Source organism: Vanellus vanellus (assembly GCF_965231255.1).
Source record: "Vanellus vanellus genome assembly, chromosome: 1".
NCBI lineage: Eukaryota > Metazoa > Chordata > Aves > Charadriiformes > Charadriidae > Vanellus > Vanellus vanellus.
This window is the reverse complement of record NC_138905.1, coordinates 124,377,892-124,522,070: the sequence shown is the minus strand read 5'-3', so window position 1 is coordinate 124,522,070 and position 144,179 is coordinate 124,377,892.

The window sequence follows — 144,179 nt, the reverse complement described above, 5'->3', positions numbered from 1 at the left end:
CAGATACGTGACTGCAGGTGGTCAAGATCACAGAAGGAAGTGACAGTAGCCTGTATGGGTGTCCTCTAGTTTAGGAAAAAAAAGAAAAAACAAACAATCAAGTCCCTAACTTAAGAGAAAGATGGAATCGGGACTCCAAAAGGACAAACTGGGAACATGGGAGGTCTCAAGAGCTCCTAGATTTTTTTTTAGGAAAAAGTAAAATTTTTCTAGTTTTTCCCTACGTAAGAGGAAAGTACGGGTTGACTTAATTGCAAAGTGTAACGTTAAATGTGAGTAAGCATAGATCTAGACAACTCATTTTTAAATAATTACAAAATGCAAGGAGTTAGAGAAGACACAATTCAGGACAGTTTTCTTACTCTTAAGGCTCATTCAGCAGAATCAGGTCTAAAGGAGTGCTACAAAACTCATATGCCCTAAATAAGCCGACTTATCTCCAGTCAGGCCTGGTATTTCCCCAAATTCCCGCACAAATAACATACAGTGAAGGCAAACTGTAATGCAAATGCAAAGTCACACTCCTCTAAGAACACAGAAAGTTGGTGCACGTCTGAAGCCTTGGACTGTAACCTGGACAGCAGCTGCTTTCATGAAGGCGTTAGATCACTGAAGAAATCACTTCACGTGTGCCTTGCAGACAGTGTTATGGCAATAAAAGCTTAGGACAACCGCCAGACACCTAACAGAAATAAGGTTGCCGAACTTGCTTTTTCTATGTATGGCGAGATCCGCACTAGAATACATGGAGATCGGAACTGCATGCAGAAGGTTCTGAAAAAAGTGGAGAAGCAATAGAAAAAGCCAAGTGATTTAAGGGATAAAACCAAAGTGCCTTCAAGTGGGACTTAAGGATTTAAGTCTATATAAATTATCAGTGAGGATAATTTGTTTGAACAGAATACCGGGTCAAGTGATGGATTCTCTGTCATCCCCTTAAGTTTTTGCAAGACATTGAGCACAGCAGAATCATTGCTGAGCACGTTGCTATGCCCTTTTGCACGCAGGAGGTTTTAAAAGACAGCGTAAGGATCTTTCTGTCCTTGAAAACAAGATCCTGAGGGCTGTGCTAAAGCTGAAAACTGAAATCTAAAGAAAAAAAGTAACATTTTAAGCAAATAATGTACTTGCTATTTAAAGAAAGCCACTTTCAAAGACTAAGCATTAAGAGTGGGAAAGCACAAGCATTTCCAAGTTCCAGGTAAGCATGACAGAAATTTTAGGAAATAATTGAATTTCTATGAAATATTTCACGCTCTTTCGTAATTGGGGAAAATTCATCTGAATGTCAGTCTCGCCTCCTACCAATCATGACCAAAATATTGCCTGTTACTTCCCATCAGTGACACATGAGTACTGGCATTTTTATTTCAAAATTTGTATGTGAGGACAAAGTGAACACATTAGTAAAAGGTTGTGGTTAGTTAGGTAAACTCCCCATGGTAAATTTAGTTATTTCCTGATCTCAAAACTTTCGTAAGACACAAAAGGCTTCTGCCATTCTCTACCTTCTCAACGTATGGCAACTCATTTCAAACCAAAAGGAGATAGAAAATCTCCCCTTTTGCAATAAAGTAATTAATCACTGTCTGTTAACATTATTTCCTACTTTTGTGTAACTTTTTAAAGGAATTCCCCACATTCTTCTTCCAAACTTGGATTTTAGGTATAATATTAGGAAGTTATTAACATCAAATAAAAAATTTAATTCTATGCCTCAGAAGACCATAGTTCTCTGCACATCTTCGCATACTTCCACCACCATCAACCCCCTTCCAGCATAGGTAGAAAAAATAACATAGAAAATGAAAACACACATAGAAATGTGAAGAAAAAAAAAAAATATCTGTAAAAGAATAGAAGGTCAAGAAGTACAAATATTAAGCCCACCCACATTAAAAACTGAGAAATGCAGTTTAATCAACCTATCATTCAGGTTTCAACAACAGGTTTCTACAAGAATTACGTGAGATACAAATAACGAGTATTACAAATGTGAGTTTGGAATTTAGCTTCAAAATACACAAGTATATACATCTGTATTGAGCTTACTGAATGAGACTAGGTAGACTAATTACTGATATGATGGGAAAGAGAGAATAATGAATTAAGAGAAAGGAAACGAGCACACAGCAAAGGCTTCATCTCTTGTCTAGTGTTCTACAAAAAAAGCTATTTTAGAAGAAAACAGTGTCTCTGCTCTAAAAGTCCCCAAAATCTATAGATTGTGAAGCATCATGTATATCCTTTGCAGCAAAAAATAATTATTGATTTAATAATAGCCTGGAAGCAGACCTTATGCAACCACACACAAAGGGATAAGGAGGAAGGCCTCTGAAGTTGCAAAGGTAGCCTTGTCCCCATAGAAGTCTCAACTCTTTCCAGAACAGAGATGGGGACGTACTACAAGAACCAAATTCCTTGAGTTAAAATGAATTAATTAGTGGCAAGTTTGTAACAGCACCACTTAATATTTTAGCCACGTACCAGCTTCAAAAGTCTGGTCAATTCAGGTAAGATAGAAATCAGTTCTCTGGCAACAGTTTTCTACATGGCAAAACAAGACAGATTTTTTAGAATGACAATAAAAAGTAATTACTACGTTATGAAGCCAATGACACCAGCCAGCAAGCGTTTGCAGCCCAATTATATGTGAGGCACCCTGAGAAAATCCCAGCTAAACTATTTGGATTCTTTAGCTTCCAATAGTCACTAAAAACAGAAACACAACTCAAGCACTGAAATGCTTGCAGGGTATAATTTGTATCGAGTGTACACAGTTTAAGCCAATATAAAAACCGAGGTGCCATAACCTAACAACAAGGCGTTATTCTTAACCATTCATCTTATTTCTCCTATTCTGATACATCCAGCTACCGTGGGCAGGGAGATCCAGCTCTTCACCAGTGGCCAAACCCAGCTTTGCTGCAGACACAGCAGTCAGAGAGGAACATCTGCCCTTCACTTATAGGACTGCAGAAACAGCAGAAGGGACAATTCAGCCGGCACCATCTGCACAAGTCATAGCTTTCTCTGGAGGGCAATTTAAAAAAAAAAAAAAAACCCAAAAAAAAAAAACCCCACACCACCCTAACTTGGAAATTCAGAATTGCCCTAGAAACCCCAATCATTTTCCATTAGCCAGGGAGGAAACAGTCAGTATTCCCACTAGGCTAAAGATAGCCTTTGTGAATGCCCCACCAAAGTCAAAGCTAACGCCCTTCAACTAATACGCCAGCAGAAAACAGCGCTGCCTAAAAGTGGGGAAAAAAAGTCTAGCATGACAAAGTGGGAGCATAAAATAAATTTATCAGAGGGGGAGGAAAAGTATGATAATAATGAACATTTCAGTAAAACCATCTTGAGAGAGATTAACATTTAGTGTCAAAAAAAAAAAAATTTAAAATTTACAGTAAAGCGACTCTGCCTTGGAAGGGAAGGAAAGCGCTAGATTTTCAAGGCACCATACAGGTCAAATGTTTTTATCAGTAAACGTGCCGGAAAACTTAAGTGACTCCAAATGGTAACTGTGTAGTCAGCTTCTTAAAGTAAGAAAAGAGAAGCTTCCTCGTAAGAGTCTCAGAGTAATACAGGCTGGTGATGGAAAAGGTAAAAGAACATTTGAGGCAACTAGAGCAGGCAACAAAACCATCCATGAACTTTAATAATAAGACAGCAGCATTTCTTTCATCACATAACCAAGAAAACACACAACTGTGACTCAAGGAAAGTCCTGCACTGTTTAAGAAACATTTGGACTAAGAGACAAAACTTTTCATCACTTCTGATACACTTCTGTATAAAATAACAAATCTGGGGATTGAAGATCCATAGCATTTTCCGAATAAAATATTCCCCAGTTCAAATGTGGACATATTTTGACAGAGCATGACCACTAAAGAATAATAGGGAAAAAAAACTCAGCAAGCAGGCAGCAATCAAAATTCAGATTAAAAAAGGAGTCATGTGTAACAAGACTCATTTGACAAAATGACTGGTAAATGGACCTTTTTAATACTATCTGTTCAGGTACTCAGTCATCATGTCTTTTGCCTGGGCTACCTCTTCCCTTTGTTTTTTATTCCCTGGACCTTTTGATAAGTTGTTGTCACTATCTCCGATTTCATGGAATGTAAAGAACCTGCTGGACATGAAATCTAGGCGCATGTTCTTATTTCCTACCACACTACTTAACCTCCACTGCTAGCGTCAAAATTTTTGGCCAAGTGTCACTGCCCACCAAGTTTCTTAATACCTGTGCTTTTGATAAAGGCTACATGTTTTTCTTTCTAGAACTTCATTTTTTACACCATACCACCCCCCAAAAGCCTTACAGCTAAGTTTGATTTAATTCTAACTTCCTAAGAATTTTCCAGCTTTATATCATCCATAGGTCTGATCAGATGTTCACTGTGTTCCAAGACGTTACTTAATGAGAAGTAAAAAAAAAAAAAATGAAATTTCTGTGGGGCAAAACTTTCTTCTAACTTAAATCATTAAAATGAAATCAAACTCAAAGTAATTGTTAAACCAGTCACAGTTTAAGAACAGCTCAAAGTACTTAAGCAAGTACGTTGTCCATCTGGCTTCAAATTCTCAAGAGCTTTCTAAGTTTTGCTGAACCAAAGGACCAATTAGCAGACTTCTTGGAATGACTGCTACCTTCTGAAGGTTTCAAAACTCATTATGAGCACTACTACCACTCTCCCCCATGCCCCAGCCCCACAAATGCAAACCAATCCTTTTTTTAGGCTGAAATTTTACAGGTCTGTCTATGAAAAAAAAAAAAAAAAGATGGGTTTTTTTTTTTTTTTAAAGTGTTTTTTCCCCCCACTAAAAGACTTTGTAAAACAAAAGATTCAAAAGATCTTTTTGCAATAAATTCTTGCAATTATTTTTTGGCTCTGTAGGACAATGCTGGAGCAATAGCCACTATTTTAAATAGAAGATTCTCTCAATAATAGAGCTGTGTGTTTCACCCAAATGATGAAACATGATTCTATGCTGGAATGGACCAACTTCTGCATGTTGGACCCTAAACATAGAACTAAAAAGTGACATTTGGCATAGTTGTGAAACACATATCTGGTTTTACCAGATCCTCTCCCCTCAACTGCCCAGTATTTAAAAAAAATATATATATTTTTTTAATTCACAAAGTTACACCTAACCAGTCATCTTTCCTTTTATAACATTCACATATAGACCAGGTTCAAACAGAAAGGGAGGTTACAGTTCAGTTTTAAGTCTTTCCACTCTCAGTCACTATCTACTAATCTGTACTGGTGAAGTTAAAAAATAAATAAAGTGACTGCTGCAGCGGAGGCAGCAACAGGCAAGGATTTACACAAGTTCATTTGGACAATGTTCAGCAGATCTCAAGTTTTAGCTGGATACAGCACAGGGATGTGGATTACTGGTAGTCTTTGGGACTTAAAATTTAAGAGACAAGGCTGATGAAAAGGATGAGGAAGCATATTGCCCCAGAACAGTTACTCTCTGGATGCTGCAGTTCCTTGAAATGCTGCCTTGCAGACACTGACCCAAACACTAGATGAAATAAAAGGCTCTGATACAAGCCACGCACCAGTGCTCCCAGCTGATAGCAGACTGGTCCCCAAAGCAGAAACCAGAGGTCTGCAGTAGATAGCGAGGCTCCTTATCTAGGCAGTGGGAATAGCTAGGTCTCAGAAGAACAATCCAGAGTGCTCGGCCAAAGCTGGAAACAACCCAGGCCTAACCGAGTGTAGACACTGATCTTAAATCCTACCTTAGCCTGGACCTTATGCTGTAGTAGAGGGCCTTACTTCCACCCGCCATCCAGAACCCAGAATCATCTCCCAGGGTCAGGTACCTGTGCTCATTCTTTGAGCAGATGAGCAGGATGCTCTTTCCAAACAGTCTGATGGGAAAGACAGTAAGTAGCTCAGGTACTTCCCTGAAAGGACAGCCTTGAGACTACACTACACTACATCACAATCACATCTCTAAAGTTGCTAACCTAACCCTCAGGCTAGCAGCTCTGTGGGGTGGGCAGCCTTGCCCTTCACTCACTGCAGAAAACCACCCCAAAGAACTGGACCTCAAAAACTGAGAGCAAGTGCAGCCATGACTGGCACCAATGTGGAAAAATGAAAAGATTCTTGAGGCTTTTGGCTTTTTCCAGCAACCATGGTCCCAGGAACGTTCTAGATTAAACCAAGCGTACAACAGTTTATGGCTTATACTACAGTCTTAAGAGATCAGAAAGCATTCAACAGACACCCCTCTCCCCCATGCTGCTCAAAAGCATCTTCAGCATACTCAACAGGAGCTTACGCTTTTTCAGGTTCCTAACTCAATATGCAGATGCCCCCATTGGCAAGCATTTGAGATAACATGTTTTAAGAAGTTGCTAGTAATGGCTTGGTCTTTGTAATTGATCACATGCATGTTTATCTGGTGAGGTAAAATCGTGTTAAACTGAATAACCCTCACAAGGCCCTTCTCATCAGAAAACTGATGCAGCCCACTACCACTTCAGGTAGTCCAGCTTGTTCTGACTGAACAAGCAAAACAAAAACTTCTTTAAACTGCATAAAATGACCAGATTTGAGTCAATGGAGACACGACTGTTATGTCTGTGTCTTTAATATGCTGTTAAATATTCATTCCAATTATAAATTATTTGTGCATGAGTAAAAGAACGAATGATGTTTACAAGTTTCAGGAAACACTGAGATAGGTCAATATAAAAAAAAAACCCAACAACTATAACATTTGTGCAATTGGGTGATGATTAAAGGTAAAACCGCAGAGAAGCAAAGAAAAAGCAGAGAAACACAAACAGAAAAGAAGGCGTATCTAAAAGGAGAAAAAGCAATCTGCAACACTTTCGGTCTCTTAAATTAGAGGACTTGCAATTTCTTTGCATTCTGAGGAACCAGCAGGATGCAAGGCTGTAGGAGGTGATGTCAGAAGTACGCCTGCTCTGGTCAGTAGCCTCAGCAGAGGCTTGATAAGCAGGTTTTTTGTTTTGTTTTGGGCTCCGGCTTCCATATTATCAGAGGTTTCATAAGAGTTTACAACTTTATTTGTGAGCAACAGAGACTTCATATAACTGAAATCTGAGTCAAGGACAGCACGTGACTTTCATTTTGACTTCAGAATTATTATTATTTCTATAATAGAGTGAACAACTGCCTCAATTATCAGGAACACTAAGAACCATCCAGATAAAAACTAACAAGTACAATCAATTATTTGTAAGGCATTAGAGAGTAACTACAGAGCCAACCACCCTCCCCAAAACAAGAAGTGAAATATACCAAGTCTAGTTGATATTAAAAAGGAAAAAAAAGTCATACGTATGTAGACATTTCATAACACTGAAAATACACAACCTGTCTTCTCAGAAGATTTTGCATCAGGGAAGTATAACTGAAATAGTTTCCAAAGAATGGATTAAATAAAAAAAAAGTCCACTTCTTGAGTTAACACTGGAATAAAGCTTACTTGAGAAGCGTGCTTGGATGGTGCATTTTCTAATCTATTTAAGGCCATGCGTTATGGTTTAAAGTATGCTTTTAAAAAGATGTGAGAGTCTAACCCTCTGACTACATTACTAGTGAAATTCTGTTCCATGGTGTCTCGTACCAAATTACTTTCAGAAAAACATTAAAACTTATTGTCATCTGTGCTGACCAAAATCTCCTTTAATGTCACGCTGCCAGTGGTTCTGCTTCCTTACCTAACTACACTAAGCATCAAATAAAGAGGAAAACAAGCTTTTTCTTACACTTTTTTTTCCTTTGGTATCATACTCCATTACAAGAAATTAAAATGAAAAAAATCACTTTTATAATTATGTTTTGCTTTTGTTGAACACACAGGAACACTCTAAAGAACATCCAAGAAGATCAAAATAACTGAGCTAACAAGAGGACTGATTCTACTCCCATTCTTGAGAAAGAAAAGCGTGTTGGGGGTGTTTGATGGGGTACGTAATTAACCCCTTCTTTCAAACAGGATCTATTGCCTAACTTTTGTAATTAAAAAACTCCATATGATCTCTTTTATGACTTATCTTTTACGTCAGAAAAATCTTTGATTTTACGTTATTTTCTTAATCAGAAATGTGTTTTAGTCTCATTTTTAATATAGCTGTTAGCTTTGTCAGGCAAGTACAGAAAACTTTGTGGGACAATCTGATCTTTAAGAAGTATGAAATAGGCACTTCATTAAACCTTTAAATAGTGTTTAGCTACTATTGTCTTCCTATGTATTTTTATCCTAGTACCACTGGAAAAAGAGTGACCTACTAAAACATCTAGAAAAATCAGGTCTGACGCTAACATATAGAACAGGTATATTCAATAGCCAACTTCGATTTAGGGAGCCCAATCCATCTGCAGCCAGTTTGGACAGAGAAAGCCTTCTCTAAAGGGTAATTCAGAGCAGAAACCAGCTTGAGCCCTCTGTATCACCCACTGGAGAAGCTGATTTATTGTTACGAACCACAGAAACCCAAGAAAACTCTAACCCAGGACAAATAGTTAAACTTTGTATATACCCCAATATCCAGTCCCGTAACTCCTTACAGGGTGTAGTGCTGTGTTTTGCACTGATTCTGTACCTCACAGCTGGTTGCATTCACACAGGCTCATAAGCCTTACCACTGGCAGACTCTTCTTCCATTTCATTTGTTACCTGGTTTGGATGACTACACAGTTCTCGTTCCATAACTACTACATCCTTTTAATATTTAAATGCTGTTTTCACATCTAACGGTCAAGTCATCCTTTATTCTTAATAACCTATTTTCTCCAAGTCCTTACTGAGACCAAGTATAACACAGCTTTAGTCCTTGTGTGTTTGGATAAGGAAAACACCTAAGTGTAATCTCACCATATTTGTAGGAAAAGAGGTTTCATCTTCCATGTCCATGACTCAAAAACTGTATTTTTCATTTTATTATATAGGTAAGCATTTCATTATAAGGGTAAGCCTGCCCCCAACTTTTCCACTTCATTTTTTCTGCATTTAGGTTTTTAATTCAGACTATCGGAAGATAAACTGCAAGGAGTAACAAATGCCCAACTTACTTTGAGCAAGTACAAAATTAAAGCTGAATACTGACACCTCAGAGCAAAGAATCTCAACTCCCTTGAATAGGCACTAAACTTCACGTATCAACGTGGTATAATAAGGACTGGTACAATGTCCAAAGAAATTATTATGCCCAAGGAAAAAAATTCTCCTTCTCCACGTTTTGTTTTGGTTTTTTTTTTTTTTTTTCTCCACCAATAATTCTGTTATGCATCTGGAGTGGCACGTGGTCAGCATTTTCTTTAGGGGATTGCAATTTGTCTTCATTTTACACACTAATAGCCATATTCAGTCAGACCAAAGACACATGTATCCCCCATACTGTGTCTTTAGCAAAGTCTGAGAGCAGAGGTCTGGGGTAGAGCACTAGGACAGGGAAAGCTTGCAGGGTTGCACCTCAGGACCCCTTCCCAGCCCTCAAGGACTGGGCTTTGTGTTCTTCCGAGCAAGAGATGATGCTCATGCACTGAAAGCCCAAACCCAGATAAAGTTTTAGTGTGTACAGTGACTCACAGTTAAACTATGCACTATGAAAAAAAACACAACCTCTTACTTGTTCTGAATCTGTCACTTGATAATTTTATTTGATCCCCTCTGGGTCTTGTACTACAAGACACAGTTAATGAGTATTCCCTGTTCATTTTTTCCATTATACTCCTATATAGATTTTTATCATTTTCATCTTTAGCTATTTATTTGCCAGGCTGAAGATTCTTAATCTATTTAATTGCTCTTTATCATCACTGCCACCCATTTCTAGTTCTATTATCTCTCCTTTTTTTCCTCACCCTTCCTTTAAATATAGAGATCTGAACTTCACCCAGAGCTCAAGACAAAAGCAGAGGCAGTTTGTAGACTGGCAGAGCAGGCTTCTTGCCTCATAGTTTTTTGGACCAGTCCTGAACATTTAACCAATGCTTGGATTTACCATGGTAAGGTCTCAACCACATCACTTCCTTTGGTGGTAATAGTTTATAGTCTCAATAATAGCAGGATTGCTCTCACCTGCATGCGTTACTTCATAGTATCAGCAGTAAGCTTCGTCCCCAGTTACTAAGCATCACAAGATCCCTCTTTGGCTCTTCATAATTAGCTTTCATTTTTGCTACCCTTATTAACTTAAGAATTACTCTGCACTCACTCTTCCAGATCACCAACGCATACGCTGACTAGTGTTAAACCCAGCACAGATACATGCACAACTCTACCGTTGACCTCCGTCCCCTTTGTGAAAACAGGTCATTCATTCCTACCATGCCTTTTAAACAACTATCAGTCTAGGAGAGGACTTTCCTCCTACGTCAGAGCAGTTTCATTTTGCTCAGCACCTTCGGTGAGTAGTTCTCAAAAGACTTTTGGAAGCCCAAGTGTACTGCATCAGCTAGATCACACTTACAACCTCAACAGTGTCTTCAAAGAACTCTACCAGACCCATGAGGCTGTTCTGATATATATACCAAATTTTTCCATTAATCCATTAGTTTTCTTATTCACTATATTTACCAGCAAATTGGTTGGTATGAATGCCAGTCACACTTGTCCTATTCTTTCCTGTAGGCTTTCTGAAGATCTTTTTAAAAACTGGCATCACCTTTGGCACTCTCAACTTCACTGCTACCACAGCAGTGTTGTGCTGTTAACCACCACTGTTATCAGTCCAGCAATTTTATACAGAGAAATCTTCTAGAGCTCTTGGGTGCATCCAGAGTTGGCAATTTGCTGTAACTCATTTTTTTATCATTTCGTTAAAAAAAAAAAAAAAAAAAGAAAAATTGTCCCCAGCAGCACTTTGATTTGGACCAGGTGCCTCAATAGGACCTCGTGCTTCTCTCCTCAGGAAGAGATTTTGTTCAGAAATCTGAGCTCCTGCACAGTGAACATGAATATCTCATACTCTTTCAGCTACAGTGCAATCTTCTTTGAGCTCTTTTAGATCTTAGTTACCTATTTGGCCCAACAGCCTTCTCTTTTCTGATGTTTGTAAAAAGAGTACTTATGACAAGCTTCTCTCCTTTTTACAAAACACTTACCAGGCATTGACTTGTTTTACTGTTTATTTTAATTCACCTGATTTCCACCTTTTTTTTTTTTTGACACAAGTCTTTGAAGGATATCTTTCTGTTCCTTGCAGCCTGCTCAACCATGCTAATTGTTTTAAAAAATCTTTTTAAAGGGCCAGAGAAGCAATTGTCAGGGGATATGCATTTGTTCCAAGTCTCTCCATGCTGGCTGCAAGCATGCACTCTTTTGACTGTTCTTCTTACCAGGCTTTCCACAGAAACCCTAATGAGTGTCCTGCTAGCTACCTTCTCTATGGTAGACCTCTGCTGTCAATAACTTACTTTAGAACTAGGCATTCAGTCCCTCCATCTTGTCTTCTAGTCTTCTACCATTTGCATAGGAACACTTCTCTTCTGGTTTGACTGCCTATTCTTCTGTGCCCCTGTCTAAATTGGACCCAATTTATTCAGGCAGTTCTTCACTGTTTTCTACATGACTTTCATCAACTTCTGTCCTATGTGCAGCAATGTTAAGGACTTCAACCCCAGAGGGTGTGTCACCTTGGCCTGTGTGCCCTTTCTGCTTGTCCTCATGTAGAGTATTGGGATTACAGTGCAGACTGATGCTGCAGAGGTCTTTTCTTAACCTTCCATCTAAGCAACTCACGTGCCGCTTTCCGCACTGGTTTGGTAGCCTACGTCACCAGTACTTCTCCACCAGCTTCTCCAGCACTAAAATACAGTCAAGATTCCTTTTGCTGTAAGCCACCTTGGCATGTACTTGGAAGGTTATTACATGCTCCCTTCCAGCATCATAAATCCAGTTAGTTGCACATCACTTAACTAAGCGAAGCGTGACTCCACCGTGGCAGGAGATGTCCTTCTATCATCTAGAATCAACACCATGCAATGGCATTCTTAGAGCAAACTTACTTGGCCATCACCCGAGAGCAAGGTCTCATCTACAGGATGTAATTTCAGGATCATTTCTCCTTTACAGGTCTGATGTCCCCATACATTAGGACCTACTTCTCATAGAAGCCCAGTGGCAGCCTGGGCAAAGATCACAGAATCGCTGAAGTTGGAAGGGACCTTTAAGATCATCAAGTCCAACCATTAACCTACCCTGACAAAACCACTTCTAAACCATGTCCCTAAGTACCACATCTACCCTTTTCTTAAACACCTCCAGGAGATGGTGAATCCACCACCTCCCTGGGCAGCTTATTCCAATGTTTAATAACCCTTTCAGTGAAAAAATGTTTCCTAATATCCAATCTAAACCTCATCTGACATAACTTGAACCCATTTCCTCTTGTCCTATCACTTGTCACCAGGGAGCAGAGGTCAGCCCCCACCTCTCTACAACCTCCTTTCAGGTAGTTGTAGAGAGCGATAAGGTCTCCCCTCAGCCTCCTCTTCTCCAGGCTAAACAACCCCAGTTCCCTCAGTCGTTCCTCATAAGTCTTGTCCTCCAGAGCCCTCACCAGCTTTGTAGCCCTTCTCTGGACACACTCCAAGATATAGCAGTGGAAGCACATGCCTGGAGGTTTACTTTATGCATTTGCCAATTAAGGATACTCTCCTTACACATACACTTAGCATGTTGCTGCTTTCACAAGAGATCAGTTATAGTAATCTACAATGGGCATCTTGCAATGTCATAACTCTCCCTTTGGTTTAACAGCTGTATGAATGCTCTTGAGATTAAGAAAAAATTCTACTCTCTTCTGGTAACAAGCTCTAGCCTGAGAAGCCAAAGCGTCTAAGTTAAATGGCCTCAGACACACTCCTTGTGTTTTAAGCTTACTCTCAGCATATTCCACCTGAAATTTTCACTTTGTGCCTCCCTCTCCAAAGACTTTGATTCAGACCATCCTCTTCCTCCTGATAGACAAACTATTGGTTTTCTAAAAATCTGTGTTTGGTACTGGACTGGTTGGTACCTGTTATTTCACAAAATAAATAGGTAGAATAAAATAATAACTCTGTCTTCCATTCAGCATCATTAATCCATGGGCCTAGTACATTCTCCAGGTTCCCATGAACCATTTTCAAGACAATCCTATGCAAGTACTAAGGAGTGAGAAACTTTAATTTTTCCTGTGTAAAACCCTGGTATCATTAACAGACATTTCCGATAACTGCCAGGCAATCATGCTTTATAATCTAACAGATTACAGCCATCTTCACGGTGGTGTGAAATGACTGATTGCGCAAGCCCTTAAACACAGTTTTCTTCAGACAACAGAACACGTAACCAGCCACTACTTTCAGTTCAAAGCAGAAGCGCAAGACAGTTTTACTAAGATGCAGCATCTGTTGCACTGTTAACGGGAGCTGTACTTACAAATACATCCTGCATCACATCAAATAGCATTCTAAATAACCGAGATTCACCGATTCAAAATGGGACCTTACACATTTAGATCGCGAATTTAGATTTCTTACTATGAATTGTACTTTCAGTTACAGCGTCCGCTATATTTTATTAGTTATAATGTACACAGCTTTCAACACAAAAGAAGCCTTGAAGGTTTCCCCCCACACACACTGTCACTGCTGTATTTATAGGCAAGATTATTAAACATTTTTATTTTATTGTAAAGGATAAGTTGTACTATACAGTAAAGAAAAATCCCATACTGACTGATTCATGAAATGGGACTGATTTTGCAGTTGACAGAAAATGGTTCTCCTTCCCTTTCCACCATCAAATCTAATTTAAAGTAACCCAGTGTAGTACAAATATATAGGATACGTAGTAATCTCCCGTAATGGCAGGGAAACGCATCACAAATTGCTGAATGTTATGAATCATCTCGTGAACACATAACTTATATGCTGCAAAAGGCACTTTAACAAGTAGTTTCATTCATTTATGTCAATACTTTATAATTAGCACAGAGAAGTGTCTGTAAATTGAACTCTTGAGCATCTCACTGCTTAGTTACCAGTTTTCTTTTATTTAATATTTTGAACACTTGATGTAATGAAAGACCCCATTAAAATTTTGTACCAATGACAAATGACATTTTCATTTTCCGCTCCAAGCGTGTTAGCACAAAATAATGAACTCAACAGTGTTCAACAAACCCATAAGCATATGCTGACCTGTACTACATAAACAGTTCAATTGACTTTATCAGGGCTATTAATTTAAGCTTTTAAAGTATCCTTAACTGTTTTGCTCCATAAGAGATAATAATAAAAAAGAACTACAGGGCTGTATAGAGATTAGTGCTGATGCTTTTTTATCCCCAGCTACGCCTGAGGAGGTCCCCACTCAGACATAGCAGGTGACAAGCAGTAACACAATGGCCAGATGCGCTAGAAGAGCTCTCCCCTGCAGAACAGCCCTGAAGACCTAGATTTATCCCCTCCTCCTTATTTATTTACTTTTTTTTCTTTTTAAATTGAAGTTAAGAACTGCGATAGCTCTTCAAGGTACTCTATCGAAGGCACACTGTATTTTGGAAGTGTTATGATGGCACCCACAAACCCCACGCAGAGATCAGGGTCTTCCTATTCACCAACAGACACACAGTCTCTCTTGGGTGCCAAAAGCTGTACCTGAAATACAGTTTCCTGGATGTTTTTTTTTTTTTTTAAACAGCGGGTAGAAAAAAATAATTTTTATTTGATTCCAGAATCTCAAGATGCCAAGCTACTATAACTTCACAGTTTATAGGTGACAGCTGGTTGGTTATACCTAACAGGATATATGCTCTTAGCCCATTCTAACAGTGAAATAAATCATTCTGTCTGCACCTTGCTTTGAAACTGGGGCTAACTAAAACTGCCCGAGGGCAGTTAGTGCAGGTAGCCAACACAGGGCGACCTGGTCATCGCTGGGCATTTGTGGTATAACTACATTAACTCAGAAGCAATTTAAAGGTTTAGACAAAGCGTCTTCTAGAATAAGAACAGCCAAATGCATAAGTATAAAAATTTAAACCCACGCAGTGACAGTTGCACTTTGACACTTCTTACCAGAATAACTTCCCACTCATCAGTTCTAAAAAACCTCAAGCTCCAGCTCTGAGTTTGTCCCATCCTCCACGGTTTCCCAGGAATCCTGGAATGCAGACCTACGGGCTGATTTCTACAGGCTGTGCACACTGATGTAAACATACAAGAAGAGCTTTGCCTCCCTCTAACATTGCTAATTAATGAGAAAAATTAATTGCTAAGGTAACCTAGTATTTCCCTTTGCTTTGAAATATGAAAGCTAACCAGGAAAAGCTAAGCTCTTGCTACGTATGACTTATTTTTACTTTTTTATTTTTAATAGAAAATAGTGTTGTAAAACCTTGGCATTTTTTAAGTCTTACAAGATTTAACCCTTAACAACACATGTGCATCACCACTGGACAGTTATTTGAAATTACGTCTTCTTAATTACATCTCTCTAATTATCCTCATACTTTCAGTTCTTCAGTGCTCATCAAAATAGTACTGGTAAGACACCCAAAACATCCAGACATGCAAATTCTCCATTTCAAATACATTCAGGACTATAACCGCTGCTAGGTTTATAAATATGAAATCTGTTTATTTAAAGGAAGGAAAAAAAAATCTTCATGCAACTTAGTGCTCCAATTCTTTATGATTAAAATAAACCATTGAAAGTGCAGGAAAATCTCACCTCTCCTTGCACACTGCCTTCAAAGTATTTTTGCTCCTTTTACTAATCAAATATAGATTTTTTCCCATGACATTTTGATTAGGCTCTTACTGTGACTACATTAAGTGATAATTGGTCCAAAAATACCTATTGAGCCAGAAACATCCGAATACAGTAAATACTGGGAGCACCATAGGTAGTTGTATGAATCACTTCACATACCTGTGGTTTTCCAGGTTCCTGTGCTTAGTCATGAGTACACTCTTCATTTTCTCATACATGGAATGTAGTTTCTTCCAATTTTTGTTCTTGGCTTCTACACTGCCACCTGTAGTCACACAAGAGAAATTAGCCATACTTTATGCTGCAAATCCTATTATCACAATGTTTCAGCTTACTTGTTTTAATATATAACCATTCTAAAGCATTCCCCTTTGTAAAGGTGTGTTAGGATACTCAAACTGAGTTATTTGTAATTCTCTCTTTAATAAATCTCAGGAAGGAAGAAAAACCCCAATCCCAACTCAATTTAACCCTAGAGAACATTTAAAACTCTCAAAGACAGAGATAGGCTTTACAGATTTTTATATTATCCTTGTCACTTAGTGGCCACATCATAACCTCAGCAGAACAAAGCGACTTGTGAAGTCGGAATACAAAAGACACCTGCACTTAATTACTTGGTAAATACAAAAAACTAATTTGATTTGTTCTTTCATCTGAAAAATGAACATAGTGTTACAGAAACATAACCTCCACGCTCAGCTTAGTTACCTTACATAGGCTGTAAAGAAATGCATACAAAAAAAATTAATGCTAGTATCTCATAGAACTAAAAGTGATCTTGAACTTTTTTATGCCACGAAAACCCACTTAATTTATTCCAAGCTCACTGCACTTTGAGCAATATGCCACAGGTTCTACCGAAGTAACCATCTACTTCAAAGTAAGATGTAAACAACCAGTACCCAGAGCCCTCACATTAATCCTTTCCTGAAAATATGACAAAAACGAAAATTCAAGTCTTCCTGGAAAAAAGCAAAGCTTTCTGGCGTTCCAAACAGGGCTTTCATCGAATAACGAAGTTTCGGAGTACGAGCTCTTGGGGGAACGCTGGCTTTGGCGTGCGCCTGCGACTCCCCCTTCTTAAGAATTGCTCACACCACCCCTGGAAGCAAACCCCAAATGCTCCCCGCCACGGCTCTATCTGGGAAAAAAAGAAAAAAAAAAAAAAAAAACAACAAAAAAAACCCCAAAACGCTCTCAAGTCATTAAAGGACAGAAACTAACTCATTTCACCGCGCCGCTGCCAGCACAGGGATGGCTACGGCTGCCCGGGTACCCGCACCCCCGCAACTACCCTGTGTCAACTGCAACCGCAGCCTCGACCAGAAATCTCAAATTGGAATAGAAACCGAAATTAAACCCGATTTTTCCCCAAGAACAAGTTGCTTTAAAAATAAATAAATAAATAAATAAAATCCCAAGCGCGGGTGAGGCTGCCCGCGGCCCCGAAGCACAGGTCCAGGTAACCCCCTCTCGCCCTGCCACCGCCGCCCACCCCCGGACGGGAAGGTACCCCCGGCGGCGGGGACCCCCTCCTTCTCCCCCGGGGACCCCGACATCCTCCCGGCCCGGCTGCAGCCGCCCGCCCAGGTGGGCTCCGGGCGCCGCCCCGCCAGCGGGTTCCACGGCCACCCGTCGCAGTCCCCCGCGGTCCCCCACGCCCGCCCCCCCCATCCCCCCGACCACCGTGACACCCCCCGCCCCAACCACACACACACACACGGAGGCGCCGGGCGAGGTGCCCCCCGCCGGAGGCTGGAGGGGGTTGTGTGTGTTGGGGGGGTGAGGGGGTGTCACCGCTAAACCCGGAGGGCCGAAGGTCCGGCGCCGCCGCTGCGGGCAGCGGGCGCTGCCCACCCACCTGCGCTCGCCGGGCTCCTCACGCCGCCGGCCGGTGCCGCAGGATGAGGCGGCGGCGGCGGCGGCTCCTCCTCACCAGCGCGGCTCCCGCCCTCCTTCCCTCCCTCCCTCCCGCCGCGCAGCCAGGGGGAGCCGCGCGTCCCGGGTGCCGCCGCGCCGCCCGCCCGGGATTCCTGCGGGAGGGAGGCGGCTCGTCGCAGCCTCCCGCTCCTTTTCCCTTTCCCTCTCACAGGCACGTTTCTGCCGGTGCCGCCGCACGGCGCCCCGGCGGATCCGCAGCGCGCACCTCCCTCCTTCCCACCCGCCCTCCCTTCCCTTTTTATGGCGGGGCCGGTGGCTCCCGCCGCCGCCGCTACCGCGCGGGGGGCAGCGCCGCTCCGGCAGCCGCGCCGCTGCCTACCCACGGCCGGCCCGCCCCCGCCCCCGCCGCCGCCACCGCCGCGCTCGCACCGCCCGCCCGCCCCCCGCCAGCCCACCTGTCCGCGCCCCGCCGCCGCGGCCCACGCCGCCGCCCGCCCACGCGCCGCCCACGCCGCCGTCCCCACTCACCGCGGCGGCCTCCGGGCGGGGGGAGCGGAGCGGAGCGGGGCGGCGCGACCTCCGGCAGCGCGGGGCTCTGCGGCTGCCGCCGGAACGGGCGGCGGGCGCGGGCTCGGCAAGCCCGGGGCGGACGGGGAGGTGGGACGACGGGGAGGGGGACGATCGCGCTGAGCCCGGCGGAGGAGGGAGGCGGAAGGCGGCCGCCCCGCCTCGGGGGGGAGAGCGGCGGCGCCCCCGCGGTGGCCGGCGTGGGGCCGCGCTGGGAAAGCGGGGCCCTCTCCCACCGGTGTTTCGAGCCCCCGAGGTGTCCGGCTCCCCCCCCGGGCAGGGAGGCGTCGGTCAGGCGGTTCAGGAGCTCCGGGTGCCGCCGTGCGCTGACACCCGAGTAAACGAGTGGTCTTGGCCCGTCACGAATGATTTACATGTTCAGGGACACGGTGGAAGCCCGGTTCGTGATGGCTCTCCGACAGCTGATGGTGAGAGGTGACCTAGCTGGAGGTGGCCAGCTCTTAAAAAAAAAAAAAATGAAGTCTCTTTTGCAATACTTACACATTATGCAAAAGCAGCAGGTAAATACGTAATAGTAAGTGTTTGGAAAATGTCTGTATCATACCTCATGCTGCAGCAAAACTTCAGGCTGCACGTGCCGCGCTGATGGAAGAACAGCTCATCCCTTACGAATAGTTTTCTCCTTCTCTGACTTTTGCCTGATGTATTTGCATTTCAGAAACACACGATGTATTTAAATTATTGGGTTTGTGTCTTTTTTTTTAAATGGGTTTCTCTGTGATATTGACATTAAAAGAATATGCTTGGTAGTCCAACCAAGTGAAAAGAGGGTTGGGAGGAGTTGAGTGCCTTGATGCAGTCATTCTGAGTGATAACTGTTTTCAAATTTGTATAATAAAAATCTGTTGTGTTCAGTCTTTTCGCAGCAATAGATTCCACTTTGGCTAAGACAATCTTTACCTTTCCCAAACATTTTATTCTAATTCTATATTTGGGGACCCAGCCTTTTCAAAGTAAGCCAGAAGTCCATGCAGTCATGTTACAAACTATGATATCACACTGTAGTCTAGTGATATTAAGAAGTAAGCTAAAAAAAAACAATAAAATCACTTGCCTTTGCCCAGTCTTCTGCAGAATTAAGGCTATTTTCAGTTCCTCTTATGTCTGACAAGTGAGACACCAGACTATCTGAATATTTAATGAGTAGTAAACTGGGAGTCTGTATGTAGTAAAAGTAGCAAGTATAACACACATTTTTTAATAGCAACATAGACAGGTACTTATCTGAAAGAAGTTTAAACAATACAATTTCACAAAATTAATAAACAATTATATATAAGCACATCTGCAAGCTATTCATAATGTAAAAAGATCAAAATCAAACAAGATTTTCACCCAAAAAAGTGTAAAAAACCTGTAGAGATAAGGACAAAAATTGATACAGGCAGTTAGAAAAAGCATTTTGACTCTACTCCAACCAAGGAAATGGTTCTGGTCTTTCACTCCAAAACCTAACAACCTAGTGGCACATTGCTGCAATAATTCAGCAGACAATGTGAATGCTGAAAATTCGGGTGTCATAACTCTACTTACAAAGGCAGTTGTTAAACATAGAGCACAAGCTTTTACATCTAATGAGTAATAAAGTATAGTTTATCTCTAGATTGAATGTTTATCCTCTTTCTCTGTGAGCTTATGAAACATATTTAAAAATAGGATGGGTTTTCCAGTTTTGCCTTCACAAGTAAATTGTTATTAAATGTAACCGGCAGATATCAAGTTACTGACCAGTAATTATCACTCTGAAATTCCATAGTTACCTACAGTAAGGTCTGCCAGTGACTTCAAGGACTGTCTTCAAACAGTACATCAGCAATAGAGACCACACTGACGTGCCTCCAGGCTAGAATTCAGGCATTCTCCACTAAATCTTCCATAAACTTATTGTTTTGTCTGCAGGTGCCTTTTCTATAACTATTACAATTGTATTAAATTCTAGCAGAAAGTTCTTGTCTTTTTCACTGAAGCATGTCCACTGCACAGGCTGTTCCCTTTACAAAAAAAAAAGTCATCACTCCTTTAAGGTCTTGCACAAAGCTGCTCTTAAATCTAGCCCATCGCAGGAGAAACACTCTCTTTATTCTGATTTTCAAGCCAAGAAAACAAGCATTTGGTCACTTCACAATGAATATTAATCAAATGCTATCATATTTGCCTCGAGTTTGTGAGATGCAGAAAATTAGATCAATCATGCATAGACTCTTTCTTTCCCCCGCTGTCCTCTTTCCCACCCACCTCCCAAAGAGCTCTGCCTTTTTTTCTTCAGCAATTCGGGTTTGGAAGAATAAATTCCATTGTTACAATGATTCAGAGACAAACTGAAAGCCAAGTGAAATATTGTTCTCCCAAATCTGACAGGAAAACTTATAGGATGGAAACACCCAGAAGATAAAACCCACTTCTTTTATAATATGCTCCAAAAAGCATTACTTGTCACTTTCTTCTTGCTCCCAGAATATATACAGCAACTCCTGGGTTGCTGTAGTACCGAAAATTTCCAGTTTTCCAGATGACGAGCTGTGACTCAGTACTCCTACTGATATACCTCAATGCACCATCCATTTACTTTATGTGATGGTAAATCATCTCTCACTTTCCTTCCACCAGAACTTATTAAACACCATCTTGTGTCTGTGGGTCTGATCTACCACACCACGTTCTACCTCATCCATCTGAGACCAGATCAGGTAAAAGCTTTTCTACTCTAGCACTTTTTCTAGACCAGCTCCTTGTTTCAGTTGCTACTCAAGTGCGCTTACACCTCTGAGAACACGGGCTGTGCAGGTTGTCACCATAAATGCTGCTTTCTCCACTGCCCAGCCTGGACCATACTTCTGTTTATTGGCTAAAAAAGTCTGAGTGGTCGGCACAGAGCTCTTCCGTTTTGTGACAAGGTAGTTTCTAGAAACCACTTCTGGGATAACTCTGGTTTTTCCTCTACGTGCAAAATCCCCTCGAAGAGTCGGTGAGGTGACGAAGCGAATTTTGATCCATTTATAAGCAAAAGAATGACTTCAGTCGATGCTACGGAAACCAGAATTTGGCGTAATAAAGCTAACAGCTGGTTGAGGAAGAACAGCAGTGTGGGCTCTTTGATGTTCACAATGAACACACACAATCAAAGACGAAGTTAGACATGATGCTTCTGAGTGGTACTAAGGCGTTAAAACCGTTTAATTTACATTTACCAAGAAATTATTAATTATTAATTACATCTACCCAAAAAATATTTTTATAGGAAATCCATTTTATTTATGGCTCATAGTAGCTGCAAAAAATGTCATATAAAACATTTAACATGCAAGAATATTATCCTAATGAGAAATCTGTATTAAATAGCCCTTACAAACTATGCACTGCAAAATGTACTGCAAGCAGCTGGAAAGTTATCCTAATTTCAGGCAGTCGTCTTGCTTCAATTTGTGATCTACAGTGAAAATCAACACAGTGCAACGAGGGTACTTTAATAACTTGAACCTCTGTGAAAGCTCTGCAACGTTCCCAAAAGGACATCAGAGACAAAAGAAACATGGGCAGAGCTATGGCATCAAGAGTAAAAATGCTGTTCTAGTTAAAACAATTAATTTAGTATTAACATCTGCTTGGAGATGTTCATTTGTCAGAAAGCACTGAAATTCACCCCAGAGAACGGCAAAAGTGGAGAAGAAAGTAAGTTCCCTGACACGGGATTCAGCAGAGCAAAGGAGGTGAGCTAGCAGTGGGGAGGAAGGGTTCATGGTGGCAGTGGGACAAGTGTGGCCGGACCTCTGTTAGGGTAAGAAGATGTTATAATCCTGCAGACTACATCTAAGCAAATGATGCTACAAAGGCTGCGTTTCCGGCCAGGGCTAGAAAACCCAGAAGGCAGCGGCTGCTCAGCTCCCCTAGAACAAGTTCTCCCTCGAAGAATCTGCTTTAGCTGAAGTCACCGGGAATGAGTAACAGTTGCCTATAACAACAACCAATACCCTCACGTTACATCTTTCCTCCCAGGTTAAATTATCATCCTTCTATTAATAGGACCCTCAAAGGCCTTTTTCTCCTTCTTTGGAAAAGAATATCTGAGAGTTACGTTCAGTCATAAGATGTTAACAAAACGTGGACAACATTTGCGGAGGACAGGCTTTGGTGAAATTGGCTCTTCCAATTTGATTACAATCTTTCCAAACTCATTGTTTCAGAGATACAAACTCTCCAATTACCGGTTCAAGAAAAAGAGAGGGATTTTCCTTCATATCAGTTTCTTCATTACTGACTGTTTCCGGTCTCCTCTCAGTGAATACGCTCAGGCTAGCAACCATCCAGCTCGAGCAAAGGACGGCTAGAGTGTCAATTCCATGGAAACACAATCATTTAGTAAACCCCTTCCATTTCATCTGCTGTCCTTTGAAGTGTTTCCTTTGCAGTCTGTGTAACAGGTCTGTGAGCGGTACAGCTTGTGAATTAAACACATGTCGTAGAATCGATATTCTTTCCTAGAATGGTCCTCACCATAGTTCTGCTCAAGCCCTTACCATACTCTTTTCCCAGCGGATTTCAGTAGATCTTGAGTCACTTTTATTTATTTCCCACAGAAAAATACATGCCTTTTGCTGGAACCATCTCTAAAAGGAAGCCAAAAAGCAATACGGTTTCCATGTAGATTCCAATACGGGTTTTCAAAAAATTGTATTTTTCATCTAATAAAGAAGAGCTTAGTTCTAGCAAATGGGGATTTTTTACCTACTTCGTAACTTATCATAGCTAACTATGGATATACAAATGAGATGGCCACGTAACTCCCTTGGAAATACATCCATTTTTGTCCACATCAACAGTTGAAGTCATATTTATCTCTGCATTTATTAATCTGTTTTCTAATGCGACCATTTCCCTGGACCAGACCTAGTTAGAGACACCATTGCTTATTAACAGCAGCGGCAATAAAACTGACATGTATTTCTAAAACCTGCTGTGCAAATCAATATAATTTCTTAATTGGTTAACCAAATAGCTGCCACGCTAATGAGTCCCTGCAATCCTCTGTGAACATCTCTTTCTGCCTGGTTACACTTCTTTAGCAACTCCATAGCCAGATGAAAGAGAAGTTACAGGGCTCTGAAACTTTCTGCTCTCTGCAGTCGTTACAGCTCGTAACACTGTGATTTGTGGACTGCTTGTCTTCCATGGGCTTGGATCTCTCTTCAAGGCTTTAGAATATTTTCTTAACATTTATTTCTAATGAGTCTGCCTGTAACTCTCCATGCAATATACACATTTATAAAGTGAGCATTTTATAATAGCGATGAATAGGATAATCACATGATTAACTGCCTAAGGAAGAATTGTACAACATCTTGGAGGGGAAGGACTAGAGAAATCCCAAATTTTGTATAAGCAAGTGCCAAACTTAAGTACGGGTCAGTTTGATATAAATAAACTCCCCGCTCTTTCTGCAATAATGCTCTGAACTCACAGATTGTGAAACTGAGTTAACACCAGTGCAGTGATAACGCTTGTTGTGTGAGTACCAAACACTTATCAACATTCAATAGGCATCTTCCAAGATATGAGTATCTGATGGTCCTAAATGATAAGAATAAATATCAGACACTGAGCCAAGGCAATCTAATAGAACTCTTACAGCTGGGGTGGCATGTCAAATGATAAAATATAGCCTCCTCACTGGCAATTGTTTCGGTTAGCCGAAACAGTTTTGTCAAATATATGGTGTTTTGCCAAAAAGAAAAGGCACCGATACAGCTTTTTATAGTTTCATACCAGACAATTTGCCACTGAGGCAGCAGAGTATATATCTGGACCGTCTTTTCCTCTCTGCCAAGTCAACCTCATTTGCTGGGTTTTAGATTTTAATTTAGCCCATTCAAGAGGGAAGCATCAGCCACGAAATTCAGACTGTGGCTCGGGTCACAACTTCCCCGGAGTCTGCTGAATGTCTGTACCGGTGCTTCTGGTTTAGGATCCTCTTTAGACTTCCTCTTTCCTATTCATAGTCAGAACAGGGCAAAGAGTCAGGTGGTATCTCCTATTTTGCTTCTGATCAGGTCGAGCCAGAGTTGCATTCCATTTCCTTGCTTGCTTGTGAGGGCTGCATCCGTGATGAAAATCAGCAGAGCTGTGAAAAAACATGTACTAACACTACCTAATCAGAAAGTGGGCTTCAGGTTTAAGAGAGTAGCCCTTTCCTAATCATGGATTTTTCTCTTTACTTCTGCATGCTGAAGGGTTGTATCTTAAATATGTTAATAGAGAGTGTATTCCTCATGTGAAGTGGGTGATTTCATCGCTAGGTCTAATACAAGGTTGAAATTATTTTACCACCTACATTTAATCAGGGACTCATATGCCCCAATTACTTCACAGGTGCACAAAAATATCAAGATGAATAAAATTCCCTACACGTGGTTCAACATCCTTTTCCAACACTTCCACATGCTGAGTTTTCATTTGTTGTTAGCAATGACTGATTTTTAAACAAGATGCAGTAGGAGATGGAACATTTTATTGCCAATTAGAAGATGAATGAACAACTCCTGAAAACGGGTTGGCCAAGTTACAAGGCACTAGCTGGTAACCACTTTATCAAACAAGAAAATCAATCCACACACACACAAAAAAACCCCAACAAAAAACAGGAAGAGAAACAACTTGCAATTGCTCTTGGAAATTGCTAGTCTTAAAAGTAAAATCTTCAGGCTCTGTTCCTCTCCTGAGATTAATTTTCATAAAGGTTAAATCAATACCATCAAAGGCAAAAAATGAAAGCCGGACAAAGAATGCTATCACCGCTTCTGTTCCTTAGAGTTGCCATGGATCATCTCTTTATTGTTTCAACCAGTGTATGAAAGGTAAGATTGTGAATGCCATAGGAATGTCTAGAAGTCTGTTCTGTTCCTTCGACATGACAGGATGCCGTTCCTCAATGGTCCTGAGATACTACTGCAATGGACTTTATTAATAACAACTCATAATGCACAAAGATGACCTGTCAAGCTATATATGTAGGAACATAGTATCATATGTCAGAATAGAGGATCACAACTCTTCCTTTTTGGTTTTAAACTCAATGGGATAGCTTAGGATTTGATTCCATGAGTCTGTCACCATGCAGGTCCTTTGTCTGACTAGAATATGTTGGAAATTGGGCATTTACTCATAAGGATTTCCTGAGGAGCCCAGAGAAATAAATGTTTCTGTGGTCAAACCTCTCAATTTTCCTAGAGTCACAGAATGGTTGAGGTTGGAAGGCACCTCTGGAGGTCATCTTGTCCAACCCCCTGCTCAAGGTGGACCACCTACAGCCAGTTGCCTAGGACCTTCTCCAGACCGCTTTTGAATATCTCCAAGGACGGAGACTCTACAACCTGCCTGAGCAACCTATGCCATTGGTCAGTCACCCTCACAGTGAAAAAATGTGTTCATACGGAGCCTCTTGTGTTTCATTTTGTGCCCATTGCCTCTGACCCTGTCACTGGGTCCCACCAAAAAGAGCCTGGCTCTGTCCGCTTCCCTTCAGCCATTTAAATACATGGATGAGATCCCCCTGAGCCTTCCCTTCTCCAGGCTGAGCAGTCCCAGCTCTCTCAGTCTTTGCTCATAGGAGAGATGCTCCAGTAAAACATCTTTGTGGCCCTTCCACAGACTCTCTCCAGTATATCCATGTTTCTCTTTTACTGGGGAGTCCCAGAACTGGACCCAGCACTCCAGGTGTGGCCTCACCAGTGCTGAGTAGAGGAGAAGGATCACCTCCCTCCCCTTGCTGGCTCTTGGCGAATGGTGATTTTGCATCAGCATTTTCTGTTCCAAGTATTAAAATGAATTTGAAGGGGTCTTGGTATCTTCTGCTTCTGGGGAAATGTGCAAAAGTAAGATATCAGCAATGAACAGGGGTGAGCAGTGTCAGGGAAGGGGACAGAGACTTGACTTTGTGGAACCTCTGGAAGAAACGAGGAAGCACGTTGCTACAGGCAGCTCCATCACAGCCATCCGGGTGCTGTTGACTGCAGAAGCTGAGAGTCTGCCTCGCTCCCCATGCACGATCGTACTACAGTTCTCAAACAATCTTTACAGTGCTCATTTAGGGAACTCATATTTTGCTTTCAAAATGATTTGGAATTGCTTTTTTTTTTTAATTGTGCCGTTCTTTTTTTAATTTATCAAGAAAGCCAAGGGAAACAGCACTATTGCCTAAATGTCTTTTTCCTATGGTATCTTTTTAAAATTGCTTGGACAGGAGGGAGAATATTTATATATATACTTAATATATAAGAAGATTATGAAAAGCACTAACAACTTCAGCACAGGGAATTTTCGGGGAAATTAATGACTAGCTGAGGTTAATGGCCCTCAGCTTCACATTGCCCCATCAACTCTCCCAGTCAGTCATTAATTCCCAGGAAATGCCTTGTGCCTTGATTGTTATTGCTTTAATACATTAAATTTAAGTTAAAGGCTTGACTTTATGTTTAGCCACTATAAAGTAAAACACAAGGAAGTGTTCCCCACTGGACGTATTCACTGTCAAATATATTTTTATTTACCTTATTTTCTACAGGTATTTAAATAGAGGATTTGAATACTCATTTACCAAGTTGCTTTGTTTTTACCACTCATAATAGTACACAAAAAATCCTCCATACATCTTTGTCATGTATTTAACATTTCACTAAAGATATCTTATCTGAGTTCACATATGACTGAATGCACAAAATATAGACATGACTATATTTAATGATAAGATGAAGAAACTAAAAATTGATCCGAACTGGTTTTGTTGTATCTAATTAGTATCATACTAGTTTTATTATCACAGAAAAAAGACACTATGATTATTTACAAGCTCCAACAGAAAGTAAAAAATCAATGACTGTTTTGGACCCAATTGAAAGGTTGAAATCTGATGATGCCAGTTGTTCTTGTGAAATTTCTGCCATTGTGACCTCCCTCACAGAGAAAAATGCTGTGGACAGGGTTTTTTTTTTCCTGCCATGATCCGATAAACCTGAGTTGGATTAAAAAAAAAAAAAAAAAGCCACCAAAGAAAAAACACCTGGATTTAGAGTGAATTCTGGTCTAAAAGCATGGTTTCCAGCAATGCTGAAAATGTCCTAGGTTTTTTTTTTTCTTGATTCATTTTACATGTTACTTCATTACTCTTCAGCTGTGCTTGGCCACATTTTTAAACACAACCAGTTCACTTTCCTTTAGCACGTGAAGATAACAGATGAAGAAAAAGCTTACTTTCTTCAATAATGCACTCAAACACTTGGTGTTTCTATTTCATTCAATGGCCTAATAATGTACTCTTTCCACTGTGGAAAATAGTTGCACGTGGGCTGAAAGAATGTGTTTCTGAAACTTATTTTAACATTTCATAGACAAACCTTGTTTCTGGTGCTGCTTCATTAAAACCAACAGACTTATGATTGGGATAAATCTGACTTCCTGTAATGTGACTGTATACTAAAGTGAGGTTTGATTTGATGTGTACATAAAAGCACATCAGAATCACTACTAGATTTCTGCATTAAGTTTTCAGGGGTCTGGGAAATGTCACTCAGCCGCTGTCATGCATTGTTCAAGACAGTATACTCTCAAAAGTCCTTGGGATGTGAGATGATGCTAAGTCAGGCCAAAATACGAGACAGAAGCTGCTTATGAAGGGATTCAGACAACTTACTCTGTATTTTGACTGATACTCTCCTGTATAAGTCACCTGAACTATCTAATGCTCATAAGGTAAAATGAGAGAGGAAAAAAGAAAGGTTATTGTCACTTTGAATTTGATACCCCTCACTGGCAGTCCTGCCAATGCAACGCTTGTAGTCTAATTCTGCACTGCAGTCAATTCCCCATCCTCTAGGATGAGGGGCTGGGACAAATTGCACACTGGGGTCATGCCGGTGTTGGAAGCACAGTGCAGAGACAACCGCGCTGTTCATCCATAGTTGGCTTTGAGTTGGAGCCAAGGAGGAGCCAAGCTAGAACCCAAGTGGTTCATGCAGAGCTGCTGGCCACCTTTTCACCCAGCTATAGATGACCTGGATTACTCACCTCGCGTAACACACAACTGGCTGCAATGGTAATGAGGTAAAATCTCCCAAATGTCCCAGCCCAGCACTGTTAAAATGTACACACAATGGAGTCAGCCTTTATGTCATCCCATCCCCGCAGGAGGAGAACTGGGGAAAAAAGCCACCGAGAAAGAAAAAGAGGAAAAATGGGAGGCATCCTGAATGAAGATGGTTTGCAACCACGCTGAGCCCCACTGCTGAGCCCCTTTGGGCTCAGGATTGGGGGATTTCAGTGCATTGGTCCACCCCCTGGCTCTCATGTGGACAGCAGCTTCATAGCTGGGAAGAGCACTTGGACTGCACGTGAGCCAAGCAGTAGGGTCAGATAAGATGCATAAATGTGAGGTGCCTTATAAAAATCTGCAATTTTGCACCTGCTTTCCTGACTGAATAATCTCACCACACAAGACAAAACTGCTCTAAGTTCTTCATTTTTCAAACCAGTGTTTCTTGTCTTCTCCTCATGAAAACTTTGAGATGTATTGCGTAATCCATCTGGGCATTTACATTACTGGTGTCAGCTGTGCCTCTTCATAAAGTTGCCAACTCTGCCCTGGATGTGCCATCTTCCCCTTTCTCAGCTGGCTGTTCTTCCTCCGTCTTCCATAGCATCCTTATCACCGTGCCTTTGCTGGGCTAGGGGACATGATCATGGACACGCATCACACCGTGGCAAGGAGCAGGGGAAAGGTGGTGGCTTTGGGCCACATTGTGAGCCTCAGGCTGTCCTGCAGGACCTAGGTAAGCACCCCACAGGAGACACACGTTGCTGGCTGTGTGTGTTCATAGCCTCGCTCCACTCAGCAGATGCACCAGGTCCTCTACCAGAGCCAGCAGCTGGCCCTCACACGGGGCTCCGAAGCAGGACAGGGCCCTGGTGTTGCAGATGTGCAACAAGACATGGAAGCAAAGAAGGTTTGGGAATAGAGGGCACAGGAGAGGCACGGAGGAGAAAGTTTCTAGTGAGAGTGGGGAAGAAGTTGACAAGAGGGGGACATCAGTCTCGTTCAAAGAAATGCAGTGAATGCAACCGGTCAGCACAGCTCTCAGCACCTGAAATTTTCGGAATTTGTTTGCAGTGGGAAAAAGTGAGACTGTACTGGGAACTAAACCATAATTTCCATCTGATTTCAGACTCTGCCTTTGTGGTGATGGAAGCAACCTTCCGGATGTTAGCTGAACAGGAGCTTGGCACGAGGAATTATACCCAACTCCTCAGACAGCTTGAAGCGAGGGCTCTCTGCGTGGTTGTAAACTGATCCCATTCATCTCGGTAGGGTGTTCCAGCTGAAGGCTAATGATGATAATTGAAATGTTGACATTAGCTATTTAATTGCACAGCAAACAACTATCGTTCATCTCTATAGCTTTTTTACATTTATAAAAGGAATTTCGTCTACTGCGGTAGGTAGATGTAGTGTCAACCAATTGCTAGAACTGCTACAGATCTTCACCTCAAAACTGTCTGAATCAAGGTATTGCTTAGTTTGTAGAAAAAAAAAACCACTCAATTTTCCTATAGATACCACAAATATAAACATTTCATAGCTGCTAAAATTGCTTGCTACATGCCCAGCCAGCTGTAGTAGTATTCACATTTAATATTTTTCAACAATTGGTTATTATTTATTAAATATTATATAAGAAATTTTAATAGTTCATCCTATAATAATGTGCTTTATAATATTTTCTAAAATATATTGAAATTTTCCTCTGTACAAATAATGGTACCAAACCAGAAACTGAAAAACAGGGGGCACTCTGAGGTAGGTTACATTGAATCTAATAACAATAACAAAAAAGCTAATAACAATAATAAACAAACGGCACAGCTACTCTCTGAAGGCACTGGGTTGCATAAGGAGCAATGAAAAAAAGCCGTATGTGAGAGCCTGTCTCATAATTCTCTGCTTTCTCTTAACATCAGCCATGGCCAACATGTTGCAGACTTTTTTCAAACAATACAACTGTTTCTAATTAAAGTATAGTCTTGGCTGATCCAAAATGGGGAGGTTATTTCTCGGGAGCCACAGGGCACCATGGCCCCCTGATCTTCCTGCTTTGGGAGAGAAAACCCTGGGCCAGAGGGGTGAAGCGAGGGCAGGGCTGGCGGTGCACTGGAGGACCAGGCACCAGCAGGACACCCCTGCTGCCTCCTGGGGGTCCGTTTCAGCTCGGGGAGGTCCATGCGCTTTAGGGGACACCCGTTGCAAGCACAGCTCTGGCACAGTGAGATGTTGAATCTTATCGCCTGTTTTGAAGCCAGGCTACTGTGTTGCCTCCAAGAGTCTCTTCTTCAGCATCACACCTGGGACTGCAACCCCAACAGCCGTGAAGGGAGCTGATGGGCTGCAGGTGGGACTGGCTCTCCTTCTTCCTTTTAGCTCAGGAAAGAGATGGTTGCCACGTGAGTCATGTTTGCAACCATTTTATTAATACAATTTAAAGACAACAACTACCACAACCCCCTTACCCCCCCAGTCAGTAACATGTCACCAGACACCTTTCGCACCCTCCCTCTCATTTCATCCCTTCTAAGTTTTTCCAAAAGATCTAAAGCTGGTAACACTGCTGGCCCAGTCATATTTTCCTCTTGTCAGCTGGTACTATTTACTTAGTAGACATACAGAATTATATCTGGTCTTTTTTGTTGTTGTTGTTTCAAATGAAACGTGGCTAAATACAGCCTGAAATGGCAAATAACTTGCTGTGAAGCTACAGTAAGCAGTTCAAAAGAGCATTCTGGTAGTAAAATTATTTTTAGCCAACTGCGTTCTCTATCTCTCTGTCTCTTACCATTGCCGTCGCTCTTTAAGCAAGCTGCTTGTTAACATTTTAGAAGTAGCTCACAGAGGCCTTGATGTGGTTTAATGTGCTCTTTGCCTTCTAAGGACTCTACCTGCAAGTTTTGTTTGCACACATCTCTTGTTAGGCTAGGTCATGTGACACCAGGGTTCTGTACAGCTCGCCCAATAGCCTAATATATATTGTTATATAGTTTTGAATTACAGTTTGGGGCCTGTGTCCTGCAGTCCAGTACTGGATGCCCGCCTTTTTTTAATATTAGCAACCAACCGACATCTAGGCAAGGACTTTCTGAGGATGCCAGCACAGCATGGTTGAAATCTACTTTGACGGGATATCTTGAACAGAGAGTTTGTCTTCTAGGATCAATAAAATGAAGAAAAGAAAAAAAAAAAGGGTGCTTTTTCTAGGTGTCTAATACTGTCTTAGTTTATTTGGCCTCCTGAGTTGCTTCTCTGTACCACAGCTCTGCCTGGAACTGCCTCACGCTGTGCTGCACTTTGGCACAATCCAGGTCTGATAGGGAAGCTTAGCCCATGGTGCCTGCGCATGGGGACTCCACTTCCCTGGTGAAATTCAGTTCCATCCGCAACCTCCTTTCATACTTTCATATTTACACAAAGGCAGCCTTCATCCTCCCAACTCCATTTGATCTTCCGTGTTGTCCCGCCACACAGCTTAGCTCCTTTTTATTCAGACCCTCCCCAGATTCACTTCCATTGTGCATTGTAGATGCGGTCCCTTGACATAATGAACCCTCTCACAGCTGTAGAAGTTATTGCTGAATTGCCGTTTCTGTTTAAAATGTCGGGATTAACTGTTACCCCGCTGGTCATCTGAGCAGGAAGAACTACCTAATGGGCTCATTTGCTGCCGCCTGGTGCATGGGAGACATGAGAGATTCCTGCAGGGCAGCCGGGCAGCACCATGGCTTCGTAGGTTGAGAATGAACAACTCTGGTCCCTTCCCTTCCTGATTACCTGCCACCACTGCCCTACAAGTATATTTAAATGAGAAAATATGAATTTGAGGCTAATTATAATTTTCCATTAATAAGTCAAGCCCATATTTTGTACAGAGAAAAAAACCCCAAACCCTAAGTTAGTGCTTTAGTGCTAGAAATAATTTGCTAAGCAAAAAAAAAAAAAAAAAAAGTGGTTGAGACTTTACAGCTTCAGGATCTGTGCCTTTTCAAAACAAATATTCTGGTTTCACAATACTTGCAACACAGCCTGATCAATGCTAGCATGCCGCCTCATGTATGGATCACTGGTGCTGAAACTGCTCTCGCTGGAATTTTTGATGTCGTTCTACTCAAAGTCCATAAAATGCATAGAGAACCAGAATTTTTGAAATTTGGGAAGCACAGGTGGCTTTTTTGGTTTGGATCCATACTCAGTCTAGAAAAGTCCTATTAGCTTGAAATGGATTGACTAATGCAGTAAAAGATATTATGATTATGAGTAGAAATAAGTTCTGCAAATCTTATAAAGTTTCATCAGCTGCCAGTCTTACTGTAGCATTTCTTTTCCTAGAAAAGAGATCCTGGTTTTGAGACATTTGTCTCAATTAGCTTGCTTGCCAGTTTAAACACTTTTACCAATTTAAGATAATTATGTATCATTTAAAAATAAATTTACAGGAAAAAGGTCCTATAAAATTATTTGCAATTAATTTAAATAATTAGCCACAGCTATTATAACATGTTAGAATGACAGCATCTGCAGATGATATCAATTTATGATTTGTTGATCACGGTTCAAAACATAGGTAAAATCCCAAGAAATTACAATTCAACATTGATAGTATAAAATTTATTTCTGGGAGAAATATCGGGCAGAAATCATAGTTGGGAGACCCAGAATATGTTGCTTGTTTTCACTTATTTTAGGTAACACGAGGACATGGCATAGAGATTAGCCTGATATAAATGTGGGAGAGTATTAAGGTCAAGAAGCCTCCTGTACTTCCCGGAGAAAACATTATTTATGATCCACTGGGAAGAGCGAACCTATGTTACAGTGAGCAAACCATCTGGTGAGGAATGAGGGACTCAGACACCTTTGCAGTTTAGTAGACCCAGTCTTTACATTTCCTAGGGCCAGGACAGCTTCTGTTGATACATTGTCTCTATCCAGGAATATAAATATTAAACTAAAAAAAAAAAATAAACTAAAGGCTGAAATGCAAGTTTGTACAGTCTATTAGTAAGATACTGTTACTAAGACGGGAATTCAATTTCACTCTCTACCCATCCCTAAATAGGTTTCTATTCTGTGTAATTGGCCTGAGAAGAGAAACAGAGTTGCTTGCTAAAATATCTATTTTCATGTACGCATTAATCTAGTGGGAATTCCCTTTAATCTTTCCTTTTTTGTAAGACTTCACAGACTGGATACAAATTGTAACTTTTAAGTAAGTGGTCCTCTTAGTGCCATGGCAGTCTCCCGCTCCGTTAAAACTCTTCTGCTAAAACTCTTCATGATGATGCTGAGGGTGCCGCAATTTCCATCATTGTATGCAGTATTGGAGGCGCACAGGGGGTCCTGCATTTTTGGGTACCAAAACCTTTGTTGTCTAAAAGATCTTTTCCAAATGTTTGTTCCTTTTAAAGCTTTTTGCTTTCAAAATGTAGCTTTTCTAGCTTGTTCTTGGATGTCTTTTGTTTCGTTTTGCTTTGTTTTGTTTTAATGAGAGCAAAAATTGTCGAATACATTCTTTCAGTCTCGGGTCTGGGAAAGCTCTGGTAAATCTTGCCAGCAGGGTACACACAAATTACCACTGATCCTAATTTTCTACCTGTCTGGAACACCAGGAAATCGGCGAAATACCAGCCAATTTTTGTTCCATCATTTCCTTTCCTGGTTCATCCTGTGATCTTTTGGGCCAACAGCCGGTCCCTGATACTAAAAAATATGAAAGTCCTGCAGGTCTGTATTAATTCTGATTCCTAGCTTCTCTTCTGGAGAAAGAGGATTACATTCTGGCTCCATTGCAGCCAGCTGCAAGACACCTGCCCACCTCAATGAGGCCGGAACTTCACCCCGAAATTTCATTCCACGCTACCTGTGAAGATCCTGCACTGGGGTGTGCAGTGTGTCCCCAGCTGGACCTCCGACTGCTGCTCTGCCAGAGCTCTGCAGGACCCCAGTGGGAGGAATCCTGCAGTAAGAAGGGTAGGGCATGCCCTTCAGTGGTTTTAGTTTTCTAACCAGTAAGTGGACATAACTCAGGGAGGTTGCTACAGCAGTATGTCTTGCAACTTCTCTCTTCTTGCTTTTTCTTTAACAAGTTAGACCTCAGTATGGATTTTTATCTTTTTTTTTTTTTTAATTATTTATTATTAAAAATGTACCTTCTATCTGCTTTTCCAAGTATAAAAATAAGATACGAATACTTGCATATTCCCCAAGATTTAATCTGCTGTGTCATATGCTTAGGTCTTTTACTGCTCTTTAAGGAAAAAAAAAAAAAAAAAAACAAACCACAATGGACTTGTTTGTGTTATTTTTTTTCTGTAAGAAAATGAAATTAAAATGCATCTGTATTGAACAATACAATACTGTTGTGTATATATATATATGTTCATGTGTATGCATATATACATGTATACATACATATAAATACACACACATGTGATTTGAGTTTGCATGGCCAAGCATTAAATTACAGGCTCGCTCTCTTGAGATAAAGCTTTTTTTTTTTTTTTTTTTTGACCTTTTTTAGCTCAGGATGATACAGCCTTCACACGGCTGTTGAACTGAAGGAATGTAGCAGCAGTGTCAAGTCCATGTCATGCATACATCATGGGACTTAGAGTGTCATTCAATCCACAAGAATAGCTCACTATATGCGCTACACTGAAAAAAAAAATCTAAATGTGACTGTACCGAAGCAGTGATTTAAAAAATCTTTGTGTGTTCAAAATTCACTTCTTTTGATGTCAGTCCAGCCAAGTATAGTCTCATGGTCATATGCCTCTCACAGTTAACTTCCTCTTTGATAAAGTGATGAAACCCAGCCTAAAATGAGATATTCTGTGGTTTAAGAACTTGTTCAAAATTTAGGCTGTGCATTGTCAGAGCCGTGTTTTCAATAAAGGATTTTTGAATTCGGAGAAAGCATCAGTTCCTGAGTGCCTCCGCTCGTACTTTCTCTAGGGACGGCAAAGTCCTTTTCAGGAGCATCACTGAAGTCCAGGGAGAGAGCTGGGCAGCGGCGGGGGGGCAACACCCAGGTGTAGACGTCCTGAGCCAGACCAGCCGTGCCCTGTACCATCATCCTCTTGTCACTCTGCCTCTGTCCACCAAGACTGCAAGCGAAACGTATTTACAAATAACAGAAGTTGCTGTACCATGCGATTAGTTAAACTCTTTTTAAAAAACATGTGGGCTGGCCCCCTCTCCACCACAAGCGGTATAAATAACTTGCTTCCTGGCTGTCGTGTTGACAAACTGAACTCCTTCCACCACCTCCGCCACCCCCACCTTCTCCCTTCACAAACACATGCTACTTCTGCCAGCACTTCAAAGTTTATTTCTCAAACACTTTCTTTTTCTCTTGGGGGGGGGGGGGAGGGGTGGGGAAGGAGGGAGGAAAGAGGAATAAGTGTGTTCACATAGGTCAAAAATGTCAATTAAAACCAAATCCTTTCTTGTTGTATGCTGGGACACGCAGGAACTAAGCCCCAACCTGTTTTGAAAGCAACGCAAAATATTAGCATGGAGATGCTCTGCAAAGATTAGAAACCTTGAATTTCAGAAATCCTGCAGTCTTTTTTAGGTGACGCTGAAGTGGACAGACATCCACCCAAGTGTTGCACAGAGGTAGATGCTTCCAGCCTGCGTCTGACAGCTCTCTCAGTGATGCTCATTTAAACTCCTACTCCAAGGATTTATGCTCTTACTTAAAGGCCAGCTAATGACTGACCTTGTGAAAATCCCTCTTCAGTGCCAATGATTCGATCAGCAGCATATTGGAAGGTAAAATATTCCCTAATTGAAATGCAAAAGCCTTACTTTATACTGCATACACAAACACCAAATACCTTCTGGCAAGTACTTCATGTCCAGTGCTTTATGCAGAAGGCTGAAGGATTCTGTCATTAAGACCCAGAAATACGTAACGAGTTTTCAAGTGACCCACCATAAGCACGTAGCACGTCAAGTGAACAAACTTAGTGGTAAGGAGGTATCTCGGTATCTCTATCTCTTGTTCGGGAGTCTCCCAAATGCTGACTTGTTTTTTACCTATACGAAGCATCTGATGTCACTTTTCTGTGTGGGTGGAAAATGCTGTACAAAGGTTAAACAAGTTCTTTCATCCTTGCTCATGAAAGTAAGCTTGTATTGCATTTCCAGTAACTAAGGGCATTACTGTAACAGATTGGGGATTTACTTTATGCATGCGTGTGTACCTCTGGTGACTAACTGGCCATGTGTTCTCTCCCTTCCTCTTAAACTTGCTCAAATTATTGCTTAATCTGAATGCTCTTTTGGCCTAGGTTTATAAAGATAGCGCAGCCAACATTTCCAGGTATCAGTAAGTAGGCTTCGTAGCACAGGGCCACAGAACCTGTACCTGCTCTGCATGCCACAGAAAGGAGTTTTTAGAAATTAAAGTGTAAAGACTACACTTAGGTCATAACAACCTCATGCAGCACTGCAGGCTTGGGGAGGAATGGCTGGAAAGCTGCCCGACGGAGAAGGACCTGGGGGTGTTGGTGGAAAGCCGGCTGAATATGAGCCAGCAGTGTGCTCAGGTGGCCAAGAAGGCCAACAGCATCCCGGCCTGTATGAAGAATACTATGGCCAGCAGGACTAGGGGAGTGATCGTCCCCCTGTACTCAGCACTGGTGAGGCCCCACCTCGAGTAGTGTGTTCACTTTTGGGCCCCTCACCACAAGAAAGACATGAAGGTGCTGGAGTGTGTCCAGAGAAGGGCAACGAAGCTGGTGAGGGATCAGGAGAACAAGTCTTATGAGGAGAGGCTGAGGGAACTGGGCTTGTTCAGCCTGGAGAAAAGGAGGCTGAGCGGAGACCTTATCGCTCCCTACAACTGCCTGAAAGGAGGCTGTAGCGAGGTGGGGGTCAACCTCTTCTCGCTAGTAACAAGCGATAGGACAAGAGGAAACGGCCTCAAGTTCCGCCAGGGTAGGTTTAGGATGGAAATTAGGGAAAAGGTGTTCACAGAAAAGGTTGTTAAGCATTGGAAGAGGCTGCCCAGAGAAGTGGTTGAATCGCTATCCCTGGAGGTATTTAAAAGACAGGTAGATGTGGTGCTTAGGGACATGGTTTAGTGGTGGTTTTGGCAGTGTTAGGTTGATGGTTGGACTTGATGATCTTAAAGGTTTCTTCCAACCGAGACAATTCTATTATTGTATGATTCTATGACTTGCATCCTGTAAAATACCTTATTTCTTCAGCCAAGTGCTTAAACAGAGAGCTGTCACTGAGTGCAGCATAGGAGCGTGCATTTGCATTTAAGCGTAAGAAAAGTCCCACTGGCAGTAACTTAATACTAAGTAATTGATTACGAATTTTGTTAGATGGAGACCTATAAAAAGCTGGAATCAGTGGAGTTACCTCAGTCCATATAATGCACTAGAACTATCTAAAAAGCTTTGATTTTTTTTTTTTTTTTTTTTTTTCTCCGCCAGAAAGGCTGTTTAACACACATGCCAGACCGGGATGGCAGAGAAAGCCTCCCCGTGGCTGCGATATGAAGACCATGAACAAGTTGCCCTCAGAGGTGCGGCTGAAGGTTGTGGAGCTTTAGGCAAGTCATTTTTTGCTAGCGCAGTTCCCGTACCGCAGGAGGGTAGGTGTATCAGCACAGAGATCACCACAGCTGCCTAACGGAGGCTGTGCGAACCAGGAGGGCTCGCAGCCTCCCACACTACCTACTGCTGCCAGCTTCACCTGAGCTAACAAGTTCAAAGGCAGCTCAGATGTGCCTGCATGAGCTCCGGTAACTGCTCCGCACCAACAACCGGAGCATAGTATAGAGGCGTGAAATGAAGAGTGGGAACAAACAACCTAGATGGCCTGGCAGAAGGTGAGGCGGGGAGCCTCATGTCTTCCGGCGGGGCTGTGGATGGGAATGAACCCAAGAAAGGGCTATGTGCTTATGTGGGAGCGTCTGCAGAACACACGCACATAAAATATTGTCTAAAAATTGAGGAAAAACGTGGTGAGAACCTTAATAAGGCCAGATAAATGGCAGCCCGGCACATACTGATGAATAAAAAGCAACAACCGCTAGCAGAAGGGATTGGAAAGTCACAGACACTTTCTTGACTTATAAACTGTGACACTGGAAAAGGGTTGGATCACTCCTGACGACAGCTCTGCGGGAAAGCTTCTGTAGAGTATGTCATCTGTGCACACACACAAAAAAAAAGACAAATGATGTATTATGAGACGTAAGACACAGGGTGGAAAATACATTATAAACAGCATAATGTTATAGGTGAATGAATAACACATTGCCAACTGGGACGCTGCATTCAGTTTTGGTCAGTGCTTTTATGGGAGGTAATACAGTAACAGAGGGGATTCAGATAAAAAATAATTAAAATAAATAGAGGAATGAAGAGTTTTCTATAAGAAAAGATAAAAAGGATTAGGGCCATTTAATTTAAAGACAAAATAAGAAGGAATATATTAGAGGTTGCAATATGATGACTCTAATTCAAATGAAATATCCTGTGCTCCTATTCAACATTTCTCTCATTCAAAAAGGAGAAACATTACATGATAAAAATCCGTAAGGAGTGATAAAAGACTTCATTTTTTCAAACAACACAAAAACAAAATTATTCTCTGGAACTCTTTGTTCTAGCAGGATTAAAATGGACTGAACACTTATAAAGAAAATTAGAATATGCAAATTCATTAAGTTCAAGAATATTTTTCAAGAAGTTATATGCACCATCTTTAGATTAAACAGATCCTGGTCTGATATCATATGCCAATTCCAGCGTACATTCAGGAGAGGGAAAAGGAAGTACGGGAGGGAGAGTGCCATGAAAATAGTTTTTCTATAACTGATGGCATTGCTACTTCAGATGTGATATCTCGTGCCCTGTTGATATTAGATGCAAGAGTCACAAGTTGTTCATGAAGGTAAGATTCACCCTTTTCTGGTGGCAAAGCTTCTGGCCCTAGCCTTGCTTTGCTGTCAGCCAGCAAATTTTGAACTGTATATTTGCATGCGGAGAACCCACTGCCGATGCAGACCCAACTCGTGCCTGCCCTGTGCCTCAGGCCAGAATAACACAGAGGAAAAAAATCCACTTCTGGTGTGAGGAGGAAAAAACATTTTCCTGACAAATGATTTAAAAGAAAATCATAATACTGAGAGCTATTTGTAACTGTTTTGGAAAAAAACTGAACAAGTCCCAGTAGAGACAGAGTGGCAGGCAGAGGGTGGAGGAAACACTGCAGAGCTAATTAATTTATTACATAAGTCTGTGGCTTACCAAGCGATTATCACTCCATATAAATGCCGTGAGCAAAAAAGGAACATTAGAGCTTTCAGGAGCATTGACCAGCATCGTTTTGGGAGGGTAGTACTGGTGTAGTACCGAACCTCCAGGAACAAGTGACTCACGACACGCTGCATATATTGGCCAGATTTTTCCAAAACCAGAAGCTCTTCCTTCCCCCTACATTAAAAAGAGAACAAAACAAAACAAAGCCCCCCAGATCTCCAAGCCCATAAACAGCACAATGAGAGAGAGAAAGAGAGAGAGAGAAAGAAAGAAAGAAAGAAAAAAAATTAAATCCCCTGGTCTTCGTAACCCAGTTCCTCCTACATGCATTTCCCACAAACTGTCAACATCCCACAGGAATCTACCCACGTTACACATCACAGCACAATGCTCCCGACAAAGGCATCTCAACCCATGATGTTTCAGGCAGCCTTTCAAACCGCCTTCAGTGTATCTAGGTTCACCAGCTCTGTAATTAGGTGTTAAGTTTAAGCAACCCAGGAACTTATGCAGGGAGATATTTCTTTGGCTGTTCAGCATGATTTATGCCTGCATGGTCTAGCTGGAATGAACAAAGGTTCGTCCCATGAAGAAAAAGAGACCTTCCGTATCTCTAGTAGGCTCCAGTTCAGTGAAGCACTTAAACGTATGTTCAGGCTCACCCCTATTTAGAATAGCATTTAAACAAGCATGGGTTGCTCAGCGGTCCTTTCAGTTCCAGGGGACTAAAGCATGCATGGAACTGCTCTCCTAAACAGGCTTTAATTTGTAAACAACATCAGTAATAATGTTAATAGTCATCATCATAACAACATCTGCTCTGTTTGGCTTTACAGGCCAACACCAGACTTCAGAAGTGAACTGTGATAAATTATGAGCATAGGTTCTTGCCATGAACAAAGCAGGAAAGATAACGCTTCGAATAACATCGATTCTTGCCAATACGCTTTTCGTTGGTTCGGGCCAGAGCATTGCAGGGTTAAAACGACCATTATAAATGCCTCTTTGATGTGTGATTGACTCTCGGCAAGTGATTATTCCTACTGACCCAGAGAACTGAAGGCTCCCTCATATATTTCATTTTAGTCTCTAACATCAGGAGTTAGGACAAAAAAGGTGGAAAAATATCATTCGAGGAGACCAGGAGACAAAATATGACCAAATGTAAGACAAAATCTCTGGGTCACGCGAGCAGCCAATTCTACAGAGGGCTGTATAACATGGTTTCAGATGTTTTGCTAATCATTACACTGGTATGTGTTGAGAGAAGGGATGTTAATCACTCTTCTCGTATTCCCAAACATTTGCCCAGAATGGGAGTAACAACAAATTTGGCAATCAATTCTTGAAGTCTCAGCACCTATCATACTCAGCGTAACTCACTAATCTGAACATGCATCTGCCTCTGTTTTCACCGCACATACCTTAATTGCCACAAAACCTGATTTACATTGTTATCTCTTTGGTGTATTAGATGACTTCCTGCGGCCCTTTCCAACTTTCAGATGAACTTCAGATACACTATATGCCAGACAACACATTGTAGCTCTACGGCTTCCAACGCACTGTTAGGACTGATACTCCGATATTCCCCTTATTTTATTTGATTTACTTCCCTATATATTTCAGTTAACAGTTTTGAGAAAAGTATGAGCCATTAGCATGCAGACCCCCATAGTGCTCAAGGAGACCCACCACACTGCCATAGCTGTAGGTCACTATCCAACTGCGCTGTGATAAAGAACAATAGTTAGTGCTTACCGTAGTGGTATGTTTTTTCCAAGCGAATTTTGTTCTTCTGAATCTAATCTTCATTCACGCTTTCTTGTCTTTCAAGGTAAAATGCCAACATTTTATTATTGGTTAATGTTCTGAAGTAACTTCACTTTCGCAGTCGCATCTGAAAAAAACAAAATCCTTGCACTTACTATACGTATAAGCATGTATCTAAACACAGATATATGCATAATAAAATATGTAGAGGTATCTTAATTATGTTCTTTAGCCAGGAAATATTCAAAATGACAAAATAGCAAATTCAGCGGTCGAAAGGCTCACATATTTCAACTGGTATACTGTGCGATTTTTCCATTTGATCTTTACTGTGATCTTACGCAAACCACAACATTTCAGGAAATGTTCTGATCTTTCTAGTCAGTGATTGTGAAGTAACATTTTAAAAGAGAGTTTTCAGGCATATTACCAGTTTCTTATTCCATGGAAATGCAGGGGAGGAGAAGCAGCACTCTTATCTTACTTAGTCATTCAACATGGTATTAATGATACGCTCATACATCTAATAACATTCTGGGGTTTATTTGTATGTTAATATTAATTTAAACCAAATTTAAAGAAAAATCATAGTAGTGAGATTTTTTTTTTACATCTGAGTCATCCCTGAAAGGACAGCATAACAACATGTGGATGTTCTACCAGATGGTCCCAAACCTCTAAGCCTTAATATGTGCCTGAGTGTAGCACCAGACCTCAAAAATCATGATAACTGATTGAAATGTGAAACATCTGGGTTTTTCTACATTTACCTCTAAAAAAGCAAGCTTGCAACCCCCCCAAATATAAACACTTATTTTGGGAAAAAAAAAAAAAAACCAAACAAAAAACAAAACCAAAACCAACTGTAATAACTTTTTAATTGTTCAAAGCACTTTTGCAGTATCTTGAAATCAGGGAGGTTGCAATGGATGCTTGCCCAGCAGACAGGCTTGGGAGGAGGACACGGGGCCAGACATCTTTGTGTTGGCTTCCTGTAGCTCCACAACTTACTTAGTGCTGTGGGTTCCCATCCACCGATTCCTCTGACTTCGCCAGCTCAGTTATTACACCCTTGCAAGCTGCTGAGCTGGAACACAGGGCTCCTACCCGCCTTGAACCAGGGGTCTGCAGGCAGCCAGGCTGGCAGTGCCTGGCGGGAGGCAGCAATAGGCAGCGTCACTTTTGCAGGACAGGAGAAGGCAGAATCGCGGAATCATAGAATCATTTTGGTTGGAAAAGGCCTTTAAGGTCACCGAGTCCAACCGTTAATGTAGCACTGCCAAGTAACCACTAAAACATGTCCCTCAGCACTACATCTACATGTCTTTCAAATACCTCCAGAAGGCGGGAGGGGAAAGTGGCCAGAGCTCCCTTTCCTTTCTTTTCTCTGGAAGTCAGCCCAGCTTGTTTGCACTTTTCAGCCTTGCTTTAAAATGGTATTTTAAAAGCTGCGTTAATTTGCTTTGCAGGTTTCTCTCCTTCTATGAGGCAAAGAGGAATAAAAGCGAAGAGCGCAGCCCCGCTTGAAGGAGAGGCACCACTTCATTTCTGTATAGGCACAGTTTTCTTCTTGTGTCAGAACACTGCTTGAGGATGTGGCGCAAAGGGAGGAGAGGGTAAGGTGGATGAGCTCCAGTGTAGTTCATGCCCAGGTTACACTCTGGAGAGATGCAGCAACACCTGATAGACAGATATGCTCAGCCCACAGCTTTCCCATAGTGTGCCCGCAGCTCACAGAAACCAGGAGGGAGGGGACAGATTTGGCAAAAAAGAAGTATGGGGTTGTTGACATGTTTTTGTTTGTTTGCTTTCTGTAAAACTCATGCCGACATAAAAAGCCAACATAAATTACAATTACTCATCATATCTGCAATTATTAGGAAGAGCTGTTCCCAGTTTCAGTCCTAATTATGGTGCTAGTAATTTCAGATTCTTTTTTAACATGTTATGAGGGATTGCACAAAACCTGCCCATGAAAGCAAGCAATGACCATAAAGGTGTAAAATTAGATAATTACAGTCTGAAACAAAAGAAAAAATGTTAGTACTCAATTCCCTCAATGATAATTAAAACTTACATCTGATGGCCATAACTTAAGTATCTACTGAGGAACGGAAGCCATTTTGTTCCTTGTTAGCCCTAATTTACATTCCTACAACAGCACGCTGGAATAGAAAGACAGACCAGTGACCAAATGGGAAAGCCTGCACAGTCTTGAAGCAAAACGTGCTTGGGATTTAAATTCCCTTTGCTGCAATACCAGTTTCATTAGGACCTATCGGCTCTTTGCTTTCATTCAAAGCAGGTGCAGAGGCAACCAAGTTCAGGTTCAAGAGTCTCTTGAAAGGCTCTTCAAGCCCACGTGCCTTTCTCTCTCTTTGTGGTGTGAGAGCAGTGGACCTTTCAAGCTCTCCTGTGCTGCTGCGGCACACCTGCTACTGAAAAACTCCAGCGGGAAAGACGAACAGCGAAGCTGCTTCCATTCTCCATTTTGGAGAAAAGTCTGTTGTCAACGAAGTCCTCCACAGAAAGCAAAAGAAGGATGATCATCACCAGAGCAGTGCTGTAGGGTGACGAAGCCTTGGCCCACAGCAAATACGGCGTCTCTCTTTGGTTAAGACTGACAACGAAACCCTGAACCTTCATATTTTTTGCTTCCTCCTGGGAAGGCACGTTTGGGGGCTTCTCCAGGAAGGCTGGAGCCCTTTGAGCACAGCAGGGTGGGACCAGCCTGCCCGGCTGTGGGGGAGCCAGCAGCCGGCCCGCGGGTCCCTGCACCGGCTCCCAGCCCGCCCCACTTTCGCTAAAGGAAGACAGTCGGGGCTGCGCCACGGGGGAGAATAAGGCAAAGGAGAGGACAGAGCAATTACAAGAAGCAATGATCACATCTCCATGTGTTTATTTACACTTCTTTTCATAAATTCCACCGGCCACGTTCCTAATCCCCAAGATTCTGAAATATGCAGCAGAAGAGTTATTTTGCCTGGAATGGGACACGTTCACCAGTCACAAGCCATTACTTGGAAACCCCTTCACAATTAAGCCTTTATTAAAACTTTTCAGGATAAATAGTAGATAAATTTAGACCAGGTTCCCTCCCATTTTTTGCCAGCAGAAACACAAGTTGCTATGTGCCCTGAAGGACAAGTGATTTGTTGCCAATAATTTAACAGAGGGCACCTCACAAAAATATTCTCCCTTGATCTGTAATAAGCTCCATGTCCCAGGTGTCTGTGTTTGCTCACGCTCCTAAAGCCGACAGGTGAGAGAATGGACAATCTGTATTTTTTGGGATTTTTCCCCCTTTTAAACAAAACCACTTCTAAAATGGATTAATCCTAAACAGGAGGCAATACCTTCTCCTTTAATACTATTAACTCTGCAGGAAAACAAATAGCTCCACAGAACATTAGCAGCAATCAAAGGGCAAACAATCTACAATCAATCAAAATAAATGTAAGAGATGACACAAATCTGCTTTCACTTACAGTAAATGAGCGTATATAGATATCTACAGTGGTAAGTAGGCTTCTCAGAAGTTTCTTCTGAAGAAAACGCATAAAACTTGGAAATGCCAAATAGTTATCTTATGTCCCACTGTTCAGTCGCTCATAAACTTCATGTACCTTTACTGTGAAAGTAACGTTGCCATTGATTATTACCGCAAGCCAAACATTTCTTTGAAACTATCACATAAGGAATACATTTGCGATATTCGAAATAGCTAAAAGTAACCGATCATAGAAGCAATTAAACAAAGCCATTTGTTACTGCATTATTCAAAAGTCCTGCTACCACGCAAGGTGTACTTCTCTCACAGTAGGCGAATCCCAGCCACACTGGCCCCCTTTTTGCAAGTTCTCTTCCTGCGTTGTTCCAGCCTGGCAATCGCTTTGCATATTGACGTTTCCGTTGAAATAAACACGCGTAGAAATGAGGTTCCTTGGCATTTCCAGAACTTCAGAGTGTTTTCAAGTGCACTTCCTAATGCCTTTTTGCACTTGTTAAAGCCTCGTGTGTAATTTTAGGGCAGAAATATGATTTCTCAACGACACGAAACATATGCCTTGTGAAGAATATAAATTTTGCAACGTGTGGCATAATATCTGCTCAGAATGTGCTGCTGTTACAGAGAGGGTCACACGCTTGTTTAACTTGAATGTAATATTATTCTGTGAGTAAGTCACTGTGAATGAAGGGATCTCCTAAACCAATAAAGTACTGTACTACAAGCTCAATAATAACAGAACAGGGTTCGAAGAGCTGCAAGCATTAAATAACATGGTAAGATGGAGACGGTCAAATATGTAAGGTGTATATTTAACTTAGGAGTATTTAAGAAACTTTCAGGCTGGTTTAGTTGCTTATCAAAGACATCTTATCGCTGCTTTGCAAGAGGTCTTTATCTTACTGAAAATTAGCTTTTCAATAAATTTCTCTTGCCCCTCAGCCCAGATCATTGCAGTAAAATTGCATTGATCAAGGAGAAAAATTACTGTCTTTCCCTGCACCTGACATTTCTACCGTTCCATTTTTAGTAGGTTTTTCTTTGATTTGCTCAATTATTAGCTGGTTTTATGCCTGTGAGAGTGTATGACAGAAGTGAAGGGATGCATACCTAGTGATACTCAGCACAGCTTTATCATCCTGTTTTTACACCAGCATAAAATCAGTATAATACAGTGATAAATCAGGCCTGTAACAGCTAATCCTTTGTATCTCATGAACGCATAGTTACCCTCTGGTTTTTTTAGGTACTTCTAGTTACTGTCATAGTTGCTCGCATAGTTGCTTTTGGGTTTTTCATTAAACTTACTGTTCTGTTTCACCAGTCCCTTACATCTTGTGAAAGCCTGTCTGATATCCAGTGTACAGAAGCCTGAATTCACTTAGTTTTGAGAATATTCATCAGACTGGGGGATTTGGTTTTGCACATTCTCTGTCAGAGGTATCTCACAGCTGTGGCTTACTAAACCCAAATGCTCACATTTGTTCATCACACAGAAGACAACAAAACTGAATGGATATGTGCAGCCTAAGAAGTAAGCTTTCGTAAGCCAGATGCAGGAAGACAGTTCTGGCTTCTGGGATGCCTGTGTGTAGGTACAGGAAGGATCTCTCCCATCATGTCAGGTTTTGACGACTGCCGCCGCAGTGCATCTGACTTTATCAGCACTGTTTCGACAGCTGGGCTGCCATCACTGTTCAAGCTGCAGTTTCGTGAGAGCTGTCACATACGTTTTGTTTTCAGCTGGCTTCATGTGTTTTAAAATCAATCCGCGGCTCTTGCCATAAGGAGACATGTGTTTCTTAAGAGGAGAATGATGAGGAGAATGATGTGGGAAGAGAGGCACCTTGAACGCTTGCTTCCGGGGGGGCTCTCAAGGATGCGATCTCACAGCTAGAGCTCACGATCTCCTCTGGATATCTCAGAGGCACTTCCAAAGGAGCTCAAGCCCGTCTGCATCCTCTCTGCTGTGGTCCCGTCCTCCTGCCCTGCCTGCTCCCTTCCACCAGGCTGGGTGGGCTCTTGCCTGCATATGTGGCAAGGGGGGAAATGCATTTCTGCCAACACAGCTGAAAACAAGGACTGCAAGGAAGCATTGAGCTTTCTGCAAAGTCAGCTCCTGCAGCCAGCCCACGCGGCTGAGCCCTGGAGCTGGTGCAAGGACAGGACAGGAGAGCGTGACGGGAGCGAGGGAGCGGGCAGGACAGCGGGCAGCGCCAGCTGAGGTTGGCTTAACCTGCCACCGAGCTTTATCTTCTGGTTATGGTTTCACATCTTGCCGAGTCCTGCCCAGGAAGAGGGAGGAGGTCCTGCTCCTCATGCTCTCTCCTCCCCCAGCCACACGCTCCCACCCCATTCCCCTTGGGGTGGCTGTAGCAGTCGGATAGCCCTGGGGCAAATCATTTCAGAGAACTGACCCAGTGGAAATCTAACAATGCACATAAATAAATATGCAAATAACAGAACAGTTTGCTGCCAGATATGTCAACCTGTCAGCTGAGCTGACTCACCCTAAGGACCACAGTTGCCAAAGCTGATACGAGGTGGGTGGAGGGTACCTGCAGCTGAGGAAAGGGGGCAGGGGAACAGGAGCAGGACCTTCTTTTTCAGTGGAAGCTGGGCACTGGCTTGGCAGAGCTGCTTTTAATGTGGAGGCACCCACTCTTGTTCTGCGACACCTCTGGTTGGGATGGAAGGGTGCTTAACTGGGGGCAAAATTCATAGAGGCAAATTTCAGCTCCTGAAGGTTAATCCACCACGGTTGATCCTCTTACCAGTGGAGGGAGATGGACTTCTCTGGGTGAGTGATTGAAGATGCCCTTATCTCAGCTGTGATCATGGAGGGAGCCCAGAGACACTACTTTCTCTAGGGACAAGGTTGCCTTTGTGAAAATCTGTAATAGCAATGATTTTCAGCTTATCGCAGATCCCTACAGTTTTCCTTTGGAGGGCTGAAGGCTGGTAGGATGAGCTTTACCCCACTGAGCAGGTCCTTGCCTGGCTGTCTGGCCTCCTGGAAGCCCCTGCAGAAGTCATCTGTGAGCTCAGGAGTCTGTGGACCACAGCCAGAAACCCACAACCCCACAAAACTACACGCTCAACTCCCTCCACACAGGCAGGGCAGCAGAAATTAAGAGGGAGCAGTAGTGGTTCTGCGCTACTGCTGTCACTGAATTAAAGATAAATAATTAACAAAATCATTCTTTTTTTTTTTTTGATATGTGCATTTAAAATTAGAGAATATCTGTATTTAAATAAAACGATCCATGTTTTTTACCACACACTCATGATGCTTGCCTTGCACATTCCCCATAACGACTTGTATGATTTATTATGACAAACCACTAGCCCTAGTAACAGCAGAGAGAGATCTTTGGCAGGAAGATATGCTACATATTTTAAAGCTGGTTTATACTAAACATGGATATTTTCAGTCCAATGCAAGGTAGAGAGAAAGTCTCTAATGTTTTTCTAAATGGGTAGGGTCTTGATAACTTAAGAATACCAAAAATCAGATTTCTGAGCCTCTCACACTAAAAAGAAATTTGAAATAAATTTTAAAATAAAAACCCAACAAACTTCTCAAATATTCTCCAAAGAAACCGTTATATTTTGCTGTCATGGAATTTCACCACGACTTACTGAGTTCTGTTCAATTCTAGTTTTTCACATAAACAGTCTTTTGTCCTCTAATTTGCACAGGGCTGAATTTTCAGAGTTCTCTACCACCTTTTCCTATTACTGAATTCAGAAAGATTCCTTTTTAAGTAATCTTTCCTGTTATACACTTATTCTGAAACCATTTAACTGCCTATTAATTAAACTAAAGATTTCAGGATTGCCTTGCATGTGCAGTATGTGAACAGGTTCAATTCTCTATACTTAATAAAGTGCTGAAAATTTTGTGTGCGTGTGTGCATAGGAGGAAATGAGCAGTGGCTCCTAAGTTGGTGACATTTGGAGAGTAAAAAATGTGGTATGCTTGTCTCTGCTTTATGAAATTCTTAGGTCTCAATAGTCCTATCTCAGATGCATATGGAATGTCAGTATAGTTTACCTCAGTTGACTCACCATTTTAATCAGTGAAAAACTCATCACCTGTGCCACGTGCTAAAACATTGATAAATAATATACGTAGAAATCGGTTACTATTAACGTATAAGACATTGCTAGATTAAGAAGTTTCCATTATACAGACGAAATTTGTATAATTAAGATCATTTATCTGTAAAAAGAATGAGGGTTTGAAGTTGCCCATCACACAACACTGTAAAAAATTATAAACAAAACCCACACTGACACAAAAAAAAAGAAACCCAAGCCAGAAAAGAGGAAAGGATACATTTCCCTACACAGGCAAGATAATGGAACTTTGGAGCTTCTGAAAATTCTGCTACACACTCAAACAACATGTTTTCTTTATTCAAGATTTATTATCCAACATTAGGATGAAGACAGACCAAGAACGTTATGCGAGCAACTCAGTGAAACTTGCAGGACACAGCTTTGTCTTATTTACTTTGTTTTAAACATCTGCTCAATGCCATGAACACACAAACCTGTGCTCTATTTCAAGTTCTACTGGATAATTCAGGGCAAGTCATTTCATGTCCTCGTGTCTGCATTTCCTCCTGGCAATAATACACTGATCTCTGTGTTAAAGGGTACTGGGATGTAGTATTGAAACTATTAAGTATTTGATTATCTCTCCCTGAGCATCATTGCTCTTGCCTCAGGACAGCACAGAAGAGAAATGACAAATACATACTGTTGTCCAGCTTTCTGTGGCCCTGCTTAGGAAAAAAAGTTTTGTCAATTCAAAGGTGTTGCTCATTGACACACCAAGCACTAGGGGTGAAATTTTAGTTTTATTAAAGACAATGTGGGTTTTGCCATCATCCTTGATAGAGTTGGGTTCCATTTGTCTTTGAGGGGATTCTGCACACCGCTTCATTTCAAACTACACTTATTATGTATTTCAGCAAAATATCAACTTGGAAGGAAAAAAATCTCCTCTAGATGATTGTTACCCATGAGGAAGGCTATGAGGAGGAGCCCTTTTATCAAGAAAACTGAAGGATGGCAGTCTAGCTTAAAATTTACAATGGAAGTAAAATAACAATCTAAATTGTGGACATTATTATGATTCTACAATACACATTGTTGCTCTATGCCTGTGTTTCCACTGAGGTGTCAGATTTTTAAAATGTTGCTCAAGAAGAACAGGCAGTTTATTGCTAATCCCTGCTCCTGTGTTGTTTTTTTTTTTCCCAAGCTGCAGCAATCAAACGAACAAGAAAAGTCATTTGTACAAGGTGGAGTAGATATCTGTTAACATGCATGCTGATTTTATAGTGAAGTAGAAGGAACATAGCTTTAACCGCTCACTGAAGAACACTCTTAAACTTGCATTTATTTACATAGCATCTATGGCATTTAGCTGACTGAAGAGAATTGATTAGCAAGAAGGCTGTTAAACAGCAGTCCTATAGCAGGCACTGCACTGAGGATTAGGGGTTTATTTCACTAATTGGTGCCCTCCTGTAGTCTTTATGAGTCAATTCTAAGAAATAAAGGAGCACTCAGAACTGTGTTTAGAATAACAGCAGAGCGATGGTTTTCACTGCATAGAAATCCCATAGCTGAGCTCTTTCAGAAATAAGTTTAGGATTTTCCAGCTGAATTATTCTTCTCCGGTGAATTCTTGCTTGCAGCCCTATATCCTTACCGCCCTGCTTTGGCAAACCCCAGAGAGCATGGCATGCTGAAAACCAGACCTCTAGGTGCCACGGTAGCCATAACGTTGCCTTAATTATCCACCACGACCGCCTGGGACATAGCAGCCCAGCACCTTTGTGAGACCAGAGCCATCCGGCAGCAGCACCGTACACGAGGCAGGCAGGCACGGCTTCCACCCCACGGAGACGGCAGCACAGAGGCTCGTTATAATGTCATCTCTGCAGAAGTGCAGCGTGTGCACCTGCAGGTTTGAAGGACGTCATGGGAGCACGGTGGCGGCTGCAAGGTGGGAGCCGGGGAGCTGCAGGACAGCCACCGAGGAGCAGGCACCTCTTGCAGCTGAACTGAACTTGTACAGGGAGGACTAAAGAAGGAAAGAGGTTACAGCGAGTTCCTCCATACCTTCTGAAGGATGTTTTATCATGGATAGGCAGAAATAAGGTTTTCATCTCTGTGTTTTTAGTAGTAAGCTGAAACAAGGACGTGCTCACGTTGAACCCTGAAGAGTAGTGTTGGTACTAAAATGGTGGGCAAAAGGACTACCTGGTTCCTGGAGGGTTCCAGGGCATGGAGAACACCACTAGAGGGCTCACAGAGTATTTAAAGGGTTATTACATGTGGTACGTGAGAAATATTCTCATTTTACTTTCCGTTCCTCTGTTTGTACATGCAACGCATTTCAGAACTGAACCTGCTAAAGAGTGCCTTTACTTAAAAGTCAGCTTCACGGACTCTCACAGGCTCACCTCCATATGGAGACACCACCACCCTCTGACCCCTCGTGTGTAAAGAACCCTTCCATGTAAAAAAAACTTAGGCCTGATCATGCTGCTCTTTACCCAGTAGTCACTAACCAGAGGCAGCCATTCAGCAAAACGACGACTGCCATTAACCGGCGCTTCCAGAGGACTGAACGAGATCAGTGCATCAGGTACAGCGATATCGGTGTATCGCATACATCAGTGCTTCAGAAAGAAAAGAAAAAAACCACAATCTTCTTTCCCTTCTTCTTTTCCCATAGAAACCAACCAAAAAGAACTTTAGTAAAGATCTCTGGAAAGAAGACAGACTTGTCCCTAATACTTGTACCTTCCCCAATTAGCAGATTCGTATAAATTCTGGGACAATAGGCTGTCAGGCATATGAAGACTTTGGTATATTGTTCAGGGGGTCAGGGAGGCTGGCCATCCCTACAATAAGATAGGAAAGCTATTTGTGGCAACCGATAAATAGTGCTAACTGCCCCTAAAACACACTTCCTCTTAAGGATCAAGATTTACCTTTGTTAATGGGGGAGAATACAAAACCAGTACAACGGGTTTTCTTTTTCCCCTCTTACCACTCATTAGCCCTGAGGACCTTGTTACAACATTTGGTGTTGAGAGTAGCAATGTTCTAATATATAGCCCCAAACTAAAAAATGTGAAGGCAATAATCACGGGAGAATTTTCATCGCTAACTAAAATGAATTTCCTTCTTTTCTCTACTCTTTCTTTTCCCTTTCCTCTCTGAAAGAGGCTGCCAAGGGAATTATTATGATTACTCTGCATGTTTTGCAGATGGTTGGCTGCTGCACGGGGTTCTTGAGAGAGGTCAAGATCCTATAGCATGCAGCTTGGATGCTGCCCTCCACACCAGCTGAGCTATGGAAGTCCTTAGTCAGCAAAACTTTTGCTGACATGCCTAATTGAAGTCTCTGGGACAAGTCACCTCTTCAAAGCTTGGACTGAAGCACCTTCCTGAACTGGGACTTGATCTGCTCTCCTGGAAATATTCCACTTTCCAGGAATGGAAATTAAAGGAGACTTTTAATTTTTTTTTTTCATGTATTGGTATATACACATACGTACACAGACACACGTATACACATAAAAGCTGTAACTTCAATGTGTTCAGAAGCCACGTTCAAGGATGTTCTAAGTTTCAGCTAAACCTCAAAAGTTTTCTCCTCAGGGATACTAGAGGCACGGACACTGGTTCTGTCATGCCAAGAGTGTGCGGACAGGAAGCCTTCCTGCATTTTGCCTTTGTTATATGGCAGGCAGACAAGCAGTTTGGAGAGCCCCCAGTCACAGGCTGGTGGGAGCAAGGAGGCTTTGTGTTTATTTAATCTGTAGCCTTTTGGTAAATAATTGCTAAATCCACCTTTCTGGTACCACTCCACAGTGAAGTGGGAGAGAAAAAGGGGCAATACTGAGCTAAAACTGTAACACCCACTTGTAGAGTCCCCCACTTTCCATATATACGCTGGCAACGTGGACAGGCTGTATTTAGCCCCTCTCCAGGATTGGGCAGATTAAGGATCAAAACAGGAACAACAACTGCCCCAAAGGCTCTGTTTGGTTAGGCTACTCACCTCCACTCCTCCTTTTAAAGAATGAGGATGACACAACATATCCAGACTTTCAGCCTCAAGGAAGGGTAGAGGATCAGTTGCTGCAGGTTGTCTAGGGGCCAACCAGCACAGGTGGCTGATAGGAAGGCTGTGGACCTGGGTCAGGAGCAAGCAGTGCTGCTTGTACTAAGACTTTCCTCCTGTCCAGGAAGGCAGGCTGGGATAACAACAACCCCAGCTGCCCAGAGCTTGGGGAAGGGATCCAGGGCTTTCACTCTGAGGGGAGACAGAGGCAAACAGTGCTCTGTCATTCGAGGTCCACAGAAGACCAGAGCATCACTCTATTCTCCTCCACGTGCACCCCAGAAGAAAACTCCTGAAAATCTGTCTTCACTACAGCAGTATCACCCTTCAGGACAGGAACATGTTTCCCTGACACATCTGTTTCACAGGGACAAGCGCATAGAGGTGAATACGTTGAATAAACAGGCTGAGATTTGCGAAGCCACCTTGAGTAAAAACTGGATTTTCATATCCTCTAGGTACTTAGACTCTCTGCCCTCATTAGCTGAACTGTTCCCACACAGGCAGTCCCTGCAAATGTAGCGTTTTACAAGTTTGAGTTTCAGATTTATTGTTTAAAACTAGTTTGAAACCAATGACTTATAACACAGATATATCTGCTCGTCTGCGTTAACAAATCATAGTTCTTGTAATCTGGGGTTGTATGAATCTTAGATTTTTAAAATGCAAATTACATATTTATGCGAGAAGTTGAGGGATCCACTATAGTTTATTTTGAGGTGGGCTTTTTCATTTTAAACATTTTTCACAAAGATGCATACCACTATTTAAATACGATGAGGTTAGCATAAACCAACAAAAGCAAAGAAATTGTAAGCTAAGATTGATGATACATTCCTAACTCATGCTGTTGTGCCTAATTATTGCAGGACTGCCAACCAGCTCATAGTAATTACATACTGCAAACAGAGCTGTGGGGGAAAAAAAAAATCATTGTTTTGGGTTCATATTACTTTCACTGAGCTTTACTGGCATGTTTGATTCGTATCTCCTCTCTATGTTTTGAGCTCATAGAGCCTGCAAACTCAAATACAACCCTCCTGATGGATCGGGAAGAAAAAGGCTGGTTTTCCCTCCAGACTTTTGTCTAAAGCACGATGACAATCTTGTTCCATTTTTTACCACGAAAACATGCTGTTCTTGCTTCTCTTTGCGTACCACTCTTGGCCAGCCTCGTTATTTCCAGAAAAGACACCAGCCAGTCTTGTTTCTGCTTGTAGACAGCATGTGAGAAAAGGAGGGGGCTTTGAAGAGCCAGGGGAGAGAGCTGTGTTACGCACAGTGACCGCAGGTTTCTGTCGGTCTCTTTTTTGCTGTTTCCTAGAGTTCAAAAGCAGATGCTTCTTTCTGTTCTCTTACTGGATATGAGTATAGTTTCAATCCCAGAGCAGCGGTATCTAGAGAGGAGTTTAATCATTTTTACACTCATATGTCCTTAACCCAATTTAGATGGTCAAAGCACTCTGGGACAGCTCGTTCGCTCAATACGTACACAGTCCCTATCGCTACAGGGTCCCACCTCAATGGAAAACATTAAGTGCTTCTCTGATATAAATGCTAAATAATTGATCACAAATCCCTAAATCATGCAATGCAATGCAATTTCTTCTCCTTGATTTTGTTACGCTATTATTTATATCAGCACACAGTATTGATATAAGAAATTTGTAATGAAGTCCCAGAGACGCTTTGATTTAATGTGGTTACAGGGACTACCATTGCAAGCGGCAACAAATAGCTCTAATGGATTTTCTAGTACCTTGTTTTCATCATCCATAATAGACTCTCATCTGCACTGGTCGGAACTGTAGGACGCCCGTGTCTTCTGCACCCAGACTTTAACAGATCTATATTTTATGGCCCTACAGTAAAAGTAATTGCAGGTTTTATAATGTCTGTGTACTGCTCCGACTGAAAGCAATCCATTTAGAGACTTCCGGAAAGTTGAGGTGTTTCGGTTACAAATGCATGAGCTCTGGTTGCGCAGCCAGCTGGTTATCAGCCTCCTTTTAATGGGGACACACCCCAGACATCTAACTTTCTTTTCCTTTCTCCACACTAAAATCAAAGAAATTTTGGAACACGAGGTGTTTAAGCTGAAAGGATCCTGCCCCTGAGTCTTATCTGTTCAGAGGAAGTGCAGAAACGTGGAGGCTGGTCCAGAAGATGCTGGCAGCTGGAACCACCAGCGAGGGCAGCATGCCAGCGTGGACGCTCACCCTCTTCCCACATGAGACCTTTCGGCTGCAGCTCACAGTTGACAAAAATCAAGAATCGATTTTGACTCACTGTCTGACCTCAAATTAGCTTTCAAAAGCCGTGCAACAGTTCTTGACAATCTCACCATAGGAAAGCAGGAACTAAGGCAATTGGAGAAAAACAAAATTGCTTCTTTTTTTTCTTTTTTCTTTTTCTTTGGTGTTGAATGACAGAGTAATTATACCGTCTACCTAAAATTTGAGGGTTCTGCCAAACATTCATACCTACACAACCCTCTGCAGGACTGCCTCCTGCCCCCATGGTAACAGCCAGCCCTGCAGCAAGAATTTGGCCCAAGGAGCAGGAGAAGGTAACAGGGGAATGGGGCTTTTTAAAGGCAAAAATGCCCTTTGCCCTTTAAATGCCGGGTCTGCCATTTGCACTTCTCAAGACCAAGAATAACTCAGTCCGAATGTTAACAGTGTCTTTTTACCGTATGTGATGAATGGATTAATCCTGCTATTATCAGAATAATTAATCTTGCTTTACACTCCAGGCAAAAAATCCAATATGCTGGATTCCACAGACACAGCAGTGCTTCGTAATATTTTGTTATCTTTTCAATGTATAATTAATAAGGAGAGTAGGGAATCCAGGAGAATCAGCCAGCAGTAAAATAAGCAGAAAACGTGAAGTTAAGGTATCTGGAGTTGAGTCTCAGCTATTTCAATGACAGTATCAATCAAAAGGGATGAACAAGATCCAGTTGCAGCTGGCAACAACACAGATGCCACTTGCTAAATTATCCGAGACCATTTTTTGTCATAACATGAATTATATGCTCTTAGTGATGAGTCTAATTTTAAACTTATTATTTTCACAGTGTGGTCCTTGACTGGACTGCTCCAGATGTATGAACTGGAGAGAAAAGGACAGCCAGTCTAGACCCTCGGCATTGTCAAGTGCTCGAAAGCAGCCATTCAGCATGAAAACCTACGCATGGCTAAGTAGGAAAAAAAGTATGCTTAAGTCTCATGGGTAGGCAGTTAGAGAATCCCTGTACTAATCATGTCAGGTTTTATTTTCAGAATAGCACCCCAAAATTATAGACCTTCCTTGACTCAAACAATGAACATTCTTCTTCTAACTCCAGAAAACCTTGTGAATCGAACAGTTATTCCCAAACACTGTATTTCTTGGCGTAAATATAATTACCTCCCCTCCCAACACATAGACATTATCTTCCTACATCCGTTGTTCCCCAGGTTAAATACTCATTCTGAGGCTGCACAGCTGACCATATAAAATGTGTTGCACGCTCTGTTGAGCTCGCTACTTGGAAAATATGCAGTAATGTTCCACTTGGAGCACCTATGTGGACCAGCGGGGGCTGCCCCTCTGCTGCAAGCTTCACTTGGCCTGGAAACCACCGACCTACTGTGGCTCAGAAGCTGTCCTCAGCAGGGCAGGCACCAGCTCATACTTTGTTGAGTGATAGCAAAACTTTTATTCCTATTTTCAAGAAAGAACTGTGGCACGTCAGGAAGAGCTGCTAAATAACATCTTCATTTTGCCACATCCCCAGCTGACTGTACCAGAGACTGGTCCTGTGTCGCTTCAAATCGCTCATGAGGAACTGGTGTGCTGGTACATAGACCCGATATAGGACTTTGGGGGATTAACTCCTACATATCACTGGATCAATTCCCAAACAAACAGGAACTCGTCCTAGTGAGGAGGAATATTCTGTTTCTGCAGCTTTTGCAGCTGGAACACAGAGGTAACAAACCAAACTACAGCTCCAGAAAGTAAGCTATTACAGGTTAAACTCAGTCTTCTGAAGCACACAGTCAAGATTGGGAAAAGTGTGATGCCTTGGCTAATCAGGTCTTGCTCATTAGGACGTGCCATAAATAGCAAAAGAAGAGTGACAGAAGTGGCACAAAGCAATGTGGGAGCTGGAGGTGGGGAGGGGGACCACAGGGCCATTGGGCCAGATGTCCCCAAGCAGCTGTGTGTGCCCCGACACAGCCACAGGGCTGCAGGGCAGCAAAACTTCCCCATCTGTATCTTGCCTTGCTTCCAGGCTGTGCAGCTCCCAACAGTAGAGGAGGAAGAAACGTATTTGGCATTTTATACAGGAGTGGGAAAGATGCAAAAAAGAGCTTCATTCTTTTCTAAAGCACTTGCAAGGTTGGTTTGTTACCTTCTAATGCTGCATTTAAAAGAATTATTATTACAAAGCAGCATGATTTGTTTCCAGTGGAGCCTACCACTGTGGTACCCATCTACCAGACACTGGAGTAAGGCAGGCTTGACCAAGTTTCTGCCTGCCCGGCTTGCACACACAGGCAGGTCTCTTTGCTTCCCAGGAACTACATAAAGGACTGTAGGTAGAAGAATTTGGCCAGGCTGCTAATCAGAGAACAAACAATCTGTGGAACAGGTACTCAGTTGTGGCCACTTGGCACGGCCTCACAGACTTCAGCTGAACAGCTTTAAGTAGCAGCAGCAGGGTCTGATCCCTTGAACACCTGAAGGGAGGTGGGAGGAGGACTGTAAAGGAGCAAGCCATAATCACAGGGGAAAAATTGTTTACTGGGAAGCTCTATGTGTTCTCCGATCAACGTGAAAGGATGTTATACTATACAGAGGTGTAAAAATGACATAACCAAGCAACTTCTTTTGCCTACTAACCAAAACCCTAATACATTATTTCTGCGTCTCATGAATGGCTGATGGTGGTGTGCCATGCTTTACCCAGTTTCAGGTGCCACTGACATTAGCAGCTCCTACAACTGTCTCCCACACAGAACCCCCAACCCAGATATTACCAGTAAGAAAAGTGCCCGATTCACTTCTACAGAAAGCAGACTTTGTTAGGATGTTTTCATGAGCTCATGCATGTTCTTAGGTGTTCAAAACACGTTGTGCAACCAATCAGGTCATTCTCCTGTGCTCCTTTGTTTCTTCTATTCCCTCCACCCCAGTTATTTTCATAATGTCCATTTCACATTCCCTTCTCTTTCTGAGCTCTATTCAGATTGTATGGTTTGGATTAAATGCATTAAAAGTCCAAGCTGTTGCCCAGTAGCCATTTAATGCTAAAATGAGCCTTACAGCTTGAAAAAGGCACTCCCACTTCCCCATCCTAACTGTGATAGCTGCAGCTTTTCTAGCTTTGGCTCTTGAGCCTCGTGTGGCCCCTGAGGAAGGTAGCTCAGATCAGCGACCTGTCAGGAAAGCGAACCAGTAGAAGCAAACAGGTGGAGAAGAGGCTGCTGGTCATGGTGGTTGCTGGTGCCCACAGAGGGACCCAGGTGCCTGTGGTGGCTGTGGGCTTTGGCCTGCCACACTGCTGCCATGTCCTGGCCCATCATCCCTCATCTGGCAACCCCCCCCACACTTCCCTTGTCTATGCCCCCACAAGACTAACTTAAACTGGAAAAGAGCTGATTTAGGGTTTCACACCTCCTTGTGGACCCTGCTATGCTCCTCCTCATGGCTCAACTCCACCTGCTATGAGCAACCCTTTCACTCAGAGGTTTTCCATATGTAGATTTACTGCAGTGGCCTTGCCATTCCCTGTGGGTTTTTAGACCACCTTTTATTTGTTAATTCTACCTTGATTTGTTAATTTCTTATTGTGAACTGTTTTATCTAAATGCCACTTCAATGCCTACTTTGCCTAATCACACCTTTCCTGTTCACACCCAACCTTTTTGGTGAGAGGGGATATTCAGAAGAGGAGGGCACTTACTATTTTACTTACCTTTTTCCACTATCTCCATTCCTTTTCTGTTCCTTGGCTCTAAGAAAGGATATAAAATTTCTCAGTCCCAGTGAAATATCATCTTCTACCTATATATTTTGTGTACTATGTGATAATTATTTGCAAAGTATGTTTCCTATGTATCTCAATCTGAAGATTCAAAAATCATTATACTTTTCTTTCCAAATCCTACATCTCCTCATTTTCTAGTGATCTCACAATGTAAATACTAATAGCTACAAAAAATAAAATTACAGAAAGTCAGTACCCTTAAGTCAGGTACAGCTTTCAGCAGCAGGGCAGAAGTGGATTTTTTTGTAATGACTTTTCTTTCCTCATTGTTGACTTGAGCATTAAACCCTTTTACCTTGCTGAAGTTTGGCAAAGGAAACGAGTGACAAGAGGGACAATACGATCACTCCTGGACATCTACCACCTCTTGCAGAGAGATCACCAAACATTTCAAATATGAATGGACTCCAAGACCATGGTAGTTAATGGAAACCTATCAGCTGACATTAATACTCAGACCCTTAGTTATTTCCTTCCAAGCTAAGACAAAAAGAACAACTTCCACAATCTACATAGCAGGTGATAGATCATTAGGTGAATGGCAGAACGGCGGGACCTTGAAAAGGGTTCTCATGATCTCTGCGGCACCCAGCTGCTGCTGCTTATATCAACCATCTTCTTGACCCAACAATGTAATTTCCCCTCAGCCACCATGTTTCTCTCTTCAAAGGTAGCCCTTAAGTCTCAATGGAGCTCTCATGAAAATATACAAAGCAGAATCACTGCTGCCCTTCAAAGCTTCCCAAAAATCAGATGCACTTTGCAGCCACAAGTTCTAGCAGACACCTGGCACAGATTAGACACTTACATGTTATGATCAGAGATCATCAGAGTTTTCCTAGAAGAAAACTTGGTCAACAACGAGAGATGAACCAAACCCCCAGATAGCGTATACTCAGTGAACACTGGGATACTAAAGACATGGTTCACAGGGACTCTGCCTGGACCCTTGGCAAATCTCCAGGGACCCCTGCACTCACAGGATCCAAGGTACATTTATAGTGTTTGCAAGAAACGCTGTTTGGAGACAGTCACCCATGGAGCCGAACCGAAGGTCTTGAACTTCTTAATCTAACTGAATTCAAGCTCTGCAGCAGAAAGCTTGGAAATTTCTGGAACCTTTACTTTAATGGGGTCTCTTTGGGTGGCCATGGGAGCAGGGCTGGATTCTGGGAGTCCTCTCCAGTGCATGTTGGCTGAGCCAGCTGCTCTGAGGCTCAGCACGCTCTCAGTCCCACCATGAAGTAGTCTCCAGAGGTGTGCTGTCAGGGAAGGACAGGACTGACAGCAGAGCTACCAGCCCCAGAAACAGACCTGTTCTTCAGCAGCAACGATCATGAGATGCAAGTCCAGGTTTGGTAGTACCCTATTTCAGTCATTCTGCAACCACTTTTTCCATTGGTTTGCAACTTCAAAACTTTTGTTCCTGTTTGACTCATAAACATGGTGTAAAGTTTACATTTGGTTTTTTTTTTTTTTTTTTTTTTTTTTAAGGAGCTTTTTGCAAACTAGAAATCCTTTGTTTTCAGCTGTGGCAGTTGCAGACTAATCCAACCACTGATGGCTACAATATTATCTTGTTTTTCTGCACTCATTTCGTTGTCTCTAGCTGATAATTCTCATTGTACTGTTCAATTTGTAACAGGACTGCCCTTCAGCTTATTTGTGTACATGGGTAGCCACAATAGGACCCTGTTTCATAATTGTGTTGAGGTAATGCCCAAGGCTCTCAGCAAGAACTAATAATAAATGACATGACACAACTGTGCTGAGTCACACCTTTTTAAAGCCCAGCTCTTTCTGAGGGACACAAGAGCATAGATAAAAACAGCCACAGGCGGCAAAGAGCCCCTTCTGAAAGCAGCTCCTGGTAACTCATTCAAGTCAGTGGTCATAAAGAACAATAGCACAGCTGTTAGATAAATGGGATGCTTACAACCACACACAGAAAACCTAAAAATTTCAGCAACAAACCCATTAGCCTTTACTACATGAGTGGTGCAGGACCTGCTGTTTCAGTAATGCTCTGCTGGGTCACATAAAACCTGTAGAGAAAATGCAGAGAGGTCTGGCATCCATCCATTCCACCATCTGTCTAAGGGCAGCCGGGAAACTGCCCCAATCAGTCCTTAGACTGAGGGATGCTCTAACGCTGCAGCCAATGCCAGTGTATGAGAACTGTTACATGACCGACGCGTTCACAAGCCCCAGTTTGCACTGAATGCCTTATATCATCTCTCATTAACAATTAAGATAAAAGCTCTATTTTTTACAGCTGTTTCAATCAGCCCTGCTCCTAGGATATATGTTCCCGAAATAGCGAAATCACAGATCATCATCAGCACTTCTGGATCATCTCATCAGCCTATGACCTTATCCAGCACAATCCTTTTTACCAGGAATTTTAAACTGTTTTCTAGCCCATTCCAATGGTATCAGTAACCCATGGATCCATGCAAGACAGTGGAGAGCATATTCTGAAAAATACATGGTGTATATTAAAATCACATCAGTAGAGACACATCAGAACATAAAGCAAAGATATCATGAGCCTGGAACTACTGTTTGGTTTTTTTTTTCCTAGGGTTTTGTTTTGGTTAAGGTGTTTTTTTTTCCTGCACTAGGTAGTCCTCCTAATTTGTTATGATTAAAAAAAAAAAAAAAAACAACCTAGGAATGAAGGAATTAGATTAAGTCCTTCCAGTTAGTTAATTACCATCTAATATTCCCCTCATGTTCCAACACAGCTCTGTTCTCTGCTGACGACATCAGGGCTGAGGAAGTCTCTTAGAAGGTGGTTTCAATTCAAGGGCAAGGCAGACCAGAGACCACTTGGTTCCCCAGACAAAGTATATTCAGTTTAGTGTGCTTGTAGGCGAGCCAGAAACTATAATGAGAACACTTAGGAAACCAAGTTCCTTGGATATAGATGATCAATAATGTTCTCAACAAAGCTGAAAACAGTTCAGAACATGGTGTCTCACCAACTTGTACTGTAATGTTTTAGTGTAGTTACTGTGGATCTCTTTTCTGGCAATATCTTGAAACAGCGATCAATACTGGCCCAGGGTATGCTTTCCCTGCCATTTATTCTGTTATCCAGCCAGTGGCAACAGCAATCATTTAAGATCAGCTAAGCACCGATATGTTGCTAATGATGAGTATCTACTGTACGGGTAACAAGGATCAAGACGTTTCCACGCTGGATACTACAGAAGAAAAGATGCACAGATATCCATCGCTAGAGATTCTGAGGAAATTTTGCCTAACATGAGTAGCAACAGGAAACTCACCAGCGGGCTTCCTCCCCTCTCATCCTGCAAATAAAAACGTTACCACAAAGACAGCAGACACTAGAAAGAAATGGACTATCTATCAAGTGGGCTGAGCTTGCATGGAAGAAAGAAGAGAGGCAAATATTTTAACAATATGGGGATTAGACTTTTGCGGGAGCAAGGTAAAAAAGGTTGATTTTGTGGGACTAACTCCTGGTATGCACTCCTGTTTTTTTTTTGTGTTGGTCTGTATTTGACGTTTGCCAAAAATGTCAAAGTGTGAGATGTAAGATTTTGTTTTATGTCCATATATTATGAAGGAAGTAAAGCAAACCAATCCATCGATCCGGTGGCTGATGTTTAACCCCCTTTCTCCCTTAGACTTGTGTATGTCTGCTTCTCCTGCACTTCCGAGAAACTGTGAACTGTCTCACCCCCAGGAAATACAACAAACCTTAAATTGCAGAAACAAAAAGCCGTATTGAGCATTTGGGAAATGCTCTGAACAATACTACTGCCCATCTCCTGCGACAAAACATTGCAGCAGAGAGACGCAGTCCTGGTGGAAACAACTGGCAGGGGGACACTGCAAAATAAATGCGACTGTAGAACCCAATATGACTTTATCTGACTGGGGCCGCTAAACACAGGAACACACTGAGAAAAGCCCTGCAATGTGCTGGATGTGCCCGCATTACTGAATGCTGAGCAGTTTCAAGAACAGGGCATAGGCAGCAGGAGGAAAACGATTGTATCATCTGCCTGGAGAAGAGGAGGCTGAGGGGAGACCTTATCACCCTCTACAACTACCTGAAAGGAGGTTTTAGAGAGATGGGAGCTGACCTCTTCTCCCTGGCGACAAGTGATAGGACAAGAGGAAATGGGTTCAAGTTATGTCAGGGCAGGTTTAGATTGGATATTAGGAAGCATTTTTTCACTGAAAGGGTTATTAAACATTGGAATAAGCTGCCCAGAGAGGTGGTGGATTCACCATCCATGGAGGTGTTTAAGAAAAGGGTAGATGAGGTGCTTAGGGACATGGTTTAGAAGTGGTGGTGTTTTTATCAGGGTAGGTTAATGGTTGGACTTGATGATCTTAAAGGTCCCTTCCAACCTCACTGATTCTATGATTCTATGATTCTATGATTCTATGATTCTATCTGAAATAGTGAAGCTAAGTTAAATATATGTTCACCGCTTTCAGGTAACTGCTAGACATTAGTAAAGTGCAACGCTATCCTTGTGCCCAAAGCCAGTCTGAGTTTTTGTTTTTCAGATCCTTCTTCGCTGAGACCTCAAAAGAACTTCAAAAGAAAAACATCTGTATGGTGAATGATGGAAGATGTTCGACTGAGCAAAGCAGCTTTGCCCAGTAGCTGAGGATAAGGAAAGGACTCAGACAGACAGACTACCATCACTTCAATTGGAATTAGCCAGGACACAGCAATAATGCTCAGCCAGTGGCTGGATTTGTATACGCTTTTAAGAGGGTAACTTATTACACTATGATTCATCTAGGTAGCAAACTTCTTGTAAACAAACTCTAGACCTTGCCTACACTTGATTTCTTGGCCCCAGGTTTCCCCATCTCAGTGGCTTGGCTCCACCAGCGGGGAGCAGCACTGGCAGAGCTGACATGGATAAGGCCCCTAAGATGGTGACACCTTCGCCAAGCAGCCGCTTCCAGCTGCCAGGAACAGGACAGGGCACCCTATGACCCCCCTCAGCACTCGCAGCCCATGAGCCGGGTTGTGCTGCACAGGCTTCTGCAAGTGCCTTCAGAAAGAGCTCTGAGGAACATCCCTGCCACCCTGCCTTCTCCATAGCTCTAACACGAAGCAGGAAAGGGAGGATCGAGCTGCATGACGGTGCTTCAGGTCACCTCCCATGCCAACCCCAGCCTAGGCAGCAGCAGCGAGCTGGGCAGCAGGGAGCGAGGGGTGTTTCTCACTTCCCTGAAGAAGTGTCTCCCGTCCGTCTCCTTGCACTCCCACGGGCATCCTGTCAGAGGGCACGGTCTGCAAAGCCCACCCACAAGCTCCTCGCACCTTCTTAGTCTCCAAAGCAGAGTGGTGTCAGACTTGCACGCAAAAAAGAGTGCAAACTGTCTTGCCCAGGCTCCTCTGGGACACGAGCAGCCCAGGCCCCCAGCAGAAGACAAAGCTGAACTCCGCCATTGCAGCAGCACAGAGACATTGCTCTCTGCAGCAACACGGTCTGAGCCACGTGAGTTTTGTCTGCGTGATTTCCTCCAGCTTATCGTCTGATCTCTAGCCCACAGTCAAACTGAACCTGAAGGGTTACAGGTGAGGGAACGAAAAGCGCTTTTGTTCTCCCTTTGCATCCCTCCTTCTTCCCACCTCCCAGCCTCCTCCCTCACCTGAATCAATCCGAAGTTACAGAAGTAGAATCACAAGTTAAAGAGCAAAAAATAGGGAATATGGAAAAAGCCTGTCATAAAATGGGGTTACTCATACCATCATGAGGAAGCAGGGTGATTATACACACTTTACACAGAGCGATAGAAACAATAGGATTACTCACACAATCTCGAACTCTAATGAGGCGCATCAGTTACACTCCCACAGCAACCTGGAGAAAGGAGGAGAGTAAAATCTGCTGGTTTAGCCTAATAAGGACTTGGTGAGAGAGTCGCAGTTAACATGTCCTACTTACTTATGGTATGCCACAAGCCTGATAGGGACTGCAGTCCAGGTTTTCTATATGTGCTCACCAGCCCAATGGAGAGGGAAAGGGAGCATAGACGTGGCTATTCTTCTAGCCATCTCCAACTCCAGTGTCATCCTTAACGTAATCAATTGAGGACAAGAAGGTAGGTACAAAATCAAAAGAAGCAGCTCACTGGTAGTTATATAGAAACTTTGAAGAATACACCTTATGTTTTATTTGAAATAATTGGTGACACACTAAAAAGCCATTCACATAAAGACAGAGGACCGTGACAGATCTTAAATGCATTTCTATAACCAGACCTCTTGAAAAGAGCAAGCGCTGGATCAACTTTATTTGTTTCTGACTGTGAAGGCAGTATCTGCAAATGGCACCAACGAAAGGAAACATGCTGCCTGAAATTATACATCTGTAAAGTTCTGTAAGACCTGTTTTTGTAAATAGATTATGTACTACTTGCCAGATTTCCCTCCTGGATGGACATTTTTCTATGACATTTAGAAAACCTCTGGGAATCTCCTGGGCACAATTCATCTCATTCTATCAGGAGGTCCAGCCAGATGAACCGTCCTCTCCTCGCCCAGTAGGCGTGCAGGAACCCCGGCAGCTGCACTGCGGGTGCCCACAGCACCTTGAGGTGGATCCGTCCCACCTTTCTCAGGAGCTGAGTTTCCTTCACAACTCCTTTTACACACTTGTGTGAGCCTTCAGATAACCACAGTGCTTAAGTACATGCTCAAACTCTCCCTCTCCAGGACAATTAATTCTGTGTGTGTTTAAAAGCTTTCCAGCACAGAGATGATTTCCCACCTGAGACCCACCTCACGGGAAAGTCCAAGGCTTCAAAATCCTTGATTTTGTGTAAGACTGAAATAATTTAAAACCAATGGTTCACATCAGACTTACAAAAATGCTTCACTGCAGCTTCATATAATTTCAACATTTCTATTCTAATACTAATAAAAAAATATAAATCTTAAATGTAAGCATAAAAATAAAACAAAGTGAACATCATGCTTTTTAATTGTGTTGAAATAAAACAATTTTTTCATGAAGATGTTGAAATCATTGTGCTCTGTCAAATTTATCAACTTGTGTTGAATCAGCATTTTCTAAACATTCATCCAGCTCAAGACTTTGTGTGCTCTTATATCTATTCCTTTTCAGCAGAAAAGCTTTCCCAATGCTTTTGATGGCACAATGATAACTTCTTTATAACATTTCTATTTAAAATTCCCTTTACTTACATTGAAAAAATAATCACGTAGCTTTTATTTTTTTCCTCCTTGCCATTAGAGCACTATCATCTTCATAAGAAAGCTGCTTTTTATATACTCAGAGCTCTAATATCAAGGAAAATTAGGCAGAAGACGACTCAGTTTGCATTTCCCCCCCCTTGAATGCCTGAGCTCTCCAAATGCATAACTAGAACACGGACATCAACCCAAACTTTCTGCAACAACCAGTTGGTGTTTCTGGTTATTATCATGCCTGATGTTAAAATACAGCCTCTTTTAGGAAAAGCAGTGTTTAATTGACCAAACAAGAAAAACAAATGCTTCCCCAAGGCAAAAATTCCATGAACTATTTGGATGTTTTCTATGAAGTTAACAAGCACTTCTGTCAGTATTTGGAAGTCTTTTTTGAATGGACTGAAGTAAAGAAGAGACAGTTTGAATAGGATTTTACAGTTTCAGCATGCTTAAGGACATTCCAGGCTAAAATATTACTTGTTTTATAACATTTCTCATAAATAAGTGTTTTTAAGATAGACTTCATACTCAAAATAAATCTTAAGTTATATCAGTACAGCTAGAATAACAGAAGAAGATGGTTGTCTTCTAGACTTACAGAGAAGAGTGACAGGCCATGCACTTAAAACCTTCTTTTTAATATATTTACATTTAATGTCACCCTGCAATCAGACTGCATGTGGAAATACTAAGTGCAGCATTATGGACTTTTGGGATCTCAGTGCAGCTGCAGGGATATAATCCACAGATGATCCAAATACAGGAAAGGAAAAGGATTCAGTTTTTTAATACCAACATCGTTTACTGACTTCATGCTGATATAATATAGGTGAACATAAGACTATCGAGAGGAGAACTAATTCTTGTTCTTCCCAACCAAATGAAAACCATTAAACCTGCATTTTCACTGTCAGAAAACTGGGGGGGGGGGGGGGGGGGGGGGGGAGGAGGAGAAATAAAATAAGAAAAAAAACCTCTTCAACCTCCCAAATTTTGGGGATAGCAAAACCACCAGCAAGCTGGAACGCAGATTCCAAAGCTATTGGATTCTTGAGGATGTCTCAGCACTGTCCTTAGGATCAATGAATCAAAGACATACCACTGTCTCACAGGCAAGTTCCCTGTATTTTCTTCTTGCTGTTCCCCCTAAGGGGGAGCATTCCAGGAAGGATGTTGTTCTTTAAGTAGAAACATGATACGGTGAGCCTGCAAGGAAGAGATACCTGACTGGGACAGGTTTCAGTTACCCAAGAGCTGATGTTTTTCCCATCATATCTGAGATGTGCTCTGATGTGCATGATTATCCGAAAACTGAGTGCTTAATACACCCAGTCAAAATGTGAGGCATATAGGTATGATTTTAAGTTGATCAAAACCAGAGTATCGTTCCTAACTCAGGAGTTTCTTGTGGAAATTCAGATTGTCTTTAGACCATATTCAGAAAATAATTCTGGAGTAGTAATCCATGTTGCCCAATCTGAACAGTGCCAGAGTTAATCTAATGAACTGAGTTATTTTGAATTCTGATTTCCCTAGCATGTTTTAATTATTTGAGTTTACCTATTACATTTATTATATTAAGGTCTAAGATTTTAAAATGCCAATTTCTACCAAAAAGTAGTTATAGCATGAGGTTTAGTGACATAAACTCCTTGATACTTTGGATGTCTGCAATGCAACCAGCTGTGATTATAGTTTTTAATGACACAGGAACTGCTGTAACCATGGCCTGTTGTGAACAGTCCGAAGGTGACCATCTCCGGTTCAACCAAAGCACTAACCTTTCAACCCTTCCCTACTGCCAATAGGCCCTATTTGCCTATATTTTAGCCTGAGAAATGAACTTTCTTATTGGTCTGTAGATAGATATCTACTGGAAAACCTGATAAGCCAGGTGAACCTTCATTTTGGAGAAGCTACTGAGCATATTTCCTTAGAAGATGATCAGTTTAATCAACATTCCTTTAAATTGCCTGGGTTTAAACCTACAGACCTGAAAACTACATTATCTTCCTTGACTGCACTGTGAACTTCTCAAATGCACCTCAGTAATTTAGATTTCTCAATATTGCTCATTTTTGACAGAGCGCTAGAAAATCTAGTGTTCTCATCTGGGTTTTTGTTTTGAACAAAATCAAAATTTGAGGTCAAGTTTTGCCCACATGTAATCGAGTCCATGCTTCTGCATGGATTCACCTTGGAGGAGCAAACGGTCTTCAGAAAACTGAACAGAATTCAGGGGGTGAAGGGCTACTCACATTAAAGCCAAGAAAATATTCCTGCACAACTCTTAAGCAGTGAACTCATAATAAACATCCTGAATATAGAAAAAACCCAACCTTGAATAATTAGGCTTTCCAGTTTCGTCACAAACTAGAAATTAGCAACACTGTCAAAATGCCATTTGGTTTTCCATGAAAGATTAGTATATTGGGAAAAAATATCTTTGCTTAATTTGAATTAAGGCTAATGACAGGATTGTGTTATTTACTACTATTCAAAAAAACTGTTCAAAAGAGGGCCTACCGGAGAGCTGGGGAGGGAGAAGTCCACTACAAGGGCATGTAGTGAAAGAACAAGGGGGAATGGCTTTAAACTGGAAGAGGTAGATTTAGATTAGGTATTAGGAAGAAATTTTTCACTTTGAGGGTGGTGAGGCACCAGAACAGGCTTCCCAGAGAAGTTGTGGATGCCCCATCCCTGGAGGTGTTCAAGGCCAGGCTGGATGGGGCTTGAGCAACCTGGTCTAAGTGGGACATGTCCCTGCATATCGCAGGGGGGTTGGAACTCGGTGATCTTCAAGGTCCTTTCCAACCTAAACCATTCTATGGTCCTATGAAAGGTGCAAACTGTTTTTTAAGTATTCACAGAACCCCTGGAGGATTACAGATTTTAGTTCAAAGGATTAAGTATCAGAAAATTCAAAGCCAGAAGTGTTTTGCTCATAATTTTCCTGTTTATAAGCATCAAGCAATCTAAATGAAGAAACTTAATCCTATGCAATCTGTATGACCAATTATATAATCCCAGCTGGCACAGGTATGCAAACAAATGAAGAACAGAAAACAAAAGCTAATAATTTGAACCAAATGTAACTCATTATTGAATAAATAACTTTGATACCAATAATACCAAAAGACTCTTCTGCTCTCTTTATAATGGATTGTAACTTCTGTGTTTTGATTAGTTATGGGTTTGTTCCACATAGTTTGGAGTGTTCTCAAGGTAAGCGTGTTTGTTTTCAGAGTTTTATGATACAAAACCAAGAAACATTTGCAAAATCCACAATCTGATCCAATCTTGAGTTCAGATCGTGTCTTTCAGAGGCTGTGTTCAGACCTACAGATCAAGTTTTCGGGCGTGATTTACGTGCAATTAGAAAATAAGTAAGTGAAAAAATGTTCTGTAAACTAGCTGCATGAGGTTTCCCAACCAGTTTGCAGGCTTTTAAGGGCAAATCCACTTCATCAATATAGCAAATCTTTTCAAAAGCATTTTCAAAGGAGAAAAGAGAGAGTGTTGCTGTGTCATGGGCAGGATGTTGAACAAAGATGTTTTAGTGGTGATAGTGGTATACATCTCTCACCATATCTATTTAGTAGTTATGCTTAGGTAGCAATAAAAATGAAGGATGGATGATTATTGATTATGGGACGAAGCCCAGACTGGTGTCTGAATGGTTAGCAATCCGAACTATGTAGACTGCTGGACGCTCATCTGTGGTACAGAGTACAAGCTAAGAGTTTAATGGAAGGAGTTATTATAAATAACATCTCTTCTGCTTTATCTCAGTCTGAGTAAGTGCAGCCACCACAGTAAACCAGCATTATATCCCAACTGAAACTGCTGCTAAGATTATGCCTAGGTAAATATTGTGAGTTACCTGAGGTACAGTTTAAAAAATTCTTAGTTCATGTAGTCCCAGCTTATTTAGCATTGACAATCAAATTTGACACAAAAAAAATGTTACCATTCATTCTCATATGTCATTTTAATAGAAAATAATCGTCATTGAATCTGCATTCTGTTCTTTCCCAAATGTTCTCTGTATCGCTTTTTACTGCACCAGGAAGATTTTACTTTTGCTGCCATCAGATTCAAAGATACTCAGGACACACTTTTGAGAAGTGCCTTGCTTAGTTTTGCTATATTATCTACTATGCAAATCAGTTCCAAGGCATTTCTTCTTTACTTAATTAAAATGCATATGTATCACTATGAAAGGATTTCTTAGGTCTATGAGCAAATTCTAACTGGGATACCTCTACACATCTGCAGTCCCACTAACACCACGAGATATACGTGAAGGAAAAATAGATACTTCTCCAGGTACGTAAAAACATAACTATGTCTCTTCAACAACATCTGGGGTTTTTTTAACACAATTTAAACTGTGTATTGGTCAGAGTGTAGCCTACAGAAAATTATTATGCATTTAAGAAAAAAAATCATGTAATTTTGCACCCTGAAATGTCTGGGAAAGCCTCTCTTCATGTCTCTCTTTTTTACCTGAGCATTGAGTATACAGAGGAGTTTTCAAAGGCTCAACAAAGGACATGTTTATTAATAATACAGACATCTTAGGCTTATAGAGAAAGTTACAGGCATTTAGTTAACTACAGCATTATGAATTAGCACTCAGAAGATGAAAGCATAAGTGCAGTCTTCTTATAATAATGCTGCTGGCTTAAGGCTGGATATTCATCCAAGGCATTTTACTTGCCAAGGGCCAAAATCATGTCTAAAGACACACTTCAATCTCATCCAACAGCAACACACAAATAAATAATGTGTCTCTGAGTCATATAAAGTGAAGCCGAATACCATAACTGGCTGCGCGTTCCTTCCCCCACTCATGCTTTAATTGTGCAATCAATAGTAAAATGTTTAAATCAATAATTTTGAAGTTGTGAGCTCAAAGCCGACACCAGCGGAGGAAGTTCTGCAGGCTGTGCAGGGCCAGGGCTGCGTTTTCGTAATAGTTGTGTCTTGCCTTGAGTGCACTGATCTATAGATCAGCACATCTGAAGAGAAAATCCACAGGATTTTCCCATGAAACTATATCCCTTTCTTACTCCTTTGGATCCAATCTGCTTTTCTTCTGTCTTACTTTAATTCCTTTACAGGGGATGAACTTGCTCAAGGAAAAAAAACTCAAAACCTTACAAAAGTACTTCAATCTAGAAACCATTCAATGAGAGCAGAGCACTCAGAGCTTTTCCAGCACAGTGCTCTTGCCTTTCCCTATGCTAAAACTGTTTCCAGACGTGAAACATTGAAAAGGCTTGTGAATATATGCCGTTGCAAGGGAGCGAAGCAGAGTCTGTATAAACTGAGCTCGGTGAGGACGGGGTGAAGCAAAGGGGCGAGAGGTGGACCCCTGCCCCAGCAGCATCCCCTGGCTGGCTGCAGACCCAGCCCGGGCTCTGCGGTCCATGCGAGGGGAGAAGCTGCAGCCCCCGCGCAGCCTTCGCACCAGCCCTGATGGGAGCGAGCAGCTCTTTTGTCGAGTGCGACGTGAGTCAGACTGCTGCTGGAGGAAATCATTTTGTTTACAGCAATGGGAAGGGAATTGCTAGAGCAATTAAAATAATTTCTTGTTTCATAATACGAGCCTTACCAAGAATGGCTGTTAGCTGCATTTCAGTCGCAGGTACTTAAAAACAAACAAACAATCAATCACAAAAAGTAGGTTCTAATTTCACAGAGAATTGTTAGCGAAAAGCAAATCTTAGATGCCACTGTGCCTGGCAGGCACCCAGTCCACATTCTTGTTGCCGAGGAACGCTCCCTTCCTGGCTAGCTGGAGGCAGTGGGTGGACCAGGCTATCTACAGGGGTTGCTGTCCTATGCTGCTGAGGTGAGGTTTTACCAGTTTCTGAAGGCTATGAAGCCACAGGGTGTGCATGTGCACGTGGAGGATAAGAGGAGAGGTGAACCGTGAACCCGTCACCCACTTCTCCTTACCAAGGCAGTTGTTGGCAGGGTGGTCTCAGACCTCTGGTGGGACACACGGAGACACGCTGCTGGCCTGGCTCCAGTAAGGTACATCCACTTCATGGTTTGTCCACGGGTTTCACCAAGACAAGATTCATAACAGTGTTGTCTCAGATAAGGCCTGAATGGCCCAGAAAAGAGAGATTTAGTTTGTTTTGTTTCAGTATTTTGAATTTTCCAGCTGTGTGTCTGTATGGCAGAGCCACAGTCCAAATACATTCCACGTACTGATAGTACCTGTCAAGCCCAGAAATCATACTGAGATGCCGACATGATCCGTCATAGCTAATACTTCTCAAGACCCAAATGTTTACAGGGAACTTTCCAAGCAGTTCATTGGGAAGGAATATGAATCTGTCTCGCACAAACACAAAGGTAGAGTTCCACGGAGTAATTCGGAACAGCCATGTTAAATAATGTATGAGCTGCTCATGGACATTTTGCAGCAGGAAGAAGTGAAATCCACAGTGTTAAATATTTCACTGTGAGTTGCTTGTGCAGTCCCATTGTTTGCTAGCTGTTTAGAGAAGCAAAGCAATCTCCCCAAGGACCCTTCGATGCGCCGGGGGTTAAATAAGGAGAAACATGATATCCTTTGGGATGGAGGGGGCATAGCATGAAGATACATTCACCCTTGCAGATTACTAAACTGAACAGATCTTTTTCACCTGCAATTCTGAGTAAATATACAGGTAGTTTTTGTTGCGGTTGTTTTAAAGTAACTGATAACAGTTGATAGAAGTGCTGATAATTAACAATTATCAGTTCCAGAGGGTTGTGTTGGATTCTTCATCACTGGAAATAATTAAATCACAGTTGGGTGCTTTTTTTTTTTTCCAAAAGACTCATTGTAATTCAAACAAGAGTCAATTTCAAGAAGTCTTGAGACCTGTGTTACTACAGGAGACCTAAACAGATGATCACAATGGCCTTTTGCCGTGATTATTTGTATCATCAAGGCTTCATGGGGCAAGACTACCCTAGCTTGGGCTCAACGTGAGAAGCAAAAGTTGGTCTGTGCCTGAAGGATTTTTCAGTCTAAGACTGAGATAAGAAACAACAGAGGGGATACAGGAAAAGAGGGCAAACTGAACTACACAACAATACCAAGGCATAATTCTGAATCTGTGAATGCATTTAAGACACCGTGATCCTCTGAAGGCTCAGCTAGTTTCAAATATTCTATGAATACAATATATCAATATCAACTTCCTAATGTATTCTTTCTGGGGGGGAAAGAAAGTTAACTAGGACAATGCAAAGCTATTAAGTAGTAACTTTCCAATTATTATGTACAAGAAGGTAAATCCGGTAAATCCTATGAAGGCTTTCTTTCAGTTTAGACTGACTGTATCAACCAAACATTTCAGACATCAGCAGAAGAAAAAGAACTGCTGTTTTCTTTTGAACCAATGCAGCCTAAGACCAGAACTGTGTTAGATCTCACAGTGTAGGTAGGCCCAGGCCTGGACAGCACTGGCAACAAATATGCATCGCCTTCAGAAAATCACGTACAGAAATGTCAGTGGTGGCACAGCACTGGCTGGAGCAGGGAGAGGCCCCTGTTACTGAAGACCTTTCTCTTTGGTCTTCTTAAGGAATCCATACCATTCCTGGTCTCTTTCCAAGAAGGTTTTAGCCATGGCAGAGGACTGCTAATGACTAACATACCTGTATTTCTTATGCCCTGTCAGGTTAATTATAACAAATCCCACAAATACAATGTTCCTATGAATCGGCAGAATACAGTTTACATCTATCCTAAAGAAGATGAAATAAAATTGGATGTTAGCTTATGTTCTCAGATGTAAATTATGTAGCAGGATTTCAATTTAACTACCAAAATATTAGACATAACTGAATTAAAAAAATAGTTAAAAGGAAACATATCCCCCAGTACTATGTTTTATTTATAAATCATTATGCAACTATGAATCCCTGAAACTAGTTTAATCGATAAATGTTGCATAAGATCTGTGTTAAATCTCTTTTTTTGGAGATGATTTGCATTTTAAAATTGACTATAACTCTATAATTCAGGCTTATTTATAATAAATATTTAAGCAGACATATATCTTCAGGAATTAAATATCATTAATGGCAATGGAAAGGACACAGCTTGTGAAATGCTTTTGGAAATCTCTTTTCCGTATGGTAAAAACATCAGACAGAGGAAAGATGGCGATGACACCCAGCCTAGAACATTGCAGCCTGAATTCCAGCATTTCAGGAAGACCTTTAATAAATAGCATTACTGTCTTTAGCTAGTTTTTTAGAGACCAGCAGGAGTGGTATTGCACCTGTTACCCTGCAACTGAGGCAAATCCAGGAATTATGAAGAGTTTCCTCAGACATAGCATCCAGCTCCCCACCTGTTAAAGGACAACTGGAGGTGTTTGTTGCTGCATCTCTGAGTCTGGCACGTGCATCTCTAACAGGCAAGAGCCTGGATTTCCTCAGCTCTGGGTGCCGTCCGAGGTTTACCTATTTGACAGCGTGGATGTGTTTAGGGAGAAGTTAACTTCCTAAAAGACACACCCATAGCTTGTGTTCCAGGCTCGGAGAGCATTTGGGAATTGTTTAATTCATTGCTTTATTTCCAGTTGCAGATCTGACTGTGTTTCTAAGTGCCGTTGGAGACCTATGCCCTTTTGTAGCTCTCAGAGTACAAATTCTCTTCATAATAAAAAAGGCAATTAACAAATTGCAAAAGAAATATTCCATCATGGGAAATATAATTCTACGTGTACATTATAGAAAAAAGGAACAGAAATCTGATCTTGACTGTGGTCATTTAAGTTAATAACACTATTTCCATACATAGCATTAATTACTAGCTTCATATAGTTGCTGGATTGGTGCCTACAACTGAAGGAAAGATATAAACTGGAAGGAGTGGTGGGAAGAAAGAATAACAGAGAGAAAAAGAAACTCTGTATTCTTTCACAGGATCACAGAATGGTCAGGGTTGGAAGGGACCTCTGGAGATCATCTAGTCCAACCCCCCTGGACAGAGCAGGGTCACCTACAGCAGGTTGCACAGGACGGCATCCGGGCGGGTTTTGAATGTCTCCAGAGTGGGAGACTCCACCACCTCTCCGGGCAGCCTGTCCCAGTGCTCTGCCACCCTCAAAGTAAAGAAGTTCCTCCTCATGCTAAGATGGAACTTTCTATGTTCAAGTTTGTGCCCATTACCTCTTGTCCTGTCACTGGGCACCACTGAAAAAAGACTGTTCCCATCCCCCTGGCACTCTCCCTTGAAGTATTTATAAGTATTGATAAGATCCCCCCTCAGTCTTCTTTTCTCCAGACTAAAAACACCCAGGTCCCTCAGCCTTTCCTCATAAGAGAGATGCTCCAATCCCCTAATCATCTTTGCAGCCCTTTGCTGGATCCTCTCCAGCAGATCCCTGTCCTTCATGAACCAGGGAGCCCAGAACTGGACACAGTACTCCAGATGTGGCCTCACCAGGGCAGAGTAGAGGGGGAGGATGACCTCCCTCGACCTGCTGGCCACACTCTTGATGCACCCCAGGATGCCATTGGCCTTCTTGGCCACCAGGGCACATTGCTGGCTCACGGTCATCCTGTTGTCGGAAATTTGTTGCTTTCCTTCATTTCTTCTTCCTTTTTTTTTTCCCTCCTTCTGTATTTGGGTTTTCCTCCCTATAGTCACCAACCTAATCCACTATTTTAGTAATTCCTACCTTTACAGCATGGAATTTTCTTTCTCCTTACACCCACCAACTGCAACAAGAAGGAAAAAAAAAAAAAAGGTTTCTTTTGCCTCAAAGGGCAGCATTGCTGTGAAAAAATGTGTAAGAGTGAAATCCTCTCACTGAACAAAACTGATTTTTTTTGCGTGAAGGGACATTTGAATATTTTTTTGGAAAGCAGCATACTGCTTTGCTTGGTATTTTCAGAGCTAGCGTGGCTGAAGGAGTGAGCTCAGACCTCTGCTCTATCTTGTGACTCAATAACAGGGCCACCTGCCCAGCTTCATGCAGTGACGTTCGCTGCCAACCCAATGAAGGCTATTGACAGCGCTACCATCACATGAGCATAGCTGAGGGCATAGAATGACCCAGAGAAGATGCTGGAGTGGGCATGGCTCCTGCTGGCAGGGGACAAGGAGAGACCCAGGGGAGGGGTAAAACCAGCAACCTCCGAGTGACATTGCATGACACAAGACAGCGTGATCTCACCAGGCATGTGATCCCATTCCTCTGTGGGGAGAGGGACGTAGGCCACGGACCTCAACACCAGTCTTCAAGCCCTGCTCTGATTTAATCTGCGTTTAAGGCTTGTGATGACGGACAGCATGCAAAAATCTCAACTTCCCTTGGAGACTATGATAAAACTGAAAGGTCTGGCAGCCAGTCATGCTGCATTTTAACTGGTAAACCAAAGCTTTTTATATAGAAACCATTAAAGTCATAAACATGAAACTCTGCAGTACTGTTTTAACAGTCACTTTTCAGAGGGAGCAACAATCTACAGTTAAAGCTTTTTGTGAGGGGACATTTTATGACTCCTGGACTTCAGTCTGTTTAGTTTATCCCCACAAAGGTAAAAAGTGATCTGAATGTGGTCTGTAAATACCTCTGATAGCAGAGGGCTTTTTAAACTAATGGAAAAGAGTAGAGCAAGATCCAACATCTGGCAACTATGCTAACTACATTCGGGGGCAAAGGCATGCATTCCTGACAGTCAGGATCTCCAACCAAATTACTTGCTCAAGGGTAAGCTGGATTCTTTCTCAGGTGAAACCTTGAAATTGAACCTGTGTACTCTACTACCAGAAGTTAGAGGCCCAAAGAAGAAACCAGTTGATAAAAATCTATGGCTTTTGTCAGGTGAGATGATCAAAACCAGTCCTTTCTGGCATTAAAACTATATGCCAAGCATTCGGTTCCAGTGGGATAAAGGGAGAAGTATTTAATTTGGAAATTCTTCAATGAAGTTTCTCTCTTTTACTCTCTCTTTCTCAAAACATGCCAGTTCAGGAAGAAACGTGATATGGCCACAGTGTTCATACAAAGGTTTAGCGTTCACTAGATGCAAACTCCTATTCTTTTGTTCTCCAGAACTGTTAGATGTTGTTGAGGCTCCACAGTTTTACCAGAATCTTCAAGTCAGAGCAAAAAAAAATAATTAGAAAGACTAATTAGACAAGATTTGTGAAAACATCTGACGTTGAGTAAAAATAGCTCAGGTCAATAGTGAAGTGTTCATTTTACCTGCCCTCTCGTAAGTAAATACACTGACTTTTGAGGTAATGTGCAAATACCTGTGGTGTGAACCTCAGACTCTCATAAATGAGTTCCACAATTCGTCTAGAAATGTCATTCCTGGGATATTTCAAACTTCTGGGACCACTCTGAAAAGTCTGGGAATTAAAACTATTTTCATAGCATTCCATTAGAAATAGCCACGTTTTCTTCATGTCAGAGATGTGGTGCAGAATATGTTTTAATTTTTTCTCCAGGTTGCTATGACTGCTTGCACCTCCATAACCAACAACACACGACCCTTTTCCATATTTTAGGTTTGTGTACTGCGTGCTTTATACAGTACCCTCCCATGCTCTAGGAGTCCAACATTATCAGTATCTCACATATGAGTTACATGTGTGTTGGAGTAAATGATTTATGCTAGAATTAATCATCTATAAGGATACCTAGGCTGTATTATATAGATTACAGCAATCAACTGATATTCCTACATCATTATGACAGATTAATTCCGAAAAAAAGATATAATAAGGTGCTAGTCAGGATACTAAGAAGCTGCTGTAAGTGTGACCAGAAATTATCTCGCGTGTGCATTGGCAACCTGGAAAGTATGGCATATAAACAAAATCTGCCTTGCCCTGCTCTTCGCCGTCAGCCTTTTGCCATTTTAGGGTCCGACCTCCTTGGAAATTGATAAAAATTGTGGCGACACTGCTCCCAACAAGAGGGCTCGGGGCGAGCGCCTGCAGTCTGGTTGCATTAGAGGCTGTAATCCTCCACCTGGCAAGGAATTACACAGCAGCCATTTTCACTTTAGCAAGCTGCTCTTCCCGCAGATGTACCTGGTGCTGGGGAGGACAGACATCCATACGCGCACATACAGGCTTCCGTCGGCTTCCTTCCAAAGAGCACTCATTCACCAAGCAGCCCATACACCTGGGTACAATGTTTCAGCCAGCCCAAGCCCATAGTTTACTCCAATTGAGGCTGCAAATGATGAAAACCACAGTCAGCATTCCTAGCAGCAGCTCAGCACTAAGCCTCACATTCACTGTCCTGCAGGATGGAGTGCTAATTATTCATATGGAATAATAGCTTTCATGTGAAGTAATATATTGACTCTCCTCCAAAATCTAGCTTGGAATTTAAGAGATTATGAATAGTGCCAAGAAAACTACTCCAGGGCAAAACAACCCTGAATCTTCAAGTTTAGACAAGAGCCTTACTATAAACAAACAAAAGTGTGATATTGTTTAAATTGGTCTTTGAAATTGTCAGTGGGAGATCCTTTCTTTTTTCGTGAAACCCTCCAAACAGGTGGGGAACTTTTACCTTCATATTGCAAAGTTAACTTCCAAATATTAGCCAGAGAGCATTTCATAAAACGTGTTGTGATATATATTTTCTGTTGCACAGTAATTGAAACTACCACTGCAAGTTGATCTTTTGTTTGGTTTTTTTTTTTTTGTAATTACCACTTAAGGATGTCCTTGAGACCAAAGAAACTTGGCCACAGGGATCTCAGAATGTCATTCTGTCTTTCTTTGGCTTGCCTTTGAACAAACCATTCCTTTGGCCACCAAACCAAAGCTCTCACTTTGTGAGGACAAATAGGTTTAACATAGAGCGTATTCTTCCCTCATGCTCTCTGTCTTCATAGCAGGGATTTAAGGAACAGTTTTCTCGCACCAAAAGCTCATGAAAACTCTCTGTGCGCAACTCTGCCGTGCAGGAAACTCCTGATGCTCACAGCTGAGATTCTCAAGCACGTGGTACTACAGCCGCCAAAACAAACTGCAGTGTGTATATATGTACATACACACACATATATACAAAAGATACAGAGGTTGCTGAATTTTGTGGTTGTGTGTAGCTAAAAATCAGACTGAGAACGGAAGGAACAAAGTAACTTCTCCCATAAGACAGCCCCAGTCCTGGCCTTGCCACATCATTTTAGCGGTGACACGAGTCTGCTGCTGCAGCCATTAAGGCAGATGCTCTGCTGAGGCTGTTCAAAGCCTCTGTTCTAGAAGGGGTTTGTGAGGAAGCAACTGGTTTTGACAGAAAATACCAACGCATTTTATACTGGCCACTGCATTGGATTTTTGATCTGTTTTACTAGGGAGCTTCAACAGATATATTTTCCTATGCAAAAAAAAAAATCAAAATAAGACCTTTCAATATCATTTCACTTTGGGAGAATAACCAAACAGACACTTTTTGATAGGATAAGTTCCTTCTTGACCATAACCATAAAAAATATTTTCAGAATGCATTCCCACCGAAAATAAATGTTATTTTTGTTGTTTTGTCATTTTACTTTCTGCCATATTTTTAATCTTGGCTGTTTATGAATGTTTTGCAGACCAAATGAAATTTTAAAAATAAGAATTGAAATTTAAAAAATGGACCAAAGACCATTTTTCAAAAATGCTGTTTTGTAGGACACATGTAGAGAGAAAAATTAGCAATTTCTGAATTTTCTGTGGAATTGTAATTTGAGGTTTGGACAAGCATATCTACTTCATCTTGGACAGACAGACTGATGCTGTCAGGGATCTCTGGTAAACTGAGTTGACTTTGAAATGATGACATGGTACCATTTTCTCTAAATGCGTCTGTCAAGAGACATCGTAACTAGTTTCCAGGTCAGACTTTCCTGTGATCTTCTGTTCTGTTTTGCACTCATGAAGTTGTGAGAAGTTCAGAGATACTTGCACAGTCACAATGATTTGCAATCACTACTCAGTTCCTTTGAAAATGCAAACTTTCCCATGATGCTTCTGTGTCTCACTGGCTCAGACTGCCTCTGCTATGGGCATCTGCAAATAACAAGCAAGGGGAATGATGCTGCAGTCTAGAAAATATCACCTCCTTGTCACAGAAGGATTCGCCAAAGTGCCACCGTCTCCAGCTTCAGCTGGTTTTCTGATGAAGTTGCAGCCGTTTGTAAGTTCTAAGACGCCGAACTTGACAATTGTGATTCATAGTTTGACTACGATATTTTGGTTGCTTTAAAATAATGTGAGCTTTAACTATTTTCCCTTGTCCTGAGATTACTCAGACATTTCTGCAGTATAAACGATAACTTCAATAAGATTTTTTTTGCCTCATGTCCTACAAGAAGCAAAGACAATATTCTCAAGCCTTGCTGGTTTCAGGTTAAGATCAAGACACGCAAATCACAAAATAACTGTGTCAATCCTGCAAAGGTTATATATTTCGTTGTATAAAATTGTACAGAGGCTGCCCCACTGACATCAACAAGACTGCTCATGCATCAAGCTCATGTGCATGTTTTCGTAGGATCAAGAGGCACGAGTAATTTGATTTCCAAAGATATTCAATGCCTGTAACCCTCAATGACTCCAACATATCTGTCTCTTGGTGTCGCTAGCCATCGGGCTACTTGTGTAGGTGCCAGTCTAAACATTTGAAAGCCTTGACCCAAAAAGTTAATTTGAATTAAAGCTGTGATTTTGCATGAAAGCTACAGCCCAATATACTCCTACACTGCCCTGGGAAGGCAGCATTCTGTGCTGTGGAAGCTAATATGCACCCTCACTCTACCTCTCTTTGTTTAGTAGAAATTAGAAATTAGTGATGGGAAATTATCTCCCATCTCATCATAATCTCACTTGGGAGCTGCCTCCTGCTGTGAGTGAACTCAGAGTTCAGTAACAACAACTGACTGCTAGCTTTTCCAAAGAAGAAAAGTAGGCATTCTCTAAATTATTCCCTTCAGTTAGATGCACTATATCATTGGAGATGTAGCAGCTTAACGTGAAGCATTTATTACTACACATCTACATTTACCACTAATGTGATGTAGTCAAAGAGACAATGATTTCCTTTCCTTGCCTCCCTTGGTTAGAACCACTGGGAAAGGGAGTCATTTCTACCTATCTATATCCTGATTCACCTTTAACGTGAATATGATCACATATCTCTGTGTGTGTGTGTGTGTGCGCGCGCATGCGTGCACACATGTAGGTATAAACTACATAACCATAAGTACAAGGATGTTTTGATTCAGGTCCTCAGATGATGTAAAACATGAGTACTTTATTGGTCACAGTGAAACTACAGCCTTGCAGAAAATGTGTGGAAAATTTTTCTGTTTCTAAAAAATTAATAGTAATAATAATAATAATAATTGCCAAAAGGTCTCTCTCAATACTGGGCAAAGCTTTCCAAATAAAGGGCTGTTTACATACAGAAGCACACAGGTCAGCTGCTGCCTGTTCCTATAAGGTTCTTTACCAGGGAAGAGACGAGGCCCGATTCCAGCACAGGATATGGAAGACTGTCAGAAGATGACCAAAACCCACCAGATTTCCCCAGCATTCAGAGCATGTGGCTAAGTCTGATGTCAGATACTATACCAGGAGAAACATATCATTATTGTAGCTCAGAAAAATATAAAAAGAAAAATAGGAAGCTACGATATGATGATGGGAATGGAACACTTCCACATTACGTTATTCTTTAGAAAGAATATTAATGAGTGATTTGTTTCGCTGGTTTTCTTTAACCATGAGTTTTTCTAAGAGAAAAAATCTTTCTGTCCATGCTCACGCAAAAAGAATGTAAGTAAAAACTTCTCATCTCAGGGAAGCAGGATGTACATATCGTATGTGTGAAATCCCAAACTCGTCTGGCTTTCCTAGATATGCTGTTTGAAGTCAATACCAGTTTATAAGTTCCATTGCATGTTTTAAAAAGTATCATGAAACAATCCTGTATCATCTCAACTTATTTGTAAAGTAGCTTATGGGAAAGTCTTTTAGACTGAACATTCCCAGATATCCTTCTACTTCTCAGTGACTGCAGGTGAAATTTTTTGCTTTACAGTTGTGCAACCTTTTTTAGTTTTCCACAACTATTCATGCGTATAGGTCACTCTACAGCATATATGAGTTTACTTACTCGCCTTTTTCTGAACCCTAGAAATACTTTCTGGACCATGAAGAGTTCATAGACAAAGACCTGAAAACCATGGCACTAGAGGAAAGAGTCATAGCTTAGGAAAACTTCAATAAAAAAACGATAAAGCCAGAGAGATTTTTTCAGGAATGAAAGTGGAGATTTTCCATATTCAAGTTCTGTGGTTTAAGAAAATTGCCTCCTTTATTATTATTTATGTTAGATTAGCACCTACACTCTACCTGATACTGGCAGAGTCAAAGAGATGATGGATTTTTCTCCTTATTTAACATAGGGCTAAATACAACCACTGTCCCAGGCATTTCACCAGCTGAAAACTGGACTTACTTCACCTTTATCTTATCCATTCTCAGAATCCAATTCATTAATAAAATCCTCCCTCCGGAGAGCAACACAGAGAAATGCAAAGTGACTTTTTACATATCAGAAAAGAATCAGCATCTCTGGACTCCTCACTTGGCTTTGGAAGGCAGAAACTGATCACTTGTAGACAACTTTTGGCTTCTCCTAGTGATGGTGGAAATGGGAAGAGAAACAATAAGTTACTTTTCAGCCCTCTGACTTTGCTTGGTGAGACATATCAGGAAAATACATAAAACCTATAAGTATGTATTTTTAAAGACCCACTGTCTTGTAATGGAGCATTTGACGGGGGGGAAGCAGCCTGTAACAGGCAGTTACCACGTTGTTTCTACGCTATTAAAGAAACACTGTGTTGTATCTTTCTTCTTCTTTCCTTCTCTTGTTTCCTCTTTCTTTTTCTCCTTCCTTCCTTCCCTCCTTCCTTCCCTCTCTCACTTCCTTGTTTGTTACAGTCCTTTCTGCAAGATCACAACCGGTGGATGTGGAAAATGACCACAAGATCGCTAGCATTATGAGGACATCCTAAATGGAATACACCAAGAAACCAATTCTTCCCCTTCCCCTCCTCCTAAAGAATTTGTATACAAACAAAACCGGAAGGACATTCAAAACACATAAACTAAAATTGTCTCCACAATCCTTATTTTTTTCAAACTTTCCCATAGATAGGCATTTTCAGATGTTGCCTTTAAAACACAGCAGTGCTTGTGGAAGGTAGCTAAAAATCAGACTGAGAAAGGAAGGAACAAAATAACTTCTCCCATAAGACTGCCCCGGTCCTGGCCTTGCCACATCATTTTAGCGCTGACGTGAGTCCGCTGCTGCAGCCAGTAAGGCAGATGCTGTTCAAATCCTCTGTTCTAGAAGGGGTTTGTGAGGGAGCAGCAGGTTTGATGGAAATTACCAATACATTTTATGCTGACCGCTGCATTAGGGCTTTGACTTGTTTTACTGGGGAGCTTCAACAGACATATTTTCCTACGAAAAAAATCAAAATAGAACCTTTCTTTCGTCACGATTTCACTTTGGCAGAATAACCAAACTGACATGTTTTGATAGGATAAGTTCTTTTGTGACCATAACCATAAAAAATATTTTCAGAAAATATTACTTGGGGAAAACTGTTATTTTTGATATTTTTCTTGTCACACCGTTCTACTTTTTGCTATATTTTTAATCTTGGCTGTTTATGAATATGTTGCAAAGCAAATGAAATTTAAAAATGAGCATTGAAAATTTTAAAAATGGACCCAAGACCTTTTTTTTTTTTTTATTTTCCAAAAATGCTGTTCTGCAGGAAAGTGTGTGGAGCAGAAAATTTGCAATTTCTGAATTTTCTGTGGAATTGCAATTCCAAGTTTGGACAAGCATACCTGCTTCATCTGGGAAGAATAGACTGATGCTATCAGGGATCCCTGGTAAACTGAGTTGACTTTGAACTGATGACATAGTAATGAAGGTTTTAAATTCCTGAGCCATCCAACTGTCTATTAACAGCTCTTTAAACTTACTACATACACACTGATACTGATCTGCTTATTACTGCAGAAATTCTAAACATAAACATTATTATAAAATCTTGTTTTAGCCACCAAGAAGGGTGAGAGACTGGAACGCTAGACAGATTTTCTTTGTCTTGTATTCCACGTATGAGACTGGAGTTAGACATAACAGCCCTGTAACCTGCTCTGGGAGAAAAATAAGCCCTTATAGGAAAAAATGACCGGCAATTATTCAAACAATTTAGACTGAAAGGGCTTAGGAAAAGGTGGCTGAGAAAGAGGGAGGAAGAAACATCACAGCTGAGGAAAATAAAGTACAGAAAAGTGTGGTAAGGACACAGATGGGTACTTTTGTCAAGAAATGGTTTCTTTCTTAGAAGGTTAATTAACAGGATAATGTTTTTATAATACATGTTGGCACCATCAGCCAGAAAAGGGTTGCCAAAATGGACAGCCCCTTCATACTATGGGAAAGAAGACAAACCCCTCTGACTATACGCAATTTTGTACCATTAGGTGTTCCTATCAGGCTCTTTTTCCTACTTCGTCTGAAGCAAAGAACAATTACACTGCCTATGTGGAATACATGCCCACTTTCCCTGGTTTGTTTAGATCACTAAATGTGACTGCCTTCCCTCTTTCAGTTTTTGTTTCTGGACTGATTGTGCTTTGCAGTCTGATTTCCACTTGAGTCCACTCAGGAATAGGATGCTGAAACGTGATTGTTTCCACTATTGCAGGCTGCCGTTTTTTCATGCCACACACTGCCTTAATGAGCTTCACCCTGAGCGCGCGACCCAGCTGGCAGTGAAAAACAGGAAGCATTTTGGCACACATTTTCCCTTTGTGGGGTGAGAGAGGAAGCAGACGCGAGCCCTGGCTCAACAGTGACACAATTGAAATGGAAACAGAGAGCTGCCTTGCCCTTGATGTGGCGTGAGATCAAACCTGGGTCACCCCTGTAAGCTGCCTCGCTGCTGAGACCCCCAGTTTGGACTGAAGAAGTACAAGAAATGTCCACGTGAAAGCTCACGTATACGTGGTCTCCAGGGGCCTGAGCCAGCAAAGTCAAGGGGAAGTCTGTCTGCCGATTGCCACAAAGTCTGGATCGAGTTTCTTCCCTTCTAGTGAGCAAAGATCCTTCCAACTAAGTGGGTAGAAAAATTTGTCAGGTGAAGTTTGCTGCTGTATTTGGTGCTACGAGAGTCTTTAACTGCCTATAGCATTAAAAAAATAGTGGCATCTGTATTTACACTGAGCCACCTGTACCGTGTAATTTACAAGTGCAGATATTCTGGACTTGAAAGAGCAAGATATCTTTTGGTGGTAATTGCTGTAAGTGGGCCCAGTTTGGCTGGAGGGGAGGGATGCCATCCAGAGGGACCTGGACAGGCTGGAGAGGTAGGCCCATGCCAACCTCATGCAGTTCAACAAGGCCAAGTGCAAGGTCCTATATCTAGGTCAGGGCAATCCCAAGCACAAATACAGGCTCGGCGGAGAATGGTTCAAGAGTAGCCCTGAGGAGAAGGACTTCGGGGTGCTGATTCACAAGAAGCTCAACATGAGCCGGCAGTGCACGATCGCAGCCCAGAAAGCCAACCATATCCTGGGCTGCATCAGAAGAAATGTGACCAGCAGATCAAGGGAAGTGATTCTTCCTCTCTGCTCTACTCTGATGAGATCCCATCTGGAGTACTGCGTCCAGTTCTGGAACCCCCAACACAGGAAAGTCATGGACCTGTTGGAGCAGGTCCAGAGGAGGGCCACAAAGGGGAATGACTTTTTAACGAGGGCATGTAGAGATAGGTTGAGGGGGAATGGCTTCAAACTGGAAGAGGGTAGATTTAGATTAGATATAAGAAAGAAACTTTTCATGGTGAGGGGGGTAAGGCACTGGAACAGGTTGCCCAGAGAAATTGTGGAAACTCCACTCCTAGAGGTGTTCAAGGCCAGGCTGGATGGGGCTTTCAGCAACCTTGTCTAGTGGAAGATGTCCCTGCCTATTGTCAGGGGAGTTGGAACTAGATGATCTTCAAGGACCCTTCCAACCTAAACCATTCTATGATTCTACACCTTGGGATAATTTTTTTTAATGCAAAGTGAGCAAAAACGCATGAGAGAGCATTTTAGCATGGCAGCATTAATCTATGTTTCATTATGTCTGTCAGAACAGGATTCATGAGGACAAAACCTGTGCTGAGCAGGAGCATTCTCATGAAACCACAAATGTGACATTTCTGAGAGATGGCAAGGTGAAATTTTTATCATCTACATTAAAATCCAAATCCTACAGTCTTTACCAGTGGCCAAACAAAATTTCTGAGCTAGTTCTCCAGGACACTTTAGAAAGATAGCAAAACGCAAACTGATATTGGTGTTCAGCAGAGTCAGGATGTCATCTCTTTCTAACAAAGGGATACACTTTCTGTCATAACATCATGGACAGTGTCTATCTAAAGCAGTGTCATTCCAACAGCCAATTATTCCCACTTAGTGAGCAGGAACTGCGTAATGAGATATGCTAGTGTTTTCTGAGACGCAGAGGAAGAAGTAATTAAAAAAAAAAACCCACTGGGTAATGCTCATCAGCTTCTCCACATTGTCCAGATGAACTGCTAAATCTTATGGAAAACTATTCACCTCTGTCACCACAGCGGTCAGCCTTTATTTGCTCCACATGCAAGGACTGAACACCCATCAAGAATCGTTTAGTGCTTTCTCAGTATAAATAAAATAAAGCATTTTTACAGTGAAGACCTTTGTCATCTGTAGATGTCCAAGTAATTTACAAAGAAGTCAATATATCCACCTTGCAGACAGGAAAGCAGAAGACCAAAGATGAACTGATCCATCTGTGGTCACCAAGCAGCAAAGCCTGGAGAGCCCTGAAGTCCAGAACCCTAACACAGGGCTCCATTCACAAACCCAGATGCTGAAAGAACAGTTCAGGGAATAAATTCCAGCTCCGTTTTCCATATCATAACAACTATCTCCTTAAAAAGAAAAGTACTGATCGATACAAAACAAGACAGGTGGATGAATGGTGGAAAGATGACATTTGATCACCTTAAATGGAAAATACGAGCAATGTAGACTGTCTGCTCATATGTCATTCACAGGTATGAGTCTATACAAGCCAGTTTTGCAAGAGTTTGTAGATCTTCTTTATGATTGTGTTTCAGCTTCAAATCTTACTGGCTTCGGCCCACAGACTTGTCATCTCTGGAAAGCCCAGCTTATGCTAAGTGTAGGCCCTTTGAGGTCTCTGAAAACACATGGAATACAAGAAAGGCAGAAATGAACTGGGAAAGGAGAGGAAGCAGAAGACAAAGCAGGAAAAGTAAAGAAAGAAAAAGAAATCTGAGAGAAAGGAAGCAGGAGAATGAAGAAGATTAAGAGAAGGGAAGAAGAGTGAAAAGAAAAATGGGAGGAGAGATAGGGAAATTTGGTTTTAATTATGTTTATTGTAGTTCTTCATGCACAAAATTACAAAGTGAAAACAACATAAACAGCTCTGCTGCAGGCATGCTAGGAAACAGTCCATAAAGCAAGAAAATGTTATACAGGAGCTTGTAGTGACTTACTGCATTATTCACTATGTAATAATTGGCCAAAAGAAATTAATGAGTCTTTTTTCAATTACTTTGGCAGATAACTGGAAAGACTTACAGGCTTGTTTGCTGTAGATTCTTTACCTAAATAACAGATAAAAGACAACCAAGACCTTTAGGAAGCTGGTTGTAAAAATAAAAAGTTAGATATGCTTTGTGCAACAGAGGCACCCCTGCCCCAGAGCGGGTCCCATCATGGCAGGAAGGATATATTAATATAGCAGGAGACAATCCCTGCTCAGAGAACTTGCAGAAAACAGCTTGATGAAACAGGCTGTGCTGAAAAACATGAGAGTAAAAGATTTTAAAAGTTCAAACCCTGAACCCCAACAAAATCGCAAATCCACTTATAAAGCTGGACCAGCTTTCAACTCCTCGGATAGTACAAGGGACAAGCGTAACAGGAATAGTCGAGTAATTTAGGTATGGCAAGTTTTAACAGGGTAAAGTCATGTTGCCCAGAGGATTGCATTCTCCAACCCGCTGATTAAGACCAATGAGGACCCAAATAGCACCTTTCCAAATCTTCCCATTTCCATTCCATATTTAGGGCTTCCCCCCATATTCCTAAACCCATGCTCATTTTATTTTCTCTCTTGAAAGAAGGAAACTTCAGAAAACCCTTTGACCTGAAGGGCTGAATGGAGAGTACCTCCTATCCACAGCAGATTTCTTTATTTTCCCTCTAGAGTTTGGATGATGATCACAAAGATTTTTCTTTTCATTTCCTTATTACCTGTTTCTACCTTTGAACTTTTCTAATTTAGAAATCCATGATTCTTCATCGTCTTCATCTCAGATAAGCTGCTGGATCTTCCCTGGTAGCAGCTAACTGGGCTGGGATCATTAACCAAACAATCAAGGAGAAAATCTAGATACATGTTAATAGGAGGATACTCTTTCTTCTTACAGCACTGACAAAGTATCTTAAAGTTTCCTGTCAAAATGTCCTTGAAGGTTGATGAGTGTTATCCTTGCCAAACACATTGTCACAAAAAATCTGCTTGTTTCTAACAAAAGCGTCTGAAGTGTTTGGTGCAATTTCTGGCTGAAAAAAAAAAAAAAATCAGCAAAATATCAATACCCAGCAACAATGCAAAATGATAATCGAACGTCTACGCTCCCGAAGGATTTGTGTGTGTATAGGTTTATCTGTGTGTGCCCATGTTCTGCACAGCGTGACTTGCCACCTGAGCTCTGAGCAGCTGGCACACCTGCAATGTCAAGAGTATAGTGTGTGTCACAGGAGGAGTTTTACAAGTCATCACACCGATAGCGATTAATTGGCACAGCATGCCAGCAAAGCTTGGACCAGCCCAGGACTGTAGGGATCGGCACGCTACACATCTTTTATACCACCAACTTCCTCTGACACTCATTAAACACACCTGCCTGACTGACCAGTCGAACACGATTGATGCACGCTATTTTCTGGAACAGTCTGTCTTCTCTTATATCCTTAACCTGCTACACTAATACTGTATTTCTCTCTTAAAACTGCCTATCAGAGCAAAAGGGTGTCCATGGAAACCTTTCTTGCTTTATACTAGCTATGCAGTCTGTTGCTACACTTTCACATCAGATTTGTTACTGGTGCTTATTCACTTGGAATGAAACAGTAAACTTGTCTGGAGACGTCCTGAATTATTCATAGACAACATGTATAAAGATAAGTCAGGGCATGAGATGTACCTTGGTGCTGAAGCCAACATGGCATGTAAGAGTGAATGATGCTTGCGTGGCTTTGTGGGAGAGCTGCGTCTCAACCACTGTGAATGACTAGGAATTGGGTAACGATCATTAAGACCTGCAAGCCGATTTGCCTTTGACAATGGAAGTCAGGGGAAGTTTTGACACAGCAGCTGTCTTTGCTTCACTTTGATTGTGAACACAGCGTTAAGGCCTGAAGTCACCTCCAGGTTTGTATTTAGACTTTAAAACGAGCAGTTTTGTGAGCACACAGAGGCAAGTGTATCTGATAGTGCTTAGACAGCTAATTACTTCATCATGCCTATCAAGGAAGTAGTTAGATGACTAAATATCATTGAGTATGGCTCTGGAGCTGCAGCCGGAAAACTATACATGGAAGTTGGATAAATCAGTCAATTCCAGATTTGTTATCAAGCATCAGCTTTGAGCTCATTTTTCACACAGTGAAGGTACATTCACCATGCAAATATTCATGCCTTACAAACAATTCTGCCTTCCTCTGAAGTCTGATACTGAGAGAGATAGAAGCTACTATTTGTGAACCATCAGCAGACCTGCTTTGAAAACAATGGGTCCAGTTCTGGTTGCACATCACTCCAACATATATTACATGACTTCAATTTCTAGTCTGAGTCTGCAGGATCAGAAATGGGCCCATTTATAAAGCCATCACCTAATCAGGTAGTCATGCTTTTCTAAAAAAAAAACATGTACATCTATTACTCTGGGAAAAATTAAGTGAATTTCCCCTTGGTAATCTCCATCTGGGACTATGTGGACTGGATAGCACAATCCACTGTGCACTGAATGGCCTTCACAAGCCTCCAAGAGCTTGTCCATCAGTGTCTCATCAGCACTGCAATGATATGCACTCCATGTCTGAACAGTTATAAAGACATTATATTTTCATGGTTGCTAAAAATGGGAGATTAAGTGATTTGGTACTGAAAACACTTCTGTAAGCATTGGATGAAATAGTGAGTTAAGCTCTCATGTTTATCCTTGTCCAAAATGAGAAACTTTTTTTTTTGAAATCACAAAATCTTCAAAAGAAGAGAAACTTGATTCCGATCCAGCTATAGCCATTAGCAGACTTTGGGAAGCTTCCTAATATGAAGATGTTAGTCACAAAGCGAGGCCCACATGCCAGAGCAGAAGCTAGTGGATTTAAAAATAAGACAGCTACCTTCCTAAACCACCGTTGGTTGACCAATTTGACCACTGGGAAGAGAATTCTGTTTATAAATGACATGTTCCTATTTAAATTAACTCAAGCTTCCCTCTGTGCTATCTTTATTTTAAAATCAGATTTATACCAGTTAGCAATTTTGTCCCTGAAGCAGCTTACAGACTTATGCCATCACAGTTGGTGTCTGACTTTAAGTTGTCAGTAATGTAGTACTGCAAGATGTTTTTAACTTGAATTATATATATATCTTATATTTAAATTACTTTAAAATTGTGTATAGAGCCTTGTTTTTAAACACTTGTTCTCTTTCTGGAGATTGCGTACACGTGCACAGTTTGTTAGGAATCCAAGAATTTTGTGATTCTAATACTCCTACGGAACATGACTAAATATTCAGCAATGCTTCAAATTAAGTTAGTGCCCCACCCCAGCAGATCAGCTCTTCAAACAGCCTACATTCCTTCACCTGGGAGTGGAAGGAAATCACCAAAAAAAAAGTAAATAAAGGAGTGAGATGGAAAGCATTTTTGCCGTGCAATTATCCTGATTCTCAACTCACACTCCCTCAGAAACAAGATGGAAGAGCAATTCTTGAAATGTCCCTTGGTCACGGTAGGGATAAAAAGATAAAATTGCTTAAGGATGAGTACCACCATCTGTACTCACCTTGACCAGTATCTTACTCTGGCAGGCCACTGAATCCAGACAGAGATCCCAGCGCCTTATGCTTTAAGAGCATAACAGATACAAATGAGACGCCCCTTATGGCACCGCTTCTGCCACGCTCTCTGTGGGCTGTAGGAGAGGGGAGGAAGAATTTTCAGGGCATCTTCTCTCCCATTTTGCAGAGCATTCTTCTCACTCAGCTGGTTTCCCCCAGATTACTCCATACGGTAGCACTAGGCTTGAGCTCCTAGCCCCCAGTGTAATTTTCACACATAAGCTACCTATTTGGGGGGGAGGGTTGGGGGGGAGGATATTTGTGCACATGTGCATATTTGAGAGTACACTCATCCACCTGAATTGACCATTTCATATTAATTAGGCAAATATCACAATGACACCAGACCTTCCTTCCAAGCTATACAGAGAGAATAACTCAGAAATTTTGCAAGACTTTTCCCGTCTTCCCACTGTAATCGTTACCATAAAGCAGCCTGCTAGCAGACAAACCAGTGAATTTTGTCCCACACTGAGCAGAGTTTTGGTGCGGGGTCCATATTTTGTCATTTAGCTCAAGACGAAACTCACATGTTTATCAGTCATGCTTGGGAACATACTGCCCTTCAGCAGAGATTTTTGCCTTCTTAGAAGGTGGTTTGTGTTCCATAAACCCCCTGAATCACGTTCTACTTTTTAGATTTTGGTATGCAAAGATGACACAGCAAATTACACCCTTGTAATACAAAAGAATAATATTTTTCTAGCAACAGTTCATAAGGCTGGGACCAGCTGGTCCAAAATGGTTAGCAACGCTACATTCTCGAAGGGCTGCTGGTACTGTAGCTCCTAAGAGTCTCTGATTTCCATTTTTTTGGCCTGAAAAGAATAAAGCATCTTGCACGAAGGCATTCCACTCTGGATCATACAGTACTGGAAGTTTCAGTGTGTATGTTTTCTTGACTGCAAGAAGCTCATCTTATATCTTGTGCCTCGTTCTCATGATGAGACAACATCTTTGATGACATCTATGTATGTATGTTGATGATATGGGAAGATAGGGCCACCCTTAAATTCTCTGCACCTCCAAAAAAGAGGCAAATGTGAGCGAGGGAAACTCCATTGCACAGCATATGCTGCTACTTACTTACTTTAACTTGACATTGATGGATGCATTCAAGTATTTACAAGCTGCCTGATGAGATGACTCAGAGAAAGTTTGAAAGAAACAGCACGGCTGACACCCCTGCTTGAAGGGGGAGGAAGTGGGAGGGAAAGATTGCCTTGAGATCAGAGTTTGTGGTTTTTTAAAATGCTGCTGCTTCACAAGCCCACTCTTTGTGCTGGAGTAATTATGTGGGTGTACGAGGAAAAAAAGCTAAGCAGCTTGAGAAAGGTCTGGCTGTGGGGAAACCCAAATTTAAAGAGCGCCAAGAAGTAGAGCAGCACAGTAGTCCTGGAGGAGGACATGCAAGCCAGCTTAGCCAGAGCCTAGAGCCGCCACTGGGACAGTCCTGAGACAGTCATCTGTGGGCAGCGAGCTCACCTTTCCATCATCCTGCCTGTGCAACTCCTCCCTGCTGGGGAGGTCCCCCATCCTGTGGCATTGATGTAGATCAGCACATTTCTCCTGTAACTTGAAGACTGCTTTAGTTGCTTCTGTAACCACGTGAGGAGGCGAACAGGAGTGGGGAATGGAGTGTCAAAAAGCCATCCAGACCTCCTCTTCTCTCCTCTACAATGTGTATGTGGCTGGGCCCCAGAGATGTGCCCTGGTACTCACCGGCACCGAGCCCTCTTGCTTGGAGGCAGGCTAGACCCATGGCAAGGCAGAGAGCAGCTGCCCTGGAGATCGTGTCTGTCATCACTGACTTCTTAATGAGCAGAAAGAAATGTGCATCCTGTTCTATGAATTACCATTTTTGAGCTGTCAGGCAGGAAATACCTGCATAAAGCTGGGAAGGCACTCCCATAAGCCATCGCATTTAACTCTTTCCCTCCATTTTCCTGTCAGCTCATGTGGTTGCACAGAGCAACGGTGTAGAAAAAAAAAAAAAAAAAAGCCAGAGAAGCTGGCTTTCTCCACAGATCCATATGGAAGTGATGCAACTCCACCTGTTCTTATACCACCTCCCCATGTCACAGCACAGGGAAGGGAGGTGCCCTTGTGAAGCCAGTGGCGCAAGGGAAGAGTATGGTTAAAACTTGGACTTCAACCCCATCCTCAAGACAGCAATCCTCATACTGTAACCAGCATGATGAGAAGAACAAGGCCCCCTGCTAAATTTTTGGCACAGTTCCCCAGCATGGAGGAAGAGGATGAAAAAGACCATTTCAGCTACAGAGTGTATGCTACCCCTTCCTCGGTCCATACAGGAATTTTGTTAATATACCTCTGCGCAATGACAAACCAAGGATGTGAAGAGCTATTTCTTGCATGCATTGCTGTTTTAATTCATGAGGTAAACTCCCTTCAGAGTCCATTTCAGGCAGCTCCAGAAACACTCTGGGAATGTCTAGAGCATCCTTTGTCTGCAGCTCATACCAGCGTGCCTGGGCGAGCTCCGCGCCAGCTGGGGGGGCCTGGGTAGAGGTGCTGCTGTGGAAGTGGGAGCTTGGCCTGGATTAACCACCCCAGGACCTACCCAAGCGCTGTAGCAGAGGCATACCCTAACTTGCAAAAGGAATGCGATGTATAAGAATTATTCTCCACCCAAGGAAATATTCTATGCTACTATTTATATTCTTTTATATCCTCTAGGGGATCAAATACTTCTGGATGCTTCCCGTTCCTTCAAAAATAAAGGGGAAAAAAAAAAAGGGCGGAGAGATTGAGAAACTACTATAAAATCCTAAGATGGCTGTCTTGTTCGGAAGAAATGAGAGTATTTATCTCTCAAAAGTTTTTTGTAAAAATCTCTAATTGCCTTACAAGATATTTTATTTCCTTGGAATTTCATTTTTCTGTCAGATTTCACTGAAAGGGATATTTTTCTTGTCAAATCTTGTGCAACTACAAAAAAAAAAAAAAAGGCAAATTTTCCTGAAACATTACGGTGGTGAAATTTCATTTGGAATGAAAGACATTACAGAAATGTAGGTGTATTGTTGTTGTTGAAAATAATTTTATGTAACAGAAAGTTGATGGACTTGTAGTTTTGGATGCAAGATGCAGTTATTACTCATTTCCCAGTGTTCACAGAACTAGCTGCCCCTGCTAACTCCAATGGAAGAATTTCAGTGGACTGCAGAGGGAACTGGTTTGGGCCACCGGTACCTCAACTTAATTCCTCCTTTCTTTTAGGAACACAAAAGAGCAACACTGACTGACAGAGTGCAGTGAGGAAATTAGCTTAATTGCTAAAGCAATAATGCTTAATACAAAGCATGACACATGAATAAAAACCAGGAGAAAGGAGCCTCTAGCTGAAAAAAAAAAAGCTATATGAGGTTTTAAAATGTTCCCTTGCGTGCATATATGCAGTGTTTTGTACAGTAACCATAAAAATGACACAGTTGTTTTATACCTTTCAAGCACAAGCAGCCCGTTTTGACTTTGTAGCACTCGGTGAGTCATTAAAGAAACTGATCTTACTAAAAGCTTTGCCATTTCTCTTGTTCTTACTGAGATCACTAGAAAAAAAAAAAAAAGGCTTGGGTAAGGTACGTGTTGCAAAACCAAAATAATGTGCATGTTCACTGTCTCCTGATCCCCGCCATGTGTCGGCTTGGATAGTGGGCTTGCTCCTTCTTTGCCATCACCAGGCTGGGCACTGCCTCCGGGGTCACTCGTCTGAGAGGGTCCCACTGGATGCACAGCATACTTCCTCCCTTCCTGCGAGAGCACGGGGAGGGGAAATGAGGGTATCTTTTCGCTCATAAATAGGCGTAGACGCTGCATGATCTGCTGTAGCTGGTGGCAGTGCTGGCACCTGGCTGAGCCCAGTCCCCCTGCCCATCCAGCAGGTCCCAGCCACGGCATGCCTGGGTACGCTAAGCCCCTGGAGTCGGAGCTGCAGGTCCAGGCACTGCGCCCATCACAGGTCCCTGGGCTCACCCCCTGCCCGGGACCTGCCTGCTGAGCCCTGCTGCCCTGCTCCGTGCCGTGCCGAGCCGGGGCCTCCACCCCAGCTGGTGCAGAGCTTCCCTTTGCAGCTGAGCTCTGCATGGGGAACAGCACAAATTCAAGCGAGAAGACAAAGACACCAGAAAGACTTTGCCCAGAGTCCGCGATCACACCATCACTTTCCTTAATAGTCAACCACCAGAACTGAAAGCACTTTACAGGAAGAAAAACAACAACTAACCTATAAATAAAGCATTGCATTCCTTCTCAATGTAGTTCTTTTTTCCCCAAGCAATCAATTAATGTTTCTGCAACAAAGAGGTTATCAACTCGTGAGTGGGAAAGGAGGGGTCTGATGTGAGTGTGAGGGGGTTATGCTGCAGATGACATACTGCAGAAAGAAGTGTTCCTCACATCCACCTCTCCCACAAGATGTGGCACATTGAATCCAAAAAATGGGAGAGGTACCTGCACTATGGGATCATCTTATCTCTGAATCCAAACATCTGTGCATTTTATTTACTTATTTTTGAAGGCTGAATAGGCAGCTATGTGTGCAGAGAGGAAGCAGGGTATTCATTTGCTTTATTGTTCACACCTTCAATCTTCCTCTGACTGGTTGTGAATGGTATTTTGCCGCTGTGTACCAGTGGACTCTTTCACAGTGTCTGAAAGCTCGTCAATAAAAATAACTGCAACAAGAAAGGAACAGCTTTCCTATCGTGCGGCACTTTCAAGTTATCTCTTGATAGCAAGTGGTCAGATGTCACCACTATAAAACCACAGTATTCTGGGATAATGTATAACCCGAACAATAAATCCAGTATTGTATTCCTGGTCTTTCACATCAGATATGCAAGACCCAGAGTCCCTGCTTTTCCCTTCAGTTTAACCAGGGTTGGTCTGTCTGCTTAAGCTGAATGTTCTTCTGACTCCTACTCCTTTCTAAAACTAACCCACTTCATCTGCTGCCTGAATAAAAAGCTTCACGTTAGTCACGACATCTTCCTGCACTGTTTTATTCACAAAGTTTGACAGAAAAATATGTGTTACGAAACCAACTTTAGAGCTTGATGGAAATAGGTCCGAACCTGCCTGGGCAGCTGTCCTTCTGTGAAACTGAAGGCAGCTTTAAGGACTCCAATGCATTTTCCCCACCCTTGATGTGTTGCCAGGCTTAGGTACCCCCTGATCACACCAAAGACCATCATGCTGGGTTGACCAAAGGCCCGTCAAAGCCAGTACTTCATCTCTGACAGTGGTCAATAGTAAGTGTGTTGGGGTAGAAGAGGACAAGTAAACTGTGGTGATTCCCCCCCAGTATGTTCCCACCTTGCCTCAATCTGTTGCTTGTAGAATTCTCAAGCCAGATGTTGTGCTTGCAGTTTTAATAGCTCGGGAAGGGTTTATCTTCTAGGATTTTGGTCCTAGCAATTCAGACTTTCCACCCTATAGCATCCTAAGTAATGAGTTAAATATATCTAATGATCGTACAATGCATAAAACGCGTTCTTGATTTGATTCAGATTTTCTGTTTGGTAACACTAGAACAGGTTGCCCGGAGAGGCTGTAGGATCTGCATCCTCAGAGGTATTGAAAATCAGGCAAGACAAAGTCCTGATCTAAGTTGTCCTTGCTTAGAGAGAGGGTTGGACCAGATTACCTCCAGGGGTCCCTTTCAACCTAAATCATCCTGTCTTTATAACTTCTCAGGGTGCCCGCCACCTTTTTTAGCAAGAAATACTGAAACACTTCTTTCTTCTCACTTTCTTCTTTCCCATTGACCATGTAATTCATGATTCCATGAAGCACCACAAACCAACAGCCCCTCTCTGCCCTTGCCAGGTGTCTCTCTTCCAGACGCAAGGGGGGTTATCCTATTTAGCCTCTCCCCATAGGAAAGGGTGAGGTGCTCCATACCTTCACTTATCCTTGCCACCCTTCTCTGAACCTTTATTAATTTCACTTCACCCCTTCTGAGGCAGGGAGGAGGGACCAGAACTCCCTGTGGAGTTTAAGAGGTGGGCAAACCAGGCACTTTCTACTATGGGAAAGTGGTATTCCCAAACTATTAGCTAAACTTCCTGTAATAATCCCAGTCTGGCCAACTTTTTGAGAGCCACCAACCAAGATTTTCTCCATAATGACTCCTATTTCTCTCTCTTGAACTTGTTCTTGATTTGTTGTCCCACGTTACAGCACCCTCACTCCTCTCCTTTCCCCACGACTCCTCTTCACCCTTGCACTTCCCCACCAGCTGGGGCAACCCCAGTGTTTGTGGGGCTGTATGGTAAGCCAGAATGTCTCAGCAGCAGCTATCATCGCACCAGAAAACTGTAGCTTGGAGGGGAAGGCTGCGGCTCCTTGGCAGCCTCAGTCAGCGTGGCTGCTGGCCACCACAGCCACCTCTGCTGCGCTGCCCTCTGCCCACAGCCCTGCCCCTCTCCTGCAGCACCTCCAGGGCCCTTCTGACAATGTCCTGCCAGGCTTCAGAGCACTTCTCAGCAGAAACTACACCCCACCCCCCTCCAAAAAAGAAAAGTAACAGATTGTTTTCTTCCTCGTTTTTCACCTCAAAATGGCTCTGCGAAGGAGCAGACAGCATCCCAGCCAACGCAGGGGACAGAGTGGGGCTGTGGGAGAGGGGCAGGCGGTGGCACTGCACTGCAGCAGCAGCCGTTACATCAGCTCAGGCTGTCGTGGGACTGCAGCTGCGTACACGCTTATCGGAGAGGAGCCCGTGGAAGCTCATAGCCTGAGGAAGGAAGCTGCTAATGAGCATCTTTCCTTCTTCCCTTTCTCACACGCAAACGTACAATTCTTTTAATGGTAACTGATAATAACTATAATATGTCATGATTACACCGCATTTTTTCCCAGCAAATCCTTGTTGGCTTTACATAAAGTCTGTTCTCACAAAGCTGTGTGAGGTATATAACATAGAAGGCTGTCTTGCAGATAAATAAAGTGAAATTCGGGGAACCAAAACCGTGTGATCGTGTTCATACAGTCCATTAGGAGCAGGCAAGATACAGGACTTAAAGGTCTCAGCCTTCATTAATGTCTTTAACCACTAGAAAAACTGCTTGTACAGAAGGAAGAATTCCTCCATGTAATACAGCTGGGGAGGAGAGTGAGCAGAAGCCTGATGCAGCTGTCTGAAGGAGACACCTAATTCCTTTTTGTGCTTTTCAGGTACCTTATCAATAGCCTTATCTTGTAGTATCTGGAGCCGTTCTTCTAGTTTCTCTTCCTTAAGTAGGATGGCTCAGATTAGATACCTCATGCAGATTGGAAATACAATTTTCTGTCTGGGCCAGACTACTCCCCTTTTTCAGATTTCTCTCCAGAAACTTCTTCAGACTTCTCTTCTGATTTCTCTTCACAAATCTGAAGATAAGCCCTGCTCTTCTAATAGGTAAGGGGACATCCTCCTCCCAGCCAAGGGTCTCTGCTCTCCAGCTGTAGCCCCTGCTAGCAATCTTCATGGGCCTGAGTCAGGAAAGCTTTTCAACATTTTAATATGTCTACGCCTGTTCAGGAAAACGCTGCAGTCAGGAACATTTGCACTCACTTGCAGACCCCCTGTACTGTCAATGAACTCTTGTAGAAAATGAGTATCATACCCACAAGACAATAAAGCAGCGTAAGTGTAAGATAATTGGTGGGACTTCCATGTTTGTCTAAGGTTTTAAATAGTACATATTTTTATATCACATGACTTTGAGAATGATATTTATTCATGTAATTAGAGACTGTGCTGTCACAAGGGAGCCAAATTCAGACTCTGTGTGCAACCTGAACATTGCTGTTTCCTGGCATCCGCTAAAATATATTTAGTGCACTCTTTTATAGGTTTCTTTCCCCCTCTCCTATTCAATATTCTAAGGTATTTTAAAAATAAAAAAGATTCAGAGAGAAAAAAAGAACATTATTCTCTTAACAACTATGGCAGTGCCAATCCTACATACCTCTAAACATCGGCAATAGAGGTCTTTTTCTGCACACTCTGGGAGCTATAACCACATCAAAGACAACATCAGCAACAACCATTTCTACCTTTGCAGAACCTGATTGCAACCTGAACTGCTATCAGGAACTTAGACTGTCCCTCCAAATGCTTTCCACCCGTAGATCCCAAAGCGAGTTAGGAAGAAAGGCAAGTATTACTGTCCCCATTTCACCCTTACACAAGGGTACTGGTTTCCAGAGAAGGGAAGGCAGATATCTTGAGGAGAGAGTTCAGGAGCAGTAAAGTCATGGAAAAGTACAAGGCTCACCTAAATCCCAAACCAGAGCATAACCATCCCCTGGAGGATGCTGCCTCCTATGGAGTTTTCTGTTGTCAGAGGACACGTTACCACCCTGTTAAAGCACCCAAATCCGTTCCAGTGAAAGCAAGAAAAATAAGATGGAGGCCCTTCTCATTCCTAATTTTTTTTTTCTGCTGTGTAGTTGACTTACATGTAAACCACAGCCTACTTTTGCACCAAACCTTATGAAAATGGAATGGTGCCACTTGTACGCTGAGCATCGTAGCTCTGACTCAGAGGCAGCACTGGGGCCTCTGATGGGCACCCGAAGCAGGGCTCCAAACACACTGCAGCACCTCTTTCCCTGTGCATTGAGCCTGGAGAACGCAACAATGTCTCCCGTTGCTCCCCCAAAACAACCAGGCAAAGACAAATCGGGTTTCAACTTCATTTTGATTTTGGTCTGCCTTGCACTGACTGCATATTGCACCTCCCATAAGAAAAAGCAAGAGCTTTCCCCAGGCTCTCCCAGGAAGACCTTGTCCTGAAATCATTGCAGAAAAAGCACTTGTACAAATCATTCTTCTATTAACAAAAACATGATGTGTAGAGCAGCTTGCTTGGTTCCAGAAGCTGAAGATACGGGAGGATGCGGGAATTGCCTCCCACCCTGGCCATGAACCCAGAACCACATCCTCTTTCTCAGGAATGACCCACTGTTTTTTCCTCTGTTGCCTACTACAGACCATGAGAATGGTGGACCTACCACTCCAGCCTGAAAGGGATGTTTACCCTGTTATGAATACCATGCTTCGGCAAAGTGGGTTTTTTTAGCAGCCCACAACTAGTTGAATCACAGCCTCTGTAACCAGAGTGCGGAGATGCACTGGAAGGACTCCCTCCTCATCCTGCAGCAGTTTTCTGCTTCTGATAGTTCAACAATGTGCTCTTCAAAACAAAGAAATACACATGCAACCACTTTTCCGCCCCTCTTGTTTTTAACTAGACAATGGTCTTTTCATATCCCCCAGATTAAAATATGATGAGAAGGCTTTGCTTAAACCTGTACACTAGTATACATATTTTCCTGCTGAGACAATGTTTAATAATCTCAGTCCTGCCTAACTGAATAACTTCCATCCAACAGGCATTGCTTAGGTAGGTTCGCAGCAATTAAAACACAGACCTGAAAAGAATTACCTGGATACACTTCTTTATTATGGCAGCATCCCTAGTAAATAAGGAATCACGGTTGGAGTTATAACAACACTATGTTGATTCCCATCTTCCTATATCAGCAATCCCTCTAAAGCCCAGGACGAGTCTATCCTTAGGTGAGCAACTAGTGAGCATTCAATACCCCCGGCATTCAGTTAGCAGCTCTTGTGCAAGGTCTGGAGGGGCTCCATTTCTACAGTGAGTATTATTGTCCCTAAAATAGGACAAAACTCCATGAAGAGGAAGGCTTTTTCCAGCTGTGATGGAGTCATAGTCCCATTTATTCTAACAAAAGGATGAAGCCCAGAACAGTCAGAGTTGATAGTATAAATTAATCCCTCTTAATATTTGTCTTGCATTTTAATCTCAAATGCCACTAACCTACATTTGTTTAAAAACAATCAGCTGGTCTCTATTTCAATAGTGGTTTTGTATGCGCTAGAATCAGTTTTCCCTATTTGTACTCTCTTCCATCCCTTCATGAGTTTAATCGCCTTATTTAAAAATGTGCAAGAACTATAAATATCAGAAAAAGCAAACCTTTCAGCCATGAGGCCGAGTGGAGACACGCATATCAGTAAACACATTTCCTGAGTAATAGCACACTACGCAGTTTGTAAAATACAATTACGCAGTAGCAACTCTTATCAGGAAATGTATTTACACTGATTCCTTGTAGCAATAGATCAAAGAACTTATTTTACTGACCTATATCTGTACTTAATTGTACAACAGTTTTTTACATCAATAAGCAAATCATCTTCCTTTTTCTGAATAATTTCCTACTAATGGACAGCAGTTTTCCAGACATAGATGCTTTGCAAAGATTAATTTTTGAAAACGAAAACTGTTGCCTGAATTTAATATAACTCATCGTTGGAAAATTGCAGACATCTGAAACATTGCTGTCTGTAGAGGAAAAGAAGAGCAGAACACACAATGGGGCCACCATCCTTATCACAGAAATAGCTAGACTTTTTTGTCTATTTTCTCTTTTGTCTCTAACTACCCATAAAACTGTCTAGAAAAATGTAAGTAATATCCATCCTTCAGAGGAGGACTGAGGAGCATGAAAGGCCCCCAAGTCCTGGCTCCCGGTCCTTTAGCATCCAGGGGTCTGCAGGGTTTCTCTACTTCCAAGCCATCTAACCAGATTGCCATTGAGACAGGACTTCCAGTACAGCTGAGCAGCCGACGGCCACTCCTTTGTGGGGGATTTAAAATATTTTATTCCCACTCTGCTTTAAAAAATCCCTCCAAACAGTGTGAAGGCTCCCCACGTAGGATACATCACCTCTGGACTGTTGCCCTCCGTGCAGCCCTTCTCATTTAAGGGCCTTGAATTGTTTGGCTGCTTCGATGCAGTCAGCAATACCTGCAATCACATTTGCAGCAATTAGCAGCACGCTGCAGACAGCATCAGCTGTGGCTTTCTATGATTGTTTGAGCCAAGAGCAGCTGGGCTGAGAAGAGGAGCCACAGGGATGAAGCTTTACTGAAGACTGAGTGAGAAGGTCCAAGTCCAGACAGCAGCCCAAGGAACCGGTCCTTGTACCTCCTATTTGCTAGAGCTGCTATGGAAATTTCTACAAAATAGTTTTTGGTACAAAATGCTGACTTGTTAAAAACAGAGGTTCATATGGAAATATAGCTGTTAAAGTGAAACATTCCATAAAAATAGCAGCTTCTGTTGGTCCAAGAGCCAACATATCTGCTCTGCTTGGACTGTAGGACTAGGGGTCCTAGGTCCCCTAGTCGGACTAGGGGTCCTCTAGTCGGACTAGGGGTTTCAATTTCAGGACTAGGTGTGCTCCTGACAAGCGTCATTTGATGGAAAGGAGAAGGCATCTTCTCCAAGCCCACCCACTGAAGTAGTTTCCACTTTTTATAAATAAAAAACGCTTGGAGCAGGAGCATGCATCTGAGTCTCCCTCATCCCAGAGGAGTACTCAACAACACCACCCCCACCCCCAACAGCTCTTAGAGAAGCACAAGCAACTTACATGGCCAGAGATATTTAAGGAGACACAATACAGAGCAGCTGATGGACTGGTATCAGGAGAATCCCTCCTGGAACATGAGAAACCCAGCTCAAGCCAAAGAAGGGTTTAAACCTGATTATCCAATAGTCCCAGTGTGAAGCACAAGCACCAGGCTGCCACCCAGTCCAGAACAAACTTGGTCTTTTCCCTATTTGGACAATATTGCTAGAATTTGCTTCACCCCAGAACAGCACAGGAACCTTTCCCACCCAGCTCTGTTGCTTAAATTTCTTCTTGAAAATGGCAGAATCAGTTACACTAAGGTTCCTTTGGATAAATTTAAAAGCAGGGTGGCAAAATGATAAATCTTGGATTATCTCGATATTTACAGCTAATTCATTACAGCGAATCCAAAAATGCAGGGCATGCATTTATGTTAACTCATCTTTCAGGCAAGGAGTTTCCTACGTCTGGCACAGGCTTCATTTAGGTGGAAACATCAGTCATCAAACTGGTTTAAATTAATAGCATCTGAGGAAGAAAATAATCACTGCAAGTAGAAATTGTGAAGGAATTTTGTGGATTTGAAATAGTTTTACAAGCCAGCTAAACCAAAATATCATCTGCAAGCTTCACAAAACCCTAAACTCAACTATCCCTAGTCTGTGGTTATTACGGGAAAAGACATGATACATTTATTAGTTGAATTGCGTGTGAAGGTTGATCTGTGTCAGCAGACAGTGCCATATGTGGCTGGCTTTCCTGTCATTTCTTACATAGATGTTCTGAAGTCTCTGAGGGACATTTACCAAGCTGTGCAGGAGAGCATCATGCATGTCCCATTAATTCTAAGAGGAGATGCGTCGCTGCACTTTTTCTGAAAATTTCCATCATAACTCCCGTTGTCTAAGCGTTTTGCATTTTCAATAAGTGATGACACAGAAGCAAAATAAAACCTGATTATGGGTAATAGCTGAGCTTGCAGAATGTTTGAAGAAGTTGAAAGAAGGAAAGAAACTGCCAGTCAACAAAGGCAACCATGGTTTGGAGTGCTGAAGAATAGTTTATATCTGTATCTACCTATATGAAATAAAGATCACTTTTAGTGTTCTGGGAGGAAGGCTGGTTTGAGAGGCTGGTTTATTGACTGATTATTTTCTCTAATCTGGGATTTTTCTGCATTTGCATTATGGATCCAGAAACATACACCTCGGAGGGACAGGAGCAATTTCCTGGTTCGGGGTTTCTGCAGTCACACAGGAAAAGCATTCAATAACTGGGGACGAATGTCACCAAATGCGTGGCACTCGTCCCTGCCCTTGCAGGTGCCTCCTGAAAGAGAAGCAGCATCACCTCAAGTACCACACCAGCTCTCATTCCAGAGACCAGCTGTTGATGAACAACGGTTACCAAGGAAATCAAAATGTTTTAACTCAATTTCCCTGAGAATAAGGAAGGCCACATAAGATGGAAAATATGGGCCAGTAGTTTTAAAGTAAGTGGAAAATTATTAAAATATTTTAAACAAGATTTAAAAACACTTGCCAAATTATTTTGGTTTAAAAACAGAAAGGCGGCCATTGTACCTCGTTATCTTCTACAAGCCAGGCCGTCTGGCCATGTTCGCTTCATGCAACACCTCACAATAGTCTTTACGATTGCTATTATTAACTTAAGTAAAGACTTCTTTTCATGAAAAATAAAATAATCCCAGCTACCAGAACAGTAAAAAAGTATTAGTTCCTACTGTTAACAAAAAACCTGTTTAAAATGATCTGTTAATCCATATGTGCTAAACTGTGCTTTGAAATTTGTTAATTTTCTCAGTCCACATACGTCCTACAGGAGTTAATGAAAAAGAAAGGAGGAAGCCCAAGATGTTAAAAAACAATTCCAACAGATTGTCATGGATCTAGTGGTCCCAAAGAGGCCACTGTTGTCCACACTGGCTATATATGGCTTAAGCTTCCTTTTACATTGGGATTGCGGGGAAGGAAAGGGTCTGTGATGTGCTGTGTAATTTAATGTCATGTCAACCGTAGCCTATTTTTGAGACCAGAACCTAGCATTTATAATAACCTGGTTGTTCATTTAACATGTACTGGCTTACTAAGTAAAGTAAATTAAAGACTGAGGTGGCAACAATGATAAGCTGTAAATTTGTTTGTTCAGTAGGGAGCTGAAACGTGTCGGCTCATGCTTTGATCAAGTTAAATTGAGAGGTTTCAAAGTACACACAGGAAATGCTCCAACAGATAAACTTTGTCCCTAGAGGTTCGTCCAAGCCACTTTTCAGCTTTCTGCACTCTGTTATCTGTTTCGGCAATTCTGTAACTTTAAACTCAGAGAATCCATGGAGAAAAGTGACAGTGATAAAGGTCAAGAGTTGACTTCTAGGGTGATGGGCAACATAAAGTCTTGGTCTTAAGAGACAGGCTAGTGGGCAGTTGTTGGTTCTTTCACAAAAAGAAAACCCAACCACCCACCCTCAAAAAATAAACAAAACAAAAAACCCCCAGGAAAATAAATGGAAAATGAAATGTTTTTAAAACACATGTGCTTTAAATGCAGTTAAGGTGGTAAATCATTACTGCAGAGCAGTATCCCCACGTGCTGCGGAGATCAGTACTACAAAGCCTGGCTCCTGAAGACCTGAGTCTTAAACTCGATTGACTTCAGACCAAAGAAGGAACAAGCATTCCCTGAAATGCTCCCCACGGACAGGCGTTTATAAATCAACACTTTCTTACAAGTGGGTTCTCCACTGTCTGAAATGGTGCCTGTTCACACTGCAGCTTACCCCTCTGTGAGAGCACTACCTGGCAGGTTATTTTTGCAAAGCTTGTAGGAACTTGATTTTCTTTGAGAGATCAATTGGTTGAAATTAGTCAATAGGTTCAAAAGATTTCAGGGGTGTGGAAGTGACGGAGGTACAAGTGTACGCAGCAGGATTGCATAAGGCTCATTTCTGCAGGAATCAGGATAAAAAGTTGCAGCAATATAAAAATAAATAACTGAGCAGGCATAATTCCTACCAAATACCAGTAGCTAGCCAAAACTTCGTTTCTGCTGAGGGCAAAAGGAAAGGGAAGAGCTATCATTTTCCTTAGTGTTTAGGTATTTTAGCCTGTGACATCTACTTCTCGAGAAGTGAGAACATTTCAGACATAAAAACATTTATTTTCTCTCTGAAATAAGGAACATAGAGTCTTCTTACCCTGTAAGGGAATGATAAAATGTCCAGAAATTGGCAGAGGAAATAGCATTTTCCTTTTGCTAATCATTCATTTAATTTGTGGCCAGAATACACATTTATTCATGGAACTCGATGCTACTAATACTGACTTTTGCCCATCATATGCAGTGTTTGAAGCTGACAAGCTATTTCACTGTTAGGGATATCAATGCAAACACAACTACATAGATCAGAGAGGTACCTGCATCTGTACGATGAAATAGTGTCCATGGCCATAATACTTCAGTGTCCCAGCCTGACCCTAAAGGGAGCTAACTGACAAAATCACACTCTAGTTACTAAATCTGAATTAACTACCAGTACAGTTAGTACGCAGCATCTCATATATAATTCAGAAGCTAACTTGTATAAAATCTCTTGCAAAAATACATTGCTGAGGTGGGTTTTTAATATATTTGAAAATTATCTAGTTTATTTTAAAAATAATCTAATATTCTAAGAATATTGAAGGCAGCAAGTTTGCAGTATTGAAGAATATAATAATTTCTTATTTTATTGATGACCTATGGCAACATAGAAACAGAGAATTATTTTCTCATCGATACAGGACCAGCTAAAAAATCCTGCTGTTTGGCAGAGCACAACCCCTAACCCAGGGAAGTGACCTATTGACTGAAAAGCAACAGCAAAGCTAACTGATATTTTAGCCCAGTTAACTTCTCTGATATATTACCCTTTTGTAGGAGTTAAATATTGAAAATTCAAATACAATCCCAGAAACCCACAAATACCTGCTTCTCTCCAATTTCAGTTTGGCTTTGTTTGTAAACGGCAAGGTCTTCCCATGTATCTTGTCGTCTTTCAATCCTGTCACATGTAAGGTATTTCCCTTTAAAGAGGAACATGTGTACAAACAAGAAATTTTCATTCTCTCTGATAACTTGGGATGGTGACCATGCCTGCTCCTGATTACTGTGCTCAGGGTAATATGCCGTGGTGGATACGGTACGTATTTGTCACTGAGCAGCTAGGTTAAAATTCAAATGGTTGCTGCATGTTTCTTCTCTTATTTCGTATATTTATTCGCACTCTTATCTCTACACAGTCTTCTGGGCAATCCCTTTGTGCTTATGGTTTTCCTGACCCCTTATTATCCTACGTTAACTTCTTGTTAAAGACTTCGCTGCTGTGAAACCTAGAAACTTTCTTCCTTCCCCTCATGAGATCTTAACTTAGCAAGAACAGTTGTAGCAATAATTCAATTGGGGGAAGAAAATAATAACACAGCTGCGTAGTCACACTATTCAGCACTACTTTTTTCTTCTTTTTTTTTCATCCTTCTTACTTAAATTTTTCACTTTTTTTAGGAATGGAAGCTACGTGGAGCAGAAATTTTGTTCTCATCTTTCTTGAAAACACGTAACGCTAATTATTCATGCAAAAGGAGTTCTAAATTTCAACGAAAAGTAAAACATAACCTGAAATAACTTTTATTTAGGGCTAACAATCACTCCAGACAATTCATAGCAGTTTTGACTGCAAATGAACGAGCTTAGATTCTTGCTTGAGATAGATCAAAAATACTCCCAAAATAAACTTTCCTAGAGTATTTCCATCAAAACCATAAAAAGAGCTAGCGATGAAAAATCTTCGAAGTCTGTTGCACCAAGGCAAGAGGTCAAAGTGCTTGCACAAATTGGTAAAGAAGTCAGGTTTTATTACTGACACCGCAATTACGGAGGTTTGATTTCTGTTTGTAGGACAAGGTCCTCTCATTGATGGAGAACCCACCAGGCATGGAAAGAAAGGGATCTTTGTCTGAGCGGCAGCACATGACAGGCATCCTTGTGACCAGCCAACTGACGCAGCCCAGGCTGCCGTCGCTCGGGATCTCCCGCCTCTTGCTGCGCTCCGCTCCTGTGAGCCAGAGCCTGCTCAGCTCTTCACCAAAAAAAAAAAAAAAAAAAAAAAAAGGCACCCAAAAAAACCCAACCCACAACAGCAGCCTCTGAAAGAGTTGGCTGTGTTCAGGGTCAAAATTAATAAATAAATAAATAAATAAAGAACAAACTACAGCCCCCTGGGCAGTGCTTGGTGAGGCTGTTCCCAGAACAAGCCTGTCTCTGCGCTGCAGCAGGTATCTTTCTCAGAGCTGAAGGGCTCTCCAAGGAAGCAATTTCTTTTTTTTTTTTTTTTTTCCTCAGGCATTTCAATGGGAAAGTTAAAAATAAATGGAACGAATCAAAGCCTTTTGGCTGCTGCTGTTTCAGCTGATGCCTCTTCTAGCAAAACACAAGCTTGATCTGGTGCCTGAGAGCTCTTCATGAGAGAAAACGGGCTTCTCCACGCAAGATTTTACAAATGCAGCCTTCCTTCCTTATGACTTTGAGTAATGTTTTGCTTCTGAATGTTTACGTTTTCCAGCTATCAGTGAATACATGTAATAGCTCTTCTGTGCAGTAGGAAGCAACCTAACAAGCCCAAGCTCCGTGAGGCCGTTGGGGAAGAGTTTTACAAATGTTTTGAAAGCACATGAAAGAACAAACCAGGTGGATGGTACCACTCAAGGTAGTCCTCTGCTGGAGCCAGGGACAGGACTGTGCCTGGAGAGGAACAGGCAACCAACCCGAGCAAAAGGAGGACTTTAACTTCCAGTTGAATGTAGGTACCCAAACCTTTGGTCTCGGTTGTGGTCTTGCTAGATCTGAGGGAGAATCTATAGGCAAAAGAAGGTAAACTGGACTGATCTGGGATTTACGGGGATGGTCTTACCCTAATTAGGCACCACAAGAAGTGGATGAATGGAGGAATAAATAATATGCTGAAACAATAGAGAGTTGGGGAAGTAAATAATCTCCTTGGGGTTAAAATTGTATCAAATTCTGGGTTTTGTCCGTGGAGAGAGACACAGAACTTATTGGCTGGGGACAAAACATCGGAGGAGACTGAAGATGACTTTCCAGGAGGGGCAGAAGCACCAGCAGGCAGGGAATAGAGGTAAAAGAATCCAACCCCAACACAGCTTCCCCAAAGAAATTCAATTCAGCTCTTGCCCATGGTGGAAGTTTAGCCGTCCCGCCAAGGCAGAAGCTAAAAGAAGGGCTGGAGAGGTGCATTGCTCTGTTAAGTACAGAGCCAGCAGCAAAAGCTACTGCATGCATGAACTTCCCAGCCACTATAGGACGACAGGGTGAATGCCACATTTATAAGTGGTCCAAAAAGAAGCAAATAATTATGAGAAGGAAACAAATGGCAGCATAGTGTTTTGAAAGTCCTCTCATACTAGGTATTATCCTGTGTTTTTGCAAGAATGGAGTGGCACAAGTGCCATTAATAAAAAGCCCCCTGCCACCAGAGATCATGTAAGAATGAATTCAATACTGCCCTTAGGCATTTCACAGGAAGCCAGAACACGTTTTTGATGGTATAATGGCTAAGAGGATTCACATACAGGACATTTTAATAAAAAGAGAAACAGAAGAGTACAGGCAAAGGCTACTGCCCTACTGGTAAAGGTAGGGGTACGAAGTTCATCATTCCACAAAATCTATCTCACACCCCAAAATTTTAGTCTGAGAGTAATCAAGAGCAGTCTGTGAGCAAACTGTGCAGGGATAGCCAGTCCACAAAGGATGCAGCTCTTAACAGACTGCCTGAGAAACAGAAGTAGTTGATGAGAACCTGAAGATCAGGAGTGAGATGGCAATATGGGCAAAATTAAATTGTCTACATACATCCCCCAAGGATTGATCCTATCCTCTCACAGTTTTATAGCTCAAGTTAGGAGGTGATATCATCTACATCATGCACACTAAAAAAAAACCTAGAAAACAGCATGGTCAAGGAGAACAGGGGCATTGGCCCTAGTCTGCAGACTGTCTATGTGCAACTTGTTGCCCTTGTCAAAATGGCCCCAGCAAATCATCTTCCTCTTAAATTGTATGGTCCTATACTCACAATGTAGGAATCAGAAACAGAGTATGAGCTCAGGAAAAGCCTGGTTACTTTCTTTGAAGCACAGAGTTCCCAAATGCACGATTTTGAAATGGTCTCAAACTCATATAATAAGAGAAAAAATATCTGCCCAGATACGATTTCTCTGGAGGCAAAGGGATTGCAGGCACTGTTCTTCTTTTGACTATGAATGCAACTGGATCTGCATCACCATGCTGATGGGATGTGCATCATTTCTTTGGCTATGGAAGAGGTCTTCAAGCAACCTACACTTGGGAAATTGCTTTGTTAAAAGCAAACCAAACTTTTCAACCCAAACTATATACACAGCAATTTAAAAGGGAAGAAAGAAAAACATTGTTCAGCTTCAGAATGAAACATGGAAAATGTTTATCACAGAGCCAGCTGAGGACAAGACCATGTACCAAGTCTTCCAGGGTCCAAGTATAGAGTCTGCGATGGCATGCTCCTGGCACTGCTACCCAGGTAAGGCAGAGCACTCCATACTAGACAGAGCTGTGTTCAAAGACACGGGATGGTAATTAGGGGAAAAACTGGTTAAATAGCAGTTACAATGGTTACGGATTGAAAAATCGAAGAAGGTCCAGAGATGTTTTAGAGCAGGCTTATGTCAAGATCAGCACTGAAGGCGCTCTTCAGTTTCACAGCAGATACCAAAATGCTGATCGAGATGAGCAAGAGAGGCCGTGGAATATTGTCTAGGCCTCCAGTGTTCCTTTCCTCACCCCCAAGCAAGACAGAAGTACTCCTTATTTATTCACATATTTATTTCATTTACATAATTTTGCAAGGCGGTGTTATCACCAGTGGCAGCTCCCTGTCCTGGACTGCACACCTCTTGGAAATTGTTTGTGTATGAACTCTTGCCCTCAGTTCCCTGAGATAGCCTCACTACTGCTAACCTCATGGTTAGACATAGCAAATCCATTTCTGCCAGATGCAGTCAGTCTGACAGAGCAGGGCAGATAGCCACAGCTCAGCACGCGAGACATCAAGCAGTTTACGGCGCAGTACAGGACTTGAGAGGTAATGACTCTGCCCCATTGCCCCTGAGTCCAGTGTATTAGCGGAACAGTGCCAGCACCACGCAGCGCCACTACACATGGAGGCAAAAGCAGACTGGCCTACACTTTGCACGGGGGGATCACAGAATTGATGCAGAGGAGGGGACACTTGGCCACCGCTCTGCCCAGGAAGACCTAGGGCGGGCGGGGTCCCTAGGGGTACGCAGCTAAGCCTGGCAAAGGGACATACCCAAAGGGTCTCTAGGTCACCACGAACACCCTCCAGAGACTGGATGTCCTTCAAACACTCTTAATTTCCCTTCAAAATTATACCTTGGGTTCATGCCTGTTGGCCAGAGGGGGAAGGGAGACATGCCCAGCAGTACCCTGTGAAGGACGTGTTGGTCAGAGAGGGGTTCTGGGCTGGTCTTCGCCTCTCACAGTACTCAAACTCCCCGGGCACAGGGGGACTGACAACTGTCTCCTCACCGGGACTTCCTGCTTGACCATCCTCCAGCTCATCCTGCTTCATCACCGCCTGCTCAGCTTCCCAACCACGGGACTCAGCCAGGCAGCGCCCAGGGCATGGAGCCAGCCCGTCTTCTCCCCCGATCAGTCCCCAGCTGTGGGGTGTTCCTCCACCTCCCTCCAAAATCCCGCAGCGGTCTAGCAGACAGGGAAAGCAGCATGGGGCTGGCTAGCCCCAGGCTTCCTGGCCCTTCAAGAGGAAGGCGGCAGGCCCTCTTACACCATCCTTCAATAATTTACTAGACAGGCACTAACAGCTTCTCCCTCTGTTGCAACAAGCAAGTCAAAAACAGTACAGCAGAAGCATCCATCTCTGACATTCCTGCAGGTTTTCTGTAATGGATCACTTTTGATTAATTAGAGAAACAAGTTTGAAACAGCCTGCATGATACTTGGTGTGTGCTTGTGTCTCAAACTGGAACAGGAAACCGAATCTCTCTCTATAAAACACGAACATAAAAACTTTGCATTTATTGTTTCCACTTTCACAGGGGTACTCTTTTCTCTGTTATCCATGTAGAAAACAAAAAATATCTAAAACATCTTTGTTATTGTGCCAGACATAAAAATATAAAAAAAAAATTTCTGGTTCACCTTTCCTTCTCTGACCTGTGAGCGCAGAGCCATTGCTTGACAAAATGTACAGCACAAACACACAGCATACAATTTCTCCTGTGGGTTTCCTGTCTAGAGTTTCATCACCTAAAAATTGAGCCAAGGATTGGCTTCCCGCAGCTTGTTACCATTTCTACACTTGAAGGCTGCTTGTAAGCACAGATTGTCTTTGACAAAGTCCCGCAATGCTGAATGTGGTACCAATCTCAGCCTGCACGTGCGACACCAATTCTGGAGTCTCTTGAGCAGCAGCACACACAGTGAAGGAAGCCTCTTAAGATGCTCACTCAGAGACCTTTTGTTAATTTTATTATATGTTGCCCAAACCAAAAAAAAAAACTCAAAAAACTGTTAAAGACAGCAACTTTCTCCATTTTTTTTTTTTCTCAGGAATTAGTCTAAGGCCTCGCACACTTTCCCACGCTCGCAGATTGCAGGTTATAAATGCGTGGGAGTAATGCAGTTTCGATCAGTCAGGTAGGCTGGGTTTCTGTTAGCTGGCTGCATACCTTTGAGCCCTATCAGCACACAGTGATCAGTGGAATTCCTGGCATTTTTGTCATAGCATCAGAGGCAGTACTTTACAGAGTAAATACCAATGACCTGCTGTTCTGTCAGGGCTCTGTACTTACCTTTTATTTTCAAGTCAAAGGTTAGGCCTATTTATGTAAATCCTCAGCCATGGGCCAAGTAATCTGACCTCCTGGTTTTCATTCTCCTAATTGTTTCAGGTATTTTTCTTGAAAAGTTTGGTCAGTTAAAGCCAGGGATCTTTTTTAAGGCGCCTTTGAAGGGCTCTAGGGGCTTTCATAGCCCACCCAGTTTGCAAAGTGGAAACATCAGTGACCTGATGCCCTGGGCACTTATTTAAAATTCATTACCAGGAAATAAGGTTTTGATATATAGCTCCTCTATTCTGAAGAATATTTTAGGGAACACATGCATGCCATTTTTTACTTTGGATTATGTGATCTCTGAAGCCACATAGAGAGGCCATAATAAAATACACTCCTGTTTGCCCTTCATTTCTAATAATAACATTATTCAGCTGTAGATAGTTTTGACTTTCCACATGCTGGCCACAGCTTACAATTCCTTTGTTACTTCACACTTTGCCATGTCATTTTATTCTTTAAAGGGTGTCCAGAGCTCTATGACATGAAAAATAAACTCACTGGTTTTCAACCCGTTTCTCTGAGATTCAGCACTGGTTATATTCTAAGATTAAAAAGCAAGATGGATATCTTCTGAATAAGAGAGAAATACAGCCAGTTTACTCATACATAAAGGAGTATAGCTACTCTAGATTTTGTCCTATCACCCATGGGCATAGAAGCTACGTATTGCCCATATGGCGAAGAATAGCCATAGATAACTCCATTGTGGGAGTTATTCTCTTCCTTTTTCAGATATATTAGAACTTGAAACCCTTATCAGATCATTACTTCCTCTTCTGACCATGGATAATCCAGATAAAATGCATGCTATCACAGTTCAGCATTTATTTCTGCCCTATTCTTGCTCCCATTAAAAGTCACTTCAAGGTATGCACTGGAAAAGGATAATTAATGTAAGAACTTTACATGGTGCTGGTACCAGAGCTCATGCTGCCATCTGAAAGCAGCAGCTCTAAACTGGAATTTCGCTTCTGCATTTTAGGCCTGTGGGGACTGAATGCACAATCAGAGAGCTGAAGTTTCAACTTCTGGGGCATTCATTATACAGCTAATTCTCCAGGTGTATTCCTTTTAATTATTGGAATAGTCATTTGTCTGCTTCTGGTGAAAAAAGGATTGCAAGAAACCAGGCCAAGTGAAAAGCACCATTTACATTTTTCACTGCTGTGTGCTATTGCCTTGAATTACAATGTTCATTTTTTCAACCCTCAGGTAAGTACAGCCTCATTCTGAGGAAAAAGAAAATAATTTCCTGCATCCCATACCCAGTAACAAAGGAACACTGAGAAAACATTAAGGAAGGAAGGTCAAGTCCCTCCATCTGAAACCGTTAGTAGCTAAAACATGTAGGCTGGGATAGATTTAACAGAAATTGCTAAGGCAAACAGATGAGAGATGGAGACTTAATATAATGACGACGGTCAGTCAGCAAGTGGAAATACAAGTCAAATTGTCAGAAAAGGTGAAATTACAGGCCTTCACAAAATGTGGAACCTACACTTAGGAGAAGAATTGTTTGTTGGGACTTCTCCCCACCATTCACGATTTCACAGACCGCTTCCCATGCTCAGCTACAAATGTGCAATATCTCTGCAGCAACTACAGCTATTACTTACATGCCAAATTTTGAAAATACTTTGACTTTCTTTGAACTGAAGGAGTTGGCATCATTTGGTAAAGCAAGTTCCCCAAGGACACCGTTTGAGACCATGCCCTGAAGCACTGCTTCCTACTAGAAATCCCAAAGTGCACATTTTTATTGATACTTCTGGACCCCTTAAAGGAGAAGACAGGACCAAATCATTACCATACTGAGCTCTATTGCTTTTTTCACATAGCCATCTTACTAACATAAAATGGCAGTGACTGTATAGCCTACCTGTGCCCAGAGGACAAGTGGTGTTATTAAGATTCACCATAATCACTTTTAGCACATGTGGTCAAACTCTCCATGCCTCTGTCAGCTTTGCCTCCACCAACACTGAGTGTGTAGCATACATCAGGCTACAAAACAGCCGAAGGGAAGGTATAGAAGAAAGCCCATGGCATTGGGGATGGTGAAACCTTCTCTCCTTGGGACCACCCAGCATAGGATGAGCTGAGACATTGACACCAACCCATTTGCCTTCCCAAGCTCTGCCCAAATTAAGTTAGCATCACCCCAGCTGCAGTGCAGGGTGTCTTCGTACCCCTCTATATGCCTTCATTGCCTTGACCTGAGTAGGAGTCATCAGGGTGGTGGGATTTCATAGTTTCAAGCTGGGACCCACAGAATTTCACAAACCCAGGTGGACACATCATGCTGCTGAGTGCAAAGTCCAGCCTTTCTGAGCACAGTCTGACTGTGAAGGAGACAGCAGGTCCAGCAGTATGCAGGTGCACTACAAAATAGTGTCAGTTAAAGCCTCCATACTCAGATAAACTTGAATATAAAATACATAAGGGGACTGAATGTCTACAAGCAGGTAGAGTGGAACAGGAGGAAGGGTAAACTGCTGTAGGTTGAGGTTCCCCAAGAACTCGACTAATCCAAGTCCTGCTGTCTCATTCTCACCCCAGCCACAAATTCCAGCTAGCTCTTGCGTGCCAGTACTAGGCCTGCTATGACCCTGCCACGAGCTGGTTCAGGGAGTTAAGCCAGGTAAAAAGTAACTCTGCAGGAAAAAGCAGTAGTCTTCAATTAGTTTAGCTCCCTGAACTGATTCATGACAAGATCAGACAAATATCAGTGCTGGCAAGGAGAGAGGGAGCAAGGTGCAGGACCAAGCTGTGATAGCTCCGACTTAGATAGACCTAAATCGTCCTGGACATGCACCTCTAGACAAAGAGCTAAGCTAGTCTGTGTAACATCACAAGCATGAAATAATTCCCCAAGCTACTGCTCACATTTCTATTTACACAGCAAGCCCCTTCTTCAAAAGAGAAGAGTGCATGAGTATACATCTTTCTGAGGCAACAAACATTTTTCTCCTGTGCAGAAAAAAAACATCTTATTCCACACACCTCTCAAACACAACCACCAGCTAAGCCTACAACCTGCTTGACCCTTAATTTTTCTGCTGGGCCCCTAACCAGATGTAAGAGCAGAACTCCGCGGGCTGTTCAGCAGGGCTTAAACAGCTGATCAGATCTCTGCCAACTTTTACAGGCTTGTTGAAAGACAAAAAGAGCATTCCAGTTCAGCTCAGTTGGGCTAGCTAAACCACAGCATTCCCAACTGAGTCCAGCAGGTTTTGACTCAGCGCTATTGTTCTTAAGCACATGGTAGACACAACTCTTACTTGCTTTTTTTTGTTGTTGTTGTTTTGTTTTGTTCTAAAGCATTGCCTCTCATCCCTCTCCCATTCCTGACAATGTTTCATTGGATTTTGTGGTTTAAACACACGGCTCTCAACCAACAACTCTTCTACAGATATTTCCACTTTCCTCCATAGACAGCCCTTTTTCCTTTAGACACAGTGTGATATTATACCACTTCTGACTAAAAGATACATGATTCTTGACAGCATCTTGGCCTGACTCCAGAAAAGCACGCTGTTTCATTTAACGTCCGTGTAAGCTGTCTAGAAGTCACAGATAGAGACATAAGCCATTTTCCGTTGGTATTTCACTGACCAGAAAAAGTTTCTAATGTACGTAACTCAAATGTCCACCTTCATACTATAAGTTAACTCAGTCTTAGTTTTCCTACTTACTCTTTCACAAGGCTTTTTATTTAGTTATATCCAAAGCTAGTTATGCATATGTGCACCCAGCAGCCTACCCATTGACTTGACTGTCTTGTTTAAAACACCACCATGACCCTCAGTGCTTTATATCGTGTTTACTAGTGCAACACCATCAGTTTTGTTTTCTTGGTTCAAGACAAAGAACACATATCCCATATCCTGCTGCCGCCATAACATTTTGTACGCTTCCCGAACACAGCCCAAATCCCACAGCTGCAGATTATAGCCTTGGAAGACCCATTTGTGCAGCCATAGGGGTACTGCCTCAAACTCGTGTTCACCAGGCACCAATGCACTCACAGCCCTGATCCCCTGGCATGACCTCTGGCTGCGTGCTGCCTACGGGACGGTGAGCTCCCCAGCACACCTTACAGGCCTGGACCTATAACCTTCCCGACCAGTGTCCTTGCTGCACCTCAGCTCCTCCCCTGCCCGTGTGCACCCGGGCTTCCTTCTCAAGGAAAGCAGGGCACGCACTGGCATGGTGCAAACCGGCTTGTCCACACGAGCAGATGTGTAGCCAGAAGCCACGGCTGTGTGGTGCACTGCAATGTACCTACCTTGTCTTTGTGTTGGGGAAAAAAATCTTCCCTCAGAGAAGGTGTGAGGACAGCACAAGTGGAAATACCCGTGCACGCCCGCATAGCTGCCTTAATCCTGTGGCACAGCCTCTCTTAGTTCTTGATCTAAACGCCCTTCTTACATCCACAGGCCTTTCCTTTCTTTCACTCTCTGCCAGTGGTCTGAACAACCAACCTAGGCTTTAACCAGAAGTTCACACACAGGGTTTCCAGCCCTGTCTCCACTCTGTTTAGCTAGGGTGTGAAATGAGGCTTCATTCTCAGGGGAGATATTTGGGTCACAGTCAGCGATGGAGATGACCTACTTCAGTATCCTTGGGAATTACTTTTACTCTCCATCTTACTCAAGAGCCAGGCCCAGGCAGAGGTATTACCGCAATATTGCAACTGTCCCAGTAAAACCTGCCAGCCCTGACTGATCTTGGCACCCTCCCTAATACCCCTGGAACCATTCACCCCTTCTGGCCCAGCTGCTGGCATGGGAATAGACAGAGCATCTCGGCAAGCCGCACTGGGCCATCCTTGCCCTTTGGTACATGCGCAGGATCAGCCCATTACAGAGGACCATTTCAGCATATGCAACGCAATTATGTCAATATCAAGACACAGTGGATTTCACTCCAACATAATTTCATCAAATCAAGAAAAATGTCCTAGTTCCTACAGCAGCAAGTTAACTCTCCCCCCTCCAGATACAGCATTAACCTTCGCCACTCCAGCAACCCACTCACCGAATTACTGATAGCTACTAATTAAAAAGGTTTTTAACTGACTATGAAACTGGACTGAGTGAAATGACGAGCATCGCTGCTATAGATATGAATTTTAATTTGGACTTCTGAAGCAGGCAATCACAGTTTTTATATATATATCTTTACTTGCATGTTTTTATATATTACACAGAGCGTGGCCCTCCTGTGTGTGGTATGGAGAGAATGACACAGCTTGTGAATTCAAAATTCAGATGCCAAGTGGAAGCTGAAGAATCTTTAATCCCTTTAAAATGCTCCTTCCACAAACTAAGAGGAAGTCCATTTTGTGGGATTGCCCCAAAGAGGACAGACTGCCTAAGGAATATTTCTTCCACCCTGGCCTCTGTTGACAAGATGACGGCTCTAGACTCTGTCAGCTGAGACATCATAGTTGAAAGCAGCTACAGTTTTGAAGCTCAGAGCCAGAGGTAATAAGACTCTGAAAAGAGGAGCTAGTGTCAACTCTCACTGGATGACTCAGGACATTTCAGTTTTCTCCTGAAGAGATTTGGATTTAATCTGCTCATGTTTTCACGCCCAAAAATGAAGCAGATTCAGAAGCTGAAGTCTGGTCTGGATGGCAGCAAAAAATGCTTGACATGCAACTTGAGTGAACCCTAGAGGCTCAATATACAGAAGGTACTTTCTTCAGTAGCAACTGAAAATACCATGCTTACATTACAGAAAAGACGCAGTCCTTGTTCTTTGAAGACAATTTCAAAAACAATTTTTCATATAAGAAATAAATAAGAAATTGTAATTTGCTGGGACCTGGCAGAATTAACTGCAGCACTGCACAGACATATTCTGTCCTATTTATAAAGAGACAAAATGTCTCTCCAAAAAGTCTTCCTCCTCCATTCATTTCTTCACAAGCATGGCTTACATCCCTCTTCTAAGGACAGAGCCTCAGTTCCCTAAGATGTCATTCTGCCTCCTTACAAGTGAAGTTTTTCCCCATTTACTTCGCCCTTAAACAAACAAGCAAACAAATCAAAGGGAGATTATTTTTTTTTCTACATTTGTTTTATATCTGGCTATGAATTAATTGATTTAAACAGATAGGCCAGAGGCAGATTTTTGGTTTTCTAAGATCTTATCATTCAAATCTTAGTTTATACAAAATGAGCAAGAGAAGTCAACTATGCCTTAGTCATTAGGGTTTTCAAGGGGCAGGAAGAAATGGAGATAGTTTTCTAAAATATGGTTTTGATTCACCTCAGAGGCAAATTAGTTTTCTTTCACTCTAGCAAAGCAAGGCGTAGAACCATTCTTCCATCACTGGTCTCTTTTTAAAAGGATTTCAGCAAGAGATATGAACTGTGCCATGATTTTCAATCTATAGAAGAGCTACAGAAGTGTTTCTTTAAAGGAAAGAGGCGTTAAGAAACGTTATTGAAATGTGGGAAAATAAATAACTTTTATCCCTCATGATCAATATCACTAAAGGCGAGGATGCTGTCAGAAGCATAAATCTGAGACAGAGCTGAAACTCCCCCTGTCGGCTTCTGGTAGCCAAGCAAGGGCAGTATCTGAAAACCATCTTGCCTGTATCTTCACAAATCTTTGGGGATTTATTTGAAATGAACAGGTACAAATCTTCAGTTATGTGTTCCTTAATGCCAGCCAGCAGAGAAAGTAGCCAGATCCTCCAAAATCTGTGCCACTGCTTCTCACTGCGCCTCGTGCTTGGCAAACTGTGGTATCTGAAAGTAGAATATACCCACGTCACGGTGCAGGCTGGTGAGGAGAGGCTGCAAAGTAAGAAGGAGAACTAACCACAGGGTGCAGTTCAGTGAAAAATAAAACATTAAAGGAAAAGGAGCCTCAAGCCACCCTAAGAGTTTGGGGAGGAGGGAGCAGTGCCTGCTCGGTAGAGATGACAGGCATCAGGCAGTGCTTTTGCTAACAGCCTGTGAATTTATCCTTGGGTTCACAAGGCGGTGATGACACTATCAGTCAATTCATCCGTCATCAAAAAAAAAACCACAAATAAACAAATTGATCTATGGATCTTGTCCCTATCCAATGGCTGGGAAAAAAAAAATAGAAAGAGGAAGAATTACAGGTTTTAGTCTGGCTATGGGTAGAAAACGACTCTAAAGTCATTAAATCCACCTAATAAGCCCACTCACTTTGTGTCAGGAAAGCTACATATCCTGGAGGGATTCTTCAGGGACTGAATTTCAGTCATTCTGCCAACTGCCTTTGCTGTCATTTGGAGCAAATTCCTCCAGTCTTTTCTTTTTCCTTTTTTTTTTTTTTTTGCCTGTCATAATTAGCTTCCCAGACCATCTTTATACACATGGATTAGGGTTAGCACAGGCAGTACTGTTCGCCTGCAGACTGAACATATGCTGTGGGTCTTCTTGTTCCTTCCTTGTATCTAATGGTTCTTCTAACGCTCAAAATTCAGAGGAATGCATCTGAGGGTGCCAAAGACAAGAACTAACAAGACTGATAATACTGCAGAGCCAATATAACTGCGAGAAAACAAATCAGCGTCTATTCTGCTGCATGGACCACCAACACCTACATCTGCTAACCTGCTGAGTGCAGAAACATTACTTTTGACATTGATGTCAAAACCATACGATGGTCAAGTGTTTCTAGCCTTGTTTGCCATACAGAAATATTGGCAGACTGCTGTTCCAAACGTTATGGAAATTATTGTATAAAAGCCCTCTTTTTATAACAACATCACCATGACACGGTTGACTGTGGAAAGGGCTGGACAGCACAGCCTTGTGATATGTGAGATCTGGGAGGAAATATCCCACCCTTTTATCATAAAAAGCAGGAGATACAGAGGATTGCCTTAAACCATGTCCAGTTTATTCTTCCCAAGGGAGGGAGCATTTTGCAGTCAGGGTCAAACTCTGTTCCTCGATGTGTTCTGAATGCGTCCTTTCCTCTACAGCAGTCCTACTGACCCAAGTGCAGACCCTCAAGGAGTGAAGTGCTATCCACGATGACCACAGATGTCAGAATCTCATTCTGCTGGCTTGACCCTGCATTTCTGCAGTGCCTGCTGTAGCTGTGCTACACTAGCAGGAGGTCTGCTCTGATCTTTCTCTTCTTGTGAAATCGTTATCCCAGGAAAAGCTGGCTAGTCATTAAATATTAAATGAAATTAAACTCAGTACATGCAGTTGTTCTGACAATTCATTTTACTGACAGGAGAGTTTTGTTCTTGCTTTTTGGATAAAAATGTGAAGAGACTACAAAAGTGTTTTAGCACTACACTAAGAAGCAAATATCATTTCTGTCTGTTCACCCTGGGAAGGAAGAGCTAATCACATGCACACTACCCCACAATGTACCACATCAGGAGCAGGAAGCCAAGTTCAAGCATCCTTTATCCTGTCACAGTACTCACCACAACAGAGTTTCTCACCTCCATGCAACACCCCTTTGGCCTCCCCTCTTCTCAGTTCATGTTTGTGAACCAAGGGGTGTACACACACACCACGGGCTCCTGACACGGTCCTAAGGACCTCACCCATTGCTCCCCTGCTATGGCATTTCTGAACTGGAGCAAACCTCCTATGGACCTTGCCCATGATGGAAATCGTATTTAAAACTGTCATTTTATGATAAGCCGTTCAGGAGGGTGCTTGAAGGTCCTACTAAGGCCCCAGGGAGTACAGGGGTGACAAAGGCACTGGGAAAAAGCCGGCAGATGGCAGCAGGCAACTAGTGTAGGAAGTGGGACCACCTGCAGGTGCTTTGGGCAGGAGGTTCCTGCAGAGCAGCCCCTGGCAGCTGGATGTCCCAATAGGGACATCCATCCTGAGTGTCCTGCTGGGGGCCACCATACATAGATGCACTATGCAACACCCGTAGAAGCATTTGTTAGTCACCTAATTTCAATTTGGAGGCATCGGCAGTGTTTGTCCCAAGATGCTGATGTGCTAGAAGAATGCCATCTACAGCACCATACGTCCCCAATGCCAGACAGAAAAGACACAAAAGGTCCACCAAAAAGAACAAGGCTGTGGACAACCCTTACAGCAGGCCCTGCGTCTACATGGAGGCTGCTGGTCAAGAGCTTCCTCCCTGGGTGGCAGCTGCAGCTCAGCAGGGTGACCCAGCACTTACTCAGAGGTGCTCACCCAGCCCCGTGACACTGCTCCCCTGAGAGCAGCAGTGAAAAGCTGAAAACAGCAGCTTCAGCAGTTTGGCTGTGGTTGTGAAGGTCTGCTCTGAGCAGCAGCACTTCATCCCAGGATAGGAATAGCCACAAAAAAACTTGAACGTGGTTTCATGCCCATTCATGAGCCACACACAATGAGCAAATTTCCTTTGGTACATCCCTACACAGGAGTCCTAAGGCTACCACTGGCCTGGCCTTAAAATCACCTAAGCATCCACTCTCATTTCTCAAACACTTTTACAACCAAATACCTAGTTTTAATTCAGGATTGCTTCCGATGTTAATATGTTCATCTTTATTCCTTCAGAACAAACTCTTTGTAGTTTCTTAGGTTTCGTTCTTTTCTGAACATGCTATCTGTAAATGGATTAACTTTACTTTCAGCCTCAAGTGCTTCTGCGGAAGCATTTCAAAGTAAAGAAACTTTGGATAAATAATTTTCTGGAGTGCTTCAAGAAAACTGAAAATCACATTTAGTGACTTTGAATTATTGCAATGTATTAAACAAATGCTTAAAGCTGGAATTTTTCAAGGTTCTTCTAACTATTCAGAAAAAGAAATATAGAACATGATACAGCTTAATGCTTTCACTAGTTCTTTAGTCTCAAATCAAGTGCTCTAAATGATTACAATGCTATACTTTATTCATAAAAGGTGAAATTCATTCATCTGCATAAATCCTGACTCATCAATCAGAGCAACAAGTAGGAAATGGAGGAAAGATAAACTGCACTGTTCAAAATAAGCAGACTAGCAGGGTGATTCAAAGCATTTTAAATTAGGCTCCCATTCTGAATCATCCTCTAGAGAAGTCTCTCTTTCTCCAATTAGTACAAGGGGAGTTTAGGAGGCAAGTATCCTTCAGCTGAAGTAAGCCAATGTGAATTAGCCCTTTCACTCAGACCATCAGTTCCCTCACAGATCCATAATATTCTGCTTGTGGAGTCTCTATCTATACACAGCTTCACCATGAGGTTAAGGGGAAAAAAAGGGCATTTTGCCAGTCATCCACGTCTAGAGTGAATTCTCATTTTTCTGAATGTTGCAATCATCCTTGGAAAATGTAGAACACAATCAGCACAAAAAAAAACCAACCTTGCAAACAAAGGAAAAGGAAAGAAGAGCTGAATAAACAATAAAAATATCTGTGCCAAAGGACATTGGTCTTTGTTGTCTGTGGCAGCACGACACACAAGATCTTTGCCTCATTCTTACTGCGATAAGTGATGAAGAAAAACCTGCCTGCAAATATGTATTCATATTTGAAATACATTAGTTTGACGATATTTACAGTCAGTATGTATCCACTTTATTTGATCATTCAAGCAGCCACATTCTACCAAGCTGTATATTTAACAATAAAATTCACAATTTGCACTGCTTGGTGTGCTACAGAAGCCATTCAATCAGAGAATAGAAGTGATTTGACCACAAATTTGCAACTGTAAATATTTATATCTAAGCATTTGTAAATGATGTGCAGTACAAGAATAATTGCCAAATCAATTCAAAAGGTAAAACTGAATAAATTAATGGCTATGAATTATTCATGAATTTTACCTTCTCATACAGCAAGTTCATTATTTCTCTGTGTAATCAGTACGCAGCTAATATGTCTGAGTGCATTTAAAATATCGATTAGTCTTCTGGATACACTATTCAGAGCATTTAATCAACAGAAGATTTCAATAACTATTAAACTTGCATTTGGGCAAAATATAAGAAATCTCAGGTTTAGGGATAATGCATGCTTACTCCAGAGTATAAGGAAAAAGTATTTGCAATTTATCCAAAATATCAAGAGAATTTTCCACAGCTATTGAGCTCAGACAAGTGTAATGATGAAGTGCTCAAGAATTAATTGGCTGGGAATCTTGTGGACTGGAAGGATTGACTTCCAGAGAAGAGATTTGATTTATCTTGGGAAGATCAGTCCAAAAGACAGACCCTAAGAATATTCCAACCAGCTACGCTCTGCGGTGAAGCCATAATTTTCTCCAAAGGTCAGAGAAATCTCACATTTCTCTTTTAAGGAAGAAAACCCACAGGACACACTTCTTACACTTTGGCGAGCCTGGAAAATGCTGGGAACAGGCGTGGAGGCGGGAAATGACAGTGGCTCCTGAGGGGGGTTTGCTGTTCCATTGTGAGACAAGGCTCAAGGACGGACCAGGGACTTCAGCCTCAGCTGCTCCACTTGGCTCACTTACCCCCACCGCCGGGCACGGGTTTCAGCCCCGTACACCCCCACGTTGCAAACCTTGCTGCCAGCCACATGCCCAGGCATAATATCTGTGCTGGAACTGCCTGTGAACCCCACACATCTCAAGAGATACCCACACCTGCCTTTGACTTTCCTTGGGGACAGCACATTAAGTCCTATTTCTGACTTCAGGAAATGGTTTAGAACAGAAGTGCTGTAGGTCTATGCAATTTGTGCACTACTGGTAGGAAAAACAAGTGCAATAGTCTCTCTGGGAGACATCTTCCTGGTTACTAAGGTGAAAATACCAGGAACAAGATTTGGAGTGATGGAGGTTTGTCACCTAAATCAGTCAGAAATGCTTTTAAAGCCTTGCAGAGACCAAACCCGTTGATAATGATTTTATATTAGATTGTTTTATCCCAATTATTTCCACTTGTTTTCTCATGTGTTGTTTAGCTTTGTATGCATTTGTATGAGAAAGAGGAGGAATAAAAGTAAAAAGCTTGCCTGTCACATTCAACTGCAGCTGCAGAGAAGGCCCAGTCTCAGATTTTATCTTCGGAGGGAGACACCATTCTAGAGTTAACCCATGCAGCAACTTCAAAAAGCAGATTGTCGATGACAGCTTCTGGTTTATGAGACCAGATAGTCCAACCTTACAGATTACTTTATAGCATGAGGAGATATGCACACCTACTTTGCTTATAAACTTCAAGTATGTAGATATTTCCAGATAAGACCGACTTACCTGTGCAAGCAAAGCAGCAAGCAGAGGCTGCAACACAGAGGGTGTCCACGGATGGACAAGATATAGCAGCTACTAGATTTTGAATGTTTCACTCAGCTAGCCTGCTGCTCCATGCTTTGCTTCATTTTGATGATACATTCAGATCAGCACAGGAAACACTTTTCAGCGTGCACAAATCTACTAGGAGTTTGAAGGCATACAGCAATACTGCAAGCAACAGAAATTAAGCAGAATAATAGAAATTAAAGACTGTGAGGGACTTCAAGGATGTCATCTAGCCCAGCCCTGCTTTGATGAGGCTGGACTAAATATTCATAAGTTATACCTAAAAGAAGTTTGTGAAACTCCTAAAGGAAGAGGTTAGCATTGAGAGGGGACCCCAGATGGCTCAGTTAAACTCATTCCACTCTTTCATCATACAGGCTGTTCTGCCTCTGCTGAAATTCACTTTACATTTCCTTTTGCTGTAAATCAAGCTGCTAATGTCCTGTCCTTCCTCCAGCAGTCATGGAGAACCACTGATCACCATCTAAGGTCTTCGTATTTTAAAACTTCTCCTGCTCCCCTTTTGGTTCCTCTTCTCTAGACTGAACGACTGTAGTTCCTTCAGCCTTCTTCACAGGTCATGTTAGTTAACCCTGCTACCAATCGTTTTATTCTCCTCTCCACTTCTATTTGCTTAAAGTAGTGTAACTCCAGCTCTGTATACAGCTCCGTCGCTAGCACTAATTCAGGCCAACAATACACCACCACATCTTAACTGTGACATGGCTGTCAAGTCATCTGTGCATTCGTAACTGTCGTGGGGTTCATTGTTTTCAGTAGATTGTGGTGCTAATGTGGAAGGGCTTAAACCAAGCTTTGAGAAGCTAAAGCGAAAAGCTAAACTATTGGCAAATTTGTGCGATACACAGTACACAGGGAAGAAGATTTTCTGTTTAAGTGTGTACCAGATAAAGAGTTATGCACAGATAAGGAAAGCCCCAGGAAACTAAGGAAGATATCTGTATTCCTCGTGCTTTAACTAAAAAGAAAAACTGAGTCTATGTGCAAGATCATTCTTAGCTAGTCCACACTATTGTTAATAAAGTGCAGAACTCAGATTAATTCAACATAGAAGACATATGTTCATCATCAACCTATGTCAGTCAAATCATTTGGATAGATGCAGCCACAAAAAATTACCTTAGCCTGGGTGGGTTTCCTTGGGCTCCTCCATAGACTATGAGAGTCCTTGGAAGGCTCCCTGGGATGTCCCTCTGCAGCACAATGTCTCTCTCCACTGAACAATTCACTCTCACAGAACAAGTTCAAGGAGACGAGAACTTTACGCTGCACGCGGTCTTTGTGAGCTGTTACACTGGGCCAGTATCAACTAACTGAAAACAAATTTGGAGACGTCTTTAAGCTGATTGTCATAAGCCAACCTACCTAGTTGAAAGCTTCGCTTTACTAAGAGCAAGCTATAATGAATGAGTTAGCTTTGCAAAAATAAATGGAACAGCTATGCAAAGAATAAGAGATCATAAGACCTGAATGAGGCATTTATTGCAGAATTACTGCTAAAGGACTCCTAAGACTACCAAATTATTTAAAACTCAACTTCAGCCTGGGGTGACATTTCCATTTTTTGCAATACCATGTTGCTGACTAATACATATTGTTGTTCTACTCTCATCCCTAAATCTTCCTCTGCCATCCTGCTACTTAGCAGACACGACCCACCTGGCATTTGTATTCCCCTTCCTAAATGTCACACTTGGTACATTGAACATCCTTTCATTTATTCACCTACTCATCTCTCTGTCTGACCAAGTTAATTTTGAACTCTGATAACGTCCTCCAGAAGATCTTGCAATAAAACCAACTGAAGTGTCTAATTTTAAAAGCATCTCTTCCATCAGTCAAATTGTTTGTAAAAAAGAGATATATTTGTACCTCATTGTACGTCAGAAGTAGCATAAGATGTATTAGATGCCTTCTAGATTGATAGCACTGACTCTCTTCTCTTCTTTGAGAATAATTTCTAGCCATTTATGAAACTGGCCGATAGTCATTATTGTTTGGCATTCCCATGAGTGAACTAAAAAACCACGGTCATATGGAGTGCGGACCAGTTGTATTTTTCATAGAGTCTGGAGACCATTCAGGGCAGGAATGTGAGGAATCTCCTGACTGAACTTGATTTGTGAATGTGTTTTAGTTCGCAAATCCCCAGTTTAAAAAATGGACCACATTCTGTCATCACTGACTCAGGGGAGAGCTCACTCACGCTAAGTGTGAGGAACGGCCAGAGCCAAACATTTTGCACTTTCATTTGAAGAGGAAACAGAGAAAACATGTTGCTGTATACTCGAAACCTTAAAAGCCCCACACAGTCACAGAAACAAGACTTGATGTTAACTGTAAGTCACTGTTAATGTATATTAGTGACAAACCATGCATGTAGCATCAGTGCGGACCCTTCACTGGGCTCTTCCAGACAAGAACCATCTTACCCAGGTGCCCTCTCAGGGGGAATAATTACAGTGCAGGCTCCTGCCTCCTCCTCTTCACTCTATATAGCCAAGGGGGAAGCAAAAGCTCCAGATAAGCATTTGAAAAGCGCAAAAGTTTGTTAAAGCTCTTTTAAGCTTCACTTTTGTTCAAGGGCACAGTACAGCAAATCTCTGGAGCACTTCCTCATTTTGTTCAGGCAGAGTTTAGCAATAAAGGGTTTCTGGAAACCTGCAGGTCCTGATGAATACCAGGAAGATTTTCAAGTTTCCTATCAGACGTGTATTAATTTGATTCAGTCCAAGCTTTGGGAAAACTTTCTAGACACCAGGAGGAAGAGCTGTAGCTGTCACGCACCAATTTTCCCACTGGCATGTCCAACACTCTGGGCTAACCCAGGCTCTTACTAGTCCCACTGGGGTAATGTTCCATGTCCTCCCTTACATGGGGTGGCCAACCACAGTTTCCCAACTCCACAGCTGTCAAAACTGAGAATATTTCTCACTTGCTTTCCATACCGTGGCTTCTGCCCACCCTGCTGTACTTTCTGCACTACCATCACCCGCCTTCTTCACTCCTTCCCTCTGCAACATATACTTGGGGATCTCTACCTTTATAGTCTTCCTTCTCCCTATAGTCCCATCTTTTAGGTTTTTTTCCCCCAAAAAATTTCCAGGCTGCACACCCACAGAAGAGAGAATGATAAACAAGCCCTAATTATCTTACCATAAGCAAATAACTGTAAGAGAGATATTTATTGAAGGAAGTGTTCCTCTGATTTATCACCCCACTCCCTCATTCCTATTGCTCACTCCTCCTCCTAAAGCTATACAGAGCAAGCAATCTCGACAAAGACAGACCTTGACCTTATATTTCCCGATAAAGCGTGTAGCAAGCTTTGGTGCAATACCACCAGATTTTGTTCAAATAGATTATCCTACCCCTACAGACACAACACGAGAACCCAAACCACAATGAAAGGGTTTGCTGCTGTAGATTGTTACTTAATAATGGGTGCATGCACACTGAAGACTGAGCCAAAGCTGAGACTATTTGCCTAACCATTAATTTTTAGAATTACTGAAAAGCAGTTTCAAAATCACTAAGAATCACAACACTGACTTGAAAAGGAATCAGAACAAGAGTCTTGCTATCACCATGGATACAACTGATGTCGACTCAGAATTTAAGCAAGAAAACTGGAACTTCATATTTATACTGTTGGACAGACTAGCTTATTTAGTATTAATAATATTTAGAATATGTCCTACTTACAAAGAAAATGGTACTCAAAATAAAAGGCAAATCTTACTCTGTTTTTGTTGGAATACAAGAATCATGGAAAATTCAACATTAGCTACTTCTTTTTTACGCTTGTGTAATGCCTGTGACATCAACACAATGCAACACAACAGTGAGGTAAGCTGGTGGTGACGTTTCGAATGCAAGATAGCCATGTGATCTTTTAAACATTTTGAGAGTAACTATTACTTTCCTGTATTTCCATCAGGCCCGAATGTCAACCAAATCACTGCTCTGATTTAACACTAACACTATTCATTGGCTTTATTATGACTGAGATTATGAAAATATTCAGACACTTCCAGAGATTTTGGTGAGCTCTAGGTATTGGAATGCCTTTAATAATGTGGACCCCTGAGTTCAGTTTACCATCCGTCATAGATCGAAAACTGCCCATGGATCAAAACCAGTGAAATGTCAATAGGTATTTGGTCTTGTTCCAGCCTCAGCACTTCTCACATCTCTATTTATCATTTTTCCTTCACTGATGCCTTCAGAGCCTTGTGGAAGATCTCAGCTGCAAAAGCTGGTGCAGCTACAGACACTCAGTACTAATTGCAGAGAGCAGGCACAGCTGAAGGGGGACAGGACTGATTTTCTCCGGTGCTTTCATGTCAACTTTCTTTAAAATAGCATAGAAACCCCAGCTGTATCAGACTGAACTAAATATGCAGCATCCGGGCTTGGACAGTGACCACGTGCCTAGAGAAAGGTATAAGAACAAGGTAAAGATACCATGGTCTTACTTCGACATACTATCGCAGTTTCCAGCAATTTCTTGAACGAAAAACAGGTTTTGCTTATAGTTCTTGAAAGATCTTCTTCTGTGATGCCTTAACTGCTTTCTAAGCATTGAATTAACATTGTGCCCTGTGACAGGGAGTGCCACATTTTGTCACGATGTGGAATCTAATTCCTTACAAAAAGAGTGGGCTTACTTACATGATGCTTCTGTTTTGCCCAGGTTGACGGCCCTCTCCACTCCGACATTATTTTTCATGACCAGACGAGAAAAGGAACATTTAGTAATTAGACATTGCAAACATAGATACTCCACAGAGTCACAGAATGGCTTGGGCTGGATGGGAACTTTAAAGATCATTTAGTCCAATCCCCTTTCAGGTGCCTTTCAATTTAAACAGCTGATAGTAAGGGCTAAGTCTGTCTACCTAGATGTGTTCAATTACAAGCAACTCCAGCCTAGAAGCCGTGTTAGCTATATTTGCCCAGTATAGTATCACAGATAAAAAGTCCTTCTTTTCTTTCTTTGCTCCCCATATATTTTAACCTGGGACCGAAAAATAACCTTCCGGATAACAGAAATTGATAGACTGCCACAAAATGTTTCCATTTCAGTGAGTGAGTGCTTCTGGCGAAAAACAAACCTAAACCTATTTAGTGAGGAATTTCAAAGTAGCTCTAATGAATGACTTAACTAGGCTCCCCAGGCCTTGCTCACGGTTCAATATATGCGCTGATCTCTGCCTGATGGCATTTGGCTTAGTTTTGTATCCCTGAGAAAATAAACAGAAAGTTTGCCAGTGGCTTCAGTGGGAACAGATTGAGGCTATAAAGAATCAAGACAATTTCCTTCTGGAAACCAGTAGCTTTCTGTTAATAGAGCAATCCAGAGGAAAAGAAAGCAGCATGACCTGTGGAAACATTTCGTTATCTCAAAACATCCAGCTTTTTGAAATGGAGGACGTGTAATTAAAATGCACAGAGTGAAAAAAGAATATCTCTAGAGTGTGCATAGTAGCAGCCCTGGAAGCGGCTGCTGCAGGGAAGGAGAGGAAAGCAGGGAAATGGCAATGGGCACTGAGCCATGAAAGTCCTCTTAGAGGTGGGTAAGAGAGGGCTGTGCTGCACTCTCTGCCTGGTGGCCAGCAGGACCTGTGTCCAGCACCAGCTTGGCTCACACACATCGGCTTGATGTGCGTTTTCTAGGGAGAAATTAAAGAGGAAATGAGAAAATAAGGATATTTTCTAAAGTCCTTTGCATCCATTTTCAATGAAATAAGGAAGCAGGAAACATGCCATCACTGAGTGTCTGATGTATCAAATACAGGACTGATGGTACAGCTTTTTTCTAGCTTCATTTTACACTAAAAATACATTATGCCATTTCCTAAAAGGTTTCACGGATGCTTCGAGCACACTAGAAAGTGAGCAATCCTCTTTATCTTGACACACAAAAGTCTCAGCTCCTCATTAACCTTTCTACAGGACGTGATCTCCTGTAGTTCTGCAGAAGAGACTTTGCTTGGCTGGGGGGTTCTTTTTTCCTGTTACTTCATAGCTCTACAGGGAAATAACTGGTGGCTTCAAAGAAAAAGAAAGGAAGTAAAAATGGCAAGGGAACAACAGAAGCATCTCTATTAGTTTTCTACACTAGGTTATCTCTAGATTGCTGTGCAATTGCCTCATATTTAAAGAAACCAAAGGGGAAATCAAGCAGTTCACACACAGTCCAAAATGCTGTATTAGATTATATCTGAATCAGACGGTATTTAAAGCCCATTATAGCTAGAATACAATCACACACATGCACAGGCATCCGTATAATTTTTGCAGCAATGCAGCTCCTTCACTGCTCCACGTGACAGGGACCACGAGCTCATGAATGCATCTGGAGAAGGAGACCAACAAGGTGACCTCACTACTGCATCACAGAGCTCCAGACAGGGCCGGTTGGCTTCACCAGAAGGCAGATCTGTGTGCAGGCTAACCCTGAGCAGCCCCCTCCCCTCCCAGGTCCATCACCATGCTCCCCCATCTTAACACCTTGGGAGGTTGTGAGAAGAGTTCAGGCCCGTCAAGTCATAGAATCATAGAATCATAGAATTGCTGAGGCCGGAAGGGATCTTTGAGATCATCAAGTCCAACCATTAACCTACCCTGACAAAAACCACTTCTAAACCATGTCCCTAAGTACCACATCTACACTTTTTTTAAACACCTCCAGGAGATGGCGAATCCATCACCTCCCTGGGCAGCCTATTCCAATGTTTAATAACCCTTTCAGTGAAAAAATGTTTCCTAATATCCAATCTAAACCTCGTCTGACATAACTTGAACCCATTTCCTCTCGTCCTACCACTTGTCACCAGGGAGAAGAGGTCAGCCCCCACCTCTCTACAACATCCTTTCAGGTATTTGTAGAGGGTGATAAGATCTCCCCTCAGCCTCCTCTTCTCCAGGATAAACAACCCCAGTTCCCTCAGTCATTTCTCATAAGACTTGTGCTTCAGACCCCTCATCAGCTTTGTAGCCCTTCTCTGGACACACTCCAACACCTTAATGACCTTTTAGTGAGGGGCCCAAAACTGAAGTCCTCTAGGTCAGTCTATGAACTGCACATAAAATAGCTAGATGCTGTCCTTCACCTACTCCTTGTCATATTCTCAGTCCTCCTACCACTTCCTGAAGGTGTGCCTTCACCACCTACCGAGATCCCCTTATTCAGCTACAAAGGGGTCTCAGGTTGCCTTCAGGACCTCTTTTGTCCTCCCAGGGACACTATACCATCAGACTGCCACAGGTCCTACTTCTGAGACCCAGAAGACATAAACCTATGCAGGACCTTGGCCTTGGGCAAAGGTGGCTTCCCCATGCCACTACCAACGCACTTGCTTGGCACTCACTCCTCCCAGCAGTTCGCAGTCACTTGGTTTCTTCCCTCCAGCATCCAGGGGCCAGCCGGTGAAGCAATTTGGGCTAAACAAGCACTCAAGTAGCTTTGTTTTGGTACCTTCATAAGCCAGTGTGGGAATTATTTGTGGAAAGGAATCATTCATGATTGACATATGAACAGTGGATGTACAATATGTTGTTTCCCAAGCCAATTACTGACTGTAAACAGCTGTATGAAGTGAGGGAGGTGACAGAGAAAGGCCCATGCAGCTTCTCCCCCTTGTCTGAGCTATATGTCTATACAATTAGCCAGAGCATGTCACATATCTTTAGTCTGCACACAAAGGTGTTTTACGTAATAACTTTCTGTGGAAAATAAAAAGACCAAATACATTAAAGCACCACAAGCAATCATACCGTTAATGTGACTTTTCACATTTTTTTTCAGACACTTATCAAATATTTATAAAACATATTTCAGTGATTAAAAAAACAAAACAAAACAAAACACATACAAACTGCCAGTGCACACGCTGTTTCCGAAAACTGCTTTGCCACTTTCTCACAGTCTTTCAAGAACGGTGTGCACGGAGGATGTGCATGGACACCCACCAACAAGACACACCTCTCTCTGTAGCCCTTGTCTGGGGCGGGCTGCTGGGACATACCACAACCTGAGCAAGAAACTGGCAGACAAATCACAACAGAATCTGACCCAAACATTTTAAACTTTATGGCTGTAGCTCATTCTTCCTGCTTAGCTCCACTATCCTAATCTTTTATGGCAGGACTTTGTCATACATTATAGATACCTTTTTACTGTCCACAGGCAAACGTAGCTGTGGATAAACGTTTGATTTCCTCTCTCGTCAATGGGCAGGTGCTGCAGAGGAAGTGATAAATGAAATGATAAAGCTGTAATCAAAGTCTTACTGTATATTATGAGAAGAGTTATATATCAAAGCTAGGTTCTGAGGTTTCCAATTTGAGTGATTTACATGATTTTATATCTTTCTTGATCATAAAAGGAACTCAAAAGCCTAAATCTTACCAAGCTATTCACTTTCTTGACATCCTACTGAAGTGTGTGATTTTCATATAAATAAAAACATAAAACCTTGGTAAAATACCATAGATGTCATCCTATAAAATCACATTGAGCATGAGGAGACAAATTCCAGAAACAATGAGAAACTAAAATTTTTCAAAAGGGAACATTTGAGGGTTTTTTAGCTGAACAGACACATATAAGATTGAAGAATTTTGGTACATTTTGAATGCCATTTAAAATATATTAAAAAAAAAAAAATGGAAGTAAGCAACCAAAATCCTTATCTTTTGCATATACTTTTAATGAAAGCAGTATCTCATCCTGGTTGTTTTCTTAAGTTGTTTTTGAAAAACGGAAATCCTTCCTGCTAACGGGCACAACTGAAAACGAACTGTTTGAGCTAAAATATTTTCTAAGTATGCCAAGAACAGACCATAAAGTGAAAAAAACCCCCAAAACTAATTAGTTTACTTGTCTCCTAAAACTAAACTAACAAGCAAGAGCCTTTAAAGAACACCATTCAGAAATACTGATATCAAAGGAAGAGACTGCTGATAATCCTGGACTCTTTTGCAATGATTCTGTATTTTATTCCACAATTTATAAAGAGAATTGCAGCAATCGGAGTTCTTACATTACTACAAGAGATTAAGAGATTTTCTTATCAGACAATTCAGAATTGTGATGATTCACACCTTCATTATTTCTTGAAACACTCCAGCTTCCTCCATAAGTACAGCAGAGGTTTTGCATGACTACATCCCTTAAACTAAACAGTGCTCGTGTCATTTTCCCACGGTGCTCAGAACAAGCTAGGGGTGAAAGAGTAACCCTTTCAAGCCAGTTAAACAACCATCATTATTTTAAAATAAATGAAGAGGAGCCTGGTTATTTACGACCATGTGCTCATGTTTTATGCATGCCTTACCTTGGCGACATTTGATAGCCCCTAGAACACTTTGTTAGCCGTATTCTTCCAATAATCGTTTGGTAAGAAGGTCACATTGGCCTATTCACACTGAAAAGGTGAAGATTTGAAGACACAGTATCATAACAGAACAAATGGAAAGACACTGGGAAGTTATTTTCGCTGACAGGGTTTCCACACAAGCATAAAACCTGGGTCAGGGAGAGTCACTGTAGTTAAAAGTACATGTCAGTACTTCTCACTGCCAGGTTAAATTAAGGATACGCCCAGCCTTGCTGTGCAGGGTGGAAAAACAGAATGAGAATGAGCCACTTGCAAGGAATTTCTTAAAATCGGCAAAGGGGAGCCATCATACTTACAGAGTTTTGCTGGATGCCCCAACCAAACACTAGCACAGATCAGACTGCCCTTATGTTTAGGTCTGCAAAAAACATGGAAACTGGGACCCAGTTAGAAGGTAAGCACCTAAAACTCAATGAGGAGGTCCAGGGAAGACCTTTCTTTTTTTTTTTTCATATGCTTTTCTGGTGTATGATAGACCTGAGGGGCTGTGCTTGAAAACCAGCTGTACACAAAAGTCTCGTTCTTCACACTTGCTCCACAGCACCCTCATATTGAATTATATTTTGGTTCTTTAACAGGTAAGCATCTACTCCACAGATGTGGTTTTTATCAGGAACATCAACGCTTCCTTGGTAAAACTGGGGCAGGGTACCCATTCAGGCTTGTGAAGGATGATGAGGTGCCTGTGTTACAAGTCCTGACTTAGGGACTGCGTGGTTTAATGCCATGTTTCCTCCATTGTTAACTTCAGATTATGCCCCCAAAGAAGTCAAGGGAGGAGCACCTCTTCACTTTTGTAATATCCCCCATTAAGAAATACTAAGAAGAAATTACTTTGGATGCTGCCAGTCACACAGAAGATGCCAAGACTGATGCACAGGCTCAGAGATGGCATGCCTTCTTCTGCACATAGTCTTGAGGTAGGAAAGATGAAAGCTCTCTCTATTCCCTAAAACACCCACATTCAGGGGGCTGCAGTTCTATTTTGAACACAAAATGTATCTACTACACACAAATGGTGACCACTGGTACTTCTTCTATTGTAATCTTCTCATTAAGTTGTGTGGCTTACGGAAGCTTGGAAGTGCTTTCTTCCTGAGATGTCATAGCGCAAAACAAAAACACATCGCTGTATTGTCTTCTATCCTGAGGAGCACTAAAAGGGTCCTTCAGTGACTTCCCAATCTCCATTTAAAGGTTCTTTGTAACTGAGAGTGTCGTGGGTCAAATATTTAATAGAATATGAGCCCCACAGCTCATTTAGCTTTGTAGACAGCATATTGTGCTTGAGTCTCTCATCCATTCATTCGCTTGCATTATATCATAAAGGTATTTTTTAGAAATCAAACATGAATAGGGAGATTTTTTTAAAAAGCTTAGCGATTAGCTGTAGATTAGAATTCAATTCAACAGTTTAGTTAAATATGGGTTTGTGTGTGTTGATACGGCTACCCATTGTCACAGCAGGTATGAGATGTTTGGCAGCTTCCCAGCTTTGCTCTCCAGTGGGGGTTTGTAGCAGTGCAAAAAGCAGTGTCCCACCTTTCAGTAAAAGAAAATATTTCTCAGAAAAAGCTTGTTGAAATCTTGCCAGTTTTAAGAGAGAGAAATGTGCACGAAACTATTTTTGTTTGTTCCAAAGCTTTACATTTCTTTGACAGAAAAGTCTGGGTTTAGTTGATTATTTATATATAGTTGGGGTTTGTTCTCCCTTCAAGCTAGCTCTGAGGAAACAATATTAGAAGAAGAAATAATTTGGGAAGCCAACAGTCAGCTGCTTTCTCTGAAGAATATTGGGCAGATGACAAACCCACTACAAAATTTGGCACAGTATTTATGGGCAGGAAATTTTCATGGAGAAATAACACTCTAGAGATCATGCTAAAGTTGTATTATAGTTTTTCCTACTAAAACTGAAGAACTGGAATGACAGACAGACAAAAATGAACCAACTTCTGTGCGCTCTCCTTATCACAATGGTAACTCTCATATTTCTCAGTGTGAGCTCTCTCTTTTTCTGAGAGGTAGCAGCATTAATAAATGGTACTCCGAATGAGAGAGATTTCTGAAATAATCTATTCCAGGTTAGCCTATCATTACCAATAAAATACCTGTGATTTGCACAAAATGTGTAATTTGAGAGCTTTTTTCCCCTGGTGTAACTCTTTTGCTCTTTTAACTCTCAAAAATACAAAAAAAAAAATGCTCTCAGTAATATTCCCAGCAGCCTTTCTGGACCTGAGTAGCTCTCTAGCTATTAATAAAAAGTCATGTTCAGCTGTGCTGTTACCAGTGTACAGTGAACACATTTAGCACATTAAGCCTTGATTACACGGTAAAAATGGAGAGTCAAACAAACTCTAACATCTCCTCCTGCATTAGGGAACTCCCTATTTACAGTAAGTCCTGAAGCACGATAGCAGCAGTGCCGTTTGCTAAATACACAAGGTAGAGGCAAAAGACCCCAAACCAGTTGTCCATGTCACCCATGGAGCAACCAGCACGCAGTGCAGAAGGGTACTACGGTGCAGGCGTGGTGAATGCTGTAGCAGCCACCTAAGCCGACCATGCACACCAAGGGATGGCACCACGGCATTTCTTCGTGTCCTCCGTAACCTCCCTATGCCACAGCTCTGCTGTGCCCCTGGAAGTCTGACCTTGCGCTCGTGAAAGCAGGAGCAGAAAAGACACCGCTGTTTCAACAATCCCAGATCAAACTCTAAAGGTATGTGATGAAGGCAACACGTGTGCACCTAGAGAGCTCTGCAGCACGGTGAAGCCACATTTCCCAAAGATACGGATCACACGCTGGTGTAGTGTTACAAATGCTGCACCAAGACATCCTTTCTGCCGACATCTAAGCAATGGCAAGGAAGCACAACGATGCAGGTTCAGCTCTGTGTCCTGCCAGAAACCTTACTTCACACACTTGTCTCCTCTATGACCTGAGTAACCTAGCAAGTGACAGCCTCGTTATAAATATCCAAGAATCATGAGGTTGTCACTTTCCCACTGTCACAGCTAATTAACTTCTAGGAATAACTATGGGAACTATTTTATTTCGCCATCCCAAACATGGGCCTGGAGTGAACGCGTGTATCTGCCCTGCCTGAATTGGCTGAGAAAAAACACCCTTCTGCTAAACACCAGGGCAGATCACAGCCTGTGGCTACGCACCGTGTATTCAAGGCTCTGTAATTGCCCAGAAGCAGCACCAAGATTTACACCACCATTTTCAATCACTTGCACATGGTGGCACTTGTGGACAGCGGAGAGGTAAAAGAGCTCATTTGTGTAAAACTCTTAAAAAGTACATGCAAACCTCAAAAAAAAAAAAAGTGTATATAAAATGTCAGTTTAGAAAAGTGTAGGCATAGTGCCATAATTAGGAACAGCTAAATTGCCTGCTCCTTAGTCAACAGCACAAGGAGAAATTTATTTCATTTAATAAACTGCTCTTAATGATTACTGTTTGTTTGCTTTCTAAATCTCAAAGTAATCATGTACTGCAAGCGCAAAATGCTGGTGAGGGGGTTTGTCTCCCAAACCTAAATGACAAAAAAGTCTCTTCAGTTTTCCAGTTTGAGGGTAGCTTTTCCCCAGCAGCCCTTTACCACTGACCTGCGAGCCTCCTGCCAGCTCCTGGCCAAAAAGAGGGACCTTGACTTATGGAGTGGAGGTCTGCCAAGAACATGAGACCAGTACCTATATCTCCGGGACACCAGAAAGCTGTAAACTGGCTGTTTATAGAGTAGCAATTGTTTTATAATAATTGTCCGCTATACCTGCATCCTGTTCCTGTTCCAGAAGTTTACAATGGATCTATGTACCCAAAGTGTTTATACCCAGATCAACCTGCAGCAACACAGTTGAAAGACCTTTTCTTCCCCTCAGCTGGAGTGCCCAAAGACAGCAGCCCCGTGAGGAGTTTGTTCTCCCCTCAAGGAAGGTGTCACGTTTTTATGAAAAAGCAATGATCTCTTGCTCATTCTGCCCGTGCACAAGCACTCGAGCACAGAAGGGACAGTACAGGTATGCACAGCAGGAGGCAGGTCATATAATTCGTGATTTCCCTTTTGCAGTAGTTTTCGGAGCTACCCGGTGACTTTCCAGACAGCTTTCCAGGAACTGCCAGCTGGAATGCCAATGCAGAGAAGCCATGCTTTGCACAGGGACATATGTGTGCTCACAGCTACACACAAAGCCTCTGAACTCACTGCAGAAAGGTTATTTTTCCAACCAGCAGGACAAGTGATGTGTGGAAATAACCCTACCGCACAATCCTCAAGAAGATCAGCCCCTTCGATTTTACCACGGTAGCAAGGTGATCCCACCCACAGCTGGGACAAATGTTACTGTTTTCAATTCACTATCTGGTGGCAAAAACTATTTTAAATTCATAGACAGAAAGAAATGACAGAGCTGAGAGGTTGTAGTTAAAGTGAGCCAAGAGTAGGAAGTACTGCATACTGTATCCTAGAAACAGCTTTCAGTTCCTCGGTCCTTTTTAGTTATTCATTGTAGAAAGAATAATATCTGGTGCAGATAAAGTAGATATCAGCTGAATTTTTGCCAAGCGGTCATTAATCCCCAAAATTTCAATCATATTTTCATTAAAATTTAACAGCGGAGACATGCCCCGTGCTATACAAACACAACTGAGTTTGTCCTTCAGGAATGTATTCATGTATAGATGGGTGGGAAAGACAATAGCTGGATGGAAGGAGCTCCCTGAGGCATTTTCTCACCTACAGTCATGAAAAATAAGGCCACTCAAATGACAAAATTACATCATGTGCTTTTTATCTGTAGTTTACACCATGAAAACATGTATATAAAAGGCTGAACGCATTATGATCTCAGGAAACATATCTTTACGCAGATGAGGATGGTTCTCTCCAAAGAAGCAACTTGATTTGTTTCCTCATTATGAGGGAGAATCAAGTCATGTTTTTAATAGTGCTATGAAACAGAGTACTTTCTCTTGGAGAGCTTAAAGATGAGTGAGAACCCAATAGATTAAAAAGCAGGCTTGGAATGATATGCAGATGCTAGTTAAGATGTAGACATGTCTGAAAAAATATCCAGCCCCTCCTTATGAATCTTCTACCTTCCAAAACATAGATCAAGCTTAAAATGGAGCGAAAGTTCTGCACATCCTTAGTGAAATCTAAAGTGACAAGGAATTCACCTGTTTTCAGATTTCTCTCCCTTTTGAAACCGAGTCAAGATTGCTTTGGTGAGAGGAGTTAGCATGTTTTACAAGTTTACTTCACATCCAGTGGGAAGACAGTGATTAAAAATGCATCATTCTCTTTGGGTTTAGCTTTATCCAAGGCTGAACCTTCAAACAGAGATTCCAGTACGTATGAGAGGAGGAAAATCTAATTGGGGAAAGGGAGAAGAACGTAGCGTGCAAATTCAGAATTATCCCATCAAGGATAACTAGATTGTCTTTTTCATAGCAGGAATTAGAAGCGACAGATGGTCTTGTTGCTGAACCAAAGGTGTAGAAGTCCTGAGATTCAATCTGTATTGCTGGCTCTGAAACAGATTTCCTGTGCAAGATAGGGCAAAAAAAAAAAAAAAAATCAACATTTCAGTAATGGCCAGCTTTTGCAGACTTCATCTGAAACACCTAAGACCTGATTTTTAAAGTGGACCAGGAGCCCTAGTTTACTTTCAGGGGGGTGGGACACATATAAAGACACTCTGAAAAGACAGCTTCTTTCTCTCAGATTAGATAATAAAAGCTGAAAAATTTAAAAGTGGTGCCAAATCTTGAAAGTTCTAACAAACAGTCTTTCTGAGCTGTAGTTTTCCTATCTGTGAAACAGACACATTCTTCCATTTATCCCTTTCCAATAATCTTGTATGTCCGCAGGACAACACAACCTCAGACAAGACAAACAGAGGTAACACCAATAACAATACTTCCATGTAAGACACCTTTTACATTTTCCATTACATAAGCTTGCCTTGAATTAAATCTCACCAACTTTGTTCATATGCACTGAAATTGCCTATTATGGCGCTGAATTGCATTACGCTGAATTTGAATTTTATTTCTGTATGCGGATATATTTTTAGTTAGCTTATACATTTCACTCGTTTCTGAAAATGGTAAATCGACTTCACTTTTTCTCTAACCTCAACATTAAAATAAATACCACCATAAAACTAAATCTCTCCAGTAACTCTGTGCTTCTGACCAGAGATTAAAAGTTCAGCAAAGATGTGGGTGAAACCAGGGCTGGTATTTACAACCCATGTGAAAATCTGCTCAGGTTCTGCTGTGCAAGGCTCTGAGGTCCCAAGAAACTCACACGCACGCTCACAGCTCACGGGGCTGAGCAGGACTTCCCTGCTCGTGACATCTTCCAACAAGCTGAGGATGCTGCAGCACCAGGCAGAGGAGCTGAGGCCAAAACTTCCTCCCAATCCACTCTGGCCACCCCTGTCCTGCTGCTTCAGCAAGGTAGAGGAGAAGCACAGCTGGCACGGAGAAGGAGCTAGGAAGAGGCTTAGTGACAAGTGGGGAGCGAGGGGCTGAGGGCGAGCAGCCCAAACTGTAGAATGGACAAATGGAAACATCCAATGAGGACGAAAGGGCTACAGGGAAGGCAGCAACTGGTACAAGAAAAGGCGCAAAATGGATCAGCTTAGGAAAGATGGGACTAGGAAGACACTAAAAACCTACACTGAAACACAGTATTTCTCCATCATCGTTATCATCATCTGACTGTGAAGCACAACGACAAAATGTGGTCTTCTCCTTCAAGTTCCCAAATAACCTCATAGCTAATCACTCTGCTAGCCTAATTGGTAAAGAAACCTGCTTTACATCTAAATTTTAAAGCTGTTAGTGGAACATGAAGGCATAAACTTGGTTTCAGATGATGGATTTTGTTTCATCATTTTGTTGCATTTTAAAATTGTGCATTAAAACTGAGCCACGGGGATGATAAGAGGGCTGGAGCACCTCTGCTATGAAGACAGGCTGAGAGAGTTGAGGTTGTTCAGCCTGGAGAAGAGAAGGCTCTAGGGAGACCTTACAGCGGCCTTTCAGTATCTGAAGGGGGCCTACAGGAAAGATGGAGAGGGACTTTTTACAAGGGCATGTAGTGATAGAACGAGGGGGAAAGGCTTTAAACTGGAAGACGGTAGGTTTAGACTAGACATTAGGGAGAAATTTTTCACTGTGAGAATGGTGAGACACTGGAACAGGTTGCCCAGAGAAGTTGTGGAAGCTCTATCCCTGGAAGTGTTCAAGGCCAGGCTGGATGGGGCTTTGAGCAACCTGGTCTAGTGGGAGGTGTCCCTGCCTATGGCAGGGGGGTTGGAACTCAATGATCTTTAAGGTCTTTTCCAACCTAAACCGTTCTATGATTTTTTAGAAAAAGATATGGTTATGAAATCAAGTGCTATAAGAATTTAGTCTATGCTAGGATTAAAAGGTCACTGTGCAGATTTAATCTGACATCCTCAAATGTGTATTTTGACACTGTCTTCATCCTTTATGTATCTGAAAGTTACATGATCTCACACTATCATTTATATTGACTGAAAATATATTTTTTCAAGTTCATATGTTTTTTCTGCTTTTTCTAGTGAGATTTTGCACGAATGCTGTCATATGGCATTCTGAGGAAGCATTTGGTGAAAATAAGATGCCGCTGCTGGACTCTCACCTTAAAAAAAAAAAAAACATGCATCTTTGTATTTTTGCTGAATTCCAAAGCAAAAATAGAAACTCAGAACAAAATACACTTTTTAATTTTTGCAGCTATACAAAAATGACTTTTCTTTCTATGAGTGCAATTATTTGGAAACAATACTCTTTGCAAGACAAGTGAAAAAGTACAAGATGAATAAAGGGAAAATAAAAGTACAATCTCCTACCTCTTTATGGTACTTTGTTAGGTTGTCAAAGACAGAAGCTGAGTATTTGCTGCCCTCAGGTGGTATCCTATTTTCTTCTTTCTACAGGCATTCACAATGCTGCTTCCTCATTTTTACAGCCAAAGTTTGGGAGGGGGGGGTGGGAGGGTGGTGTTTGAAAGAAGATGGAAAGCTTGGAGCAAACAGAATTCAGCTTTCATTCAGAAAACATAGTTTTTTAAATATACATATATTTCTCTTTAAATACTAAAGGGATATCTGATATGGTTGATTATGGATATCCTTCATCTCTGGCTTACTGCATTGTAGAAATGCAGGATGCTGACCTATACGACAGCACAAAATGCAGGCTCCAAAAACCTAATGTTGCTGATTACTCCTTTGTGGCTTTGAGTTTTGGGCTATGCAAAACAAACCAAGAAATATGGTCTGAGGAAAATGTTCTTGCTTAGAGAGGCCAATTCTAAATTGTAGCAGGGAAAATTTGAGTTTGTCATATCTTTATAGAAGATCACATTGAATTACTGACAATGGCCTAAAACGCCAGGGAAAATGGGATTCCCCTCACACTTCAAAAGTGGAGTATAACTGATTTAGGAGCTAATCCAGTTGCAGCTCAAAGACAGATTCTAACTCAGCTGAAATGAGCAATAAGAATTGCCTTTTCAGACTGCATTACATGAGAAAACATACTCTTCCTAAATATACTCTGAACAGAAACCTTCTGTAGCAATCCAAATGCCTTATTACAATCTTCACCTGTTTTTCCAAACCAGTACCAATTCTTGTTGCCTGAAGAGTGATTAAGAGCTCACTGTATCACAGCTTGTTTTATTCACCCTCTGCGTCCAGGAGTATTAAGGAACTGCAGAAGTACCCCATTGCATCAGGCTATTAATATCACAGTATCACAGTATGCTAGGGATTGGAAGGGACCTCAAAAGATCATCTAGTCCAATCCCCCGAATATGTGTCATTGGACCATTCAGAGGCCTTGAGCGCCAGGTCCCATGGTGGTATGTCATACAAAGTAAACAGATGGCGCCTCAAGGATAATACGCAGTCTTAGTTACAAGAAGATGCGACCATCAGATAAAAAGCAAAACTGGGGGACAGGAGCAGGACTAAACGAGGGCAGAGAGCAAGTCCTGCACAGTTCCCTATGTCTTTATGTAATAAAAACCATCTGCATATTAGTATGAAATAACAGCTCTGGATGCATTTATGTTTTCCTCCTATTCTAATTTTATCCTAATGCCCCTGTCCCTCTCTGACATATGTCGCAATCCCATTCTGAAACTGGTCATTTTCTGAAATGTCTGAAAATAGCAGGTGGGCATGACATGAAATGACTAAACACCCATCATTTGGGAATGACTCCCAAGGTGATGTAAATTGCACATTAAAAAAAAAAAAAAAAAGGAAAAGTTAAAAGGACAGTAAACAATCCAGTCTTTTCTATTCACGTCTAAGATCATATGTGCCCTGATCTAGGATAACTCAACTGCATCCTTCTGGACCCCTGCCTGGACAACCCCTGGTCCTGTCTCCCGTTGCTGCTGGGAGCCTGTCTGGTGCCAAGAC